At 39.4% G+C, this 121,896-nt stretch overlaps 1 protein-coding gene across 8 annotated transcripts; it reads right to left on the bottom strand.

Annotated features, from left to right (window-relative positions):
• Nucleotides 1-20,683: 20,683 nt before the first annotated feature.
• Nucleotides 20,684-113,946, bottom strand: TAB3 (TGF-beta activated kinase 1 (MAP3K7) binding protein 3). 8 transcript variants are annotated; one of them, XM_061410483.1, is made up of 11 exons: nt 113,858-113,946; nt 79,448-79,532; nt 79,089-79,210; nt 60,243-60,353; nt 57,083-57,274; nt 49,606-51,067; nt 48,621-48,781; nt 42,899-42,992; nt 39,450-39,533; nt 33,514-33,615; nt 20,684-24,803 (listed from the first exon to the last, which is right to left on the bottom strand). In XM_061410483.1, the coding sequence occupies exons 5-11, from the start codon at nt 57,182-57,184 to the stop codon at nt 24,655-24,657; spliced, it is 2,154 nt and encodes a 717-aa protein (XP_061266467.1). In that variant the 5' UTR covers nt 57,185-57,274; nt 60,243-60,353; nt 79,089-79,210; nt 79,448-79,532; nt 113,858-113,946; the 3' UTR covers nt 20,684-24,654. The 8 variants fall into 8 exon arrangements, 6 of the variants coding, with proteins under 6 accessions (XP_061266467.1, XP_061266469.1, XP_061266470.1 ...); XM_061410485.1 differs by having other exon boundaries at nt 79,089-79,164; XM_061410487.1 differs by having other exon boundaries at nt 24,693-24,803; nt 33,504-33,615.
• Nucleotides 113,947-121,896: the final 7,950 nt, after the last annotated feature.

Genomic DNA, 121,896 nt, shown 5'->3' with positions numbered 1-121,896 from the left:
TCCCTTGCACAGCAAAGTGATTCAGTTATACATATACACATATGCACTCATTTTTATTTTCATTTCCCACATAGGTCATTACAGCTACCCCACATCCGAGGTCAGGGGTGGCAGCCGAGAAGGAAGGATGCTAAAGCTGAAACTCCAGGACTTTGGCCACCTCATGCGAAGAGTTGACTCATTGGAAAAGACTCTGATGCTGGGAGGGATTGGGGGCAGGAGGAGAAGGGGACGACAGAGGATGAGATGGCTGGATGGCATCACTGACTCGATGGACATGAGTCTGAGTGAACTCCGGGAGGATGATGGACAGGGAGGCCTGGCATGCTGCGATTCATGGGGTCGAAAAGAGTCGGACACGACTGAGCGACTGAACTGAACTGAACTGATAGGTCATAAAAGTATTGAGTAAAGAGTATTGAGTAGACTTTCCTGCACTATTCAGTAGGTCCTTATTAGTTATCTATTTTATTTATAGTAGTGCATATATGTCAATCCCAATCTCCCAATGTATCCCTCTAGTAGTCATAAGTTTGTTTTCTACATCTGTAACTGTAGTTGTTTTGAAGAGCAGTTCATTTGTACAAATTTTTAAGATTTCTCATATAAGTGATACCATATGATAGTTGTTTTTGTCTGATGCACTTCACTCAGTATGACAATCTCTAGGACCATCCATGTTGCTACAAATGGCATTATTTCATTTTTTATGGCTGAGTAATATATCACACCTTCTTTATTCATCTGTTGATGGACATTTAGATGTGTCCATCTCTTGCTATTGTAAATAGGGCTGCAAAAAATATTGGGGTGCATGTATGTTGTCAAATTATGGTTTTCTCTGGACATATGCCCAGGAGTGGCATTGCTGGATCATATGGTAGTTCTGTTTAGTTTTTCAAGGAAAGTTCATAGTGACTGTACCCAAATTTACATTTCCAGCAAGTGTGTTCCCTTTTCTCCACATCCTCTCCAGCTTGTATTGTTGGTTCACTTTTTGATGATGGCTGTTCTCACTACTGTGAGGTGATACCTCATTGTAGTTCTGATGTGCATTTTTATAGTAAATAGCAAAGTTGAGCATGTTTTCATGTGCCTTTTGGCCATCTATGTGTCTCTTTTTTCTGAGGTTTTTTCCTCTTTCTCAGTATTTTTTCCCTTTGTTTAAGATTTAAGAAACTTTTTCAGATTCTTTTCCCATATGGGTTATTACAGAACATTGAGCAGAGTTCCCTGTGTTATATAGTAGGTCCTTGCTGATTTGCATACAGTATACCCACTCCTCTCCCCTTTGGTATCATAAATTTCTTTTCTAAATCCATGAGTGTTTCTGTTTTGTAAATCAGTTCATTTATATATATCATTTTTCAGACTCGACATATAATGATGTCATGATGTTTGTCTTTGACTTACTTAGGATAATCTCTCAGTCCATCCATATTACTGTAAATGACATTGTTTCATGCTTTTTTATAGCTGAGTAATATTCTACTTTGTGCGTATGTGCTACCACATACCACACCTTTATATATTCCTCTGTTGATGAACATTTAGGTTGCTTCCATGTCTTGTCTATTGTAATTAGGCTGCGGTGAACATTGGGGTTCATGTATGTTTTTGAATTATGGTTATCTCAGGATATATGCCCTGTAGTGGGTTGGAGGATCATATGATACGTCTACATTTAGGTTTTTAAGGAACCTCCATAGTGGCTTTATGAATTTACCTTCCCATTAATAGTGTAGGAGGGTTCTACATATCCGCTCTAGTATTTACTATTTCTAGACTTTTTGATGACGGCCATTCTGACTGGTGTGAGGTGATAGTTTATTGTAGTGTGGATGGACTGGCATTTCTCTACTAATTAGTTATGTTGAGCATATTTCATGTGCATTTTGGACATCTGTATGTCCTCATTGTATTTTTTGAGTTTTTTCCTTTGTCATAGTTGTTTCTTTTTTTAAGAAATTTTTTATTCTATGTTGGAGTACATTGACTCAGCATGTGTTAGTTTCAGGTATATAGCAAAGTGATTCACTTTTATATATACATGTATCTATTCTTTTTCAGGTTATTTTCCCATTTAGATTATTGCAGAATATTGAGTAGAGTTCCCTGTGCTATACACTAGGTCCTTGTTTATTATCTATTTTACATATAGTAGTCTGTATGTGTTCATCCCAGATGCCTAGTTTATCCTTCCCCTCACCTTTCCCCTTTGGTATCATAAGTTTGTTTTCTAAATCTGTGAATCTGTTTTGTAAATCCATTCATGTGTATCATTTTTTAGACTCCACATATAAGTAATATCATGTGATATTTTTCTTTCTCTTTCTGACTTTACTTCCCTTAGGATGGTCATCTCTAGGTCCATCTATGTTGCTGCAAAAGGCATTTTGTCATTCTTTATATGGCTGAGTCATATTCCATTTTGTGTGTGTGTCTTTATCCATTCATCTGTTGATAATTAGTTTGCTTACATGTCTTGGCTATTGTAAATACATTTGCTGTGAACATTGGAGTACATGTGTCTCTTTGAATTACTACTTTTGTGTTTTCTGGATATATGCCCAGGAGTGGGATTGTGGATCACATGATAAGTCTAGTTTTAGTTTTTAAAGTGGCCTCCATATTGTTTTCCATGGCAGCTACATCAATTTACACTCCCACCAACAGTGTAGGAGGGTTCTTTTTTCTCCATATCCCTTCCCACATGTAATGTTTGCCGGCTTTTTGATGATGGGTATTCTGACTGATGTGAGATAGTTTTGATTTGCACTTTTTGTGATCACTGACCTAGAGCCAGACATCCTGGAATGTGAAGTCAAGTGGGCCTTAGAAAGCATCACTATGAACAAAGCTAGTTGAGGTGATAGAATTCCAGTTGAGCTATTCCAAATCCTGAAAGATGATGCTGTGAAAGTGCTGCACTCAATATGCCAGCAAATTTGGAAAACTCAGCAGTGGCCACAAGACTGGAAAAGGTCAGTTTTCATTCCAATCCCAAAGAAAGGCAATGCCAAAGAATGCTCAAACTACCACACAATTGCACTCATCTCACACACTAGTAGAGTAATGCTCAAATTCTCCAAGCCAGGCTTCAGCAATAGGTGAACCGTGAACTTCCAGATGTTCAAGCTGGTTTTAGAAAAGGCAGAGGAACCACAGATCAAATTGCCAACATCTGCTGGATCATCAAAAAAGCAAGAGAGTTCCAGAAAAACATCTATTTCTGCTTTATTGACTATGCCAAAGCCTTTGACTGTGTGGATCACAATAAACTGTGGAAAATTCTGAAGGAGTTGGGAATACCAGACCACATGATCTGCCTCTTGAGAAATTTGTATGCAGGTCAGGAAGCAACAGTTAGAACTGGACATGGAACAACAGACTGGTTCCAAATAGGAAAAGGAGTACGTCAAGGCTGTATATTGTCACCCTGTTTATTTAACTTATATGCAGAGTACATCATGAGAAATGCTGGACTGGAAGAAACACAAACTGGAATCAAGGTTGCTGGGAGAAATATCAATAACCTCAGATATGCAGATGACACCACCCTTATGGCAGAAAGTGAAGAGGAACTAAAAAGCCTCTTGATGAAGGTGAAAGTGGAGAGTGAAAAAGTTGGCTTAAAGCTCAACATTCAGAAAACGAAGATCATGGCATCTGGTCCCATCACTTCATGGGAAATAGATGGGGAAACAGTGGAAACAGTGTCAGACTTTATTTTTCTGGGCTCCAAAATCACTGCAGATGGTGACTGCAGCCATGAAATTAAAAGATGCTTACTCCTTGGAAGGAAAGTTATGACCAACCCAGATAGCATATTCAAAAGCAGAGACATTACTTTGCCAACAAAGGTTCGTCTAGTCAAGGCTATGGTTTTTCCAGTGGTCATGTATGGATGTGAGAGTTGGACTGTGAAGAAGGCTGAGCGCCGAAGAATTGATGCTTTTGAACTGTGGTGTTGGAGAAGACTCTTGAGAGTCCCTTGGACTGCAAGGAGATCCAACCAGTGCATTCTGAAGGAGATCAGCCCTGGGATTTCTTTGGAAGGAATGATGCTAAAGCTGAAACTCCAGTACTTTAGCCACCTCATGGGAAGAGTTGACTCACTGGAAAAGACTCTGATGCTGGGAGGGATTGGGGGCAAGAGGAGAAGGGGACGACAGAGGATGAGACGGCTGGATGGTATCACTGACTCGATGGACATGAGTCTGAGTGAACTCCGGGAGTTGGTGATGGACAGGGAGGCCTGGCGTGCTGCGGTTCATGGGGTTGCAAAGAGTTGGACATGACTGAGCGAATGATCTGATCTGCTAACAATTAGCAATGCTCAGCATATTTTCATGTGCATTTTAACCATCTGTATCTCTTCTTTGAAAAAGTGTCCATTTAGATATCCTGCCCAATTTGTGGTTGCTTTGTTTGTGTTTTTTTATATTGAGCTATATGTGCTATTTGTGTGTTTTGGGGGGATTTATCCCTTGTCGATTGTATTGTATTGCACATATTTTCGCCCATTCTCTAGGTTTTCCTTTCATTTTATTTATGGTTATCTCTGCTATGCAAACACTTAAGTTTAATTGGGTCCCCTTTGTTTATTTTTGTTCTTCGATTACTCTAGGAGGTGAGTCCAAAAAGATATTGCAGTGATGCAGGTCAAAGAGTATTTTTCCTATGTTCCTCAAGGAATTATATAGTATCTAGTTTTACATTTACGTCCTTAATCTACTTTTAGTTGACTTTTGTACATAGTGCTAGAGAATGTTCAAATTTTATTGTTTTACATGTGACTGTACAGTTTTCTCAACACCACTTACTGAAGAGACTGTCTTTTCTCCATTGTATATTGTTGCTTCCTTTGTCATAGATTAGTTAACCATAGATGTGTGGGTCCATTTCTGAACTTTGAATCCCGTTCCATTGATCTATATTTCTGGTTTGCACCAATATATACTGTTTTGACTACTGTAGCTTAGTAGTGTAGTCTGAAGTCAGGTAGTCTGATTGTTCTGGTTATCTTTCTCAACTTTTTTTTGGCTATTTGGGGTCTTTTGTGTCTCCATACAAATTTAAAATTTTTTTGTTCTAGTTCTGTGAAAAATGTCATTGGTATTTTGATAGGGCTTGCTTTGAATGCCTTTAGTATAGAATTTAGACAATATTGAGTCTTCCAATCCAAGAACATGTGCTATCTTTCCATCTGTTTCATCTTCAGTTTCTTTCATTAGTGTTTTACAAGTTTCAGAGTACAGGTCTTTTGCTTCTTTAGGTAGATTAATTTCTAGGTATTTTCTTCTTTTTAATGCAGTGGTAAATGGGACTGTTTCCTTAATTTTCTCCTTTTGATCCTTTGTTGTTAGTGTGTACAAATGCAATAGGTTTCTGTGTATTAATTCTGTATCTTGCAACTTCACCAAATTGATAGATGAGCTGTAGTAGTTATCTGGTAATGTCTTTAGGATTCTCTATGTAGAGTATTGATGCTTTTGAACTGTGGTGTTGAAGAAGGCTCTTGAGAGTCCCTTGGACAGCAAGGAGATCCAACCAGTCCATCCTAAAGGAAATCAGTCCTGAATATTCATTGGAAGAGCTGATACTGAAACTAATACTTTGGCCACCTGATGTGAAGAACTGACTCATTTGAAAAGACCCTGATGCTGGGAAAGATTGAAGGCAGAAGGAGAAGGGGATGACAGAGGCTGAGACGGTTGGATGGCATCACCGACTCAATGGACATGAGTTTGAGTAAGCTCTGGGAGTTGGTGATGGACAGGGAAGCCTGGCGTGTTGCAGTCCATGGGGTTGCAAAGAGCCGGACACAACTGTGCAACTGAAATGACTGACTGATGTATAGTATCATGTCATCTGCAGTGACGTTTTTACATTATTTCCAGTTTGGGTTCCTTTTATTATGTTTTTTCTCCTTTGATTTCTATGACTAGGACTTCCAAAACTGTGTTAAATAAAAATACTGAGAGTGGACCTTCTTATCTTATTCTTGCTTTCAGCTTTGCACTGTTGAGTATGATGTTAGCTATGGGTTTGTCATATTTGGCTTTTATTATGTTGAGGTGGGTTCCTCCTATGCCCAATTTCTGGAGAGTTTTTATCATAAATGGATGCTGAATTTTATCAAAACTTTTCTGCATCTATTTTGTTGAACATATGCTTTTTATTCTTAAAGTTGTTATTGTGGTATATCACACTGACTTGAGAATATGGAAAAATCCTTGCATCCATGGGATAAATCCCAGTTGTTCATGGCATGTGATCTTTTTTATGATTTGTTGGATTTTGTTTGCTGGTATTTTCTTAAGGATTTTTGCATATACATGTGTATCAGTGATAGTGGCATGTAATTTTCCTCTTCTTTTTTTTGTAACTTTGTCTAGTTTTAGTATCAGGGTGATTGTGGTCTCATGAAATGTGTTTGGAAGTGTTCCTTCCTCTGCAGTTTTTTTGGAATAGTTTCAGAAGAATAGGTATTAACCCTTTGATAAATGTTTGATAGAATTCACCCATGATGCCATGTGACCCTGGACTTTTGTTTGTTGAAAGTTTTTAAATTACAGATTCAGTTCTTGTAATTGATCTGTTCATATTTTCTATTTCTTTCTGGTTCATTCTTGGAAGATTTTTTTCTAAGAATTTGTTTCTTCTAGGTTGTCCATCTTATTGGCATATAGTTGTTGGTAGTAGTGTCTATGATCCTTTGTTTTTCTATAGTGTATGTTGTACCTAATCCTTTCTGATTTCTAATTTTATTGATATGAGTCCTTGCCCCTTGTTTCTGGATGAATCTGGCTAAAGATTTATCAATTTTGATTATCTCCCAGCTTTTAGATTCATTGATCTTTTTATTCTTGTTTTTAAGTCTCTTTCATGTATTAATACTCTGATCTTTATGATTTCTTTCCTTCTACTAACTTTGGGTTTTGTTTGTTTTTCTTTCTCAAGTTGCTTTAGGTGTAAGTCTAGGTTGTTTATTTGACATTGTTCTTGTTTCCTGAGGTAAGCTTGTATTGCTACAAATTTGTGTCTTAAACCTGTGTTTGCCTTGTGCAATAGGTTTTAGATCATTATGTTTTGTTTTCATTTGTCTCCAGGTTTTTTTATTTTTATTTTGTCTTTGAATTCTTCAGCGATCCATTGGTTGGTTAGTAGTATATTGTTTAACCTTCACATATTTGTGTTTTTGCAGTTGTTTTTCTTGTGCTGTGCTTAGTCACTCAGTCGTGTCCAATTCTTTGCGACCCCATGGACTGTAGCTTGCCAGGCTCCTCTGTCCATGGAAATTCTCCAGGCAAGAATACTGGAGTAGGTTGCCATTCCTTCCTCCAGGGGATTTTCCCAACCCAGGGATTGAACCCAGATCTCCCATCTTGCAGGCAGATTCTGTACCATCTGAGCCACCAGGGAAGCCCTGTTTTTCTTGTAGTTGATTTCTAATCTCCTACCCACTCCAGTGTTTTTGCCTGGAGAATCCCAGGGATGAGGGAGCCTGGTGGGCTTCCATCTATGGGGTCTCACAGAGTCGGACATGACTGAAGTGACTTAGCAGCAGCAGCGTTGGATATACCAAAGAAAGGCAATGCCAAAGAATGCTCAAACTACCACACAATTGCACTCATCTCACACACTAGTAAAGTAATACTCAAAATTCTCCAAGCCAGGCTTCAACAATATGTGAACCGTGAACTTCCAGATGTTCAATCTGGTTTTACAAAAGGCAGAGGAACCAGAGATCAAATTGCCAACATCCGCTGAATCACTGAAAAAGCAAAAGAGTTCCAGAAAAACATTTCTGCTTTATTGACTATGCCAAACCCTTTGACTGTGTGGATCACAAGAAACGGGAAAATTCTGAAAGAGATGGGAATACCAGACCATCTGACCTGCCTCCTGAGAAATTTGTATGCATAGAACAACAGACTGGTTCCAAATAGGAAAAGGAGTACATCAAGGCTGTATATTTTCACCCTGCTTATTTAACTTATATGCAGAGTACATCATGAGAAACACTGGGCTGGAAGAAGCACAAGCTGGAATCAAGATTGCTGGGAGAAATATCAATAACCTCAGATATACAGATGACATCACTCTTACAGCAGAAAGTGAAGAACTAAAAAGCCTCTTGATGAAAGTGAAAGAGGAGAGTGAAAAAGTTGGCTTAAAGCTCAACATTCAGAAAATGAAGATCATGGCATCCAGTACTATCACATCATGGAAATAGATGGGGAAACAGTGACAGACTGTTTTCTTGGGCTTCAAAATCACTGCAGATCGTGACTGCAGCCATGAAATTAAAAGACACTTGGTCCTTGGAAGAAAAGCTATGACCAATCTAGACAGCATATTAAAAGGCAGAGACATTACTTTGCCAACAAAGGTCCATCTAGTCAAGGCTCTGGTTTTTCCAGTGGTCATGTATGGATGTGAGAGTTGGACTATAAAGAAAGCTGAGCACCAAAGAATTAATGCTTTTAAACTGTGGTGTTGGAGAACACTCTTAAGAGTCCCCTGGACTGAAAGGAGACCCAACCATTCCATCCTAAGGAGATCAGTCCTGAATATTCATTGGAAGGACTGATGTTGAAGCTGAAACTCCAATACTTTGGCCACCTGATGCAAAGAGCTGACTCATTGGGAATGACCCTGATACTGGGAAAGATTGAAGGTGGGAGGAGAAGGGGATGACAGAGGATGGATGGCATCACTGACTCATGAGTTTGAGTAAACTCCAGGAGTTGGTGATGGACAGGGAGGCCTGGCATGGTGCAGTTCATAGGGTCGCAAAGAGTTGGACACAACTGACTGAACTGAGCATTGGATAGGACTATGTCTAGGGGCATCTGTGGGCTCAAGGGGTCTCCAGGAGCCTGTCTGCTAGTGGGTAGGGCTTTGTGGTCACCTGGCTAGTTGACTGTACTGAGGTTTCTCAATACTGGTGCCTACAGGCTAATAGGCGAGGGTAGGGCAGAGTCCTGAGGCTCATAAGGTATATGGGCGGGGGGGGGGGGGGGGGCAGGCAGGGATTCCAAAATAGCACTTGCCAGCACCAGTGTCCACATGATAGAACAAGCTCCCCCAAATGGCTGCCACCAGTGTTTATGACCCCGGGTTGAGTGCCACTGGCCTCCTGCCTCTCTGGGAGACTCACCAAAATCAGCAGGTAAGTCTGACCCAGGCTTCTTTAAAATTACTGTTTCTGTCTTGGGTCTCAGAGTGTATGCATTTTTTGGTTTTTTAAGAGTGGAGCCCTTTGGGACTCTCATAGGTAAGCTTTTCTGGCATTCAAAGCCAAGTGTTCCAGAGTTTAATATTACTGGTGCAGCACCCTCAGGCCGAGGAGCCTGATGTGGGGCTTTGACCCCTCAGTCCTTGGGGAAAACGTCTGCAATTGTAATTATCCTCTGATTTGTGGGTCAGCCACCTGGGGTTAGGGTCTTGACTATACTATGGTTCCACTCCTCCTACCATCTTGTGGTTTCTTCTTTCCATCTTTAGTTGTAGAAGGTCTTTGCTGGTAGGTTCTACTCTTTTTTGTTGTTAGGTGTTCTTAGATATAATTTTGGTGTACCTGTGTGAAGAAATGAATTCAAGGTCTTCCTACTCTGCCATCTTGGCCAGTGTCCTTTCCTTAGACCTTTTGATACTTGTGATTACAAAATTATTACATGCAGGTTTCCCTGGTGGCTCAGCTGGTAAAGAATCTACCTGCAATGTGGGAGACCTGGGTTCAATCCCTGGGTTGGAAAGATCCCCTGGAGAAGGGAACATCTACCCACTCCAGTATTCTGACCTGGAGAATTCCATGGATTGCATAGTCCATGGGGTTGCAAAGAGTTGGACACAACTGAAGGACTTTCACTTTCACTTTGCATCATAAAATAAGAACAGTCCAATGGTTTTTTTTTTTTAACTTGCCAGAACTGGACCCACATTCAGTTTTTAATTATTTGTTTTGGGTTGCAGTGGGTCTTTGTTGCTGCATGTGAGCTTTCTCTAGTTGGGTTCAGCAGGGGCTACTCTTTGTTGTGGTGTGTGGGCTTCTCATTCTGGTGGCTTCTCTTGCTGGGGAGCGCAGTTCCTAGGCTCACAGGGTTAGTAGTTGTGGCTTGAGGGCTCTAGACTGCAGGCTCAGTAGTTGTGGTACATGGGCTTAGCTGATCCTTGGCATGTGGGATCTTTCCGGATCAGGAATCAAACCTGTGTCTCCTGCCCTGGCAGGCGGATTGTTTACACTGAGCCACCAGGGAAGTCGATGGACCCACATTTAGACTTAGTTTAAATGTTGCCAAATTGATGTCTAGCAGTGTGGGAAGGCCCCCAAGTTCTGGGTATTACATTTTTCATGTATCTACTGTAGTATTTGTTCAAATAGATTACTGTTGAATTCAAGCTATATTTGATTCTTTTGACCTGGACTTCTAAACATAGAAAATTACAATTAAAGAAATCGCCACCAATAGAAAATACGCTTACTTTATTACACATGTAGTTTAAAACTAGGAAATAAACAAACCACAGGTAATGCTGGGCAGAAATAAGAAATACTGTCACTGGTGGTTTGGTCACCAGTATAGGAATGGAATTTGTGGAACTGATTACTTAATGAAGAAAGATCAGGCAGTGAAATAAATCAGTGCAGGATCAAAGAATAAAGGGGAAGGGTAATAATTAAAACTGGATAATCCTATATTTTAAAAATATCTATTAAGCAAGAAAAGGGCCCTGTGAAACTATAATAACCAAATGCTGTTTTAATACATGAAAAATTTTAAATGTACAGCTTATAGACACTCAAATGTAAAGTAAATTTGCCTTCTAGTAGCTCAAAATATAATTAATTTCTCACTCTTTATAGAAGATAATGCATCTGATTCAGAAAACAAGGGATTTCCAATTATTCATTGTTTAGATTTTAATATGCATTTTTTAAAATGTGTAACAGGTACACCAAGGGATTCTCAAAAAATTTCAAAACTCAGTATATTCTCCTTATCTTCATCAAATTGATCTATTAAAAATGAAACAAGTTGAATTTTGAAATTGTCTTTGGCAACATAAAGACACCAGATAGTTATTTAAAATTTTGAAAATGTCTCAAACCAAAACCATTGTCTTTGAATTTTCTCTATAATACTGAGTTCTGTACAAGCATATCCATTATACTTCAACAAAACAACGTTAAAACTTATATACTGTCTTGCTTTTTATGAGAAACTTTTATAGTCTAGTTGAATATGTTAAGAAAAATAGCCCAAATATCTTAGAAATGTGAAATTTCATTTTTTTTGTCCATTGGTTACATATTGGTCTATTGGGCTTACAAACAGCAACACTCTTGGGCTGATATTGTTAAGAATTTTGCTTACATTTTGAGGAGAGAAAAAAATTTCCTAGGTCAAAAATGAATCATGAATAGATTATATGTTGATACCCATAAGATAGATTCTACTCAAATGAAAGGCAATAGTGAATGCAAAATAAAAATGGAATGAAGGCAGCTTGAAAATTAACAAATTAAAAAGCAAAATAGCACTCTATTCAGATGTATTGCCATAGTCATTCATTCCTTAAAAAGCTGTGCGTATAACTAGACTTCAAAAGCAAAACATCGAAACAAGCATTGCACACTGAAGATGCAGAAAGTTTTACCAGAGACACTTTTGTTTCCTAACACCTAACAGAGACATACAAGCAATTTTATTTTGCTCACAGTCAGTTAGCTGTGGCCACCACCCCCTCCAAGTTAACTCTTATTCCAGCTAACCAAATAAGTATCTGATGAAAGAGACTGATTATCATCATCTGGTTAAGTCATTTCAGAAAGCCTCCCAGCTATAGTTTCTTTCTTTTTTTTTTCAAAAAGCCTCCTAGCTATAGTTTCCAGTTCTGGGTGTTTCCCTAGGGAATCTAGCACTGGAATATAGAGTTCTGCCTTGACTAGACTTGGATTTTATGATTCTTTCCATTTTTAATAGCTTTGTGTTTCTACATAACAAATGGCCTTACTAATGAGATCGAAAGTTTTTTTCTGCTGAAGTGTTCCCACAGACAACTGCCTATTAGTGTCTTCCCCTGCGCACTTGGAGAGTGTAGGATAGCAGAGCTAGAGAGCACAGGTCTCCTCGAGGCCTGGAAGGCTTTCCCTCAGTAAGCCTGTGACTGTGAGAGGTCAGTGTTCTGGGCTGGGCCAATCTTTGTCCACTCCTGTCTTAGACTTAAAGCTTTTCTCCACTATCTGTCCACGTGTAAATCTTGAAATTGCAGAAGCTATAACTTGTCAATCACATAAATCACACTTAAAGGGTTTTGTTTTGTTTTGTTTTGTTTTCACCACAATGAATGATGAGTAACCTGGCATTTTTGAGCAAAGCCTCTATCACATAATTCTTTCATATGGTTTCTCACCAGTATGAGTTTTCAGCTGGTTACACTGGGTGAATCTCTTCCCACACATGTAGCAGAGGTAGAGTTTGAGTCCTTTGTGTATACTCACGTGCCTTCTCAAGCTGCTGGCTTCTAAAACCACTTCTCCATACATGTTGCACATCAGCTTGCCCTTGGAAAACCTCCAATCCAGTTCTTTCCTGGAGCTTTCCAGCTCCTAAGGATTCTTAACACTGGCTGTATTAGGTACAGTGTGTATTTTCTCCTGGAGTATAGTTGAACTGACTTTGCACATTTTGGTTTTACTATTAGTTAGCACGAAGACATCTAATCCTGGAAATGTATTTCATCAACTCAAGTTCTGAATTATTTCTTTGTGCAGCTTGTTCTGTTACAAGTGTGGACGATGTATTTGCATCTAGAAATATTTCAGTAGATGCATTTTCTAAAACATCACTGAGATACCACATTTTTTAATCTGTCATTTTCTGGGAGTTCAAAGCTTGCTTTCAACATAATACCTTTGCCAAAACCTCTTGTTGAGGATTTGCCTGCACTAAATCTGACTTTGTTTTCAATTCTAGTTTTTGGATGAAAAGCTTTAGCTTTTTTTTTCCTTTTATGCTGTTGTTGTCTAGTCACTCAGTCATGTCCGACTCTTTGAGACCCCATGGACTGTAGCCCACCAGGTTCCTCTGTACATGGGATTTCCCAGGCAAGCATACTGGAGTAGGCTGCCATGCCCTCTCTTCCAGGGGATCTTTCTGACCCAGGGGTTGAACCTGGGTCTCCCACATTGCAGGCAGATTTTTTACCATCTGAGCCACAGAGTTGACTCAAATTCATGTCCATTGAGTGGCTTGATTTGATTAAGTAAATTTTAAAGCTTTAATGTCTTGCAATCAGAAAAATGTGGCCTGTATAATTATTGTAAAATTTGAGGTTTTCTTGATAAATCTTTTTGTAAATGGTGAACATTAAAAAAACATTTAGTTCACATGAGATAGAAAATTTGATTATATGGAGATTTAATTATACTGATTATAATATATACTAGTCTGTTCTGCATGTCAAAATTAGATATATTCAAGTTTTACAAATTTAGAATTCTGATGTCACCTTTGTTTATTGTTTATCTTGATAGGTAATATTTTAAAACCCTCTCATGCCCATGTTTCTTCTGTATTTCTTGCCTCTCCTCTATCTGCTGTGTTTGTTCCTTCTGGCATGGCTTATTGTATTTCCTGCATCTATAAATCACATTTTTTGTGTGTGTTAGTTCTGAATTCTAGAATAGTTTCTTTCTTGACTCAGATCTGTGAAGTCTTACTACCTACATTTTTGGTTTGGAACTTCAGAAAAAATTTTATTCAAAAACAACCATTCCTTTTCTCCACACCCTCTCCAGCATTTATTGCTTGTAGACTTTGGGATCACAGCCATTCTGACTGGTGTGAAATGGTACCTCATAGTGGTTTTGATTTGCATTTCTCTGATAATGAGTGATGTTGAGCATCTTTTCATGTGTTTGTTAGCCATCTGTATGTCTTCTTTGGAGAAATGTCTATTTAGTTCTTTGGAATACAAACTAGTAGCCACTATGGAGAACAGTGTGGAGATTCCTTAAAAAACTGGAAATAGAACTGCTTTTTGATCCAGCAATCCCACTGCTGGGCATACACACTGAGGAAACCAGAAGGGAAAGAGACACGTGTACCCCAATGTTCATCGCAGCACTGTTTATAATAGCCAGGACATGGAAACAACCTAGATGTCCATCAGCAGATGAATGGATAAGAAAGCTGTGGTACATATACACAATAGAGTATTACTCAGCCATTAAAAAGAATGCATTTGAATCAGTTCTAATGAGGTGGATGAAACTGGAGCCTATTATACAGAGTGAAGTAAGCCAGAAAGAAAAACACCAATACAGTATACTAACGCATATATATGGAATTTAGAAAGATGCTAACAATAACCCTGTGTACGAGACAGCAAAAGAGACACTGATGTATAGAACAGTCTTATGGACTCTGTTGGAGAGGGAGAGGGTGGGAAGATTTGGGAGAATGGCATTGAAACATGTATAATATCATGTATGAAACGAGTTGCCAGTCCAGGTTCGATGCTCGATACTGGATGCTTGGGGCTAGTGCACTGGGACGACCCAGAGGGATGGTATGGGAGGGAGGAGGGAGGAGGGTTCAGGATGGGGAACACATGTATACCTGTGGAGGATTCATTTTGATATTTGGCAAAACTAATACAATATTGTAAAGTTTAAAAATAAAAATAAAAAAACAAAAACAAAAAAACAACCATTCCTGAACTGATTAATACTTTTTGAGAGATATGTTCAGTTCAGTTCAGTCGCTTAGTCGTGTCCACCTCTCTGCAACCCCATGAATCGCAGCATGCCAGGCCTCCCTGTCCATCACCAACTCCCAGAGTTCACTCAAACTCACATCCATCGAGTCGGTGATCCCATCCAGCCATCTCATCCTCTGTCGTCCCCTTCTCCTCCTGCCCCCAATCCTTCCCAGCATCAGAGTCTTTTCCAATGAGTCAACTCTTTGCATGAGGTGGCCAAAGTACTGGAATTTCAGCTTTAGCATCATTCCTTCCAAAGAACACCAAGGGCTGATCTCCTTTAGAATGGACTGGTTGGATCTCCTTGCAGTTCAAGGGACTCTCAAGAGTCTTCTCCAACACCACAGTTCAAAAGCATGAATTCTTTGGCACTCAACCTTCTTCACAGTCCAACTCTCACATCCATACATGACCACTGGAAAAACCATAGCCTTGACTAGATGGACCTTCATTGGCAAAGTAATGTCTCTGCTTTTCAATATGCTATCTAGGTTGGTCATAACTTTTCTTCCATGGAGTAAGCGTCTTTTACTTTCATGGCTGCAGTCACCATCTGCAGTGATTTTGGAGCCCACCAAAATAATGTCTGATGCTGTTTCCACTGTTTATCCATCTATTTCCCATGAAGTGATGGGACCAGATGCCATGATCTTCGTTTTCTGAATGTTGAGCTTTAAGCCAACTTTTTCACTCTCCTCTTTCACTTTCATCAAGAGGCTCTTTAGTTCTTCTTCACTTTCTGCCATAAGGGTGGTATCATCTGCATATCTGAGGTTATTGATATTTCTCCCAGCAATCTCGATTCCAGCTTGTGCTTCTTCCAGCCCAGCGTTTCGCATGATGTACTCTGCATATAAGTTAAATAAGCACGGTGACAATATACAGCCTTGACGTATTCCTTTTCTTATTTGGAACCAGTCTGTTGTTCCATGTCCATTTCTAACTGTTGCTTCCTGACCTGCATACAGGTTTCTCAAGAGGCAGGGCACGTGGCCTGGTATTCCCATCTCTTTCAGGATTTTCCAGTTTATTGTGATCCACACAGTCAAAGGCTTTGACATAGTCAATAAAGCAGAAATAGATGTTTTTCTGGAACTCTCTTGCTTTTTCCATGATCCAGCAGATGTTGGCAATTTGATCTCTGGTTCTTCTGCCTTTTCTAAAACCAGCTTGAACATCTGGAAGTTCACGGTTCACATATTGCTGAAGCCTGGCTTGGAGAATTTTGAGCATTACTTTACTAGCGTGTGAGATGAGTACAATTGTGCAGTAGTTTGAGCATTCTTTGGCATTGCCTTTCTTTGGGATTAGAATGGAAACTGACCTTTTCCAGTCCTGTGGCCACTGCTGAGTTTTCCAAATTTGCTGGCATATTGAGTGCAGCACTTTCACAGCATCATCTTTCAGGATTTGAAATAGCTCAACTGGAATTCTATCACCTCCACTAGCTTTGTTTGTAGTGATGCTTCCTAAGGCCCACTTGACTTCACATTCCAGGATGTCTGGCTCTAGATGAGTGATCATACCATCGTGATTATCTGACATAGCAGTACATTTTGTTTTGAATTGAAATCAGAAATCAAAGTTTGCTCTTCTGCTCTGATTCTGGTTAGAATGAAGTCCCTTTTCCAGGAGACTAAATGTTTTCATCTGTTGACTGATTTTTAAGGAATGTTTAAAAAGATAATGTGGTCATACTGCTTAAATCTTGTAATCCTAAATGACAAAGAAAACATTAAGTTTTCTACTTTTTTCTGTAGCTTCTTCTCAGAAATTACTTGGTTACAGAGTATAGGAAAGACGTGTACATGCTAAGTCACCTCACTCGTGTCCTACTCTTGGTAACCCCATTGACTGTAGCCCACCAAGCTCCTCTGTCCATGGAATTTCCCAGGCAAGAATACAGGAGTGGGTTGCCACTCCTCCTCCAGGGATCTGGCCGACCCAGGAATTGAACTTGAGTCTCTAATGTCTTCTGCATTGTCAGGGGGGGTTCTTTACCACTAGGACCACCTGACGTACAATGTTTTGCTAAGCATTTGCTTCTAGCTAGTCAATAAGCAAATGCCAGTGGGTGCTACTTTTAGGTGTTTACTGTAGGGTTGAAGCTTGCTCCTTGCAATGTTGAGCTAGGCTAAGATTTTCCTCCATATTCATATGGCAGCTTGAAGTGACTGAGTGCCTCAGGCTCCTTAAGAACATGACCAAACAAGTTGCACTAAGTAAACCTTTCTTAGACAGCTGTGGTGCAAGTGAGACAGAAGGCAGTTGCCACAATCTCCCCACTTTCTGCTCAGCACATATCCATGTGCTACTCAGAATCTAGGGCTCTTTATAGCCTCCATTTGGGAGCCCCAAAGACTTGATTTATAGGTTAACCTTCAGTGGCAGCTGGCACTGTGCACTGCTTGACACTGGTTGCTAGCACCCTCAGTACACCCCCCATCTGCATCCTTTGGCCATCTGATGCAAAGAGCCAACTCATTGGAAAAGACCCTGATGCTGGGAAAGATTGAGGGCAGGAGGAAGGGAGCGACAGAGGATGCGATGGTTGGATGACATCATTGACTCAATGGACATGAGTTTGCGCAAACTCCAGGAGATGGTGAAGGACAGGGAGGCCTAGCGTGCTGCAGGTCATCGGGTCGCAAAGAGTTGGACATGACTCAACAACTGAACAACATCTGTATCTTGTCATTTCCTACCCTGAGTGCAGCCTGCCCTGTTCTCCAACCCTTAAAAATGTTATCATTAGTTATTTCAGTAGAATTTGGGAAGAGAAACTCAAATGATACTCTCAAAATAGGAGTACCCCTGCCAGCTGTGACCATTTGATTCATTGTGAAAGTGTACAGAGAATGTAAGGTATTTCATTATGCTAATCCAATCTTCTCCTCCCCAAACCTCAAGTGCCTTTCAAATAAAGACCTTTTTTTGTCATGTACACCCAGAGCAGGCTATTTTTAGTGACTTAAAAGAAATCATAACTGGGGGATGGGATTTAGAAATGGCTGTTAGTGGTTCTTGGTCAAGGGAACAGGAGGTTCCCTCAAATCAGGTTCAGTCTCCAAGTGAAAAGTTAGTATTATATTGTTCCCAAATCACCATATGAAACCAAGTAAGCTAGGCTGCATCACTTGATGTTCCCACATTCTCTTTCTTACCACTAGAATGTCAGGAGAGGCTGGCTTAAAGTATACCCATTGCTTTTCTGAAGGCAGGACAAGTGAGATGGTTTGAACACTCTGAGTCTGAAACTGGCGAACCCAAATCCCACCCAAACATTATATATCATATTAAAACCTTTGAAAGCTCCACCTTTACATACCACCTGGACAATGTCTTAGGAAAAGGCCTCTTGGTCCAAGTGAAGTCAGGAAGTCTTTGGAAGAATCGGAGTGGGAGGCACATCCCACACTCAGCAGTCTCCCCACATTTCTGTGTGGGAAACAGAACTGGTGAGTACCTGAAGGGAAATCACTGTATGGGTAGTGGGATTACAGATAGATGGTGGAGGTCTCACAGATGCCTAAGTAGCAGAGTGAGCAACATAAGGAAATCACTATTAGGGTATTGAGATTTGAAGTAAATTTCTATTTCAAAACAGATTGTTTAAAAGGGACAACACAGGATGTGGGAAATGATGAGAAGAGGGGAAAAAAAAAAAAAAAAAAAACCTCACATACTCTGTTTAAAGTTATCTTTGATGTTCTATGTTACTTTACACTAAGATGTGGTGGAGGGTAACCAAATACTTGATGAGGTAGTTTCTTATAACTTCTGAGAGGGAGCAAAGGTATACATGCAGGTTAAAGATGTATGATACAGAAGAATCAATTTCAAGTATTCTCAATATTGAGACCCCAGTTTAGACATGCTTATAAAAAACGGTGAAACCATTAGGGAAATTTCACACTGGATATTATCTTGTAAGATCTGATAACATGCTTATGTTCAAGTTTATTTACAGAGAAGTTGCTACAATGTCTAGGGTTTATTTTAAAATAATGGTGGATGGTGGTGGATGAGAAAGTAGATGAAATAAGATTGCCTATATATGGATAATTTTGGAAGTGGGGAAATGAGTAAATGGGGATTATAGGATCCTTCTGTACTTGTGTTTTCTTTTTGCCTTTTCATACTGTTAATGGGGTTCTCAAGGCAAGAATACTGAAGTGATTTGCCATTGCCTTCTCCAGTGGACCATGTTTTGTCAGCATGCTCCACCATGACCCATCTGTCTGGGGTGGCCCTACACTGCACGGCTCATAGTTTCATTGAGTTAGACAAGGCTGTGGTCCATGTCATCAGATTGGTTAGTTTTGTGACTGTGGTTTCTACTTCTGCTTTATTGACTATGCCAAAGCCTTTGTGTGGATCACAAGAAACTGTATTCCCATCTTCAAGAGATGGGAATACCAGACCACATGATCTGTCTCCTGAGAAATCTGTATGCAGGTCAGGAAGCAAGTTAGAACTGGACATGGAACAACAGACTGGTTCCAAATAGGAAAAGGAGTACATCAAGGCTGTATATTGTCACCTGGCTTATTTACCCTACATGCAGAGTACATCATGAGAAACGCTGGGCTGGAGGAAGCAGAAGCTGGAATCAAGATTGCTGGGAGAAATATCAGATGCAGATGACAGATGACACCACCCTTATGGCAGAAAGTGAAGAACTAAAGAGCCTCTTCATGAAAGTGAAAGAGAAGAGTGAAAAAGTTGGCTCAAAACTCAACATTCAGAAAATGAAGATAATGGCATCCAGTCCCATCACTTCATGGCAAATAGATGGGGAAACAATGTAAACAGTGACAGACTGTTTTTTTGGACTCCCAAATCACTGCAGATGGTGACTGCAGCCATAAAATTAAAAGAGGCTTGCTCCTTGGAAGAAAAGCTATGACCAGCCTAGATAGCATATTAAAAAGCAGAGACATTACTTCGCCAACAAAGGTCCATCTAGTCAAGGCTATAGTTCTTCCAGTAGTCATGTATGGATGTGAGAGTTGGACTATAAAGAAAGCTGAGTGCCGAAGAACTGATGCTTTTGAACTGTGGTGTTGGAAAAGACTCTTGAGAGTCCCTTGGACTGCAAAGAGATCCAACCAGTCCATCCTAAAGGAAATCAGTTCTGAATATTCATTGGAAGGACTGATGCTGAAGCTGAAACTCCTATACTTTGGCCATCTGATGTGAAGAACTGACTCACTGGAAATGACCCTTATGCTGGGAAAGATTGAAGGCGGGAGAAGGGAACAACAGAGGATGAGATGGTGGGATGGACATGAGTTAAACAACAGGAGTTGGTGATGGACAGGGAGGTGTGGCGTGCTGCAGTCCATGGGGTTGCAGAGTCAGACACGACTGAGCGACTGAACTGAACTTGTGTATGTATGTCTGCCAATTTCATATATGTAAAAAATGTAGTGGAAGTGATTCCAACTTTAAAATAAGCCTAATCATTGAAAAAGCTATCTTCAAAAATTCATCTGCAATATTCTCTGTGCACAAGTTGGGAAGGGTGACTATAGAGATTAGGAGGGTGATTATTTCCCTTTGAAAAACTAACTACAAATGATATAAAGAAAAAGAACCAGTCATTCTTTTGTAAGTAACATGTATTAATGTGGAGTGCATGAAAAATGTAAATTCTTAACATATGCCACCTTTTATATAAAATTTGCTTATTTATACTTTTAACTAATTTCTAAGTTACAGTAATGTACAAATACTTAATACCCCAAAAATAACATGAGTACATTTTCTAACAGAAGAACAGAGATGTGATGAAAGATGAGGTTTCTGAGACAGCATATTTCAGTCCAGAAATATGAATGTAGGAACTAGACTGGTTTGATATTATAAATCATTTCTAGCTACACAGAAAGGATACAGAATGTAGTGTTTGCTTTTACTTTATTAATTTATTTCGCAGGAATCGTTGACTTTCCGAATATGTACTGTTTGGAGGTTTGATGCATGCATAGCCTTTTCAAATGCCTTTGTCTTAATACAATTTCACCTCAAAATAATCTGATTCACAGCATACACAGAAATCTAAAAGAGACACGGTATTTACAAGATTTAATAAGTTCTTGCTGTTGTAGGCAAGAAACTGATCAGTTCTTTTACAGTAGGGAAACATGGATATTGGGTGTCATTATAAATAAGAATTCAGAATTGTTCAGTCTCAAAGCAACATTTCATGGCTTTAGAAATTAAAATTGAGTCGTCATTCTGTTAATCTCTGAATGCTCAAGCCGTGCAAAACCTACTTGTATTAAATATTTGGGGATGCAAATAGTACAGGAAAAAAAAAATACATGTCTGGTGAATGTGGAATCATCAGAATTACCTTTTACAATAAGAAAATACTGTTAATTCTTTCAAAAAGATACAGTAGTGGTGCAACAGACAGTGCCAAATTTATTGATTTTAAAGTTACATTTCGGTTGTCATTTTTCTCTACAGATATACAGATACACACTGTAACGACTCATTCAAAGTCTGAAGAGTGATTACAATATTCAAATAAATCAATTTAAACTATAAGGGGACATCTTCACATTCCAGGGTACATCATTGATATTTTCGAAGGACAATTTTTCTAGGCCTTATATTCTTGCTTTTTGTTTATACTGTCAAAAGCATTAGTTACCTTTTAAAATACTATATAAAGTTCAGTTGCCACAGAAAGTTGGAATATGAACCTTAGATAACCGGGACAAAGCAATGTCAAAATTTAAGGAAACATTGATTTCTTATAATAATTATAAGTACTAAAGTTGAGACCAGCTCCTTAAAAATTATTAAACTGCTCATCACACTCCCATTTTTTCAGGGAAATAAACAAATTAGCAACACTTTCCCCACCATCATTAATCTGCTCTAAAACTACCTTTATTACAATGAATTTCTTTTGTTTAAAACACCACGCCTCTAACTCTCTCAAACAAGGTCATTATTTGAAACATTTTACAAGTCTTAGAAAGTTTCTGGCTCCTCTTTTGCCACTTTAAACTTTTAAGACCTACCTCAAAATGTAAGGGGCAATGTACTTGGACAAAATGACAAATGTGCTTTCAAAAAACTCAGTTTACAGAACAGTGAAATAATATAAAATGTATAGTCAGGTCTATGTTACCAGATACATCAAACTGGTTGTAATTTAAGAAAACACCTTTTTACTAGGAACAAGAAGTGCACCAACTGATCCAAAAAGCATAGGCACCTTAGCAGCCAGATCCTTCCTAAAAGGCATCTTTAAAGGTGACAGAATTCTTGTTCAAACTGGTCACAAGCCAGAAGTAGTCTATACATGGGACATAGTTAAATATATCAAATGTATCGGTGTCAAGTAATTTTGCTGATTTTAAAAACTGACTACAGCCTATGTTGGTGTATGAAACATGTGCAGAACCAGAAATGAACGTATACAAAACTCCCTTAAACATCAATCTCTGATGTCTCAAACCCCACCCTCTACACCTATCAAATAAGACTGGTATCTCATTTTTCCTGGCAGGTGAAAACAATAATTTACTAGATAGATCACCAAGGGACTGGAACCATGCATCTACTGTGTGATAACAGTTCAATAACCTGGATGTATGTTCATGCAATAGTTTTAAAGTCATCTACATGGTTTTAATAAAGCATCAAACTGTTTTCATACATGCTACCTTCACCCTCAACTGACAACTGCCAAGTTAACTGCTGCCACTTCAGCATATCACTAAGAATACTGGGTAAACCTTTAGCTAGAACATCAAGCAATATATGTATTTTTACCCTATATTGTTACTTAATACCAAGTGGGGTTTACCATCTCTACAGAGAGATGAAACCATACAAAGGCAAAGGCATTGGCATTATTACAGAACAGTAGGACTGACAGACTTACTGGAGACTGACAGACACCAGTGCTACAAAAGCTTTTAGAGAATGAGTGCTATTTGCAGGTCAACGCTTTTAAGCCCGTCTGCTTTCTCACCTTTATTTTCACAGTTTTGCCACAGTTGTTATATGAGAGATGTTTTATCAGTGTAATTACATAGCCACGCTGACTCTGTGAGACAAGTAGATACTTTCAGGACATTTTCCACGTATGAAAAAAATGTTTTCAGAGCTGCAGGTACAGTGTGAAATTGTGATTTTGATGGAAAGCTATGATAAGTTGTTATGCCTTTGGTTTCATTATGCTATTAAGTGCAGCTTGTTTTTCCAGATCTGCCAGAGATTACTGCTAAATTAGCATATAATGACAGCTTGAAGCGAGCGTGCGAGCCTGTGTGTGAGTGAAAGAGAAGGGGGACAGCTGGTATGGGAGAGCAGATACTCCTCAGGTGATAACCTGAGGTAAAATCCTTTAGGATTAGGAAACTTACCAATTTTATTGCTGTTTACATGTACCCAAATAAGGGGAGATTCCAAAATCCAATTCTGAGCTTGGAAGAAACGTCAACCGCCCTAATTCAGTGTCCTATTAATAATTTTCTGGTGGTGCACTTTAGTGAATCAAATGATTTTGTATCTCTTCAGTTATTTATACCCTAAGTTTCTAATTTCATAAATAAAGAGTGCTTTAGTATCATCTGAACTATCTGAACAAACTTAGTATCATCTCTGAATACAGTATGGTAAAAATTAAGTTCTAAATTTCAAAGTCCTTTGTATTCACCTTTCTCCTAATCTTATTTCTTGACTAGCCTTTTCTTCCTCCCCAAATAGCGCAGTGTGCAACTTTATGATATTGGCTAGCTATAATTTTCCTCACACTGATTTGTTAACATATGTGCAAATACATCTTTATTGAACAAGTAATAGTAATTTTTTTCAGCTAGATTAGGATTATGGCACAAGTATTCTCTGTGCTGTAAACATCATGAACTCATCACAAAATTGGAAGGCGGGACGGCTCTATGAACTGCAAACGTTTCTTATAGAACCACAGCTGAGCTCAAGATTCCAAGTGGATTTTGGAATGGATTTACATTCGGCATACATTCACTATGCTATTGGCAAAGCGCAGTTTTACGAGAAGGTCATTCATAAAATCAGAATTTATAAGGACTTGTTGGTTATTTTAAAAACCAGTGGCCTAATAAAAGCATGCAGTAACTTAAAAAATCTATCTATTCTGCGGCATAATTAGGTCTTAGTTACCAGTGTTGATATAGCTTGATGAATCATTGTACAAGCAAAAGGAATATTATCACCTCTGATTGTACTTTCAAACAAAGGGCACGATATGCCGAATTCCTGACTGCTACAAGTCACATTTTAAAACATCTTGTTTCTGTGTTTGAAATTACCCCTGAAAAAAGCAGCAATTACAAATACCCTTATTGTTTTGCCCCCCACCAAAAACATCCTCTGAGTGCTTTTCCCGTCCTTTTCCTCAGTAGGAAGCAACAGGAAGAAGCCTGGGGAGCCTGGGTTTTCCAGAGATCTGTGACCAGGTAAGTCTGCTCTGGCAATTCACAGTTTGGCTGCATAAACTGTAACATGTTACACCAAGATTCAAAGTTCTAGTTTATAAAATAAGGGTCACTCAGCAGTAACTTGAATGATTGGGGTTTCACAGAAGAGCTCTTGACTTCTCTGTGTACATTCTTTCAGGAGTGAATCCTTTCCCCATTTCAAGTATCCCTTTCTATCTCTAACTGCACTGAGTTAAGACTTGGGGGGATAAACCTTCCCCATTTTTCCTTTATTGAGCACAAGTGGCTACAGTGTCCTTCTCCCCACCCCCCACCCCATGTCGTCTGAAATGAAAAGGCCGGGTAGACGAACAGATTCCCCAGGTTTCCTTTTCTTCTAACGGGTGCTCAAAGTTACACTCTCAACCTAGTGCAGACTCTTGGGAATTCAAGTGTACCGTGGCATCTCACACTGCTCACAGCGATTTAGTGCGGGGTGGTTCAGAAAGGTGCAGCTATCACAATTCCACGGAGCCCCTTCATAGTCTTCATCTCGCGGTTGTGTCCGAGGACTCTGTTTGGAGCTACCTGGGTGCTCTAAGAGAAGTCAGGGATGAGAGAGAGAAAACAGAAAATAGACTGAATTTTTTTTCGAAGTATAATCCAAATGGAAATTGAAAATTACCCCCCACCAAAAGCAAGGGAAAAGGTTTTGTGAAACGAGAAAGCCAAGTTGTTGGCACAGCTGCTAGAAATGCAGAACCAAACAGTAAGTTTAGGATACACAATCTAATTTGTTCTCAACAATTTATTTTATTCCTCTAAGTAGCTAGAAGTCCAGCACAGACTACCTTCCAAGTTTATTGTCTCTAGTGGACAGTTACGCTCTATTCCAGTCAAATGGAAAAATGTTATACAGCATGTTAAATTCTACCTTCTAAGTTCTCCCTCACCACCTCAGCCTGCCAGTGACTCCCACCACCCACAGTACTAGCCATACTATATCAAACATCTCATAAAATCTGTGCCTTCTTCCTTGAGACTTTCAGCTCCAAAATATTCATGTTTTTAATAATGGTTTGTCAATGGTGTGACAGTTCATAAAAGTTTCTCCCAGAAAGATTAAAACAGAAATATAAAAGACTGTCGTTTTTCATGAAGCTAAATTCATTCAATATGACTTTTATCCTCAGTTCTTCCCTGCCTTTTGTCAATAAACTGAAAGATCTTTCAGATGTGAGTTATTAAACATGTCTATACTTGGCAATATAAAATGCTGGCAGCCTTATGGTGGTCCTCAGGATTTACAAAAAACTTAAAATTTATATTCCTCCTAGGTCCTCATTCTCTCTGGCCTTGTACTCAAAAAGGTTCTTTGCTTTTAGAGTTGCCTTCCATGAACAGTACCTACTGAAAGTGGGTTTAGGGACTGGCAGGCTCCCAAGTTCCAGCTGGAAAACCACCCTGGAATCTGAACAAGGTCAGCAGGCTGGGGAAATCTACCCATACACCTAGAAATCCTCACTAAAAACTGCAAATGGAATTAAGATCTAAGGTAAGCAGCCTTCCTAAGCAGGTGACAAAAGAAACTGAGATCTGGGGAAGCTTTAATCAGTTACCATCTGGGGTTAAGCACACTGTCCATTGGAAATGTGCTTTATCAGTTGGTCTTTAATGACAAATCGCTGTGTGACTATTCCCCAAGAGGTAACAAGAACTGAGTTTTAGACCCTGAACCTTTTTGCAGGTATAGTAAGGCTGAGGCTCAATCAGGAAGGTGTTCTCAACCTTCCAGTAGAACAGAAAAACACTGGCTTTTCCAGCCTATTCGTGACTATAAAAAGGAGATGGGTTTGTTGACTCTGGCTTCAACTGTTGCTTTTAACTGTCCATTAGCATCCACCTTGTATCTTATAGCTTGATGAAGTAATAGTTGTATTTTATGGCATGCCCCCTAAATAGAAAATTATTTTCTGCCTGTTTGGGCTTCCTCCTTCCCCTTTAGCATGTACTGTCCATTTGTATCAACCCAATCTCCTTAGGAGATACCATTCCTTCTTAATCTTGTAAAGGGTCAGGATGACCCACTCCTCACTTTGTACATGCAGTTCTGGATTGTATAAACTGTTGACACATTATCTGACACATTATAATCCTTTGTCTAAAACTTGCAGAACTGTACTTGGACTTCTAAGTCCTCACAGCTTTCTGTCTTCCAGGTTATAATCCTCAGGTGGGTTCAAATAAAATTTTCCATTTCTTTCTGAGATCAACTACTGATTTTTTCATTGATATATGCATAGTGAAGCTGGCAGGATATCAGATACACCCATGAGGACAGCTGGAGTCTACCCCAAATCAGCACTCGATACCAGCATGGACCCATTAAGCCCCACCAGCTTCTTGGTACTTCTTAGGTGTTTCAGTGAGTTCTTCTGATATCTGGATCTTATTGCCTTGATAATCCTAAAAATTTTATTTGAGCTGTTTTTAAGACCTGGACTCTTTTAAGAGTCCCACATGCATTTCCTACACAAGGATGGAGGGGATCTTGGGCAGGAGACACAGGGAAACACAGGTGGTTGTGTTTTTGGTAAACTGGCCTAAATTAAAAAGAAAAAAGTTGCTATATGGCTGGAAAAAAACTTCTGGGAGTAAAACCGAGACTGCATTATTTAGCTCCTAAGAACACAGGACACTTGCTCCTTTCAGCCACGTGGTGTTCTCGGGTGACTGACAACCTAGCGTTAGTGTCTGAAGATCAATCCTTGTGACTGGCAGTGGTGGTGCAGCAGCAGAACTCCACTATAACCGTAAATTAAATACTGCTCTTCTAAGGATGCACACAGTAAGGATAAATCACCCAGTGCTCTGATGACCCACAGGCATAGTAGACTGTCAAGAGGAAGAAACTGAGCCAAGGGCAACTCTTTGGGGAACTACAGTGAGAAGCAGCATCTATCTGATCCACCACAGAGTCCTCAGAAAGTTCAGATTATATGCATATTGAAATTCGACCACTAAATCAATACTGGGAAACTGTGCCTCAGGCCCAACAGCTTCCAGGTGGACAGCAACCTATTGGGATACCAGCTGGATTTCTGTATGCTTACAAGTACTTAAATAATTAGGAATTAAAGGAAATCCCACCCTGGAATGGCCAAGGTGGGATTCTTGGGCACTCCAAAACTGCACTGAAAGAAAGCCTAGCAGAATAGGCTTGTCATGTCACTCTCTCCTGGATCCCTTTACTGGAAATAAAAGTGATGAGAGTCGTTCTCTTTTCCAAACTGAGGTTAGCAGGAGAAAATATAGGGCTAGCTCCTTGGATCCTTTAAGTTGGTAAGTCTTCTAAATTGTTAACATTTTAGAGAGCTCTCATCCTGAAATACTGTATTAATAGGTATTTATTTGGTATGCAGAAGCCCCCAAAGGCTTCAAAACTCCCAAAATAACCTCAATGAAAGGTACCTAAACAAAAACTTTATAAGCTGACATAATTATGCTCTCCTCTGTCCTTTGAGTCTTTGTATTCTAGTAATTCTCTGAGTTACCCTTCCACTCTGAAGAGAGTATTAAATGGTTATTAGAAATGAGACCACCTAAGACTGTATGTAAGCATCTTCATATCAAAGACTGAACTGAGTGCTCTAGGTAAAGAATTTCTTAAACCCAGGGTGGACCCTCAAAAGTTTTTGTAAACAGATAATCAAAATGGGAGGCCACTTCTGACTAAACTGATATGTATCTGATATTCAGAGCCTGACTGGATTTTTTTTTTGACTTCTCCCCAAACTAAATGGGGCTTTCTCAGGTGGCTGAGTAGCAAAGAATCTGTCTGCCAATGCAGGAGACACAAGAGATATGGGTTTGATCCCTGGGTCGGGAAGATCTCCTGGAGAAGCAAATGGCAACCAGCTCCAGTATTCTTGTCTGAGAAATCCCATGGACAGAAGAGCTGGGTGGGCTACAGTCCATGGAGCTGCAGAAGAGTCAGACATGATTGAATGAATGGGCATGCACGCACACACTAAGTTAAATGAGGAAATGAGAAACATTCTACCAAAGGTGGATGGGCGTATCAGTCCTTTGATGTCATTAAGCTGGCCATGCACTCCTTTGAGAAATTAAAAAGAGCTGTGCTTGTTTTACAAAACAAGTTTTTACAGAACCAGAGGTGTGGCTCCAAAACAGTCCAAAGCCCACAATCCTTTAACATGCCCCAAATCTCTTCTATTTATCTTAAGAGGCTTGTGTTAATAAACAACAACAACAAAAAGAAACTGGGTTATCGTATATGTCCAGTTTGTCATGCCAGCATTTCCTGATTGGCAAACCAGTTCATAATTACTTGTTTCTTAAGTTTTTGCTAGAAACAGTGGAAACAGTGTCAGACTTTATTTTTTTGGGCTCCAAAATCACTGCAGATGGTGACTGCAGCCATGAAATTAAAAGACACTTACTGCTTGGAAGGAAAGTTATGACCAACCTAGATAGCATATTCAAAAGCAGAGACATTACTTTGCCAACAAAGGTTCGTCTAGTCAAGGCTATGGTTTTTCCAGTGGTCATGTATGGATGTGAGAGTTGGACTGTGAAGAAAGCTGAGCGCCGAAGAATTGATGCTTTTGAACTGTGGTGTTAGAGAAGACTCTTGAGAGTCCCTTGAACTGCAAGGAGATCCAACCAGTCCATTCTGAAGGAGATCAGCCCTGGGATTTCTTTGGAAGGAATGATGCTAAAGCTGAAACTCCAGTACTTTGGCCACCTCATGCAAAGAGTTGACTCATTGGAAAAGACTCTGATGCTGGGAGGGATTGGGGGCAGGAGGAGAAGGGGACGAAGAGGATGAGATGGCTGGATGGCATCACTGACTCGATGGACGTGAGTCTGAGTGAACTCCGGGAGTTGGTGATGGACAGGGAGGGCTGGTGTGCTGCGATTCATGGGGTCGCAAAGAGTCAGACACGACTGAGCGAATGAACTGAACTGAAGGTTTCTAATAAGGAAAACATCTTTGTATGCAAGGAAGAAAAAGGTATAAGAAATGAAAATGTGTTTTGTTAATGGAATGGGAAGTAATTTTGTCATAAAGCTGGTTATTTCTAAATGGGAAAGAAAATAAGGAACAAATTAATATGAATATAGAAAGTTGAAGAAAGTTTATGAGAAAAGAATCTTAAGAATGGAATTCTATGGGTGGTCAGGACTAAGTAAATTTGAGTATATGAATTTTAATATTAAAGGGAAAAATGGTACAAAACCTGAATTTGGTTTTCAAAATTTTCTTCTAATATTAATCTGCTTCTGATAACATATTGTAAAGTTCCTTTACATTTTAAGCAATCTGTTATACCTTTCTGTATTTGGTTTTGAAACCTTTTATTGTCATTTTGAGTAAGGGAAAATAAGTATTGCTTCACAATAATCGTGAAGCATGATCACGAACTACTCGTGATCCTGTTTGTGACTAAGTGCTTTGAGACCTTAATATTTTTGACAAAATTCCTTAAGATCACATTCTAAGTGAAATTCTTTTGACTTCTTAGATAACTCTGAGGTTTTTCCTAAGGGCTCCTGGAACACCTCAAGAGAAATGTTTCCTCTACTTATCAAAGAAGAGATAATAAATTAATTAGGCTTATCTGATATGTTAAATTACATGGGGAGCGTGGTCAAATGGTGACAAATCTTCTTAGGTTATATTATATGGGTAGATGTAGAAATTATATTGAGTTCCTAAAAACCTGGTACATGGTACACACTAACAGAATGTTATCAGTCATAATTATCATAAATCATGGTAATGCCACAGAAATAGGAAAATTTTTGTTCATTTGCATTGTAGTCAGATCTTTTAAAGATGCCTTTTTAAGTCCTGTAGAGACCTTTACTGCTTTATTCTGATGATTTCTGCAAAAAAAAGCTTCATCTTCAAGAAGATATATAGAGAGGACTTTCTGATTGGTATAGATAGGTTTCTAATAACTTTCAGATCATACCACTGAACTGGGTAAGAAATTAGAAGAATGACAAGCTTGATGGCTTCTTAAATCTGATTAACAGAATAACAAAATCAAAGATTAGTCACATAGGACTCAGTGAATTGATGAATATAATATTTTTCCCTCTGAAATATTTTGGGTTTGAACTTGTATTTTCCATATATAAAGAAACCCTTCCCTTCAAGCTAATTATGACTTTCAAGCAAGTTTACTGAAGCCAGACTTATTTTGCAAATCTTAATTTGGCGATATTCTATACAAATGAGGGTAATTTTAGAGGGAAAAATTCTACTAAGGACATTATGTTCTCATGTTGTCTTTGAGGTTTTTGTATTTATTGCCCAAGACTAACTACTGTAAAGGTTGTTTCAGTAATCTATCTTTGGATGAAGATCAAATGCCCCATGACCTGCAACAAGGAGAGTATGCATACTGGAAAATACATTAGATAAAGGATTCTTTATAGCCACACTGGAAGGGGCTGTATCAGGCTCTGCAACTCCTACTTCTGACACCCCAAATGGATGAAGACCAGTGCTACCAGATCACCAGGATGAGGAGAAGACACGCAGGAAGTAGACAGTTGATCCAAGATGCTGGGCCAGGCCAGTATGCCAATTAATTTAATAACTGTGCTTTGACCTCCAATGGATGGAACGGTCCTCAGTACTTTCTCAAAGACTCTCTCCCAGATTATAATTCTCAGGTTAGCTCAAATAAAATTTTTCATTTGTTCTGCAGATCAACTATTTTTTTTTTTTTTTTGCATCGACAGGCTCATGACTCCTAAAGATGTAAGTATAATAGTTGTATCTGTTGTCTTATATGGAGGAATAAAAGACACTTCTGTTGAAGCTTCTGTTTGAGGAAAAATGTGCTGTATGCCATTTCCATTAAAGGTCCTCTCTTGAATAGTAGTCTTTATGCTTTTCTAGGGCAGGCAACTTGTTATTTTGTGAAGAATTTATCATAGTCAGAAAAGTTCAGATGTTAAACCCATAAACTGTTATATTCCATCTTTCTGTGCTAACTCCAAACACAGCTTTCAGTTTTAGATTGTGGCAATGCAAATGTTTAATATATAAAGGTTTTTCAAACTCCTTTTTTCTAACCTACAGAAATAACTGGAAAATCTTTTAAACTAACTAATCTAGGGTACCTGGGGCTCTCTTCACTGTTTTGACTGTAGGGGAGAAAAATTCTTTTTCCTCTACCTTTCTCAGTTCTTGGCTGAGACACCCCTGCAATAAAAGATTAAAGTTTATTAACATGTATACTCCTGTATACATGAGTGATACCCAGGAAAACTGAGTAACTTGCTGAGATGGCTGAAATCTTAGCATCTTCAGCTAAGACAGAAGAGATTGGAGTGTGTATGGAGTTTACCAGGAAAAGCAGAGTAAATAAGCACAAGGTTTGTTATGCAGATTTAAGTCAGTGCCTTCTCCATTGATGCTCTTGTCATTTAGAGTCACAAGAGAGACACAGAAGGAGACTGCCTTTATAAATGTAAATGTCCCTTACAAAAGGGTATAACTAATATTCTGTTTTCTGAGCTTTCTAGTATCTGCAGTTGCTCAGAATAATCCTAATGCCAAAGAGGCATATTTTGGGATGGCATGTTCTGTTACTCTTCAATACTATAACAATGTAATTTGGAACAGCAAGTCATGCAGAAGTAACTAATCAAAAAATATGTAAAAGGCATCTAAGAATTATTGTTGGTCCTAAAAAAAAGACACTGCTCATTTCATCATAGGGTGCGTGCTTGTGTGCTAAGTCACTTAAGTTGTGTCCGACTCTCTGTGACCCTAGGGACTGTAACTCGCTAGGCTCCTCTGTCCATGGAATTCTCCAGGCAAGAATCCTGGAGTGGGTTCCTGGAGTGCCATGCCTTAAATCTCTTTCAAGCAATCTTCCTGACCCAGGGATCAAACCAGTGTCTCTTGGGTCTCCTGCATTGCAGGTGGGTTCTTTACCACTAGCACCACATTCCCTGGTGGCTCAGATGGTAAAGAATCCATTTGCAATGCAGGAGACCCAGGTTTGATCCCTGGGTCGGAAAGACACCCTGGGGAAGGGAATAGGTTCCCGCTCCAGTACTCTTGCCTGGAGGGCTACAGTCAGTCCAAGGGGTCACAAAGAGTCGGACACTGATGAGCAACTAACAGTCATTGTCGGGAAACTGCTTAAATAAAAGCATGTAAAATCCCAAAGATGTTTGCTTTCATTTGATTTAAGGTGTGAAATGTTTTATGGAATATTAAAAAGCAAAGATGTCTTATGCCTCATGGAAAACAAAACATCTAAAGAATATGCATATTTATATACAAATAAGAACTGAACGTTTCAAGACGATTTTTAAATGGATTAAACTTAATTGGCCAATTTTTCATAAAAATGACTGTCTTACAAATGTCAAAAGTTAGCAACTTACAGGTTAATCCATATTGTTTATATAATAATGGGAACATAGGAGAAACTGATCAAAAGGATACAACTCAAACTGTAAAAAATTCTCAACATTTTCTATAGTTTTACAGATAACCTCATAGAAAAGTTATTTTTCAAATAACTAGAACTATGCCAAGTAGGCAAAGAAAGGATTTGTTCTGTAATTATATGAAGTACAATGTAGTTTCATGCTTGGTTTGTTCCTATGGTGGAGACCTTTTTACCTAGTTGTATACTATTTCTGCATTTAGGGGAATTTAAGAAGTATCAAGTGTGGCCTTATTTTCTGTGTTGAGTGTGTTAGTCACTCAGTCATATCCAACTCTTTGCAACCCCATGGATTGGGACCTGCCAGGCTTCTCCGTCTATGGAGTTCTCCAGGCCAGCATACTGGAGTGGATTGCCATTTCCTTCTCCAGGGGATCTTGCAGACCCAGGGATCAAACCTGTGTCTCCTGCATTGCAGGCAGACTCTATTGTCTGAGCCACCTGGGAAGACTAGACACTATTATTTTATAAGAATCTGTCCAATATGGTGGGCCACTAGCCACTTGATATGCAGTCACTCTGAATTGAGATGTGCTGTAAATAGAAAATATATACCAAATTTTGAAAAGTATGAAATAAGGTACAAAAAACCCAGTTCACTCTTATAAAACTTTGGCTAAGAGAAAATTTTAAATCATGTATGTGGCTCTAATTCTGTTGCTATTGGACTGCACAGCTTTAGAAACTCAGTAAAGAGTAATGTCTTAAAGGAAAAAAAGGTTGACCTTTACTTATGATAACTCTACATGGGTTAACACGTGTTTGGACACTGCACAAAGTCTAGACATACAAGTACAAACCATCTGCAGCTGCTGCCTGGGTGTCATGGACGTCCTCCTGTACTCTGGAGGTCACGCTAATTCTTCGGGCTTTCCTCTCAATTGTGCAGGGGTCTGATGAGTCTGCATGAGAAGAAGCAAAGCCAGGAAGAAGGGATCAAGCCGTTCATTAGAAGAGAGTGGACAGGCTCTCAAGAATCTTTCACAGGACACATGCAGTATTTATTCTTTGTTACTTGATGTTACCATTAGTTCTCCCAGGAAGGCAAGGGCCGTATTTAATACTGCCTTTACAACCTATCCAGAATGGCTCTTAAAAGTTTTTTCATCCTCTCTCATTACTTGGAATGCATGCCTGATTTCACCAAATTCCCAGGTTCGAGTGAGTTAGGGTGCAAACTTAATGCTAATAATTAAATGTCGGTATGAACACAAAATTTGGGACATTATACTTTACCAATTCCCTGATTAACCAATAGTTACTAGAAAATTATGGGTTTAAAGTCCACTATCCACATTAAAGGTAACAGTAGACTACAGCATTTCATAAATAAAGAACCAAAATAGTACTTGAAAAATCAAAACCAAGTGAAAGTAATATTATGTACTGGTAACACATACTCCCCAGTTGTTCATAAATTCCAGTTACCTATGTGTGCAGAAGTCCAGCAGCCCTCACAACATGGACTGCAGGCATATCCATTTCTGGCTAGAATACTGTTTCTATTAATTTTTAGGTAATCAGTAAGCAGTGTTTTGTATTAAGTGAAAACAGTAGAGTCTGGCTGCAATGTGGGAGACCTGGATTTGATCCCTGGGTTGGAAAGATGTCCTGGAGAAGGAAATGGCAACCCACTCCAGTATTCTTGCCTGGGAAATCCTGTGGTCAGAGGAGCCTGGTGGGCTACAGTTCATGGGATCACAAACAGGTGGACACGACTGAGTGACTAACACATACACAAAAGTCAAAAAAGGCAGACTTCATAGTATTTAACCTTAAGAACAAACATTTAAAATTTTGTAATCCGCTCTGAGCCTATAAGCAGTCCTCTAGTTCAACCAACCTTTGGAGACCAGTGTTTCACAATGTAAGTGTTGTGAAGCAGAGTAAACATCTCCTTTAGGTGCTAAAGAATAAGTTCTATTTCTTAGATTTGTAACCCCTTTTATAGCATCACATACCTCCTTCTCACTGACTCTTACAACAACCCCGTAAAGAAGCTAAATATTTGGACTGATGACCTCTATTGGTGTACAAACTGGATATAAACAAGGTCAGGTGGCCAAGACAATCAGAACCAGTGCTAAAGTTGTATGACAGCAAGGTCAGTGCCCTCTCCACTGTTAAGTCAAGGTGGGGGGGGATACTTTCTCAATCAGCTGAAGAGCTTACACACACACATGTGTTGCTTAACTGCAAAGTCTAGTCTAAAAAGGTTTCTGTGTCTTTCCTTCTTTCTCTCAAATTATCAAACTTATTCGGATAAACATCTATATTCCACTTGGATATTCTAAGTCTTGTGTATTTCCATATGAATTTCAGAATCAGATTAATGCATACCAAAAAAAGAAAAGTTACAGTTAAAATTGGTATTTCATCAGTATGAAAAGAATAGGTATCTGAACAATATTGATTTTTAAAAAAGACATGGTTTATGACTATTTAGGTATTGTTTGATTTCTTTTGGTAGTGTTTTATCATAGTCAATGTACATATCTCTGGTTAATTTATTAATAAGTGTCACTTATTAATTCTAATTGTCATTTCTGGGTAGCTCTAGATTTTCTTCACAAATAATCATGTCATCTGGAATGGCTACTGTATTCTATCAGATGTTTTCTCCTGTATAATGAAATGATTGTATGCTTTTTCCCTTTATTTTCTGAACACTGCATTCTTGAGCTTAAACCCAAGTTGGTCATGATGTATTATCTTTTTTTATATTGTTAATATTTTATTCATTTTTTTGGCTTTTATGTTCATGAGGATTTGATCTGTAAGTTTGTTTTCTTTTTGGGAGTTAGGTAATGTGCATCAGGTTTTGGAATCAGAGTCCTACTGGTTTCATAAGAAAATTAGATGCTTTCCTTCCTTCTGTTTCCTCAGAGTTTGTATGATTGGTATTATGTCTTCATTAAATACTTGATTTCTATGGGGATCATTAGTGTAACCATCCAGTTCTGAAGTTTTCATTGTGGGGAAACTTTTGATAATGGATTCAATTTCTTTAATTACATACACAACTATTAACAGTTATTTCATCCTATCTTTTCATTTCTGATTTTGGTAATCTGGTTTTTTCCTGTTTTTTTATTCTTCAAAGATCAAATGTTTGGTTTTGATAACTTTCTCTGTTATTTTTATGTCATCAATGGTTCTTATATTTTCTTTCTTCCACTTACTTTGGTTCTTTTCTTGATTCTTGGGTAGAATTGTATGTCACTGATATTAGATCTCCTTGTCTTACATGAGCATTTAAAGCTATAAATTTCCTTCTATGTACTACTGTAAAGAATCAGGCCTTGCTCAAAGAGAGGTCTAGCTTTGTCCCTAGCTCCTGGAAGATTAGCTCTAAAATCTTGAAATTTCCCAAGAGATAGAAGTATTTTTATTAAATATGGTGGGCCCTTCAAACCATAGAATTTATGCTAATAAGGTGGTTCACACTGGATATATCCCTTAAATAGGGTGATTCTTCCATGACAGCCCTTGAATCAATTCATTGGATTACCACTATAGACACAAATCTGGTACGTGGTAGTCATCCATTAAGATTCTTTTCACACTGTTTTTAGACAGCAGGAGGCTATTTTAAATTCAGGTCAGTTGAAATATCCATAGTACTATTAAAGAATGGAAATAACATGTACTCCATTGCAACCTATAAATGAAATACTTAAAACACTTTGTTGCACACAAAGCTGTTCAACCAAAATTTAAGTACTGTAGTGCAAGTAACATCATTTGTGTAGAATTTTCAATTCTGCTTTAAGTTTTGAGATTATAAAATGTTACATCCTTAGGTAATGCATTTTCCAGTATCAATATTATGTCTTCATGATCAGTCTATCTTGAGTTGCTTAAAGCAAAAAGAGATTAAGCAAAAAAACATTAAGATATGAAATGCACAGTTCACGACATTCTTGAGAATTACTAGAATGGAGAAGAAAATGATTAATTGGAAGTTCAGTATATCACACAGAAATGATTTAAGAGTATGCAAAAGTTACTCCTCCAAATCTTGGTTGTGTAGCATTTATTTTGCCCTTGATGAAGAGACACCTAGTGTCAATCTAATTGCTATGCCCACCTGTTAAATACACAAGGATTCTTTTGTGGCCTCTCAATCCTAGAAATTGAAGAAAGTAGAGAAAACCACTAGACCATTCAGGTATGACCTAAATCAAATCACTTATGACTATACTACAGTGAAAGTGAGAAACAGATTTAAGGGACTAATTCTGATAGAGTGCCTAATAAACTATGGACAGAGGTTCATGACATTGTACAGGAGACAGGGATCAAGACTATCCTCATGGAAAAGAAATGCAAAAAAGCAAAATGGCTGTCTGAGGAGGCCTTACAAATAGCTGTGAAAAGAAGAGAAGCGAAAAGCAAAGGAGAAAAGGAAAGATATAAGCATCTGAACGCAGAGTTCCAAAGAATAGCAAGGAGAGATAAGAAAGCCTTTCTCAGCGATCAATGCAAAGAAATAGAGGAAAACAACAGAATGGGAAAGACTAGAGATCTCTTCAAGAAAATTAGAGAGACCAAGGGAACATTTCATGTAAAGATGGGCTCCATAAAGGACAGAAATGGTAGGGACCTAACAAAAACAGAAGATGTTAAGAAGAGGTGGCAAGAATACACAGAAGAACTGTACAAAAAGATCTTCACGACCCAGATAATCACGATGGTGTGATCACTCACCTAGAGCCAGACATCCTGGAATGTGAAGTCAAGTGGGCCTTAGGAAACATCAGTATGAACAAAGCTAGTGGAGGTGATGGAATTCCTATTTCAAATGACCTATTTCAAATCCTGAAAGATGATGCTGTGAAAGTGCTGCACTCAGTATGCCAGCAAATTTGGAAAACTCAGCAGTGGCCACAGGACTGGAAAAGGTCAGTTTTCATTCCAATCCCAAAGAAAGGCAATGCCAAAGAATGCTCAAACTACCACACAGTTGCACTCATCTCACACGCTAGTAAAGTGATGCTTAAAATTCTCCAAGCCAGGCTTCAGCAATACGTGAACTGTGAACTTCCTGATGTTCAAGCTGGTTTTAGAAAAGGCAGAGGAACCAGAGATCAAATTGCCAACATCCTCTGGATCATAGAACAAGCAAGAGAGTTTCAGAAAAACATCTATTTCTGCTTTATTGACTATGCCAAAGCCTTTGACTGTGTGGATCACAATAAACTGTGGAAAGTTCTGAAAGAGATGGGCATACCAGACCACCTGACCTGCCTCTTGAGAAACCTGTATGCAGGTTTCAGGAAGCAACAGTTAGAAATGGACATGGAACAACAGAAGGGTTCCAAATAGGAAAGGGAGTACATCAAGGCTGTATACTGTCACCTTGCTTATTTAACTTATATGCAGAGTACATCATGAGAAACGCTGGGCTGGAGGAAGCACAAGCTGGAACCAAGATTGTGGGGAGAAATTATCAATAACCTCAGATATGCAGATGGTGCTGCTGCTAAGTCGCTTCAGTCGTGTCAGAATCTGTGTGACCCCATAGACATCAGCCCACCAGGTTCTGCCATCCCTGGGACTCTCCAGGCAAGAACACTGGAGTGGGTTGCCATTTCCTTCTCCAATGCATGAAAGTGAAAAGTGAAAGTGAAGTCGCTCAGTCGTGTCTAACTCTTTGTGACCCCATGGACTGCAGCCTACCAGGCTCCTCCGTCCATGGGATTTTCCAGGCAAGAGTACTAGAGTGGGTTGCCATTGCCTTCTCCGAGATATGCAGATGACACCACCGTTATGGCAGAAAGTGAAGAAGAACTAAAGAGCCTCGTGATGAAAGTGAAAGAGGAGAGTGAAAAAGCTGGCTTAAAGCTCAACATTCGGAAAACTAAGATCATGGCATCCAGTCCAATCACTTCATGGCAAACAGATGGGGAAACAATGGCTGACTTTATTTTTCTGGGCTCCAAAATCACTGCAGATGGTGACTGCAGCCATGAAATTAAAAGACATTTGCTCCTTGGAAGAAAAGCTGTGACCAACCTATACAGCATATTAAAAAGCAGAGATGTTACTTTGCCGACAAAGGTCCATCTAGTCAAAGCTATGGTTTTTCCAGTGGTCATGTATGGATGTGAGAGTTGGACCATAAAGAAAGCTGAGCACTGAAGAATTGATGCTTTTGAACTCTGGTGTTGGAGAAGACTCTTGAGAGTCCCTTGGATGGCAAGGAGATCCAATCAGTCCATCCTAAAGGAAATCAGTCCTGAATATTCATTGGAAGGACTGATGCTGAAGCTGAAACTCCAATACTCTGGCCACTTGATGTGAACAGCTGACTCATTGGAAAAGACCCTGATGCTGGGAAAGACTGAGGGCAGGAGAAGTAGGGGACGAAAGAGGATGAGACGGTTGGACAGCATCACCAACTCAATGGACGTGGGTTTGGGTGGATTCCAGGAGTTGGTGATGGACAGGGAGGCCTGTTGTGCTGTGGTTCATGGGGTTGCAAAAAGTCGGACACGACTGAGCGACTGAACTGAACTGAAAGCTATTTAAAAAAAATAAATTATATATTCCATTTTAGTTACCCTTGACAATAACTCTCAGAGTTAGTTTTGTAGTTTTTTAGAAAGTAAAGTTTATCAATAGCATAACATTTAAAATGCTATCTCTAATGAAATTTCTTTAGCTTTTTAGATGAACTCCAAAATGGTTTTCAAATACATTTCTGTGACGTCTGTGACATTTTGCTACTCACCTTTTTTAGGTGGCTTGGGTGGTACAACTGGACCAGGTTCTATGTTGTCATAAAAGTTATTCATAGCTTTTGGATCAAAGTTTCCTATAAAGAAAATAAAATCAGCAGGCATTTAGGGGTCTTTCTCCTGTTATATGCATTTTTTTGTTAGGGAAAATATAGGAGGAAAAAAAATACGTAAAAAGGGGAGCTGGTTTTCCAGGAGTTTATAATTCATTATACTATCCTACTGTTCTCTCACTGAAAGCATTTAAGCATTGTGAGAAAGGACCCAAGTGTCCTTCTACAATCTATCACGCAAAGGAACATTTTTTAACTATAAAGCTTATCTCTTTTCACAGGATTAAATATGTGGCACAGCTAGGTAAATGAAGAAGAGAAATGAAAGGATGACTGAACTGATTTCCCTGTTTGTTTTGATGTTAATAAACAAAACCATGACACAGCTTACGTTTGTGTCTGTTGTATTTACCTTAAATTTTTATTCATTATAAATTCAGGTAAAGAATAATCTATACATATACATTGACAAAGATTATTGAAGTTGTTATGATATTAGCAGTTTAGGTATTCCAATCTTTAAGAAAAGGAGAATCTTCAATGTTGCCTATGCTGCTGCTTCTAAGTCGCTTCAGTCGTGTCTGACTCTGCGCGACCCCATAGATGGCTGCCCACCAGGCTTCTCTGTCCCTGGGATTCTCCAGGCAAGAACACTGGAGTGGGTTGCCATTTCCTTCTCCGAACGTTGCCCATAGACTTATCAATAAAAAAAAAAAAAATGATATGCTGTCAATTTCAGAATAATAGAACAATCTCATCTCTCTCATTTAAACTGTTTACTCCTTGATACAGTTTCTGTTTTAGCTCCTTTTCCTGACATGATTTCTCTAAGGTCGGTTTTGATCCAATGCCAGCTTTGGGTCCTAGGTTCACATCTGTGAACGTGTCATTGCAACCTGCCAGTAGTTCTGCACAGTTCCAGTTAAACTTTTAAACTGTATCCATGCTTATTCACAGAGGATGTTGTGTGGTACTGATAGCTTAAATACATTGAATCTGCTGAATTTTAAACCCAGTTATTTTCCCCAAGAAAGTTTTGCTCACCAAAAGTAAAAATAAAGCTGCCTTTTATCAAGTCATGTACTGATAACTATCAAATCCAAATGCTGCATGTCAGAAAATGTCTAGAATCTCTAGATGAAAAGTTAAGGTTGGAAACTCAGTACAAAATTTTCCAGAGAATGTAAGAATGGAACTTAGTATAAAGTAGATATATTTGGACCCCTTATGAAGGGAGATTAGAATCTGCCTACAATGTAACAGACCCAGATTCGACCCTTGGGTCGGGAAGACACCCTGGAGAAGGAAATGGCAAGTCACTCCAGTATTCTTGCCTGGAGCGTTCCATGGACAGAGGAGCCTGGCAGGCTACAGTCCATGAGATCACACAGTCGGACACCACTGAGCGACTAACACAGTACCAAAAAGAGCTCTTTGTGGCCCACTGGAGACCAAAAACACAGGTAGGTCTTTGTTTATAAAACCTTAAGAACAGTTTTCCTTGCAGGTCCTATTATAGAAGTACTTTTATTCCATTTAGTTATGCTGCGTTTAATAATTTTCTGAAAACAAATCCCATGATGGCTCATGAAAGCCATAATGGTACTTAATTTATTTATTAGATCTTTTTATGGTTTAAGATGCTGTATATATTATTTCTTCAATTTCTTGAGTTACAACTGCTGCTTTCATTTCTAGATCCTATAAGGCCTTTACTAAAAATATCCTAATGCAATGTTTCAGGGATTCTTGTTTATCTTCAAAGAACACAGAAACAAAATAATGGATGCAACCTTCTAATACAGTAACAGTGGTTTGTATAATCTCCCATACAGTGTCTTTCACTGCTTACAGCTACTAGGCTGTAGAGTTCCTAGGCTTCTGAAAATAAGGGTACTCAACCAGAGTGCTTAAGTTTCACATGGAAATGTGCTTCTGTCTATTGCACAAAGTTCCATATCTTTTTATTCTCCTGCCTCTACTGTGTAATCTAGCTTTAAAATGGTAATGGGGTACTTGAAAAGAGAGTAGAAGCTCTCTCAGCTGCCATAATTTAGAACAGTAAGTAATGTTGGGTTGGCTGACTCGCACACAGAATTGTTAACAATTAATTACACAGCAACCTTAAGGATAGAAAAATAGGATCAAAGCAATATTTCAATGTTAGACCAAGACCTTTTCTTTGTGTGTGTTGACCAGACTTCTATATTGTCTTTCAGAAATAAACTCTACCTGTAATGATGACCTAAAGTAGGGGTGAGCAAACTTTTACCGTAAAGGGCCAGACAATAAACATTTTAAGTTTTGTAGACCTGAAATACAGTTGTAAGCCCTCAACTGTGGTGTTCAAACACAAAAGCAGGCTCAGGCAATATGTAGAGAAATGGGTGTGGCTATGTTCCACTGAAACTATTTACAAAGACAGCAGGCTAGTTTGCTGTAACGCGATCTATAATTTCCTGTTTTCATTTTAGAATGCAGCAAAAAAAGATATTTTAAGAACAGTTAATTTGAGACTAGAATCCTATTAGATGTTTATGATTTTCCTTCATAGCCCTTTTCAGTTGTTTTCACTATATCTAATTCACAGTCTCTATGTTTTTGTAGTGTCTGCCCTTGAGTCTTTATAAAGCATCTGCCTATCATTTTAATAGAAAAAGCAGCATTTCTTACATCCATATCCATTTTAAAAACATTATGCCAGTTACCATCCTTTTGTAATCTAAGCAGGTTTGAGAACAGGCACAACTGTCTGTTGGTAAGCAGACAATTCAACTGATGGGAGCAATAGTACGTGGACTTGCCAGAATGCAGCCTCATGGCTGGATATTTTACAGAGGAAAATGAAGCATATCTCTAACCTAGTGAGCTGAGTATATCAAAGTGAACTTGGGGAGCTTTTACTGTAGTAGACTTCAATAAGAAAGCCACAAAAATGAAATCTCTAAGATATAGTTGAATGTTTTCATGTAACACATAACAAAGAAAACGGAATACAGATTTTCCTTTTAAACTGAGTAATCTGATGTTCTGAGTTGGGATCCCTGTTTGCACAGACATCTTAGATGACTATCACATAAATCTACTGTGTTTTAGAAATAAAACCCAACAGTTTATGAAATAGTCTATGACTAAAAGATGATAAATATAGAGTGCCACCATAAAACAGTCTAAACGGTAAGAACTTAATGATGAAGTTGTATAAGTAAAATTATTTTTGATCACCCAAATCTGATCTGACTGTGAGGTGAGGGATGTCTATACCAGGACTGTGATCTTATAAAAGGTAGTTTTTACCCATTATATCTGTAAAACCAAAATGATTGCTATTGAAGCAGCATAACACACCACAGTATTACTTATGGTTTACCAAATAATCAAGTCTATACCTCTAGATTGAAGGAGGTCAACTTCTTTCAGTGTACAGTCAACATTTATCTGGAGTTGTCTGTTCATGCTTCTCAATCTTGTCATTTCCTCAGGCTAGTAAGAAAGGACCCAAAATAGCAATTGTGGGAAAGTCATTATCAAGCCCAACATTTAAGAACTGGTATTCATGTTAACTGTTCTGATAGGTTATTACCAAGAAAATGGCCTTAATCCCTTAAAGGGCATGTTTAAGAAGGCTTTATACTATGTTTTCCAAGGAATAGGTGAAATGGTGACATCAATATGGACACATAAAAACAAAATCCTCACATAATGTGGCGGGGCTATCATACTACACTATGTTCTCTCATACAAATACTACCATATATTAATCACAGAGCATTGAGAATATTTTCTTTCTACATTTGCATGGTAAGGGAAACTAGGCAACAACCTTGTAAACAAGCAGTTTCCATGATTTTAGTCTTGTCAAGGCTGGTAAAAATTACAGTGGTACTTCTTTTAATGAATAGTTACTAACTGTCAGGCACTATGTTCGCCAGAAGTCTCTCACTCTTGCCTCAACATTATCTTCCCAGGTAAGTACTGATATCACCCCCAGGGTATATATGATGAAGCTGAGGCACAAACAGGTTAAATAATTTTCCCAAGGTTCTTAAAAACTCGTAATGGGCAGATCCAGGATTTATACAGAAGTCTACTTTAGAAACGTCTCTAGAAATCTTTGCATCTTCTGTTTTTCCTACATAAAAGAAAGCTAGTAACCTAGTGCATGGAAACTGCAGAAACAAATAGATTCCATTCTCCCCCCAAGTCTGTTTCTTTCTGCCTTGACATGAACATGAGACACTGAAATGTGAAAAGAGCCCTATTTTTCGATTGGGTAAAGCTTTTTGGAAGCCTCTACTTCCCCCAAAGTTCTGAATGTCTTTACTATTCACATATATGTACAGTAAAAAATGAAGTTCAGAGTTTAGACTCTAGAGGTAATGAAGCTTTCAGCACAGTACAGCTAGGAAACCACTTACTAAGGTGACTGTAACTACATGAAGTAAAAGATAATATCTGCTATCACAGGAAGACAGAAGAAAATAATCTTCTGCTAAACATGGTGTTTTACTAAAAAGCTAAATATAAAAGTGAAGGAAAATCTAGAAAAATGGGTTAATTCTGAATGATGCAAGATACTATCCTGTTAGGACATCTCAGAATATCTGGGAATGTCCATTAAATTAGGTGGTGTCAAAAGTTTTAAGAAAGTAATGTAACAGGCAGTCTATAATAAGTGCAGCAATCCCTTCGAATGATAGGGGAACAAAAACGTCATTGAGAAATACTTATCATGGATTGCTCTTCTCATTCCTATGTTAACATGTAAAATAAATGCTTACATCTTGTCTATATTAACTATTAAAAGTGTAAAACACATCTGAGCATTGTAGTAAAGCACTTGTTCAAGGGTTTCAAAAAGTGATGCTGTCTTCCCAGGAATATATCAAAGAATCTAGTCTTTGCTTTGTAGAATTTTGGAGAAAGTCAAGTACCTAAAGGAGCAAATCCTTCTAACATATTTGCGGGCAGAGGGGGCTATTTCAGGTAGAGTGGTCTTGAACAGTGAAGCTGTGTAATCAGGTATGGAAATAACTATAATAAACGTTATAGTCAAGAGGCCACTGCACATTTGCTAGTAACAACCAAAAGGCTCTTGTCAACATGCTCATTTCCAAAGACAACAGAACCCTTGGTACTCACTGAACTATGATTTTTTTCTGTCAGATTCCTATGCCTCCTAACAGCTTTGGAGTGAGGGGACAATAGCTGTTTCTGGACCATTACTAGTATTTGTAGGAAACTATACTGTATTTTCATGAAGGTGGGATTTCAAGATGGGTTTGGTGTCATTTAACCTTGCTTGTTTGTAAAATTCCAGAATACTTAACATCTGACATTTCTAAGGAAAAAAATAGCTTGTTGTACAAAACATGGCAGAAATACCTTAATTCACCTGTTCTATCAGTTGGAGAGTATTTGTCAGAGAGAAGAAGGTCAAAGACCAGTGATGTTCTTTCATGGTTTTGCCTTGATTATGCATCCAGGACTGTGAGTAGGTTGATGCCACCACTCAATTAATCAGAAGACCAATGAAGAGGAAAAAACTTGTGGGATGGAGTAAGTGGAAGCGCTGATGAGTAAAATCTTATTTATCTTTCAAGGTATAACTTAAATTTCCCCCTTCTCCATGCAATTGTCACCTCTTTGAACTCCACTAGCAAAAAGCTAACAACAGAGTTCTATCTCAGAACTCTCAAAGTAGTTAATATCATTACCATGTAGTTGGCCAGCACTATTGATTCACTGTGTTACATTAGCTTTTCTTCCCCCATGTACAGGTTCATGGATCTATGTATGTCTTTTTGCATACAGATGTGGTTAAGCGATGACATCTCTCACAGCATTTAATAAAAGGCTTTGCAAACAACAGCCTGAGAGAAATGATGGCTATTAGGCATTTTTCAACTTCAGTCCTCCTTGGAAAGATTATTTTGCTGATCCTCTAAGTTTCTGCAACTGTACCTATAGTTGGTCACAAATATGCATTTCAGTTTGACGAGGCACATGGGTTTCTAACCAGGTGTTCATGTACTACTGGTTAAAGAAGCCATATAAGCATTAGCAATGAGCCTCTAGGAACAAAAAGGGAATTCTGACTAAATGCTTTGACATTTATATGTTATACAGGTTCCTAAAATGAAAAGAAAATCAAGTATTTTCAAAACATTTCAGATTTAAGCATATTTTTCCACTGTTTTGTAAATCAAAATTATGTAGTAAGAAGACTATTTGTTAAGCATTATATAAACTGTGTAATGCATATTATCTTAGGTTCTTCTGGATATGTAAAAAAATTCTATGAGATGGGTAGTCGTGGATATTGTAGAAGAGAGACCAAATATAAAGAAAGTAAGCTTATCCAAGGAGGTATAAGTGAAATAGGAGAAGAGGGATTCAAAGTCACATGTGCACTGGGAGGGTTTTTTCATCATAAAATTGATTTTGAATTGAAGTATGATGAATCATGTTTGTAATCAAGTACCTCCTGTCTCCATACAGGGAGTCTATAGAAGGATAATATATCAGGTTTGTAATCAATAAAACTGTGTCATCTTCTTTCCCTGTCTCCATAGAGGGTTTCTATAGAAGGATAATGTATCAAGTTTGTAATCAATAAAAGGGTGTCATTTCCTGTTTTCCTGTCTCCATAGAGGAATTCTATACAAGGATAATGTATTAGGTGTGTAATAAATAAGTGTTGTCTCCTGTCTCCTTTGTCTGTTGTTGACAGTCTCCTGTGACTCCTGTTTCCTGAATTGCCTGTCTACTGTTGTGCCTCCTGTCTTGTGTATCCTGTCTATATACACAGATTCTAGAGAAGGATACTAAATCAGGTTTGTAATCAATACGGCTCCTGTTACCTGTCTACAAAGAGGGATTCTATAGAAGGATAATGAATCAGGTTTCTAATAAATAAGTCTCCTATCTCCACAGAGGTATTCTATAGATGCACAATGAATCAGGTTTGTAATCAATAAAAGTGTCTCCTGTATCCTGTCTCCATAGAGGGATTCTAAGAAAGGAAAATGAATCAGATTTGTAATCAGTGAGTCTCCTCTCTTCTGTATCTATAGAGTGTTTCTATAGCAGGATAATGAATGAGGTTTGTACACAATAAGCTTCCTGTCTCCATAGAGGGTTTCTACAGAAGGATAATGAATGAGGTTTGCAATCCCTAAGTCTCCTGTCTCCAGAGATGGATGCAAGAGAAGGATACTGGATCAGGTGTGCAATCCTTAAATCTCCTGTTTCCTGGGATGCTAGAGAAGGACACTGCAACAGGTTTGCAGTCCCCCAAGTCTCCTGTGATGATGCTAGAGAAGGATACTGTATCAGGCTTGCCATCCCCAAGTCTTCTGAGATGATGCAGGAGAACTGCACCATCAGGTTTGCCATCCCTTAGGCATCTCCTGTCTCCTCAGTTGATGCTAGAGAAGGGATACTGCATGTGGTTTGCAATCCCTAAGTCTCCTGTCTCCTGTGATGCTAGAAAAGGATATGGCATCAGGTTGGCAGTCCATACATCTGCTGTCTCCTGAGATGATGAGAGAGGATAGTGCAAGAGGTTTGCCATCCCTAAGTCATCTCCTGAGACGAAGCTAGAGAAGGATACTGCATGAGGTTTGCCATCCTTAAGTCGTTTCAGTCTCCTGTCTCCTGAAATGATGCTAGGAGAAGGATACTGTATAAGGTTTGTGATGCCTAAGTCTCCTGAGACATTGCTAGAGAAGGATACAACATCAGGTTGGCAGTCCCTAAGTCTCCAGAGACGATGGGAGAGGATAGTGCATGAGGTTTGCCATCCTTTAGGCATCTCCTGTCTCCTGAGATGATGCTAGAGAAGGGATATTGCATGAGGTTTGTAATCCCTAAGTATCCTGTGATGCTAGAAAAGAATATGGCATTAGGTTGGCAGTCCCCAAGTCTCCTGAGAGGATGCTAAAAAAGGATACTGCATGAGGTTTGCAATCCCTAAGTCTCCAGGGGTGCTAGAGAAGGATTCGGCATCACCTTGGCAGTCCCCCAGTCTCCTGTTGTCTCCCATTAGAGCTAGTATCTTACTTCCCTAACCAGGAATGAAACCCATATCCCTTGCCTTCGGGGGCAAAGTCCTAACCACTATATCAGCTAGTAGCTCCTAAACCCTTAGCTTCTCTTTCCCTCCTTTGTCTCTGAACTTAACCTTGGTCAAAAGAGGTTAAGAATGCCTTCAGGTAAAAGAATAGAGCGAGTTGCTTCCTCAAGAACACACAAGAGTTCTACACAGAACGCTTTAGAGGACTAGTGAGAGCAAAGTACATGGAGGACGCAGATCGACTAGCTGAGGCAACTTCTCACTCAACCTCACAGATCACTTACCATATACAGTATTCAAGTTATTTCTTGAGGGATGGCTCGATTCTTCCCTCTAGCAGGTATACACTAAACTCCTCACTTTGGACCACACTCATAAGCTGAAAAAATTGCTTGCTAAATCAATGTTGAAGAGTCAAATGCTATTTGGGGTCTGAGGTTTTTAAGAATTGTTGAACTTACATAGCTACCAATTTGTTAACAGTATGTGGCCCAAATCTATGCATGACAGTACTTCTATAACCCCTGTTACAACTCCTGTTCAAACTGTTATCTTAGTTTCTACAATTATCTACACTTAAAATTACTCTGCTTGATAATGATCTAGAGTCAACACTTTCCCAAGATGCATATCGATCTTGCTCTAACTCATGTACATTAATGTACTGAGAAAAACAACTGTCTTAAATATATATGTACATAATACACAAAAGCATAAATGAATACCTGTGAACACTTATAAAGCATTTGGTCAAGTTTTACTTCTCATTTCTATTCTAACAGAAAGCAATCTATAGTGACTGAGCTGCCATACATTAATTATCTTTGAAAATACTCATGAAACTACAGAATTCCCCCAAGAGAACAAAAGAAACTATCCATTTATTTGGCTGAGAACAAAAGGCAAACATCCTTCATGTGCTGCTGACAGAACAAAATGCTACCGGGAAGAGAACTTAACATCAGAAGCAGCAGCCCAGACATGCAACATGCTCCCCAGCCCCCGCCTAATACATCCTAGTAGATCCTACTTACCGTTGGGATCGCCGTGGTGCAGCTGACCCTTCTGAGCCGCCTCTGCATCAGGTCATGCTCCATACCATTAACTTCTGCCTTCAAGCGCTCTAGCTCCTCTTTCTCAAGTTTCAATTGCTTTGCTAACCTCTCCATCCTTGCTCGCTGATGTAACAGCAAAGCTATAGCATTACAGACAAAGTCATTGCAGAAAATAACACTGAACAAGTGACAGGGACATCTGTACATGCATGGCTAATGTATGAAATACCCATAAAGACCCCGGTCATTCAACTTCAGTTGACATTTATTCTAAAGTCTTGCTAATGTGATTTGGCCTTCCTGTGTACTTTAATTTGGATCTGGTTCCTTCTGCCAAAATAATATCATCTATACATTCCTCCTCTTCTATTGTCCTTAGTTTCCCTAAGATTGTCTTCAATGATCCCTGGGTGTCATTTCACATATACTGAAAGAATAGTCAATTCTCCCCTATCTTTTAACAAACTTTTAAGATACTTTCTTCTCTTTATACTGAGTTAGGTCCACTGTGAACTACTCCAATAATGTTTTTCATTACCAACCCTACTTCCCATAAATACACAGTACTTAAAAAACTTCCTCACCCCCTTCAGTCCATCCACTTAAAAAATATTTAAATTTTTCCCTGTGATAAGCTTTAGGCCACCCTCTATGAGTCACTTTTTCCTACTCTGTAGTTGGTGTTTTGGACTATGTTGATTTCACTGGCCTATGATTTTCTCCCAATGAATGCACTTCTTAACATACAGTCTTTGAAGGCACTCTTATCATGACTACATTTTTCTATTTTAAAGTAAAATCTGTAGATGATTCTGAAGCACTAACCCTATTCTTAATAGCAATGCTACTGCCAAATATTTAATACATAGTACATTAATTAAACACCTAATATAAATTATTTACTTTGAGTAGGAGATTGCCATCGCCCCACAAAGACAATGTCATATAAAAGGGCTGAAATTACCTTGTGTATAAGCATAGTCATCAGATCCAGAACTGGAACTTCTCTGATATTTATGGCTTCCCTTTTCTCCCCCAGAGCCTGGTATCACTGAAATGGGCTGGATAGGTTCTGGGGCTGCAGAACGTTCTTCTTGGTCCACTAAATTTAACAGATTTTCAGTCATGGCTCGGCCTACAGTGATTTTAAAAACGGTCGTTGGGTTTGGTATCATCCGAGGAGATGGTGATGGAGCACAAGAAGGTCCAGTGGGCTGTGTATATGTAATATACACAGGATTGACAGTAAACGGAGGTTTCGGTTGACTGGATATCCCTCTAGAAGGAGAACTTGACGGTGGTGTGGTAGCTGTGTACAATGAGTGCTGATTCCGTGGAGATGGCTGGTTACTGATAGGTGAAGGACTCCTATTCATGGCTGTTCCAGATCTCTGAGAGGGTTCGACTGTAATTTCTATCTTCTTCATGGATCCTTTGGGTAAGCTAGATGTTGTATATGGGAGATAGGCTACCGAATGGCTTCCCTGTTTCTGATAGCTAGGAGGTCCTTGTTGATATGGATGGGGTGGCGTCGTTGAAGGACTAGGTGGCATAAAGACATGAGAACTGGGGTGGCCCAATGGAGACGGTTGTACTTGATGCTGAGGAGAGCTGAAGGGTGAAGGACACTGAGAAGGAGGTGGTGAATGGTAAGCAGGTTGAGGGATCTGCTGTTGTTTGGGAGAATACTGAGAAGGTGGATAGTTTTGTTGATGTGGATACACAGGTAAAGGACGCTGGCTATAATGAGGCACTGGGCCCTGTGGTGAGGACTGCCACGGTGTATTTTGAGGAGTCTGTCTTCCTGATGAACTCTGAGATGTCTGTCTAATATAAATAGAACCAGGAGACCCATACAGATTGCTCGGAATTTGTGGAAGAATTTGTAAAGCTCTTGGTACAGTCTGTCCAGAAGGGAGGTTTTGGGATACTGTAACAGTAATTGGATTGGTACTATACCGAGGTATGTGCATGTAGGAAGGAGGTGGCGGCGGCGGTGGTGAAGGCCCTTGCATAGCAGATGGAGTCATTCCTGTTTGCATGGAAGATGGCTGTTGAGGTGGCTGTGAAGGAGGAGTAGCTGCACTTCTGTTCTGTTCATTCATAAAAAAAGGATTGTAGTTTGGAGTAGTAGCAACAACAGCTGGAGCTGAGTGTGGTTCCTGAACTAAACATATCAGCTGTTTACCTGCTGCATGCTGTGGATCAATATGTCCATCACTTGAGCTATGTACCAGCGTTCGACCGCCATTAAGTTGCACACCATCTCCTGGGTGGTAGCTACTAGGAGAATGAATACCCAGGTTAATATGCAAAAGGCGGTTTCTATTCATCCTGCTGTCATCTGGACTATGGTATTCCATATATAAGTATTTACTACTCTCCTGGGAAAGGGCTCGGCAACAGGCTTCCAGATTGTTGTTATTCTAGGGGGAAAAAAAAGGGTACACAGAACATTGGCAAACATTAACAGATCCTAATAGTGGAACTGAAGCTTTGCCATAGATTTATGTAAACACAATTGTCAGAAAATAAGTAGACAGTAGTATTTTTACACACAAAAAGCTTCACGGTCATCGATCCTGAAAGGCAGATCCCAAACCATTCATATTATTTTACAGACATTTAGCTCACATAACGAGTACTACCGCTACTGCTACTGCTACAGAAATGTACAGTACCTACTAATGAACCTTGTGACTCAACCCCAACTTTTCTGACTCCAAATCCAGGACTCATCTTACACTTGTTGCATCTCAACAAATTACAATGTTGGGCTAATCTTGGATTCACCACACTTGCTGTAATCTACAAGTATAAGTCATATCCATTATTAATATTTACACTGATACACAGGAAAATAACCATGCGTTAGTTTTCAAAAGGCAAACAAACCCCAAAGTGAAAAAAATAACAATAAAACTCCTAAAGATTCAAAACAGTAAAAATTCTCAAGCAGCCTATACTTTTTATTTCACCACAGTTATCCCTATATCACTTCAACTGTTTCATTATGAAAGATTAAGTTAACTGAAGAAATCAGTAAAAAAAAAAAAAAAAAATTCACTCTTTGAATTATGTTTCTAGGAGTCTGCCAAACTTATAATAATTTAACACAAAACCCACCCAGTCTTGACTGCCTTAATGAAATTCATTCACATTCCCACAGTCTCAAAGTTTTTACTTGCTCAAAAGTAGCTTGGTAAACTTTCAAAATTCCAATTTTTAGAATTACACACACACACAAAGATGGTAAATAACAAACTGCCATTTTAGATGTTCCAATCAACAGCAATAAAGCAGTATTCCATTAAACAATATAATTCAGAACTATTGTATTAGTCTAAAACACATTTATTCATGCCCTTTTAAAGTTTCTCAATTATCATGACCATCTCTGTATTTCATAAATATATATACAAATATGCACATATACTGTACATATATACACATATAAAGTACAGTATTACTGTACTTTAGGGAGAAGTACATTTTATTGAAAGCAATAAAAGCAAACACTTCACTTCTGCTGTGAACCGAATATAGCTAAATAAAAAGCATGACATAAAATGCTTTAATTTTAGAGGGAGAACTCTTAGGGTTTACTGACTCCAACTCAACTCATTCCCAGATGAAAAAAGACATGCCTGGGAAGTTCCAAGACTTGACATCAGGTACTTAACTAGTTAGCTGGAGAGCCAGTTCTAGATTCTTCGTTTCCAGACACTGAGTGCTCTTTCCATTGTCATATAGTAATTTCAGGGGCTACTGTATGATGCCAAAAGTACATTGCTATACTGAAACTTTAAGGAGTGAAAGAAAATTCAGTCAAGCAAACCTGTGTAAGATGAATTCTCAGAAATACAACAAATTGACTTTATCAAAACGCCACAATAACTTTCCTCCTTTTCCTTCTATAAACCTTTTGATACTAAACTTCAAACACTTTTTACATTACCCGAACCAAGGAAAAAAGGAATTGTTGACATTGAAAAAGAAAAGAATTACATTTGGGCTTTTTCTTATCCTGCTTTAAATCATGCTGATCAAGGGTGGAGAGGACACAGATATTAAGATAGAAGATAGATATTGTTATATATCAGTGAATATCAGTGAAATATCAGTGAATTTGGAGCCAAAAGATTCAAACTGGTTGCTGACTAGACAATGCCACTGGCAGATAAATTAAGGGAAGAAAAAAAGAGAGAAAATAAAATAGCTCCTTCAAGGTGTGTATAAATCTATGGATTAAAAGGAGAACAAAATATGGAGTTTTATTTGAAATCTAAAGCAGTTACAGACACTTTATTATTTGACATTTTTTTTTTATCAATTATGTTTTCTTTTATTTGTAATTTTATTTTATTTTTTAACTTTACAATATTGTATTGGTTTTGCCATATATCGAAATGAATCCGCCACAGGTATACATGTGTTCCCCATCCTGAACCCTCCTCCCTCCCCATACCATCCCTCTGGGTCGTCCCAGTGCACCAGCCCCAAGCATCCAGTATCGTGCATCGAACCTGGACTGGCGACTCGTTTCAATTATGTTTTCTACACTGAATTAGTTTCCACAAAAAAGAACTAAATTCTAATGATACAAAGTTGGAAGTAGTCAGCCTATTCATACACATGTCTGTAAGTGACAGGCTGAGCATATTTTCTTAGGAAGAAAAATTTAAAACCATAAATAAAAGATTAAGTGTTTTCTTTATGGAAATATTTTAATAACACCACAAGAGATTCAAACATTGTATCAGACCTGCTAAATGTTTTAAAAAGAAAAAAAGAATAAAAAATTTATCAAACAGTAAATATGAATAAAAAATGATAATCTGTTCAGCCAAAGAGGTCAGAACTTTTAAGAAAACATATATGAACACTCCTGAAAAGACTGAGGCAATAAGGCATCATATCCCACGAAACTGATCCTCCGTTGGGGGATTACAGCCTAGAGGGATGCTTTAAAGCTTGTATATTAAATTCAAACTACTGGAGAAAGAGGGAGGGAGGGAAGAAGGAATATGTTTAGAGTTGGGGATAAAACAGATAAACAAGGACCTACTGTATAGCACAGGGAACTATCTTATATTCAACATCTTTAATAACTTATAGTAGAAAAGAATCTGAAAAACAAGGGATATATATATATATAAATTCAGCCGCTCAGTCATGTCCGACTTTTTACAACCCCATGGACTGCAGCATGCCAGGCGTCCCTGTCCATCACCAACTCCTGAAGCTTGCTCAAACTCATGTCCATTGAGTCAGTGATGCCATCCAACCATTTCATCCTCTGTTGTCCCATTGTCCTTCTGCCCTCAATCTTTCCCAGAATCAGGGTCGTTTCCAATGAGTCAGTTCTTCCCATCAGGTGGCCAAAGTACTGGAGCTTCAGCTTCAACATCAGTCCTTCCAATGAATATTCAGGATAGATTTCCTTTAGGATGGACTGGTTGGATCTCCTTGCAGTCCAAGGGACTCTCAAGAGTCTTCTCCAACACCACAGTTCAAAAGCATCAATTCTTCAGCACTCAGCTTTCTTTATATTTATAGTCCAACTCTCACATCCATACATGACCACTGGAAAAACCATAACTTTGACTAGACGGACCTTTGTCAGCAAAGTAACGTCTCTGCTTTTTAATATGCTGTCTACAACGGTCATAGCTTTTCTTCCAAGAGGCAAGCGTCTTTTAATTTCGTGGCTGCAGTCACCACCTGCAGTGATTTTGGAGTCCAAAAAAATAACAGTCTGTCACTGTTTCCCCATCTATTTGCCATGAAGTGATGGGACTGGATGCTAGGATCTTAGTTTTCTGAATGTTGAGCTTTAAGCCAACTTTCTCACTCTCCTCTTTCACTCTCCTCAAGAGGCTCTTTAATTCCTCTTCACTTTCTGCCATAAGGGTGGTGTCATCTGCATATCTGAAGTTATTGATATTTCTCCTGGCAATCTTGATTCCAGCTTCTACTTCATCCAGCCTGGCATTTCGTATAATGTATTCTGCATATAAGTTAAATAAGCAGGGTGACAATATACAGCCTTGACATACTCCTTTTCCTATTTGGAACCAGTCTGTTGTTCCACGTCCAGTTCTAACTATTGCTTTTGACCTGCATATAGATTTCTCAGGAGGCAGGTCAGGTGGTCTGGTATTCCCATATCTTGAAGAATTTTCCGGTTTGTGGTGATCCACACAGTCAAAGGCTTTGGCATAATCAATAAAGCAGAAGTAGATGTTTTTCTGGAACTCTTGTGCTTTTTTGATGATCCAATGGATATTGGCAATTTGATCTCTGGTTCCTCTGCCTTTTCTATATCCAGCTTGAACATTTGGAAGTTCATGGATCATGTATACTGCTGAAGCTTGGCTTGGAGAATTTTGAGCATTACTTTGCGGGCATGTGAGATGAGTGCAACTGTGCGGTAGTTTGAACATTCTTTGGCATTGCCTTTCTTTGGGACTGGAATGAAAGCTGACCTTTTCTAGGCCTGTGGACACTGCTGAGTTTTCCAGATTTGCTGGCATATTGACTGTAGCACTTTTACAGCATCATCTTTTAGGATTTGAAATAGCTCAACTGGAATTTCATCGCCTCCACTAGCTTTGTTCATAGTGATGCTTCCTAAGGCCCACTTGACTTTGCATTCCCGGATGTCTGGCTCTAGGTGAGTCATCACACCATCGTGGTTATCTGGGTCATGAAGACCTTTTTTGTACAGTTCTTCTGTCTGTTGTTGCCACCTCTTCTTAATATCTTCTGCTTCTCTTAGGTTCATACCATTTCTGACTTTAATTGTGCCCATCTTTGCATGAAACGTTCCCTTGGTATCACTAATTTTCTTGATGAGATCTCTAGTCTTTCCCATTCTATTGTTTTCCTCTGTTTTTTGCACTGATCACTGAGGAAGGCTTTATATATGTGTGTGTTTATATGTATAAAAGCTGTTATCATTTTTCTGTACACCCGAAACTAACACAACATTGTAAATCAACTGTACTACAATTAAAGGGGAAAAAAGGTAAACTACTGTGTCTTATATATATTACCCACAAACAGAAATTTTCCAGAGAGAGTAGGTGATAAGTCTCCATACTGATAAACAACAGTAATCCCAGATGAAGAAAAGACTAAAAAACTGATGACAATGTAAGTTATCAATACATCTTCACTGAGCTGAGTTAAAAGTTCCATTCTTTCAACTTAATAAGATGAAAACAAGCCATGAGTAGACTACAGATAATAAAGGGCTAAATTAAATTATATTAAAAAAACAAGGAAAGACCTAGGTGGGGCCCTAGGTAAGTTAGGAAACTGACTGCTAGGAAGTGGTTTACACTACAAGGATTTCACTCCAGAAACCAAAATGGGGCTAAAGAGTGGAAATTCACACTGGAATTGTTATGTGTGAGAAAATAAAGACAAGCTCTAACACAAGAACAAGACCTACCAGAAGGGCTTGCAAACAAAGGAAGCACCTCTGTTACCACCACTGATCTGGAAGTCTCTAGCCTCAAATAACCTCAGCTACATCTAGGTTTATATTATATCCCGGGCAACTCACACTGTAAGGGAGAGCTTGCAGATTATATACAGTAAGGTGGAATTTGAAGTGGTCGAGTAAGCAAATTCAGTGGGGAAGGTAGAACTGCTGCTCTCAAAGCTCAACCAACTAGGGAAATGCTACAACCTCAGACACACTGAGATTCTGTGAAGGATGATGCAAAACTCAATAGGTGGAGCATTAGGCATATTTCTCTGCTGCCCCTTGAGTGGGAAGACATGTTCTGTCAGAGATGAAAGATTTATTTCAATAGAAGACAATAGGACAAAACTAACATAATTAAATAAAGAAGTCTTATACTTAAAATTGGATATTAGTGAGCATTTATCAACTAGAAAAACAGGAAAAAAAATGGCGGGGGGCAAGAATGCTCTAAAAACTTCAAAAAATAGGCTTAAAAAGGTATATGGTCTATTAAGTTATAATGATAATCTTACAATTCAAAATTCAGTTCTAACGACTTGGGGACTGATGACAGATGTAAGAAGTGAAATGCATAAAAACTCTTTTCTTCTTTTTGCTACATGCCTTTGTTCTTTTCTCTACATCACTGGTTGTCAATGGGAAAGATTTTGCCTCCCGTGGAACACAGAGATTTTGTCTGCCATGTAAACATTTTTGGTTGTCACAAGTGCAGGGACACTAATGGCATTTAGCAGGTCCTAAACATCCTATAATGCACCAGGCAGATCCCTACAACAGACACTATATCTAGCCCACAATCTTGACTGTGCCATGGTTGAGAAATCCTCCTCTAGATGTCTCCCCAACGTAAACAATAAAACTGAGTTCTTCTCACTACAATACAAAGCCAGCTCTAATAAGGGAAACTGTCATGTAATATCACTATCATTGGCGAGTAATCTACCTGTAACATGCACTGAGACACCACACCCTCTGGAATCTCAGGGAAACGTTGTCGGAGGTCATGGAGAACCTGCATATCAAGCTGTGGACTGCTTTGCGCCATGCCAGAGCAAATGGAGGTCAAGTTTCTCTTAGGAAATGGATGCTAACCGGCCTTCCAATAGTAATGGTCTTCCAATACTGTAGTCATTTTCTATTAAAAAAAATTAAAGTATGGTTAAATTTATTCACATATTTCACTTTATTCCAAAAGAAACCATCAATACCATAAAATAGAGAGATCTATATATTCTAAGTATACCAAATTCTACAGTTGAGACATTGACAAATTCTACTTAGCCAAAGATTTTTCTGATGTAATATATAGCTAATCACTGGTTTCAAAACAACAACAACAACAAAGTCCCCAAACTTCAGTTCCATTTTAATAGTTAAAAACTGAAAAAAGCAGCAGCTACATTAAAAAATATAGAGTATTACTGTTTGGTGACCATATTTTTCTAAGTCTTTGCAAGTTCTACTTACATATTATCACTCACGTTTTCCTAAGGCCTATCACATGTCATTCCTCTAACGGGGGTTAATCATTTTGAGTGTCTGAAGTAATACAATCAGGCAACACACCACAAATCAAACACGTCCTGTTTGCCTTACATTCTTCCTGTACTTTGAAGTCAAAAGGTTTGAATTTGCAGTTTGAGTAAAGGAAAGTCAGTGTCTAAATGAAATTACCGAACAAACAAACATGGACATGTAGAATCCTTTGTTTTCAAAGACGATGCTGGTGGCCCGTCAGTAGCCCGACGTGCCTAGCTATGCTCTCACCCAGTTATGGTGCAACTGGCACAGGCGCTAAGATGCCAGGATTTGAGGGCACACTTTGAGTAGAGGCAAGTGACCCCCAATTTCACTGGTACAAGTTAGGCACCCATGTAATAAAAGGCAACTCGTGAACTTAATAATGAAATCATAAATCAAGTGGCACCATCAAATATCATTAACTGATCCCTTTTTTAGTCTCTGTTTTCCATTTTTATAAGGGGAAAACTGTTCAGTGTATACCACACAATCTCATAGTATTTCTGCTATGATCACTCATGATAGGGTTAAATATTTCTAGCACTAAGAAGCATCTTCCTACAGGTCCCCCCTGAACTTTAAATAATACCATTGTCTGGGGCACTAGAAACTACAGAGAATATTTTACAACTTTAAAATGCTAAAGAAAAATATTGAATTACTTTTGCTGATTTAAAATAAGTATATAATTAAAAATAAATACCATGAATTATCCTTCAATTAAAAATAAATTTAAGAAAAAGGAGAAAAAAAATACCATGTAAACTCTAATTTGACCTTAATTATAAGCAGTGACCTTCATTTTGCATGCAAGCTGTTGACTTTTACTGGGCATCAAGCTCTCTCTTTTCTTCCTTCTAAGCCAAGACTGTCAAGAGTAATCTACACTCTTTGTATCTATGAGGTGGCAACAAAACCCTATGTCTAAGACTCTGCCTAACCATAGGTAAAAATAGCTATTAGGACCACTTTAATGATGTCCAACATCAACATGGAGGCTACTTAGTGAACCTAAAAAAATACAAATATAGGAAAAGAACACAGATACAGATAACACATACATGCAGATTTAGGCTTTCTGGCCTCCCTATGCAAGTCTGTTCCCTGCAGTAAGTCTGCTGTAATCTGGCTCAAATCACTGATCACTGAAATTGTCTTTTCATCATCTTACCACTGCTAAATGCAGACAATGTATCTTCTGGATTCTATACCCCCTAACCTTTGCAGCATCTGACACTACTGATCAAAACTTTTTTTTTTTTCCCCCTCGGTCTCTATAACATCACAATAGCCTGTTTTCCACCCATCTTTCTTGTCACATTAATTCTTGCCTGGATTTTGCCCTCTTCTCATTCTACATCTTTGTGCCCAGTAACGGCACCCACTACTAACGTTTCAAAAACATTTAAAGCTGATGGTTACCAAATTGCTATCTTAAGTACCATGTGAGCTGCCTCTAGGACTCCACAGAGAGTTTACTGCCTACACACAGCACCACCTGGATATTTGCAAAGATTTAGTATGTATAAAAAAGAACTCCTGACCACAATCCTTCCCCAAACAGTGTTCTATAAATACTACTACTATTCAGTTAACATAACTAGAAACCAGAGTGTGCTCCTTGACTTCCCATTCTTGCACAACCAACTAAACAGAAATAGTAAATCAAATGGGTGATGGTATATACCCTGGTTCTGCCACTTAGTAGTATCTAGGAAAGAGACTCCAGCTTTATGCCTTTAAAGCTTCATATTTAAATTGGAAATAGTTGGAAGGTTGTAGCAAAATTTAAATACCAAACAGAAGTAAGCCAGGAAGCATTAGTTACTATTATTTAGGGCATGTCTGAATACTATTCTCATCAACATCACACCAGCAACTTCCTGCTGCTCTTCCTGTCTCAGGTCTTGCCTTCCCCCACATCATAGCCAGAATATCTGTTTTCTACTCTCAACCAAACAGGATCTATGTGTGACCCTGTGCATGGCTGTCCCACACTGCCTCCTCTCAGGGCATTAGGCCGTGATATTCCATCTGTCTGAGATGCTTTTCTATCTTCCTCCCTCTTCAATGCTTCTCCAAGCCATACTGATGCTGCAAAAGTTGGTATTGGTGGCTCTTCCTCCTCTAAGGAGGCTTCCATTGAAACCACCCTCCCCCAACTTAGTCCTGCTGCTGTAACTCTCCTCCTCCTACACTGGGCTAAAGGATCCTCCACTATACTCCCACAGCAGGCTGTGCTAATCCTCATAGGAGAGCCAAACACAGTATACTGAAACCACGTATATATGAAGTTCTTGCATATGGAAGTGTAGCTCCACCTAGAATGTGTTATTCTAGAGAGAGGGGAAGTACTCAAATAATGATTGGAGCTGGTTATAAGGACCTGAGAGTCAGCTTGAAAAGGTTCCCACTGGCCAACTCTGTGACAATTTGAGCACCAATAATGGAAAATAATGAATTATAGACCTGTATGAAAGAGGAACCCATGAGTCCTAATACATAAGAGTTACATAGCCCAATAATAAACAGTTAAATACACACATGTACAAATAAAAGGAGAAGGGAGGGCTTTTGCTTACAGTGGAATCCAACTGGTAAATATGTGCAGGAAGCGCTGGAGCTGGAGAAATCATCATTTTGCAGCCATCACAGTACAGACTACTTCAAGAAATCACCAATGGATGCTGCACCTAAGGGCAAATTTGGATGAAGTTAGGCTATATTAATGGTCTTAAAGTTTCTCCCCAGAGAACTGCTTATTAGCTAGTTGCAAGGGGGACATTTACCTATACAATGGAGAAACTGAACAACATCTTGGGTTATCAAAATTAACATCACCAATGAGGGACAGATGGACAGTGTACACCACCAGATATGATACCCCGAGAAGAATATATCATTTTATAATATTCCAGCTAGGAATACATCATCTAAAACTGTTCATGAAAAATAGACAAATCCAAAATGAGAAACATGCTATTAAAAATAAAACCCAGGGAGTGGGAAGGTGAGAATGTCATGTTAAAAAAGTGCCAATGTCCTAAGAGACAAAGGCTAGAAAAATATCAAAGACTAAAGACAATACTAGAACCATGGCAACTAAATGTAATATCTGATCCCAGACTGTATCCTATAGTAAATGGAGAAAATGTTATAAAAGAAATGAATGGATCAATGGACAAAACTGAAATGTGGACAATACATCAGGAAAAGTATTCTACCAATATCAAGGCTGTATATTGTCACCCTGCTTACTTAACTTATATGCAGAGTACATTATGAGATATGTTGGGCTGGATGAAGCACAAACTGGAATCAAGACTGCCGGGAGAAATATAAACAACCTCAGATATGTAGATGACACCACCCTTATGGCAGAAAATGAAGAACTAAAGAGCCTCTTGATGAAAGTGAAAGTGGAGAGTGAAAAAGTTGGCTTATAAACGAAGATCATGGCATCCGGTCCCATCACTTCATGGGAAATAGATGGAGAAACAGTGGAAGAGTGGCCGATTTTATTTTTGGGGGCTGCAAAATCACTGCAGATGGTGACTGTAGCCGTGAAATAAAAAGACACTTAATCCTTGGAAGAAAAGTTATGACCAATGTAGATAGCATATTAAAAAGCAGAGACATTGCCAACAAAGGTCCACCTAGTGAAGGCTATGGTTTTTCCAGTAGTCATGTACGGATGTGAGAATTGGACTATAAAGAAAGCTGAGTGCCGAAGAATTGATGCTTTTGAACTGTGGTGTTGGAGAAGACTCTTGAGAGTCCCTTGGACTGCAAGGAGATCCAACCAGTCCATCCTAAAGGAGATCCATCCTGAATGTTCATTGGAAGGATGCTGAAGCTGAAACTCCAATACTTTGGCCACCTGATGCGAAGAGCTGACTCATCTGAAAAGACCCTGATGCTGGGAAAGATTGAAGGCGAGAGGAGAAGGGGACGACAGAGGATGAGATGGTTGGATGGCATCACTGACTCAACAAACATGAGTTCGAGTAAACTCTGGGAGTTGGTGATGGACAGGGACGCCCAGCGTGCTGCAGTCCATGGGCTTGCAAAGAGTCGGACACAACTGAGCGACTGAACTGAACTAATTTACTGACTTGATAATTGTGCTGTGGTTATATACAGGAGTATCCCTATTTTTAGGAACTAGGCAATTAGGAGTAAAGCACATGACATAAACACCTTACTTTCAAATGCTCTGTGAAAAAAAAAATCCAACATATGTCTGTATCTGCATATACATATCATGCATGCACACACAAGTACACAGAGAGAGGGAGCAAGTTATGAAGCACACAGGGAAAGGATGTAAAACAATATGGCAGAGGAGGAAGACCCTGAGCTCACCTCCTCTCATGGGCACACCAAAATCACAACTATTTACAGAGCAACTATTGATGAGAGAGTCAGCAATCTACCAGAAAAGATCTACAACTAAAGATATAAAGAAGGAATCACACAGATGAGTAGAAGAGACAGTCACAGTACACTCAAGACCCAAAACCCCGGGTTGGCAATCCACAAACAGGAGGATCATTACAACTGCAGAGGTTCTCCCCAAGTAGAAAGGGATATAAGCCCCATATGAAGCTCCCCAGCTCTGGCGTCCTGCAGCAGGAAGACAAGCCTACAGAATATTTGGCTTTGACGGTTCTCACCTTCAGAAGAACTAAGGGCAGTGGAAAAGAGACTCCACTCTCTTAAAGTCACACATAAAATCTCACAAGCTCCCATAAACCATGACAGAAAAAGAAACTGGGAAGGAGCCTGGGTCAGTCACATCCACTGACCTTAGAGACTCTCCCAGAGGAAACTGGCGGCCGCCATTTTGGGAAGCTTCTATTATATACACACTGGGGCTGGCATGTGCCATTTTGGAATCCTCCATCTAGCTTATAAACCTCAGGATCCCACTCTGTCCCTTCCACCAGTCTATAGGCACCAGTACACGTCTCAGGCCAAGCAACTAGCCAGGTGGGGACCAGCCCCACCTACCAGCAGAGCAGCAGTACCTACAAGACCCACCAAGTCCCATCCTCACCCACCAGGCCCACACCAGCTCTGAGATACCTTGAGTCCATCAGACAGCCACCCTGGGGTCCAGCCCCACTCACCAGTGGGCCAGCACCAGCTTTGAAAACCATGGAATCCACAGCCAGTGGAGTGGAGAACCGACTCTAATAACCAGCAGGCCAACACAAGAGCAGGGAAGCCCAGCCCTTGAACATGGGTCTGTCTACACCACCCTTGAACATGGGTCTGTCTACACCAGTGAGCCAGCACTAGCCTGAGGACACCTGGCATTCCACAGCCAGTTGCCTCCTGACCCAGCCCACCTACCCAATGTCTACACAAAGCAGGGACTGGTGCCCAACTAGACCAGGGGCCAGACACACCTACAAAACGACATAGTCAGCCTGCCACAAGAGAAGGACCCATACAACCCACATAGGGGGCTCTCCCCAGAGAATACAGTTGCTGACCAGAGGGGAGTACGCTGCTAAAACATGTAGAATGTCTCCTACAAAAGGCCACTTTTCCAAGGCCAGAAAATATAACCGATCTACCAGATACACAGAAATAAAAATGGCAAATTAGAAACACTGAGTCAACACAGTAACATGCTCCAATCAAAGGAACAAGATAAAACCTAGAAAGAAGAACTAAATGAAGTGGAAACAAACCTAATAAAGAATTCAAGGCAATAAACTACAGTTGATCAAAGAATTCAGAGAAGAATGAACACAGTGAGAAGTTTAACAGTTAGAATACATAAAGAAGAACCAAACAGAAATGAAGACTATAGTAGGTGAAATGAAAATTACGCTAGAAGGAATCAACAGTAGACTAAATGACACAGAGGAATGAATCAGTGAGCTGAAGAGCAGATAGCATAAATCACTGAGCTGACCAAATGTAAAAAAAAAAAAAAGAAAAAGACATGATGACAGTTTAAAAGGATCTCTAAGATACTGTCAAGTATACGAACATTCAACTTATAAACATCTCAGAAGGATAAAGAAAGTGAAAGTGAAATCACTCAGTCATGTCAGACTCTTTGCAACCCCATGGACTGTAGCCCACCAGGCTCCTTCCATCCATGGGATTTTGCAGGCAAGAGTGCTGGAGTGGATTGCCATTTCCTTCTCCAGGGGATCTTCCCGACCCAGGAATCGAACCCAGGTCTCCCGCATTGCAGGCAGACACTTTACCATCTGAGCCACCAGGAAAGCCCCCCAGAAGGATATGGCAGAGGCAAAGGGACACAGAACATATTCAAAGACATAATAGCTGAAAACTTCCCTAACCCAGGAAAGGAAATAGACATCCAGGTCTAGGAAGCAAAGACTCTCCAACTGGATAAACCTAAAGAGGTCACACCCAGATATAATGTAATTAAACTCACAAAAATTAAAGACAAGGACAGAATATTAAAAGCAGCAAGGAAAAAGCAAAAGCAGCAAGGAAAAAGCAAGAAGTTACACATGTGGAAACTTCAATAAAGCTATCAGCTGGGATTTTTGTGGAGCTCTGCAGGCCAAAACCAAGTGGCACGATCTTTTTTAAAGTGAGGAAAGGGAAAAACCAACAACCAAGAATACTCTGACCAGCAAGCCTCTCATCCACATTTGATGGAGAAATCAAAACTTCTACAGAGAGTTCAAAACTAGAAAGACTTCAGTACTACTGAAACAGCTTTACAAGAAATGTTAAAGGGTCTTTTCTGAGAAAAAGAAAAGGCCACATCTAGAAACATGAAAAATATGAAAGACAAGACAGGATCAAAATGGCAGAGTAGTAGGACATGGATCTCACCTTCTTCAACAAACACATCAAGAGTGCACCTACATGCTACTGCTAAGTCACTTCAGTCGTGTCCGACATCTGTGCAACCCCATAGACGGCAGCCCACCAGGCTCGCCTATCCCTGGGATTCTCCAGGCAAGAACACTGGAGTGGGTTGCCATTTCCTTCTCCAATGCAGGAAAGTGAAAAGTGAAAGTGAAGTCGCTCAGTCGTGTCCGACTCCCAGCGACTCCATGGACTGCAGCCCACCAAGCTCCAGGCAAGAGTACTGGAGTAGGGTGCCATTGCCTTCTCCACACCTACATGAGGAATTATTATCACAGAACATCTACTCAATGCAGACAGGGCAAGAAAATTTCCATGTAACTAGACAGGACAAAAGAAAAAAAAAAAAAAAAGAGAGAAATTCGGAGGGCTCTTGAGCCTGTAGGAGGGAGCTGTGAAAAAGTTTCTACACACTGGGAAGTTCTCTCAGAGGTAAGAAGATCATCTGGGACAGAGAGGGAGCTTCAGAGCCTCAGAGTACAGTGCAAAAACCAGTCTGTAGAGGCTAAAGTAGAGTGAGACCTGTAAAGATGGTTGGTCTAGACACCCAGCACTTTCTAGCCTGAGACACTTGTCCCCTGGGGCAGAATCCAGTGCTGAGGCTCAGGCTTTGGAGGTCAGAACTGGGCAGAGGACTGCACTTGGCTGCGTGGAAATAGCCTGACGGAGCTAGGGGGTGGTGCACCACACCAAGGGAGTACTGGAAGAAGACTGGGCCCACCACAGAGGAAGGTGCCATTGCTGTCGGGTGCACAAGGAAAGAGGAGGGATCACCATAGTAGTTTCTTCCTCTGCATGTGCTCTCAGGCAACAGGGCACCACCTACACAAGCTTTGGTGTGGGCATGAGCTGTCACTACCATCTCCCAAGGCAACAGAAATAAAAACAAAAAATAAATAAATAGGGAACTTCCCTAGTTGTTCAGTGGCTAAGAGTCCACGTTCCCAAGGCAGGGGCCCCAGGTTTGACCTCTGGTCAAGGAACTAGATTTCACATGCAGCAATTAAGTGGTCGCATGCCACAACTACAGAGCCTTCATGCTGCAATGAAGACTGAAGATCACTGCAACTAAGACTCAGCACAGCCAAATAGGTATTTTTAAAATAATAAATAAAAATAAACAAATGTGGCCTAATCAAGTTTATAGAAACAATAAAAAAATGAAAATACAACCTATGGAATGGGAAAAAACACTCACAAATGAAGCAATGGACAAGGGCTTCATCTCCAAAACATACGAACAGTTCATATAACTCAACAACACAAGAACCAACCCAATCGGAAAAAAAAGCAGAAGACCTTAACTGACATTTCTCCAAAGAAGACATATAGATGGCCAGTACACCCATGAAAAGACGCTCAACATCATTCATTATCAGAGAAACACAAATGAAAACTACAATGAGGTACCATGCCACACTAGTCAGCATGGCCATTATTAAAAAGCCTACAAAGAACAAATACTGGAAATGGTGTGGAGAAAGGGGGCTCTCTGACACTACTGGTAGGAATGTAAGTTGGTGCAGCCACTGTGAAAAACAGTATGGTGATTCTTTACCAAATGAAAAACAAAATTAGCATATGATCCAGAAACCCCACTCCTAGGCATATACCCAGACAAAACTGTAATTCAAAAAGATATGCAGCACTATTCCCAATAGCCAAGACATGGAAACAACCTAGGTTTCCATCAACAGACAAATGCATAAAGAAGACGTGTTACATATAAAAAATGGACTACTACTCAGCCATAAAAAAGAATGAACGATGCCATCTGCAGTGACATGGATCCAACTATAGATTATCATACTAAGTCAGAAAGAGAAAGACAGATACCATATGATATCACTTAGACATGGAATCTAAAATATGGCACAAATGAACCTAGCTACAAAATAAGAAGAGACTCAAACATAGAATACAGGCCCATGGTTGCCAAGGGGGAATGGGGGAGAGACAGGGATGAACTAAGAGTTAGGGGTTAGTAGATGCAAACTATTACACTGAAAGTGAAAGTCACTCAGTCGTGTCCAACTCTTTGTGATCCCATGGACTATACAGTCCATGAAATTCTCCAGGCCAGAATACTGGAGTGGGTAGCCATTCCCTTCTCCAGGGGATCTTTCCAACCCAGGGACCAAACCCCCAGGTCTCCTGCATTGCAGTCAGATTCTTTACCAGCTGAGCCACAAGGGAAGCCCAAGAATACTGGAGTGGGTAGCCTATTCTTTCTCCAGTGGATCTTCCTGGCCCAGGAATCAAAGCAGGGTCTCCTGAATTGCTGGCAGATTCTTTAACAAGTGAGCTATCAGGGAAGCCCAAACTATTACATTGAGAATGGATAAACAACACTGTCATACTGTACAGCAGAGGAAACTATATCCGATCTCCAGGAATAAACCATAATGAAAAAGAATATAAAAAAGAATGTATATATGCTTATAACTGAGTCACTTTGCTGTACAGCAGAAATTAGCACAACATTGTAGATCAACTATTCTTCAATAAAGAATTATGAAAATAAAAAGTTCATTAGTAAAGGTAAACACATAGTAAAGGTAGCAAATCAACCAAGTACAAAACTAGTAGGAAGTTCATAAGACAAACGCGGTAAAATCATCTATATCCTCATTAAGGGATACAAAAACAAAAAGATATAAAATATTATGTCAAAAACAGTAATTGTAGGGGGACTGGAGTAAAAATAAAGGTTGATATAATGCATCTGAAATAAGAGATCAGCAACTTGAAACAATCACGTAAATATATAGATGACTACATATAAACCTCATGGTAATCACAAACCAAAAAATTTGCAATAGAAAAGAAAAAAGAGAAACGAATCTAAACATAACACTAAATGTAGTCATCAAAGTGGAAGAGAAAAAAAGAAACAACAACAAAAAACAGAAAAATAGCCCCCAAACAACTTACAAAATGGCAATAAGTACATATCAATACCTATCAATAATTACTTTAGGACTTCCCTGGGAGTCCATCCAGTAATTAAGAATATGCCTGCCAGTCTAGGGGACACAGGTTCCATCCCTGGTCTGGGAAAATTCCACATGCCATGGAGCAAACAAACCCATGCACCACAACTACTGAGCTTGTGCTCTAGAGCCCATGCACTGCAACTGTTGAAGCCAATGGGCCCTAGAGTCCACGCTCCTCAACAAGAGAAGCCAACACAATGGGAAGCCCATGCACTACAACTGGAGAGTAGCCCCTGCTCATGGCAGCTAGAGAAAGCCCAAGTGCAGCAAGGAAGACTCAGCAAAGCCAAAAACAATAAAGTTAACTAAAAATAAATGAATACATAAAGCCAATCTTATTATTTTAAATAATACTTTAAATGTAAATAGATTAAATACTCCAATTAAAAGACATAGAATGGCTGAACAGATACAAAAACCATATTTATACTGCCTATAAGAGACTCACTTCAGATTTAAAGACACACACAGGGGGACTTCCTTGGTAGTCCAGTGGCTAAGAATCCACCTTGAAATACAAGGGACACTTTTTTTTTTTCCTTTTAGTTCTTCCAGTTTATTGCTACCAACCCATCTCCATCCTCTTCATGCATGCATGCTCAGTCATGTAACAGCATGGACTGCAGCCCGCCAGACTCCTCTGTCCATGGACTTTTCTAGGCAAGAACACTGGAATGGGTTGCCATTTCCTTCTCCAAGGGATGTGGTTTTGATCCCTGGTCAGGGAACCAAGATCCAGCATGCCACAGAGCAACTAGCCCTGTGTGCCACAACTATGACGCAGTGCAGCCAAAACTAACTAACTAACTAAATAAATATTTCAAACAAACAAACACACACACACAGACTGAAAGAGAGAGAATGGAAAACAGTGTTTCAAACAAATGAAAAACAAGAGAGCCAGGGCAGCAACAGACACATCCATCAACAGAACAGAGAGCCCACAAATAAACCACATATAGTCAATTAATCTATGACAAAGGAGAACATACAGTTTCTTCAATATGTATACTGGGAAAACTGGTATCTACAAATAAAGGAATGAAATTTGAACATTTTCTTACACCATACATAAAAACAAACACAAAATTGATTAAAGACCGAAATATAAGACTGAAAACCATAAAACTCCTAGAGTAAACCGTAAGTATAACACTCCTTGACCTAAATCATAGCAACGTATTTTTGGAATTTGTCTCTGAAGACAAAAGAAACAAAACCAAAAATAAACAAATGGGACATAATTAAACTTAAAGCTTTTGCACAGCAAAGAAAACCACTGCTAAAAGAAAAAGACCTACTAAATGGGAGAAAATGTTTGCTAATGATATGACCAGTAAGGAGTTCTTAATAATATCCAAAATATACAAACCACTCATACAACTAGATTAAAAAATTAGCAGACATCCTGAATAGACAATTTCCAAAGAAGACATATAGACATGTCAATCCAAAGATTGACAGGCACATGAAAAGATGCTCAACACTGCTAATCATCAAAGAAATGTAAATAAAAACCACAATGAGATATCACCTCACACCTGTCAGAATGGCTATCATCAAAAAGACCACAAATAACCAAAGTGGGCAAGACTGTGAAGAAAAGGGAACACTTGTACACTGCTAGCAGCAGGTGTATTGGCACAGCCACTGGGGAAAACAGTATGGAGGTTCCCCAGAAAACTGAAAATAGAGTTACCGTATGATCCAGCAATTGCATTCCTGGATATATATCCAAAGAAAACAAAAACACCACTTTGAAAAGGTATGTGCATCCCAATGTTCACAGCAGCATTACTGACAATAGCCAGGATATGGAAGCATCCCAAGTGCTCGTTAAGAGATGAATGGATCAAAATGTTATATGTGTGTTTGTGTATAAAGCAATACTATTCAATCATAAAAAAGAAAATTTGCAACTTAGTGAAATAAGTCAGAGAGAGACATATGTATGTCATTTATATGTGGAGTCTAAAAAATAAAACAAACTAATTACTATAACAAGACAGACTCACAGATATAGAGAGCAAAGCAGTGGCTACCAATGGGGAGAGGAAAGGGAGGAGGGGCAAAATAGGGGCAGGGGATAAGAAGTGTAACAAACTACTGCTACTGCTAAGTCGCTTCAGTCGTATCTGACTCTGTGTGACCCCATAGACAGCAGCCCACTAGGCTCCTCTGTCCCTGGGATTCTCCAGGCAAGAACACTGGAGTGGGTTGCCATTTCCTTCTCCAATGCATGAAAGTGAAAAGTGAAAGTGAAGTCGCTCAGTCGTGCTTGACTCTTAGCGACCCCATGGACTGGAGTGGGTTGCCATTGCCTTCTCCGAACAAACTACTAGGTATACATAAGTTACAAGGATATATTTTACAGGACAGGGAATACAGCCAATATTTTATAACTATACATGGAGTATAATATATAAATAATATATATATAATATATATAAAAATTTGAATAACTATATCATACATCTGAAACTAATATAATATTGTAAATCAACTATAAGTCAGTTTTTTAAAAAAGCAAATAGTGACAAATATTAACAATACATAAGTCTGTGTAAAGAGCATACAGCATTCTTTGTACCATATTTATTCTTGCAACTTCTCTAGGTTTAGAATTATTTCCCAAAAACAAAGCCAAAACAAGACAAAACCGAAAGGAAAGCCTGTAGTTCTATTCAGGGATTATCCCTCATACACCACTGCATTCCAAAGTCTGACCTAGTACCTGCTCAAATGTTTGCTACATAATGAAGAATGAATTTCACAATAGTAAAGCAAACTAGCTAGTAAGGTAAGAAAATATATATAGATGAACCTTGCCCCCTACCTTCTGTACACCCCATCTCGCAATAAAAAACTGGGGGATCAGGGATCACGTATGTAATGACTTGTGAACGCTAAGGGAAAATGAAAAATGAGTTTAGGATACTAAATCACTGGGTATAGTTTCTAGTTTGCCCCTTTTAAAGCACCCCAGATCTGAAATGCTAAGAGATTCTACCAGTTTAAGCTTAATATTATTCAGCCATTAAAAGAACACATTTGAATCAGTTCTAATGAGGTGGATGAAACTGGAGCCTATTATACAGAGTGAAGTAAGCCAGAAAGAAAAACACCAATACAGTATACTAACGCATATATATGGAATTTAAAAAGATGGTAACCATAACCCTGTATGTGAGACAGTAAAAGAGACACAGTGTATAGAACAGTCTTTTGGACTGTGTGGGAGAGGGCGAGAGTGGGATGATTTCAGAGAATGGCATCAAAACATATATTATTATCATATGTGAAATGGATCTCTAGTCCAGGCCTGATGCATGAGACAGGGTGCTTGGGGCTGGTGCACTGGGAGGACCCAGAGGGAGGGGATGGGGAGGGAGGTGGTGGTGGGGGGGTTCAGGAACACATGTACACCTGTGGCGGATTCATATCAATGTATGGCAAAACCACTACAATACTGTAAAGTAATTAGCCTCCAATTAAAATAAATTAAAAATAAAATAAAATATAAGTATTTAAAGTCTTTAGTGTTTATTTAACTTTTTTTTTTAAAGAAACAAGGTTTGAATTTTCCACCTTTTTGATCAAAACAAACACTACCTGCCATTTTCACAGTAAGATGATCTATACTTTGCACTAGCCACAGGAGTCCTAACTGGATGAGTAACCTTGCCAAGTCACTGAAGCACTAAGGCAGTGCAGTCCAATTAAACCATAATGTGATTCATTTTATTGTCCTAGGAGTTACATTAAGTAAAAAGAAGCAGGTGAAATTATTAATAATTCTAATGTATTTAATCCAAGACAGCAAAAAGACTATTGTTTTTAACATAAATTCAATATAAACATCACTGATATTTTACAAATTTTTTTCAAACTAAGTCCTGGGAGTGCAGGTATACTTTATATTTATAACATATTTCAAGTGCTCAGTATCCACCTGAAGTTACTATCCTCTTTCAACAATAAAAGCGAAGACTCTACACATGGACATCACCAGATGGCCAACGCCAAAATCAGATTGATTATATTCTTTGCAGCCAAAGATGGAGAAGCTCTATACAGTCAGCTAAAACAAGACCAGGAGCTGACTATGGCTCAGATCATGAACTCCTTATTGCCAAATTCAGACTTAAATTGAAGAAAGTAGGAAAAACCACTACACTATTCAGGTATGCCCTACATCAAATCCCTTATATTATACAGTGGAAGTGATAAATAGATTCAAAGGATTAGATCTGATAGAGTGCCTGAAGAACTATGGACAGAGGTTCGTGACACTGTACAGGAGACAGGGATCAAGACCATCACCAAGAAAAAGAAAAGCGAAAAGGCAAAATGGTTGTCTCAGGAGGGCTTACAAATAGCTGTGAAAAGAAGAGAAGCAAAAGGCAAAGGAGAAAAGGAAAGATATACCTAGCTGAATGCAGAGTTCCAAAGAATAGCAAGGAGAGAATAAAGTCTTCCTCAGTGATCAATGCAAAGAAATAGAGGAAAACAATAGAATGGGAAAGACTAGAGATCTCATCAAGAAAATCTGAGATACCAAGGGAACATTTCATGCAAAGATGGGCACAATTAAAGGACAGAAAAGGTATGGACCTAACAGAAGCAGAAGATATTAAGAAGAGGTGGCAACAAAAGACAGAACTGTACAACAAGATCTTCATGACCCAGATAACCACGATGGTGTGATCACTCACCTAGAGCCAGACATCCTGGAACACCAACTCAAGTGGGCCTTAGGAAGCATCACTATGAACAAAGCTAGTGCAGGCGATGGAATTCCAGTTGAGCTATTTCAAATCCTAAAAGATGATGTGGTGAAAGTGATGCACTCAACATGCCAGTAAACTTGGAAAACTAGCAGTGGCCACAGGACTTGGAAAAGTTCAGTTTTCATTCCAATCCCAAAGAAAGGCAATGCCAAAGAAAGTTCAAATTACCACACAATTGCACTCATCTCACACACTAGCAATTTAATGCTGAAAATTCTCCAAGCCAGGCTTCAACAGTATGTAAACTGTGAACCTCCAGATGTTTAAGCTGGATTTAGAAAAGACTGATGAAGCACAGATCAAACTGCCAACATCCAATGGATCATCAAAAAAGCAAGAGAGTTCCAGAAAAACATATACTTGTGTTTTATTGACTATGCCAAAGCCTTTGACCGTGTGGATCACAACAAACTGTGGAAAATTCTTCAAGAGATGGGAATACCAGACCACCCGATCTGCCTCCTGAGAAATCTGTATTCAGGTCAAGAAGCAACAGTTAGAACTGGACATGGAACAACAGACTGGTTCCAAATCGGGAAAGGAGTACATCAAGGCTGTATATTGTCACACTGCTTATTTAACTTATGCAGAATACATCATGTGAAATGCTGGGCTGGATGAAGCACAAGCTGGAATCAAGATTGCTGGGAGAAATATCAATAACCTCAGATATGCAGATAATACCACCCTTATGGCAGAAAGCAAAGAAGAACTAAAGAGCCTCTTGATGAAAGTGAAAGAGGAGAGTGAGAAAGCTGGCTTAAAACTCAACATTCAAAATACTAAGATCATGGCATCTGGTCCCATCACTTCATGGCAAATAGATGGAGAAACAATGGAAACAGTGACAGACCTTATTTTTTGGGGCTCCAAAATCACTGCAGATGGTGACTGCAGTCATGAAAATAAAGATTCTTGCTCTTTGAAAGGAAAGCTATGATCAATGTAGACAGCATATTCAAAAGCAGAGACATTACTTTGCCAACAAAGGTTCATCTAGTGAAGGCTATGGTTTTTTCAGTAGTCATATATGGATGTGAGTTGGACTATAAAGAAAGCTGAGCACCGAAGAATTAATGCTTTTGAACTGTGGTGTTGGAGAAGACTCTTGAGAGTTCCTTGGACTGCAAGGAGATCCAGCCAGTCCATCGTGAAGGAAATCAGTCCTGAATATTCATTGGAAGGACTGATGCTGAAGCTGAAACTCCAATACTCTGGCCACCTGATGCAAAGAACTAATTCGTTGGAAAAGACTCTGATGCTGGTAAAGATTGAAGGCAGGAGGAGAAGGGGACAACAGAGGATGAGATGGTTGAATGGCATTACGGACTCCATGGACATGAGTTTGAGCAAGCTCCGGGAACTGGTGATGGATAGGGACGCCTGGTGTGCTGCAGTCCATGGGGTCACAAAGAGTCAGATATGACTGAGCGACTGAACTGACTGACCTTACTGGTCAGCGCAACTCTAAGGCCTTCAGGTTTTGATTTTAAATTACAGGCTAAGAGCTACAACTTTTAAGATTCCCCAAATCATTATCTTCTTTCCAAATCAGTATCTTCTTTAACAGTATATAATTGACTAGGCACAGGGTCTAGCACAGACAAGGTGTTCAATATTTCTTAGGTGAAATGAACAAAATGCAATTCACTACATTTAATGATAGGAATGGCTTTATGGTCTTCCCTCATAACTCAGTTGATAAAGAATCTGTCTGCAATGTAGGAGACCCTGGTTTGATTCCTGGGCCAGGAAGATCCACTGGCAAAGTGATAGGCTACCCACTCCAGTAAACTTGGGCTTCCCTTGTGGCTCAGCTGGTAAAGAATTCACCTGCCATATGAAGAACTGGGTTCGATCCCTGGGTTGGGAAGACCCCTTGGAGAAGGGAAAGGCTACCCAATCCAGTATTCTGGTCTGGGGAATTCCATGGACTGTATAATCCACAGGGTTGCAAAGAGTTGGACACAACTGAGCGACTTTTGCTTCACGCTTCATAACTTTAGGTAATCAAATCTGTTGATATTTATAGAAATTATAATGGCTTTCCTACCAAAAAGGGATTTAACCACATCCAGACAACCTGATGGCTATTTAATTATCGTCAATAAAGAGCTTCAGAAGCACCCAAAGGCTTCACTCAAGCTTTCCAAGGGGCTTCAAAGAACGGTTTTTATTAATTTCTCAACCCTACTTTCAAGTCCTTAAAATATAAGGGCAATACAACTGCCTTTTTATAAGAAAGAAAAACAAAGGTCAATAAAAACAAGGATATTTCAGATGACAAGAGCCTGGGATCCACAGACTACTTCAGACCTCTTCGGGGTTTCTAGCTCCTGGCTAGCTTTATTACCATTCAGAACCTCAGGTGCACTGAGACCAAAGTTACTTAAACTGCCTTTATCACCATTATTTATCAGCTACCATTTACTGAACAACTATGGCATACCCTGAAAAGTAGTTATAATTACCTCCACTTTACAAATACGAAATCAAACTCAGAATGGGCACATGGCAGATTCATGACTCAAACCCAATCCTGCCTTCTTCAACGTCTTTTCTTTCCACAATGTCATTGGTAGCTATCAAGGATGTTCCCAGCCGAGTGACGACAAGCACTCTTCTTTCACTAGCTGCTAGTGGGGAAAAGATAGCAAAGTCTCACCAATTTATCATCCCAATTGCGGGGTACAGGTGTGTAGGATGCGGAAGGCAGAGAGGGCAGGAAAGAATCCTTCTGCAAATCAGCTGTTTTCAGACATACAAGAAACAGATGAAGGGGAAAAGCTGCCATTTTCTTTTTTTAAGGATTACAAATACTTGCCTTCGAAAAAACATTAAAAAGCATCTTTACAATCAAGGCCAACAGCTTGCTAACCCACAAAGATGGCTACCATCTGAAAAGATGATTAATAGTAGACCTACTTTTCACAAGGAGTAGGAATCTAAACTGATAAAAGCTCATTCTCTTCAAGGGATTGTGTCAATAATCTCAAATGTGGTAAGCAGTCTGTTCTGTACAAATATTCACTCACATAAGCAGTAAGTAACATGAATAATCATTATGTATTTCACAACATATAACGTTCTCAAATAAACTTGACTTTTGAGGATGATAAAATACTGAAATACTTTTTAAAAAGCTATTTCCTTTCTGCTCAGAGGGAGGTTAAGCCAACAGATAGTTTACAAACAGAAAATATTCCAACCAATAAGATCAACCAATTTCTTAAAAAACAAAGTTTTATAGTAAAGTACTACACTGGATTTGTGTATTTAATCTCATAGATAGAATACAACTAAAATTATACACTGTCATATAGGATCTCATATTACAGATTTGAAATATTCAGATTAAAACATACAATCGATTCCTGCTCATATATATTACAGTATTCAACAACTATGCAAAACACATACAGACTTTATTACTTAACAATATTATAATGGGCTGTTACTTTTCATATCATACTAAAATGAGTCATGATGTGACACCTTAAAACCAGCCATAAGATGAGAGTAGTATTTGAATTGTACTAGGACATGACCAAACTCCTGGGACACCCCTGAAACACCCCAACTACACCACAGATGGCCACAGTTGTGGACTGTGGAGCCAGATCAAGAACGAACAAATATCAAAGGCATAAACCCTACGACTGTCACACAGTTCCAAAGCCATATAAACCAGGAGATTCTGTAGCATTGAGCCTTTGTTGCCTGCAAACTTTGCAGGATTCCGTATTTCTTAAGGCACTATAGCAAGTGAAGGGCTGGGATGGTATGCTTACCTAAGGCTTCCTCCAGCGGTGCAGAATTTCTCTCAACAGAATTCCCCCTTCCAATCAGAGAAGAAGTTCCCCATAGCTCTACTCCTATGCCACAATTCTCTACACTACAGAAGATGACCTCAACACCTAGTGCTTTGTCTCCACAGCCTTTTCTGAGCTCAGCAAATACTGAGGGCTGTGATGACCCTGACTGTTTACCTCTGCCAAAATTTTAGCTCACTTTCTAAGATAACTACATCACAGGTTATAACCCAATGGTCTGTGGGCCAAAACCAGCCCACGAATCTGTTGGGTTTGGCCTTGGCGTGATAAAAAGAAAAAAGTTGAGCCACACTTTAGGACGATTTTACATTAAACCTTGGGTATCTAGCTTTTGTCTGAAAAGTCAGATCTACCAGTAGTAGTCAACAACCAGCTGGCTGAAGCTAAGGACATACTCTCTAGCGTGCCTAATCCCTACACTCCCCTCACGTGTTCCAAACAGAGGCCATGCCTTGCTCCATTCACTGACATACTTGTTGGGTGTCTTGACAGCTGAAATGTGTTCAATAGAGAAGCTGAAAGGTAGTACTACACGTATTAGTCTGCCTAGTGTGTCTCAACAGTATGCTATTGATGTGGTAACGTGGGGCACAATGATTCATCATGCAAGTCCACTGCACGTGACACAAGGTGTTTGGCATCCTGGTCTCCCCCTGTAAAATCCCAATAGCACCTCCAAATGGCCCCAGGAAAGGTAACAGTATCTGTGGCTGACAATCACTGCTAGAATGTTAAGTTTAGTGAGGTGAGCATTTCCCAGGTTTGAAAAAAAGTTAGCCTTATCGTGAGAGAACTTTTAAGATAATCTTTCAGTGGAAGGCTAAGAGGATTTTTCACACATATACCTGAAAGGATGCTACCAAAAAACAAGTGAGAAATAGGAATAGGATAGTTATTACTTCCCCTAAATGAGCCTTCCAAATAATTTCTAAAACTATCATCCTACGGGATTTTCATTCATATTAGAAACTTTTTTGATATAGTCACATATTCACAGCACTGCATCTATCTCAAATTGTTATATTCTCAAGAGACTACAGACCAAAGTAATATTCATATTCAAAGATTCATCAAAGCTATTTTCAAGTTAAATATAAATCCCAAAAAGAAACAGAAGCATATTCAGATTAAATTGAAGCTTAATGCCCCTCCCCATGAGTATCTATTTGCCAGCTGCCACCTATACAGGACATACCATACATGCCACTGCCTGCCTTCCCCCACGAATCTCCCCAACAGAAATAAAAATAAAGGTACTTGGTATTTCCTCCCAATTCCAAGGCTGGTAACAAAGAGGTAGGATATTAAAAGATAAACAAAGCTTAATGACCTTATATAGTGGTAATGGACAAAGAAATGTGAAAGCCTTGATTCTTTCTTATTAGAAATATTTTGTTCAATTAAGAATGAGTTGGTAATAGGGGAGAAAATGGTATCTCGGTTAGAGAAATCAAAGATTTCCTTCATAAAGTGACTTCAAAAATATTTCAAGAACATTCTAGAAAAGGCAAAACAATAGAAGACAGTAAAAAGACCAACAGTTGCCAGAGGTTTCTGGGGAGGATAGGAGGGCTCATAGGTGAAACATAAGAGATTTTTAGGACAGTGAAATAATTCTGCATCACAATGTAATGGGAGGTACATGACATTATGCACTTGTCAAAACCCATAGAACTTTTTAACACAAAGAACCAACCTTAAAGTATACACATTTTTAAAAATCTTTTAGAAAGTCAGGGAGTTCCACGAAGGAATGGAGACCATATGATAAAATCTAACTGTATTACTAGTATACAAAACAGTTATCACTGCAGGGGATGGGGGAAAGCTGCCAATCTAAATAACTTTGGAGTAGTCTGTAAAGCTAAAGACAAAAGGAACTGTACATGAGTATTGTATTCCAGCTGATCTGCCACGGGGTACAAGTTAACAAAACTCATACACAACTATGCATGCACAATGGGATTAAACAACTAAGTAAATGGATGGTGACTGGTGGGGGCCAGATTTCTCACTGTTGGAGTGGGAGGTTGCAGAAAAGTAAGGGGAGGAGGCTAGAATGACCTATGTGGTAATGGATTAGACTTGGAGACATCAATATGAACTCATGTTTACCTACACAGAGAGAGAGAGAGAGAGAAATGAATACATAGAAATACTTACAGATATGCATAAATATACAGGTAACATATACATAGGATTTCAGCTAAGAGGGCCTAGAAACAGGAAAATCCTAGTAGCCACACGCACACCTAGCACCTAGATCTTCATTTCCAATGGCATTCTCTAACAAAAGAAACCTGGTCTTTTAGTACCAGAAAGTAAGGACATGTTCTAAAAACAAAAAACACAAAGAAAAACCAAGAAACACATGAAGATGAGGGCATGCCAGAGTGAAACAGGAGCCAACCAAGAGAGTTCCATGGCCAAAACAAAAAAATTTGAGCAACAAAATAAATAAGGTGGCATTGGATTATGACCCACCATAGAAAAGAAATACCCATAAGCCCGAACGGATAAACAAATGACTGAATAAATAAATAAATAAATAAATAAATAAATCTCCCATGTAGAATTCCCAGTAATTTACGTAGAACACCCTCAAGAAGACAGAGCAAACTTCCTACTCCTTAGGAATAAGACAGGACTACACTTAGCGACTTAGTTCCAAACAACACAGCATGGAACAGAGTTTTTACAAAAAAAAAAAAAAAAAGTTAACTTTAGAGCAGAGAAACTTGACAAACATATTCTTAAGCCAGGTTACAGAGTAAACATTAACAGTGGTAAATCATGATGACAGCATGTACCCTTTATATAACGTAATGAGAATGGTACCTTACCTCTATGGTCTTCCTCCCCCAAACCCATAATAACCCCAGTCTAACCATGAGAAAAACATCAGATAAATCCTAATTGAGGGACATTCCACAAAATACCTGATCAATTATCTTCAAAACTGACAAGGTCATCAAAACAAGGAAAGTCTGAGAAACTGTCACAGCCAAGAGGAGCCTAAAAAGACATGACGATAACTGAAATAGGGTACCCTGGTGGGATCCTGAAAGAGAAAAAATACATTAGGATAAAAACTAAGGAAATCTGCATAAAACATAAATTTTAGTTAATAACAGTTTTAATATTGGTTAATTAATTGTAACAAGTATACCATGCTACTGTAAAGTTATTAGTAACAAAGGAAATCCAGTGCAGGGTATAAAGGAACTGTCTATTAACTTCTCAATTTTTCTGAAAAATTAAAACTGTTCTAAAAAATAAACTTTGGATTTTAAATTACCTCAAAATGGTTTATGAGCCGTGGCACAGGACTCTTATTCACATCTCCAGCTCTCAAAGCACATTCTTTTCAGTGGACTGGAAATCTGACAACATGAGGAGATAAGTTGTCCTTTTATTAACTTCCTAACTCAATACAGTGACTTAAGCAGACAGGGTGCTAGACCACACTTTTGGGGCAAGTGGTTCTTTCCCAAGTATCATCACAGACTCTTCTTTTCCTTTAGGTCACAAATATCTTCTACAGTAAATTCTACAGTATCCCACAGAATAGAGCAGTTCAGAAAGACAAAAAGTCCACTGCCTGTTTTCTCATAAGGCTTGTGTAACACACCTGGTTGTGATTTACCACCTTGAGCTCCCCATTCCATCAAGAGTAGAAAGGATGAAGCCCAGGCCTATCAAGCATGTACAAAATTTTCAATTGCACAGGCAAAATAGTATATAACTTTTAAAACAATGCTACTGTATAACCCATTTCTGCTCCATGAAGAATAATTTTTATATACAATAGTCATCTTACTGGCTTATTTTGACAGATGAGCATTCTCTCTCTCCATCATTTAGGAACTATATCCATTCTTAGTAAATCTAATAATTCAACATTAACCTTATCATTTTAGGGCTAATACTGGCTTGTATTACATATCAGAGCCATCATGCATATAAGTTTCCAATTAATCTACTGACTCAACCTCCTTATAACCACAGCAGAGCTAAAATAACATTTCCTGTTTATAATGTAGTTTTTTCAGTGTTTTACTATATTTAAATTTTTTTTTTTTCCTTCTCAGTTACTTTATCTTAAATAGTACCTGAAAACTTAACTTCAAGTATGAGCAAGAAGTGCTTGTACCTACATGAAGGCTGTTTTCTACCATGTGAAATAGCTTTTTCAGATCTCTGATGTGACAAAAATCCACCCTACATTCATGTTAACCTTATCCCCATCGACTTTAATCAGAACAGTTTTCTCTCCTTCCTAAATGACTATAAAAGCTATTGTGTGTTTGTTACCATATTGAGCACTTGAAATAAGGTTTATCAACTTTTTTTCCTCTGGGCTTTATAACTGTAAACCTTGAGAATGAGAACCAAACATGTTTTTTGACCTACAGTGCCTTGTGCACACTAAATAAGTAAATGTATAAAGTTCCAAATAAGTACAAATCTAATTTTCTTTGGTTGAGGTGTTCCAACGTCTTCATTACGTCAATTATTAAAAGACATCATCTAAAAAGACACAGGACAACCTACTGGTAACCTATACAAGAGGCAAATCATCTTGACATTTTATTACTTCAAGAGTTTACTTTGAACAGTGTTTTACAAATGGTTGGCTGTGACAGTAAACCATGTAATAAATTTACTAGGTGATTAGTATTTAGGGAAATAAAAACAAATATAATAGAAAATATCAGAGCGCTTCAAACTTGGGGCTTCCCAGGTTTGATCCCTGTGTCAGGAAGATCCCCTGGAGAAGGAAATGGCAACCCAATCCAGTGTTCTCACCTGGAGAATCCCATAGACAGAGGAGTTTGGCAGGCTACAGTCCATGGGGTCGCAAAGAGTCAGACATGGCTTCTCACTTAGTTCAGTAAATACTGACTCAAAAAACTGGTATGTGTGTACTAGATCAAGATTAAAATGTATTTCTTACTATGGGCTGCTTTGATAAATATTGACTTATAGACTCTGAACTATGATGAGATATTCTAGGTTCTATAGGAAAATTATTTACTACCTTTCTTTTTCTCTATTATCTGAATAGATGGCACCTTTCTAATTAACAAAGTGGAGTCATCTGAAACACATTTGGATATGACAGTTGGAACAATTCTATTTTGAATTTTCATGAGACTTTATTTTTCGCAAAAGCAACTTCAATTTGTTTTGTGTAGCTCCCACAAACACTTTAGGAGACTCACATTTTATTAAAGAAATGTGAGTTGTCAATCTCACTAACCCAGAAATTAAAGATCAGAAACTGTGGTAATTTCTGATTGGAAAGATTTGAAAGATTAACCAAAAAAATGCCATTTTAATCATTTATTTTACAATGTCTAACCTTCAATACTCCTGAATCCACTGTTCATTCATTTAATAAAATCAGAGCACTCAGCTTGGAGATAAAGAAGGCCCATGCCCTCAAAGTGAAAGAAATGCACTGAGAGAGACAACAGAGTGAGGTTAAGTCCTATAATTTGCCAGTAAAAGAATTAAGAACCAAAAAAAAAAGGGGGGGGGGAGGGGGTGTGGGGCAAAGCTTCATGGAGATGACGACATTTAAACTGGGTTGCAAAGAGCAGGATTTTTAAAAATAAAAACCACAGAATTATAAAGCTGGAAAGAAATCTACACATCATCTAACATAGTGTTTTTCAACTGGGGATGAGTTTTGCCTCACAAGGCGCATTTGGCAATGTCTGGAGACATTTCTGTTTGCTATACTGGGGAAGGTTGCTGTTGGGATGTGGTGGGCACAGGCCAGGGATATTGCTCATCATTCTACAGTAAACAGGACAACTCCTGTCAACAAAGGATCGTCTAGCCCAGTATGTCAAGAGTTCCGAGGCTGAGAAATCCTGAACCCAACCTCCAAACAATGCTCTGCTAAGTCACTTCAGTCATATCCGACTCTGTGCGACCCCATAGACAGCAGCCCACCAGGCTCCCCGTCCCTGGGATTCTCCAGGCAAGAACACTGGAGTGGGTTGCCATTTCCTTCTCCAATGCATGAAAGTGAAAAGTCAAAGTGAAGTTGCTCAGTCGTGTCCGACTCCTAGCAACCCCATGGACTGCAGCCTACCAGGCCCCTCGGTCCATGGGATTTTCCAGGCAAGAGTACTGGAGTGGGGTGCCATTGCCTTCTCCGTACAATGCTCTAGAGGGATTTAAAAATTTGCTAGAAAGCTAAGACTACAAAACAGGTCTCATAACCTCTCTAGTGTTTAATTCACAACACACACACACCCACATATGTTATTATACTAGAAAACAGATGTTAAAAAGAATAGGAACATTATTATAAGGAAGAAAAATGAACTATCCATAGACATCAAAGCTGACGCTGTTATACTGTTGTTGTTTAGTCACTCAGTCGTGTCCAACTCTGCAACCCCAAGGACTGTAGCACATCAGGCTTCCCTTCATCATCTTCCTGAGCTTGCTCAAATTCATGTGGGTTGAGTCAGTGATGCCACCCAACCATCTTATCCTCGGTCATCCCCTTCTCGTGCCTTCAAGCTTTCCCAGCATCAGGGTCTTTTCTAATGAGTCAGCTCTTTGCATCAGTTGGGCAAAGTATTAGAGCTTCAACTTCAGCATCAGTGCTTCCAATGAATATTCAGAGCTGATGTCCTTTAGGACTCACTGGTTTGACCTCCTTGCAGTCCAAGGGACTCTTAAGAGTCTTCTCCAACACCACAGTTCGAAAGTATCAATTCTTCAGTGTTCAGCCTTTTTTATGGTCCAACTCTCACATCCATACATGACTACTGGAAAAACCATAGCTTTGACTATACAGATCTTTGTTGGCAAAGTGATGTCTCTATTTTTTAACATACTATGTTTGTCATAGCTTTTGTTCCAAGGAGCAAACATTTTTTTAATGTCACTACTTCCACTTTTTCCCCTTTTATTTCCCATGAAGTGATAGGACTAGATGCCATTATCTTTGTTTTTTGAGTGTTGAGTTTTAAGCCAGTTTTTTACTCTCCTCTTTCACCTTCATCAAGAGGCCCTTAAGTTCCTCTTTGCTTTCTGCCATATTGTTATATAGTCTTTCTTGATATAGATGTACTAAAGGAATTAGGCTATAATACCATTTTAAAATTATACCCTTATTTTTTCCATTATATAATACTAGACTTTTCATCTATACAACTCATTTATTGAACATGTATCTGAGACTAGAAATATTACAATAAAACCCAGCAAGTTGGAAGATAAGCATAGGTGCACACACCCAGTTATTTCTTGGGGCAAAATGTCTTTTAAATTTCACCAGCTCAAACCACTGGGGTTCTGGGACCTGGGTAGGATTCAGTTCAGTTCAGTTGCTCAGTCCTGTCCAACTCTTTGTGACCCCATAGACTGCAGCACGCCAGGCCTCCCTGTTCATCGCCTACTCCCAGAGTTTACTCAAACTCATGTCTGTTGAGTTGGTGATGCCATCCAACCATTTCATCCTCTGTCATCCCCTTTTCTTGCCTTCAATCTTTCCCAGCATCTGGGTCTTTTCAAACGAGTCAGTTCTTCACATCAGGTGGCCAAAGTATTGGAGTTTCAGCTTCAGCATCAGTCCTTCCAATGCATATTCAGGACTGATTTCCTTCAGGATGGACCGACTGGATCTTCAGTCCAAGGGACTCTCAAGAGTCCTCTCCAACACCACAGTTCAAAAGCATCAATTCTTCGGCGCTCAGCTTTCTTTATAGTCCAACTCTCACATCCATACATGACCACTGGAAAAGCCATAGCCTTGACTAGATGGACCTTTGTAGGCAAAGTAATGTCTCTGCCTTTTAATATGCTGTCTAGGCTGGTTGTAGCTTTTCTTCCAAGGAGCAAGCGTCTTTTAATTTCATGGGTAGGACTAGTCCTCTTTATTCAAAATCAATGGCTAAGTTACTCTTTCATTTCCTGATGAAGTTTCTAATAGCAAATGAAATGGACAAAGAACTTGCTTTGGGTCCTGACTCAGGGCCTAATTTTTAACATATGAACCTATCTGGACATCTACTTTTATTTTTTCATCCTTGTTATTAAATGCACAAAAGGGATGGGGGCAAGGAGATGGAGTAAACAAACATGTTGACAGCAATACAGATTAGTTTTCAAAAAACTTTTCTGCTCTAATATGATTACAAAAATACACAAACACAGATAATACATTCCTTATCTTCAATGTTTGAACTGGTGAAACTTCAACTAAAACACCTTGTCCAGTTTGACATGCAACAACAATTCAGGATAAAAAAAAATAAAGAAAATGCTGAAGACACTATCCTAAACAAATGAAAGACTGAAAAGGTATGATTCAAACTATGAAAGACTTAAGGAAGGCTACATAAGCAAGTGATACAGTATACAAATAAAAGATCAAGAAAAAGGAAAGCAGCCATTTGTACATATTTACTACCTGAAATTTCAATGATGATGCTTATATTTAATCAGTAACAAAATGTTCATCTGACTGCCTGAGCCACTCTGATCCCCTTCCCAGTCAGTCACCTCTAGTGCCTAAGGCACAGCTCACAACTGCTGAAGGAATGGCCAAAGCTTTTCTGAGGTTTCTGCTTCATCCCTGGCAGACCAGCAGGGGTCCTTGCAGCACTGCATGATATACTAGTTATTAAATTTTGATGTGTTTGATTACAAAAATGTGCTAAGACAGTTTAAAGGCCATAGATCTTTAAATGACTCTATATGAGTCTATACAGACTCTACGTTGAGTCTAATTTATTCTCTGGGAAAGTAGAAGAATGTTTAAAAATTAGCCTGGTGGGCTGCTGTCTATGGGGTCGCGCAGAGTCAGATACGACTGAAGCGACTTAGCAGCAGTAGCAGCATACCTCAAGTAAGCACCACACCCTCAGTGCAAGACCCAACAGTGAAGAGGGTACGTTTGGGGTTTTTTCCCCCTTTGTCTCCCCATCCGCCACACCCCACTATACCTTAAAAGAATTGCGACTGCTCACTCAGGACTGGGAGGCCCTCCCAATAATCCAATCCACAAAACCATTAATCTTCCACTCAAGAATAACTTTTAACTTCCTCAGGAAGGAAGAAAAGTATTGTAAGCCTTAGTGAAATAATATAAAGTCTTAGCTAAAAAAGAAAGCAGCCTTCTTTCCCCAGAGAACTACCGAGATATTTTAGGTTAATCAACTAGTTTAAGTGAATGAGTAAAAAGTTCTTTGAGATAAAAGTTTCAGCTAATAATGGCAGAAGTGACCAATTTACAACACTATTTTGCAATTTTTAATTTAATAACAAATCCATACAATTGTAGGGCTTCCTTCTGTGGTGGCTCAGCAGTAAAGAATCTACCTGCCAAGCAGGAGACTAGGGTTTGATTCCCTGGATCATGCAGATCCCCTGGCGAAGGAAATGGCAACACATTCCAGTATTCTTGCCGGGAAAATCCCATGGACAGAGGAGCCCAGTGAGCTACTGTCCATGGGGTCGCGAAGAGTAGGCCATGAGTTAGCAACTAAACAGCAACCACCACCACCATGCAATTACAGATAATGAATTGTAAAAGCATTAGGTGAAAACTGGGGCTTCATGAAGGGATCAGGCTGTCAACATCTGAACCTTCTCAACAAACTGACTACAAAAAGAAATTTTTTTTAGATAACTAGGAACACTTGAACATGGATTAGTAGTGTTGATAGTGCAGTAGTAGTGTCAGTTGCTAAGTTGTGTCCGACTCTTTGCAAGCCCACGGACTATAGCCCACCAGTCTCCTCTGTCCACGAGATTTTCCAGGCAAGAATACTGGAGTGGATTGCCATTCCCTTCTCCAGAGGATCTTCCTGACCCAGGAGTCGAACCGTGGTCTCCTACACTGCAGGAGAACTCTTAACCCTTTGAGCTACAGGGAAGACCTGAACATGGATTAAGAAGTATTATATATGTAATTAAGGAATCACTATCAAGTGTGTTATATATGATAACACATTGCAGTCATGTACGAAAATGTGTTGTTTTACATACATGTTACCTAAGGATGAAATAATGTCTTGGATATGCCATAAATTCTCAGCAAAAAAGAGTGGTAAGGGGACTATGACACAACTATGGTGAAATGTTGATGAATGCAGCATAGATATTCACTGAACTTTTTTTCCTGTACATTTCAAAATGTTCCAAAAAAAATTTAAAAAGAAAATGATCAACCGAACGTTACTACAAAGTCCTTTAAGGAAGGAAAAAAACAATGTATTCAAAATAATACTTAATAGCTGATGATTTTCATTCTTTTGTATAGAGATCACATAAAAAGAAGCTAAAAATATAAAACTACTGAAAGGATTCTTAAGGCAGTCCAGAGATGATAAATCCTTAAAGGGACAAAACCATTATATTTAAAGTCAGTTAATATTAACTAATATTATGATTAATAATTATATTAATCAGAAATTATAAGCATAGTTTATAATTATGTTAAATTCAAACTTTTAAATATTTATTGGATATTATATGCAAGGCCCTGCAACAAATAAATGATAAGGCAAAATGGTGAAGCCCATGCCCTTTTTATTTTTTTAAGCTGCCCATGCCATGTCTTAAAGCTTACTCATGAGCTGGTGAAAAATAACATACACACGCTGTACCCTGATAACAAAAAGAGTTCAGAGAAAGGAGAGATAGATTCAAGTAAATCAAGTATACTGAAGAAAAATAAAGTGGACAACAGAAAAGATACAGGATTAAAAGAGAAGGAAGAGGGAAAAGTGCAAAGGTCTGAAATAGGAGGACATTCAAAAGATACTGGTACCAATCACAGTTCTATCAACATTTTAAAGCATGAAAGTTTTGTGAATGAGATGGGGAAGAAACCCAGTGAATGAACTTCCAAGAAAACCTTGGATAGGTAGAGGGAGGGCTTCCCTGGTGGCACAGACTCTAAAGAATCTGCCTGCAATATGGGAGACATGGGTTTGATCCCTGGGTTGGGAAGATCCCCTGCAGACGGAAATGGCAACTTGCTCCAGTATTTTGCCTGGAGAATCCCATGGACAGAGGAGCCCGGCGGGCTACAGCCCCTGGTGTTGCAAAGAGTTGAAGTGACCTAGCAGAAGCACCAGAACAGCTGATTCGTGTTGATGCTTGGCAGAAACCAACACAGTAAAGTAACTGTCCCTCAATTAAAAATAAATAAATTTAATTAAACATTAAAAAAAAAGAATCCTTGGATAGGGACAAAAAATTATAGTGACAACAGTTCTCAAGAGAAAATGTAGTAGTACTAAATTTGAGGAGGATGCATCCTCATACCTGTAAACAAGTAATAACTGAACACTATATAAACGAAAAAGCTTCAAGTAAACAAGGGCATTTGACATTCACAGTTGGATGGCATCAGTGATTCAATGGACATGAACCTGGGCAAACTCCAGGAGATGTTGAGAGACGGGGAGGCCTGGTGTGCTACAGTCCATGGGGTCGCAAAGATTCAGACACAACTTGGCGACTGATCAAGGACAACAAAAATGTAAGGTAACTGTTCAAGGCTTTCATTATATGGATGCTAAAAGTAAGATGTGAGCACCATTCAGAAGCAGAAGCACCACCAGACATATAGAAACACTGACACTACTGCTAGGAAAAGCTTCTGAGGCATAAAAGCTTTTTGCTTTCTGTAAGATTCAGAGGATCTAAATAAGATTTAGGCTAGGATCACATAAACAGTGATTAGAAAAGAAAGGAAAGCTTACAGAAAATACCCAGTAAGGTTAGAGACTTTGAGGTTAACCATGAGAGTGACAAGAAAGATAACAAGTACATTGGAAACAAGAGAGGCATCTTTTTTAGAATTAGAAAAATTGAGGCATGAGTAAATAGGGAATGGGATTAACTATACATGTGGGGTGATAAAGGATTAGTGACAAAGCAAACTTTACAATAAGGCAGATGGGTTGGCAAATTCTAGTGCATGACCATATTCTAGAAATGGGGTCAGGCGAGAGGCAGCGAGGATGGGATATGAAGGAATAATGTCCCAATTATCTCAGTCTTTAGGATACAAGTAATGAGATCATTATATTACACGGTACACAGAAAAAAGAAAGCATAATGTGACAAAACTGGGAAATCAGGGCCATCTATAGGCAAGCGTGAACTAGCCACAAAATGAAACACTGTAATAGTCACAGAGGACATAAACCACTCACCAGCTGTGGGGACACAGACAAGTTTCTTAACCTCTGTTAGCCCCTGTTTTCAAATCCTTTGCTTAATACCATACCTCACAAGATGTTGTAGAAATTAGTTTTACACAGAAGGAAAATGTCTGTAATTTGTAAAGCACCATATTCATTTATGAGGATGCTTGCTGCTGCTGCTGCCAAGTCACTTCAGTCGTGTCTGACTCTGTGCGACCCCATAGACGGCAGCCCACCAGGCTCCCATTCCTGGGATTCTCCAGGCAAGAATATGGAGTGGGTTGCCATTTCCTTCTCCAATGCATGAAAGTGAAAAGTGAAAGTGAAGTCACTCAGTCGTGTCCGACTCTTCGAGACCCCATGGACTGTAGTCTACCAGGCTCCTCCATCCATGGAATTTCCCAGGCAAGAGTACTGGAGTGGGGTGCCATTGCCTTCTCCAAGAGGATGCTTGAGAGCTTTAATAATACAGCAAATAAGAATTTCAACAGAACCGCCTCCTTTTTTCTATTTCACCAAGACAAACACTATTATATTTACAAATGGGCACACTAAAACAGAAGTCATAATGGTAACAGTAGAACCAGAAAACCATTCTTATCAACAAGCAGGGAAAAAAAACTTAATTGATATAGTATACCCCAATTTCAATATCAATTAAAAGGGACTTCACGTTCTGTAATTCCAGAGACTTACTTTTAGCTGAAACTTTAATTTGTCCATTGTCAAGGACTAGAAACTGCCTAGGTGGAAGGAACTAAAATTCTGCTGAGTATTCAAGTAACAACTTATTTATAATCACACACACAAATGGATTGTAACCTTTTAATTAAAATGAACAAAGTTAACCAAGTGACTACAGCTACACAAAACAAAATTTAATGAAAACAAGGGTCTGAGTCTGACCTAGAAAATAAGACAAAATCATGTTCTGTCATAAGAGCCAATGGGAAGGCTCCTTCTCTTGGTTATGGCATATTAGCTAATTTGAACCAAACTTCCCCCTAAAGACAAATAATAAAGCTGGACAAAATATAAAAAATGACTTTCTTAAAGGATCAAAGAACGAAAATGAGATAGTGCTTTCCGATCCATTAAAGGATTGGAATTCAGGGAGGTGAAACCAGCAATTCAGAAGAAACTAAAAGTTAAATTGTACCTTACAGCTAGGTAGGCCCAGAGGGACAACAGGAAAATCCTCTTCACTAACCTCAGATTAGAAACCTGAAGGGAGCTTAAAAATATAGGTGAGCCAGAAATTAAACAGTCCATAAATTGAAAGCAATTTGGCCCTGAGTCATTTGGTTAGGCCAAAAATATCTTGAGAGCAGAGATTTGTCTAAGTAATCCTAGATTCCCTCAAGCAGATGCCACTACCCCCAATCCCCCGCCCCAAAAAACCCTTCCTGGATGATATTATTCGTGGCTCATGATTTCTCAAGTAATTTTTCCAATTTCAATGCCCAATAAACAATTAATGACAACCAGGCACTTAGGGAAACAAGACACATAAGATCAAAAGCAACAGAAACATGAAATAACAAAAAGAGGCTCACAGAGACTCCAAATAATAGAATTAACAAAGACTTTATATTATACTTAACATGTTCAAGGAGATTAAAACTTTAAAATCTCAGCAATGAACGTGAAACCATAAAACCTGATATACCAGATTTTCATTAGAAGCAAGTAATTATTTTGTTGAAAAATACAAAAAATGAAATTAACCATTCAATGAACAGGTTTAACAGCCAATGGACACAGCTGAGAGAGTGAGTCAGAGAAGGGCTGGTAGGAAAAAAAGCTCAGAATAAAGACAGAAAGAAACATGGGGAAATGGTGTGATGATCTAACATACAATACAGTTATTTGGAATTCCAGAAGGAAAGGAGAGAGAGTATGGGGTAGAAGCAACATTTGAATGGCTGAAAATTTCCAAAATTGATGAAAGATGTCAAGCCACAAATTTAAGAATATCAATGAATTCTTAGCTGAAAATGAACAAAGAAAAAGCCACTAAGGCATCCTAAGGTGGAAAGATGATTACTTTGAAAGAAGCAACAATGCTTAATTCTCAATGATAAAGATGGATGCTAAAATCATGTGTAATGGAATCTCTAAGTAGCAAAAAGAAAAACAACTGCCAACCTACAATTCATTCCCATGCAGAGAAAATACCAATCAAGACTGAAAAGTAAGGGGAGGGAGACACAATTGCAGAGTAGAAGAAAAAGAGTTAACCTCTTCTTATAAAAAGATCAAAATCACAACTAACTGCTGAATGACCATTGACAAAAACAAACAAACAAACAAACAAACACTGGAATCTTCCAAAATGATATTCTACATCCAAAGACAAAGAAGTCACAAGATGGTAGGAGGAATACAATTGTGATAAAATCAAATCACGTAACGGCCAGGTGGACAACCCACAAATTAGAGAAAAATTATACCACAGAAGCTCTCCAACAGACATGAAAGGTCTGAGCCTCAAGTCAGGCTCCCCAGCCTGAGAGAGTAGGGCAACAGGAGAAGAACACCCAGAGAATCTAGCTCTGAAGGCCTTTGACTGTAGGAATTTCACCAGACTTGGAGAAACAGAAACTACCAGAGGAGGGTTAATACAAGATCTTATGCACACCAGGACCCAGGGCAAAAAATCAGTTGACTCATAAGAGCCTGAGCTAGACTTACCTGCTGGAATTTTAGGGCCTTCTGTGGAGGCAGGGGGTGGCTGTGGCTCACTGCAGAGACAAAGACACTGGTGGCAGTAGTTCTGGAGAGTACTCATTGACATGGGCCCTCTTGAAGGTAGCCGTCTTCTCACCAAGACCTGGCCCCACCCAACAAACTACAGGCTCCAGTGCTGGGATGCCTCAGGCCAAACAACAGGGCGGGAACACAGCCCCACCCATCTGCAGACAGGCTGTTTATAAAGTTTTCTGGAGCCCACAGCTGCCTGATAAGCACAGCACCTGACAGGACCCTGCCCACCAGAGGGACAAGACCCAGCTGCACCCACCAATGGGCAGGAACAAGTCCCTTCCACCAGGAAGCCTGCAGAAGCATCTAAGACAGCCTCATTCACCAAAGGAGACAGCAGAAGCAAGAACCACAACTCTGCAGCCTGTAGAATTGAAACTACTACCACAGAAAGTTAAGACAAAATGAGATGGTAGATGAGTATGTCCCAAATGGAGGAATAAGATAAAACCCCAGGCTTCCGGTTCAAGATGGTGGAGTAGAAAGAAGTGCACTCATCTTCTCCCATGAGAGCACCAAAATCACAACTAGCTGTTGAACAACCATTGACAAGATGCTGGAACCCACCAAAAAAAGATACTCCCACATCCGACTAAGAAGAAACCCCAGCAAGACGGTAGGAGAGGCATAATCATGATTAAAAATTAAATCCCATTCCCACCAGGTGGGTAGCCCACAAACTGGAGAAAAATAATGCCAAATAACTTCTCCCACTATTGTGAAGATTCTGAACCCCATGTCAGGCTTCCCAGCCTGGGAATCTGACAAAGGGACTGGGATTCCCCAGGGAATCTGACCTTGAAGGCCAGCTGGATTTGATTATAATACTTCCACAGGATTGGGGGAAACAGAGACTCCAGTCTTGGAGTGAAAATATAAAACTTTGCATGCATCAAGACTCAGAAGAAAGGAACAGTGACCCCATAGGAGACTGAGCCAAAACTACCTGCTAGTGTTGGAGGGTCTCCTGTGGAGGCGTGGGTCAACAGGGGCTCACCACAGGGATGGGGGAACTGGCAGCTGCAGTCCTGGAAGACTCCCCTTGGTGTTAACACTCTTAGTGGTCGCCATTAACCCAAAAATGGAGCCCACAGACCATAGAGTCCATAGGGCTTGCTTGTCTCAGGCCAAAAAAATTACCAGGAAGGGAGCGCAACCCCACCCACCAGCAGATAATTGGACTAAAGCTTTACTGAGCAAGGCCCTGTCCACCAGAGCAGGATCCAGTTATTCCCACCACCAGGCCCTCCCATTAGGAAGCTTATGCAAGCCTCTGAGCCTCCTCCTCCATCAGAGGGCAGACAGAAGAAGCAAGAACCATAGCCCCAGAGAGACTAAAAGAAAAGCCACATTACAGAAAATTAATCAGCATGAAAAAGCAGAAAGTTATGTCTCAGATGAAGGGACAAGATAAAATCCCTGAAAAATAATTAAATGAAGTGGAGATAGGCAACCTTCCAGAAAAAGAATTCAGAAAAATGATAAGTGAAGATGATTCAGGATCTCAGAAAAAGAATGGAGGCAAAGACTGAGAAGATGCAAGATATGTTTACTAAAGACCTACAAAAACTAAAGACTAGACAGACAGATGAATAATGCAGTAGAAGGAATCCACAGAATAACTGAGGCAGAAGAATGCATAAATGACCTGGAGGACAGAATCGTGAAAATCACTGCCAAAGAACAGAATATAGAAAAAAGAATGAAAAGAAATGAAGACAGGCTGGGAGAACATTAAACACACCAACCTTCGCATTATAAGGGTCCCAGAAAGAGGAGCGAGAGAAAGGACCTGAGAAAATATTTGAAGAGATAATAGCTGAAATTTCCCTAATGTGGGAAAGGAAATAGCCTACCAACTCTAGGAAGCACAGGGAGTCCCAGGCAGGATAAACACAAGGAGGAACACACTGTGACACACAGTAATCAAACTGACAAAAATTAAAGACACTGAGAAAATACTAAAAGCAACAAGGGAAAAATGACAACATACAAGGGAACTCCCATCAGGCTATCAGCTGATTTCTCAACAGAAACTACAAGCCAGAAGGGAATGGCATGATATATTTAAAGTGATGAAAGGGAAGAACCTACAGCCAAGAATACTCTACCCAGCAAGACTCTCCTTCAGATCTGATGGCGAAATCAAAAGCTTTCTAGATAAGCAAAAGTTAAAGAGAATTCAGCACTACCAAACCAGCTTTACAACAAATGCTAAAGTAACTTCTCTAGGCAGGAAACAAGAGAAGGAAAAGACTTACCTATAGAAAATAAACACAAAACAATTAAGAAAAATGGTAATAGGCTCATGAAAGTGAAAGTGAAGTCGCTCAGTTGTGCCCAACTCTTTGCGATCCCATGGACTGTAGCCTACCAGGCTCCTCTGTCCATGGGATTTTCCAGGCCAATAGTACTGGAGTGGATTGCCATTTCCTTCTCCAGGGGATCTTCCCAAACCAGGGATTGAACCCGGGTCTCCTGCATTGTAGACAGACACTTTACCATCTGAGCCACCAGAGAAGTCTCATACATATCGATAATTACCTTAAATGTAAATGGATTAAATGCACCAACCAAAAGACACAGACTGGCTGAGAAGAAGAAAACATGTGTACGTATGAACTTCCACTTAGCACATCACTCTGCTTGACCCCTGAAATTGTATGTAATAATTTTATATTGTTAGGTTAATCATGTTCCTATTATGGCTTGCAGTTGCAGTTGTAATTATCTTTTATTTTTTTGTCTGGCTATTGATTGTGAAAACTAATAAACATCTTTTACTATTGTGATTATGTCACTATTACTCACTTAATACCATTGTATCATGACTGGTCAACAGAAAAATAATAGAATCCTGTATCACAAAACTACCATTCAATAGAAAAATCTGTAATCACTTTTTAAAACAAGATGCACACCAGAATTATCTTGGACTTTTTGAAAAATACAAATGCCCAGGTATTGCTTTTTTTCATCAGAGCTCCAGATATGTTTCTAGAAAGCAGTCATGTTTAAAAACAACTAGACTATGTAAGGATCTTTTACTTTTATCTAGTTTGTTTCACTTTGTCTATTTCATATTCAGTGTTCCCATTTCACTTAGTTTATGTTTTCCAATTTCTCCATCTCTTTTGTTTTGATGTTCTTTCTCAAGCCTTTTAGGGCTTCTCTGATAGCTCAGTTGGTAAAGAATCCACCTGCAATGCAGGAGACCCCAGTTCAATTCCTGGGTCAGAAGATCCCCTGGAGAAGGGATAGGCTACCCACTCCAGTATTCTTGAGCTTCCCTGGTGGCTCAGCTGGTAAAGAATCCACCTGCAATGTGGGAGACCTGGGTTCAATCCTGGGTTGGAAAGATCACCTGGAGAAGGGAATGGCTACCCACTCTGGTATTCTGGCCTAGAGAATTCCATGGAGAGAGAAGCCTGGTAGGCTACAGCGCTGGCGTCACAAAGAATCGGACATGACTGAGAGACTTTCACTTTTTCTTTCTCAAGTCTTTATCAAGCATAGTAGAAAAGCTTTTGTATAAATATATGAATAATACGCATTATATATATATTTTAGAAAAATTATTAATTTTTGCCTAGCTAAACAATTTATGACATTTTGATTCTACCTGTTTCAATTATTACCAGAATGCTAGATTTCTAATTTAAAAATTAGATATACACCAAACAACAAAGATTTACTGTATAGCACTGGGAACTATAGTCAATATCTTGTAATAACCTACAATGGAAAATAATTTCAAAAATAATATATGTGTATATGTATAACTAAATCACACAGAAAAAGAATTCTACTTTTTGAAATTTAGGTGTTTATTTTTTTGCCACTTTTTCAAAATGTCCTGTGGAAATCTAGTAACAAGGTATGAGATACAATATTTTAAATATATTTGTGTAGGACAGAAGATTAATATAAATTGATGTAAATACAAATCTATTATATTTAAATTATTAATGACATCATTCAAGATGCTCCAATTCTTATTTTTTCTGTACTTGATAAAATATTCTCAGAGGAATGTTAATATGTCTCAGTATGATTATATATATATATTTTCTTTTCCCTTATATTTCTTCTGATTTTTGCTTTATGTACCTTTCTTAGTTATAAGGTGTCTAATGGTTTATGAGGTCTATCTTTGTGAACTGTACCTTTTATCATTAAAAATGTTCATCTTTGTTTCATTTAAAAATAAATAAAAAGAAAAACAATAAAACCCTAGAAGAACAACTAAGTGGAGACAGGCAAACTACCCAAAAAAGAATCTGGAGTCATGATAGTAAAGATGATCCAAGGTCTTGGAATAAGAATGGATGCACAGATTGAGAAGATACAAGAAATGCTTGACAAAGACCTAGAAGAACTAAAGAACATACACACGAAATGAATAATACAAATACCTGAAATAAAAAATATATTAGAAGCAACCAACAGCAAAATAAGTGAAGGATATGTGATCTAGAAGACAGAATGGTGGAAATCACTGCTACATGATAAAGAAAAAAGAATGGAAAAAAATGAAGACCATCTAAGAGACCTTTGTGTTATTGTTCAGTTACTAAGTCATGTCTGACTCTTTGTGACCCCATGGACTGCAGCACACCAGGCTTCCCTGTTCTTCACCATCTCCCAGAGCTTGCTCAAACTCATGACCATCAAGTCGGTGATGCCATCCAACCATCTCATCCTCTGTCACCCGCTCTCCTCCTGCCCTCAATCTTTCCCAGCATCGGGATTTTTCCCAATGAGTTGGCTCTTTGCATCAGGAGGCCAAAGTATTGGTGCTTCAGCTTTCGTCCTTTCAATGAATATTTAGGGTTGATTTCCTTTAGGACTGACAGGTTTGATCAAACCAGCCAACCAGCCAAGAGACCTCTTGGAGAACATTAAATGTACCAACAACTGCATTAAAGGAGTCACAGAAGGAAAAGAGAGAGGGAAAGGACCTGAGCAAGTATTTGAAGAGATAACAGCTGAAAACTTCCCTATCACGGGAAGGAAACAATTACCCAAGTCCAGGAAGTACAGAGAGCTACAGGCAGGATAAGCCTAAGGTGAAGCATGCAGAGGCACGCAGTAATCAGACTGACAAAAAATAAAGACAAAAGAAAAAAATGAAAAGCAACAAAGGGAAAAGCAACAAATAGCTATGAGAGAATTACTACAAGATTATCAGTTGATTCATTAGCAGAAACTCTGCAGACCAGAGAAGGCAACGGCACCAGACTCCAGTACTCTTGCCTGGAAAATCCCATGGATGGAGAAGCCTGGTGGGCTGCAGTCCATGGGGTCACGAAGAGTCGGACACGACTGAGCGACTTCACTTTCACTTTTCACTTTCATGCACTGGAGAAGGAAATGGCAACCCACTCCAGTGTTCTTGCCTGGAGAGTCCCAGGGACAGGGGAGCCTGGTGGGCTGCCATCTATGGGGTCGCACAGAGTCAGACACGACTGAAGTGACTTAGCAGCAGCAGCAGCAGACCAGAATGGAGTGGCAGGTTACCTTTAAAGGCTGAAAGGGAAGAACCTGAAAGCAATACTGTAGCCAGCAAGGCTCTCACTGAGATTTGACGGAGAAATCAAAAGCTTTACAGACAAGCAAAAACTAAAAGAATTCAGCACCACTAGAACAGTTTTGCAAAATACTAAAGGAACTTCTCTAGGTGGGGAAAAAAGGGGTGGGGGGACAACTGCAAATAAGAATACTACAAACAAGAAAGCTCACTGGTAAAGGAAAGCATACAGTAAAGATAGGACAGCATCCACGCATAAATATGGTATCAAAACGGCAATCATGAGGAGTACAAACTCAGATAATAGGAAACTTAAAATGATCTTGTTTATATATACAGATCGCTATATCAGAATCCATGGGAACCGCAAAGCAAAAATCTACAACAGATACACACATACACACACACACACACAAACACACATGGGAACCGCAAAGCAAAAATCTACAGCAGATACACACATACACACACACACACACACACACACACACACGCACACACACGTGGTCCAGTTATTTTGACTCTGCGCTCCCCACTGCAGGGAGCATGGGTTTGATCCCTGGTCAGGAAACTAACATCCTGCAATGAGGGAGAAGAAGAGGGAGAGAAAGTAATACAACACAACATAAAATGTGGTCATGAAATCACAAAAGAAAAAAAGAGGATGGGGAGAAAAAAGACCTACAAAGATGAATCCAAAGCAATTAACAAAACAGACATCAATAATTAACCTTAAATGTAAATGGTTACTCATTCTGTGAGGCCACCATCACCCTGACACCAAAACTAGACAAAGATACTACAACAAAAAAGAGAAAATTACATGTCAATATCACTGATGAACAAAAGCATAAAAATTCCCAACAAAATACCTTCAAATCGAATCCAACAGCACATTAAAAGGATCATACACCATGATCAAGAAGAATTTATCCAAGGGATGCAAGCATTTTTCAATATTCACAAATCAGTGTGATATAATGCATCAACAAATTGAAGAATAAAAATTGAATGATCATCTCAATAGATGCTGGAAAAGCATTTGACAAAATCTAACACCCATTTATGATTAAAAGAAAAATTCTGGAAAGGTGGCATAGAGGGAACATACTTCAACATCATAAAGGCCATATATGACAAACCTATCGCAAATATCATACTCATTTCCTCTAAGATCATGAACAAAACAAGGATGTCCACTCTTGCCACTTTTAGTCAACATACTTTTAGAAGTCCTAGCCATGGCAATCACAGAAAAAAATAAAAGGAATCCAAATTGGAAAAAAAAAGTAAAACTGTCACTCTTTACAGATAACATGATACTGTACATGTACATGCATGCATGTTCAGTCATGTCTGACTTTCTGCGATCCCATGGACTATAGTCCACCAGGCTCCTCTGTCCATGGAGTTTTCCAAGCATGAATACTGGAGTGGGTTGCCTTTTCCTACTCCAAGGGATCTTCCCGACCCAGGGATTGAACTCACATCTCTTGAGTCTTCTGCATTGGCAGGAGGATTCTTTACCACTGAGCCACTGGGAAAGCCCCGAAAATCATACAGATGCTACCGGAAAACTACTAGAGCTCATCAATGAATTCAATAAAGTTGCAAGATACAGAATTTATATACAGAGATCTCTTGCATATCTACAGACTAGCAACAAAAGGGAGAGGGCAATGGCACCCCACTCCAGAAATCCCATGGATGGCGGAGCCTGGTAGGCTGCAGTCCATGGGGTCGCTAGGAGTCGGACACGACAGGGCGACTTCACTTTCACTTTTCATTTTCATGCACTGGAGAAGGAAATGGAAACCCACTCCAGTGTTCTTGCCTGAAGAATCCCAGGGACGGGGAAGCCTGGTGGGCTGCCATACATGGGGTCGCACAGAGTCAGACATGACTGAAGCGACTTAGCAGCAGCAGCAGCAGCAACAAAAGACCAGAAAGACAAATTAAGGAAACAATCCTATTTACCATCACATCAAAAAGAAGAAAACACCTATGGATATACCTACCTAAGGAGGCAAAACACTGATACTCTGAAAATTGTAAGATAAAGATGAGTGAAATCTAACATGACATAGAAAGATGGATAGATAGATTGTGTTCTTGGATAGGAAGAATTAATAGTCAAATGAGTATACCACCCAAAGCAATATACAGATTCAATGCAATCCCTATCAAATTACCAATAGTATTTTTCACAGAACTAGAACAAAAATCCTAAAATTTGTACAAAGATACAAAAGAACCAAAGCAATCTTGAAAAAGAAAACAGATCTGGAAGAATCAGGCTCCCTGACTTCAGGCTATACTATAAAGCTACAGTCATCAAATCAGTATTATGGTACTGGCACAAAAAGAGAATACAGATCAATGGAACAAGACAGAAAACCCAGAAATAAACCCACCCACCTATGGTCAATTAACCTACAACTAAAGAGGCAAGAATATACAATGGAGGTCTCTTCAATAAGTGGTGTTGAGAAAACATGACCACTACATGTAAAAGAATTAACTTAGAAGATTCTTGCGACTTCCCTGGTGGTCCAATGGTTACAAATCTGCCTGCCAACCCAGGCAACATGGGTTTGATCCCTGGTCCAAGAAGATCCCACATGCCTCAGGGCAACTAGGCCCATGCATCACAACAATTAAGCCTGCACTCTAGATCCCATGAGCTGCACATTATGAAGCCTGCACACCTACAGTCTGTGCTCCACAACAATAGAAGCTACTGCAATGAGAAGCCCACACAGCAATGAAGAGTAGCCCTTGCTCACACCAACTAGAGAAACTCCATATGTGACAAAGATCCAACACAGCCATAAACTGTCAAACAATATGAATAAAAATAATAAACTGGAACATTCTTTAATACCATTTACAATAATAAACTCAAAATGAATCAAAGACCTAAATATAAGACCTGATACTATAAAACTCTTAGAGGAAAACATATGAAGAACACTCTTTGACATAAATCACAGCAGTATCTTTCTTGATCTACTAGAGTAATGGAAATAAACACAAAAATAAACACATGGGACTTAATTATACTCAAAAGCCTTTGCAAAGGCAACCATAAACAAAATGAAAAGACAACTCACAGAATGGCAGAAAATATTTGCAAACTAAGTGACCAAGAAGGGATAAATCTTCAAATCTACAAACAGCTCATGCAGCTCAATACCAAAAAAACAACTCAACCAAAACATGAGTGGAAGGCCTAAATAGACATTTCTCCAAAGAAGACACACAGATGACCAAGAGAAACACGAAAAGATGCTCAACATTACTAATTATTCAGTTCAGTCGCTCAGTTGTGTCCGACTCTTTGCGACCCCATGAATTGCACCAGGCCTCCCTGTCCATCACCAACTCCCGGAGTTCACTCAAAATCACATCCATCGAGTTGGTGATGCCATTCAGCCATCTCATCCTCTGTCATCCCCTTCTCCTCCTGCCCCCAATCCCTCCCAGCATCAGAGTCTTTTCCAATGAGTCAACTCTTCGCATGAGGTGGCCAAAGTACTGGAGTTTCAGCTTGAGCATCATTCCTTCCAAAGAAATCCCAGGGCTGATCTCCTTCAGAATGCACTGGTTGGATCTGCCTGCAATCCAAGGGACTCTCAAGAGTCTTCTCCAACACCACAGTTCAAAAACATCAATTCTTTGGCGCTCAGCTTTCTTCACAGTCCAACTTTCACATCCATACATGACCACTGGAGAAACCATAGCCTTCACTAGATGGACCTTTGTTGGCAAAGTAATATCTCTGCTTTTGAATATGCTATCTAGGTTGGTCATAACTTTCCTTCCAAGGAGTAAGCGTCTTTTAATTTCATGGCTGCAATCACCATCTGCAGTAATTTTGGAGCCCCAAAAAACAAAGTCTGACACTGTTTCCACTGTTTCCCCATCTATTTGCCATGAAGTGATGGGACCAGATGCCATGATCTTAGTTTTCTGAATGCTGAGCTTCAAGCCAACTTTTTCACTCCCCTCTTTCACTTTCATCCAGAGGCTTTTTAGTTCCTCTTCACTTTCTGCCATAAGGGCGGTGTCAAATGCAAATCACAACTACAATGAGGTATCACCTCACACCACTCAGAACAGCCATCATCAAAAAGTCTACAAATAAATGGTGGAGAGGGTGTGGAGAAAAGGAACCCTCCAACATTGTTAATGGGAATATAAATTGGTACAGCTACTATAGAGAACAGTATGGACATTCCTTAAACTAAAAATAAAGCCATATGACCCTGCAATCCCACTCTTGGGCATATATCGGGAGAAAATCATGGTCTGAGAGGATACATACATTCCAATGTTTACTGCAGCACTCTTATTATCAATAAATATGACATGGAAGCAATCTAAATGTCCATAAACAGAGGAATGGGTAAAGAAGATGTACATATATACAATGGAGCATAACTCAGCCATTAAAAAAAATGTAACTTACCAGTTTAATGAAGAAATAAACCCATATCAAGCATCTTTCCCAAACATGGTATAAATTAGAAATCAATCACAGGAGGACAATTGAAAAATTCACTAACGTGAGATTAAACAACATGTTACTGAACAACTAATAGGTCAACAGAAAAATCCCTGGTGGCTCAGATGATAAAGAATCTGTCTGCAATGTAGGAGTCCTGGGTTCAATCCCTGGGTTGGGAAGATTCCCCTGGAGAAGGAAATGGCTACCAACTCCAGTACTCTTGCCTGGAGAATTCCATGAACAGAAGAGCATGGTGGGCTACAGGCCATGGGGATGCAAAGAGTCAGACACAATTGAGCAACTAACACACACATGCAAAAAATACCTTGAGACAAATGAATATTAAAATACACCAAAATTATGAGGTTCAACAAAGTAATTCTAAGAGGGAAGTTCATAGTAACAAAGGCCTACCTGAAGAAACAATAAAGATGCAAATAAACAACAGAATATTACACTTCAAGGAACTAGAAGAAGAAGAAAAAAAAAGTCCAAAGTTAGTAGAATGAAGGAAATAACAAAGATCAGAGTGGAAATGAATGAAATAGAGACCAAAATGACAACAGAAAAGATCAATGAAACTAAGAGGTGGTTCTTTGAAAAAGTAGACAAAACTGACAAACCTTTATAAGGGATACCACAAAAATACAAAGGATCGTAAGAGACCACAATGAACAATTAAATACCAATAAAGGGGACAACCTGAAAGAAATGAATAAATTCCTACAAACAGTCTTCCAAGAGTGAATCATGAAGAAATAGAAAATGTGAATAGATCAATTACTATTAGGGAGACTGAATCAGTAACCAAAAATCTCCCAACAAAGAAGAGTCCAGGATCTGAGAGCTCTATTGGTGAAGTCTACTGAACATTCAAAGAAGAATTAATACAAATCCCTCCCAAACTCTTTCCAAAAAACAGAAGAGAGAAAAAACAACAACAATAACAACAAAAACCAGAAGAGAACACTTCCACACTCATTTTAAAAGGCCAGAATTGGGCTGATACTAAACTAGACAAGGATACCAAAACAAAGAAAACTACAGTCCATATCCTTGATGAACATAGAGGAAAAATTCTCAACAAAATATTAGCAAATGAAAATCAACAGTACATTAAAAGAACCATATATTATAATCAAAGGGTTTATTCCAGGGAGGCAAGGATGGTGCAAAACCTGCAAATCAGTCAACACAATGTACTACATTAACAAGATAAAGGAAAAAAATCATATTATCATCTCAATAGATGTAGAAAAAACATTTGACAAAATTCAACATTCATTCATGATTAAAATTCTCAAGAAAGTGGGTACAGAGGGAGTGGAAAGATATATGTACAGGTCTACTGCTAACATCATATTCAAAAGTATAAAGCTGAAAGTTTTTCCTCTATGATCAGGAACAAGCTAAAAGTGTCCACTCTCATCACTTTTATCCAATGTAGCATTGGAAGTGAAGTTGCTCAGTTGTGTCTGACTCTTTGCGATCCCATGGACTGTAGTCTACCAGGCTTCTCTGTCCATGGGATTTTCCAGGCAAGAGTACTCAAGTGGGGTGCCATTGCCTTCTCCATTTTCTTCCTAGCATTGGAAGACCTAGCCAAAAAATTAGGAGAGAAATAAAAAGCATTCAAACTGGAAACAAAGAACTATCAATATCTGCAGATGACATGGTATCATATATAGAAAACTCTTAAGACTCCATCAAAAAACTGTTACAACCAATAAACAAATTTAATAAAACTAAAAGATACAAAATCAATACAGAAAAAACTTTTGTTATACTAATAAAATGATGGCTCAGTCAGTAAAGAATCCACCTGCAATGCGGAAGACCTAGGTTAGATCCCTGAGTCAGGAAGATCCCCTGGAGGAGGGCATGGCAATCCACTCCAGTATTCTTGCCTGGAGAATCCCCATGGACAGAAGAGCCTAGTGGGCTATATTATAGTCCATGGGGTCACAAAGAGTCGGACATGACTGAGTGACTAAGTACAGCACTGCACAGAGAAATTAAGAAGACAATCCCATTTACAACCACATCAAAAAGAATAAACTACCAAGGAATAAATCTAATGAAGGAGGTTAAAGATGTATATACTGAAAACTACAAGACACTGTTGAAAGAAACTGAAGACAGAAAAAAAGATAGTACCTGCCCATGAATTGGGAGAATTAATATTGTTAAAATGTTCATACTACCTAAAGCAATCCACAGATTCAATGAAATTCCTATCAAAATTCCAATGGTATTTTTCACAAAGAGAACAAACAATCCTAAAATTTATATGCAATCACCAAAGATCTCCAATAATCAATGCAATTGTGAGAAATAAAAATGCTGGAAGCACCATGCTTCCCGGTTTCAAACTATATTACAAAGCTATACTAATCAAAACAGTATGGAGTTGGCATAAATACAGACATATAGATCAATGGAACAGATAGTCCATTACAACACAGAAGCCATGAATATATATTGGGAAAATGACACAGTCTCTTCAATAAATGGTGTTGAGAAAACTGGACAGTCACATGCAAAACAATAAATGGATCATTATATTACACTATACACAAAAATTAATTCAAAATGGATTAAAGACTTGAACATAATACTCTAAACCATAAAAGTCCTAGAAGAAAACATAGACAGTAAGCTCCTTGACACAGGTCTTGGTAATTATTTTTGGACTTGACATCAAAAGCAAAAAAACAAGTGGGATTACTTCAAAACAAAAATGCTTCTACACAGAGAAAGAAACCATTAAGAAATGAAAAAGCAACCTATAGAATGGGAGAAAATATTTTCAAATCACGTATCTGATAAAGGACTAATATTCAAAATTGACAAAGAACTCACATAACTCAATAGCATGGAAAAAATCTGATTAAAAAATTGGCAGAAGCTATGAATAGACATTATTCCAAAGAAGACATACAGATGGCCAAAAGGTACATGAAAAGCTGCTTAACATCACTAATCATCAGGGAAATGTAAATCAAAACCACGAGAGACCACCTTACATCTATCAGAATGACTATTATTAAAAAGACAAGAAATAACAAATGCTGGCAAGGATGCAGAGAAAAGTGAATGCTTGTGCTCTGTTGGTGGTAATTTAAATTGGTGCAGCCACTATGAAAAACAGTAGGGAGGTTTCTCAAAAATATTAAAAATAAAACTAGCATACAGTACAGCAATTCTGTTGGGGTATTTATCTAAAGAAAACAAAACCACTAATTTGGAAAGTTATATGCACCCCCATGTTCACTGCAGCATTATTTATAATGGTGAAAATATGGGAACAACCTAAGTGTCCATCAAGGAATGAATGAAGTGAACTATGGTATATATACACAGTGAGAGCTCATTTCTAGCATATAGTAAAGAACTTCTACAAATGAGCAAGTCAAAATAAGCAAGGAAGTACATGACGCATTTCTGAAGGAATTCTACCGAAAACAGTTATAAAAGCACAACACCTAGATCTAGTTATAAATATCGACACTTCAAGATTTATAAAGTAAAACATTTTACCATATATTAACAGTTGCAAAATTGTCAGATGCCAAGCCAGTTTTCTCATTCTCTAGTCACAACTCTAAAACAAATATATACATTGAAAAAGTCCTGTTTAAGAAATTTTTGCCTACTCCAAAGTCAAAAACTGAGACCTACCTACATATCCATCAACAGTAGTTGATGGATATATTGATACATTCACACAATGAAATATACAGTAATGAGAAAGAACAGGTAACAACTATACACAATGTAGATAAATCTCATATTCATAATTTGAGGTTTATCTATATTCTAATGTTGCACAGGAGACTACAGTAGGATTCTATTTATATAAAATACAAAATAGGCAAAAACAATCTCTGATGTTAAAAGTCAGGGAAATGGTTAGAGGGCAGTAAGTGACCAAAAGGGTACAAAAAGGGGTACCTAATTTTCAAAACTGATTAGAGGATATGAGAGCAAAAAAGTTTGAAGTCCACTGCTTTCAGGGCAAAGCACAGAAATTAAATAACAAAAATCTTAAAAAGCAGGTATCATATAATATGCTAATTACCAAAAAATATTGCTACAGCTCTCAAACTAACTGGAGATTCTTAAACTTATAGTGACAGTGGTTTGTAATTATTCAAACCTCAAAAGATAAATTGATTTATATCCAGTTTAGTGACTAATGCTGATTCATAAAGATGCAAGACAAGCAACATGATCTTATAAGGGTTTTAGTTTATTTTACTCAAGTAAGTTGATTTACAATGTTGTCTTAATTTCTGCAGTACAGCACAGTGATTCAGTTATATATACATTCTTTTTCACATTTTTCTTCATTATGGTTTATCACAGGATACTGAATATAGTTCCCTGTGCTATATAGCTTTTCATTAAATAAGAGGTTCTTTCAAATCTTAGAAATGAATAGACTGACACATCTAGTCAAATCTCCTAAATTCATAAACGAAGAAACTAAGGTCCTTTGAAATTGGGTAATTTGTCCAAGGTCATAAGCAGCTCTTGATAAGTAGAAACAACTGAAAATATTTAAGTTCTCCCCTCTCCCAGTTTTCTGTAAGTTCTAGAGCACTTAAACCCACCAAGGGTTTGTTTATTGGCAAGGTCCCTTAACACATACCACATTCAGTTAAAACATTTTCATCCAAATGTTACCAACACAAAATTAATTTGTTTGCCATCCATGACTAATAGCCAAATACTATTTCTGGGGCAGAAAAGATAAGACTTTCTAAAGTAAAGTTCATGACGTGCAACCTAACAGATAACTTTCTGTTTACACTAAATGATGACTGTGACATCAAATGTAAGGCATAAGTGATAATTTAGAATGACAATGGCACCTATAGCATACAGTACTCCTGAAAAAGACAAAATAATGATCAATCATGACCTCGCACTGAGGTCAATACATATAAATAAACATAAATGTGCTAAATTAGCAACAAGTTATTGTACAAACTTAAATTAATTTCTCAACCAGAATTACAAGTACTTTCTGCAATTCATTCCAGTTAGCTTCTATATCCAATATGAATTATTTCTTTTATATATCTTTAACGATTTTAAAAGATGTCTTGTCATTCTGAAGCTAAATCCATCGAAACTGAACAAACAGTACATGAAATAACCCGTTTAGTCCAACATATTTCTAAATTATAAAAATGCTTTAGTCTCCACCCTAACACCACAGCATTCTTTCCTCTATCGTAGGACTCTTCTTTCATTTCAAACTATAAAGTTCACTGCCAAGATGAATCCCTGAACTAGACATCCCCAGGGGAAACACATGGCATTTTGAGGACCTGCAGAAAGATTAAATCAGAAAATGGTTTTATGGCCACAGAAACGTATCCCCTAAAGATTAAAAATGACCTAGTAACTAAATGCAACATGGTACCCTCAAATGGATCCTAAGACAGAGCAGGACAGTAGTGGGAAAACTAGTGAAATCAAATAAATCTCAGTTTAGCTAATGATAATATACCAACGTTAGTGTCTTAGTTTTGACAAATGTACCATTGCTATATACACCTGGATGAAGAGTATATGGGAAGTCTGTTCTATTTTTGCCTATTTTAAAAAAAAATGACTTAGCAAGAACTACCAGAAGTCAAAACATTTATACCTCAATTCTGATCCACAGTCAGTATTTTCAGGCAATGCATCTCCACATCCCTATAAGACCTAAAACGGGGATGAAGAGATACACACAGAAGGGACTCTTTACTTAAAGAGTCACCTATTTCTCCAATGCTTCAATATTATAAAATAAACTCCCAGAAAAGCCTCAAAAAAAAAAAAGATGCTTATTTTAGGCAGGGATGAAAATGAAAAGCTATGAAAGTATTTCTCAGTGGAAGAGGAGGAGAATAATCCTATTTTACTACAACAGATATGTGCAACGAACAGCCAAAGCTTAATAATACACACACACATACACACATACATATTACGTTTCTTATGCACTCACCAATGGGCCAGGTGCTGTTTTAATTGCTTTATATTTATTAACACATTTAACACTGCCCCAAACCTTGTAAAGTAAGCAGTACTTACATCTACATTTTACACAAGAAGTTCTGTGACAGAACAGAAATTTGACGGCAACCACTAGGCATGCTGCAATCCATGGGGTCACAAAGATTCAGACCCAACTTAGCAACTGAACAACTATACTACACAGCTTTTTGAGGAGGCAAGCCAAGAAAAACCTCCTCCCTTCTAGAGACCAGGTCCCACTACTTACTCTGTGCTTAGCTTCCACCACAAAAGAAATTTCTCTGCACAAGGCTTGGGAGTCCTTGCTAGAATTGTGAACAAATATGACCCCAACACACCATCTTCAAGATTGTGCTCATAATCTCTCTGTACACGATGAATGCAGTGCATATTCTTGTTGAGACATTGTTAAACATACAGGTTCGTTTTTATAGTACTATCAGTCCTCAAATTCAGATATGTTGGGCTGGCCTGGGAATCTGAAGGCCATATGGGACATTATTTCTGTGGGAAATTGGTGCTGATTTTCAAAAAGTAATACATATAAATGAACCATTTAGAAATTAAGGCTCTGTCTACATAGACTCTGGCCTTATACTTACACAAATTCTAATAAAGACTCTCTGGTTACTCAAATAACCCAGTTTTGCTCATAATGTCAAAGTGGCACAGTTCCTTTTATCTAATATAATAGAAACCGTGTAATTGGAAAAAATTAGTTTAATATTTTATGGATTTTCTACTCTGTGGCCAATTTTGGATGTATCCAACAATGAATATACTGCTCTCCCTGCCATTCCCCCCAAGTTTTGCATTAAAAAACTATTATACAATAAACAAATATATCTTACACATACATACAAACCCCCAGAACAGAAGGGGAATCATATCAGAGGGTAGCTAAAGTAGTAATAGCAGCAGTAATAATGATGATGATAAAGTAATAACAGAACTAACTCTTTTTGAGCATTTACCATTGCCAGGCATGTTCTAAATACTACACATCCTCTGGCTCATTTAACCTTCATGAAAGTCCTGTGAGGTAGATATTACATTATCCCAATTTCAAAAATGAGGAAACAGGTCAGAGATTAAGCAACTTGCCCAAGATCACAGAGCTAGTTAGTGTGAAAAGTAAGATTTGAATATCTGAGCATTTTACCCCTAGAGATTATATTTTAACCACTGCAATCTGTGTGTAATTAAATAATTTGGTAAACTCTTAAATAAAGGGCAAGAGAGTGTGCTTGGTGGCTCAGTCATGTTCAACTCTTTGTGACTCCATGGTCTGTAGCCTGCCAGGCTCCCCTGACCATGGGCTCCAGGCAAGACTACTGGAGTGGGTTGCCATGCCCTTCTCCAGGGGATCTTTCGGACCCAGGGATCAAACCAGTGTCTCCAGCACTGGCCGGTGGATTCTTCACCACCTTCAACAAAGGGCTGCTGCTGCTGCTAAGTCACTTCAGTTGTGTCCGACTCTGTGCGACCCCATAGACGGCAGCCCACCAGGCTCCCCTGTCCCTGGGATTCTCCAGGCAAGAACACTGGAGTGGGTTGCCATTTCCTTCTCCAGTGCATGAAAGTGAAAAGTGAAAGTGAAGTCGCTCAGTCGTGTCCGACTCTTCGTGACCCCATGGACTGCAGCCCACCAGGCTCCTCCGTCCATGGGATTTTCCAGGCCAGAGTACTCAAGTGCGGTGCCATTGCCTTCTCCACAACAAAGGGCACTTAACTCTAATTCATTTTTTAAATGAGTGGCTTGGAGACAAAAAAGCGGGGCCCATCTTGCCTTTTAGTAGGAATATGTGAAAGTCGTGTCCGACTCTTTGCAACCCCATGAACTATACAGTCCATGGAATTCCCCAGGCCAGAATACTGGAGTGGGTAGCCGTTCCCTTCTCCACGGGATCTTCCCAACCCAGGGATCAAACCCAGGTCTCCCACATTGCAGGTAGATTCTTTACCAGCTGAGCCACAAGGGAAGCCCAAGAATACTGCAGCGGGTGGCCCATCCCTTCTCCAGTGGATCTTCCCAACCCAGGAATCGAACTGGGGTCTTCTGAATTGAAAGCAGATTCTTTACCAACTGAGCTATCAGGGAAGCACTTATTAGCAATATGTCCTTCAAACAAGCTAAGACTGAACACATTTAGGGATAACAAAATTTAAATGTATTTTGCTTTGCTTTTATCACTTTGAAATTCCTTGTTTGAACAATACAAATGGTGGTAACAGCATGCAACTTCAACAACAAACTAGTAAAACTTAAAACACACTGTCCATGTTTATCACTAAGTAAAGAAACTTGGGTAAAATAACTGCAATAGTTCCAATACCCCTGAAAAGTTTCAGAACAGCAGCAAGAAATAGTGGGAACAAGATATTCTTTCATGATAAAGAAAAACTCTGTTCTTTCCACAACACTGTAACATCTGCTCCAAGGACAAACATTAATCCTGGATAGACTGAACTTCAATTGTATTTCAAAACACATTTCTAAATTCAGAAATTCTCCACTGACCATCTAAAAAGACTATCAGCTTATCTCTGCAAAGAGCCACCTGATTCCCCTAACATGTAATTTTGGATAGCTAAACATCTGCTCCCTACCATTCCACTGAGTAACAAAAAGCACACCACCCCAAACAACTTCTGGAGCGCAAGCTGGTTTTTTCAGTCACCTACCTGAGCCTCGAACTTGCCTTCCCAGGAAACAAAGATCCAATGTGCCAAGCTTCCAAGACAGTCCACTAAAGCTTAAACAACCATAAGCATACAGAAGTATAATAAAATACTGAACCTTCAAGAGCAATGTTCCTATCAGAAAACTCATTTAGCAGTCAAGAGTAAAAGAATATCCCTGCCCCACTAAACCTTGGAAGTAGAAAAGAATTCTTCCCTCCTCTTAACTGAGTCAGCTCCCCTAGAACCACAGGCCTAGGCTTCCATGATCAAGGCCAAGCAGGAGGAAAGGTATAAAAGAGGGCAGTGGACAGTGTACTAGGCTTCAGAGTTAGAAAGACAAAAAGACAGCGCTGTGGTGGAAGGAGATCCTGGGATGAGAAGGCAACACCTACTTGGGAGTAAAGGAAGAAGGGTGGGATGGCAGCTAAAAGGAGCAAAGCAAAGCCTGTGAGTGTTGGGCTGGACTGCAAAAGACAATGAGGGAACAGTGGCTACTTCCACAGCAGATGGGCTGTTACAAGCTTTCCCCCTTAATGCTTAGGAGAGACAAGGAAAAGAAAGAAACCACAGGAAGAGTCTTGACAAAGCCTCCCTCTTTCTGGCTACTCTTATTCTACTGTGCAAGAATGCAGTGAGTTAAGGGGTCTTGACCGGGTCCCTCTTGACCTCATAGAGCAGGTGGATCTGGAGAAGGGGAGTGGACCTAGAAGAGTTTAGTTGCCCTCTTTGTCATCATCCATTCTGCAGAGGACCTCAGTGTCAACTGAGAACTAAGGGAAAGCTCCAGGTACCAACAAAAACAGGGTCAGAAAGAGAGGAAGGAAAGTAAAGACAGAAATTTGAAGCAGGGGGGAAGTAAGATATTGGAGGGTCAGACAAATAAATTAACAGAACTGCCAATGAATCAAAGTTTCATATATGTTCTTAAATATTTAGAATTCATTTTGACAGTTTCAAATATTTCATCAGGACCATTTCACTTTTCGATATGAATATCTGTGGTCACAGTAATAAACTGAGGCTTATTATGAGGAAGGTATGAAGCTAAGCTTCTAAATACATATGAGACAATTTCCTGGTATCTTTTTTTAATACAGTGGCAATATAAATCATTTAAGAAAGGCTTTTTTATTTACTTGGTGAGCACTCACTTACATTATCATTTATTGACTTCTTTGGCCTAGTAGCCCAAATATCATGAGTAATTAACCTTCACAAATAAGGAATTATTTAACCCGTTCTTGGGAGTGTACCTATTAAGAAAAACTTGCTCAATCATTACCAAATATGACCCATGAAGTCTTCAAGATATTATATTACAAGCAAAGCTCCAAACTCCATAAAACATGAACGGATGCTGAGGAGCACAGGACTTCTTTTTCCTCTACCCTCTTATGCCCATGTTTCCAGAACTTCCAGCCTGGGTTAATTAATTTGACATGTAAACTTAACCAAATGACCTGCTAGAAGATGAGTGCCGGCACTTAGCATTTGTTGTTGTTGTTTTTTTTTTTTTAAATTTCAGCTTTCAGTGGCTACTCTTCCAGTTGAACTCTCTCTTGAGCAGAGATAACGGTCAGGTAGGCAAGTTCAGCATCATGACAAACATACAGGAGCACAGACCAGTGGGGGACAAAAGTGAACGCACTGGCATGATGTTTCTACTGTTTCACCAACATGGTCTTTCACTCCCTAGACCCGTTAAAGATTATGCTGGATCCCAGAATAGCTGCTGTATTTTTCTGCAAAATACAAATTTGGTCCAAAACCTCTGTACTAAATTAAAGAGAAGAAAAACAGCATCTGCTATAAAGTACTTCACTTGCTGGAGAAGGTAGGTGGTTGGGTGAGTAGGTGGGTGGATATGTGTGCGTAAACCTCCAAGTTATGATAAAGCAAATTCAAATCCTTATAATAGTTTATATTTTATTTTAGTCATATAACTACTCAGGACCAGAATAAACAAGATGTTTGATCTCTGAAGTATCTTTGGCATGCTGAAACTTGAAGGCAAAGTTACTGAAAATATCTGAATTTTAGATAGGTCACTAGTGGCTACTAGGAATTCTCACTAATCAGCAGGCTTGTGCTAAAATGCTACCCTGGCTAGAAAATTGACACATATGAAAAGGAAAAAAAATAGATAATTTTCAACCAAGGACACCGACTGCATTCAAGATTACCAACAGAACTGAAAGATTTCTTTGTAATAAAAATTTCCATTTTCCCAAAATGTGTATTAGTCAGCACATATACTTATGCAGAGTACAGTAGAAAAAGCACATATTCTAGAATCAGACACACATCAGTTTGAGTTCTAGCTCCACAATTTACCAGCTATATGACCTACTCAGGAAAGTTACTGAAGAATACTGGAGGTTAGTGTCCTTATCTGTAAAACAAAGATAATATTATTACCTTTAGCACACGGTACCTATGAGGATTAAACGCAAACATACATAACCCACCAAGCCCAGTGTCTGAATACTCAATGTTTGGTCCCTTTGCTCCAATACAAACTGTACAGAGTGTGTTGACAGTGTCAAAGAAACATGTGGAAGAAAATTCAGAGTGACAGAACACAGATTATTACGTCCTGTCAAATGTAAAGATAAAAATCACATATGTAATATTTACCTTCACTAAAATCTATTGATTAAGAAACCTGTAAGGGGGAACGTGCTAAAATTCAAACACTTCCTATCATAGAGGCATTTAAAATTATGTATGTATATATGTTTGCATTCTTCAGGTATTTATAAAAGATACCATCACAAAACTTACCATGGCTAACACAACACTGTAAATCATCTATACTCCAATAAAAAAAAAATTTTAGGTACGTTAAAAAAAAAAAAAGAAACTTTACCAGGGGTGATGCCTATGGTACTGCTTTTAAAAGCCAGGATGATGCTTTTAAAAGCGAATACTGTGAAACATTAAACTCTCCTCTCAAAAGCCCTTTCTTAATAGAAATTTTTCTTTCTTCTTACAAATGTTCTGGTATATTATTGCAAAATATCTGCAAAGCAAAGACATAAACTAAATCCCCTTATCGTTCCAAAAGGAAAAAGTGTGTAAAAGAAACGAAGTTTGTCAAGTTGTTCTTCTTTCCCATTCATTCTTGTTCTTTTACAAACCAGAATGCATGACAAGCAAAATTATTGTCTGATTGACAAATGTCACTAAGGAACTCATGGAATTGACAAGCCGTGTCTGGACCAAAGGTGACAAGTTTTCTTAGGCAATTTAAAATAAATTACGTTTCAGTAAGGACAAAAATGCTTTGCATCAACAGTATGAACTTTTGATTTTACATGCAGCTTACTTTTTAACCTACCTTGTCCCCCATCCACCGCCCCCTCCCCAAGTCCTGCGTTTATTTAGGCACTTTAATGAGCTGCCACACAGCACTAAACTATAGAACTCCAACTGGGAATAACTGTTTTGGACCTCAGAGGACTGCTTGTGTGATCTTCTTTAAAAGAACGTCGACAGTATGTTCGCCTTACTCCACACCTGCCAATAATCATTGGCAAACGTCTTTTCGAACAATTAACTCCTATCGCTACTAGTCTTCCCCAGGTTCTCTCAACACCCTCAAGAACCCCAACCTTGCTAGTCTTCATTCCCAAACGCTTTTGGGGGGCTTGAAGCCAGTACACAGAGGTTCACTATTTGCAATGCCCAGGGTCCCGGCGAGGAAGGACATCATCCCCTCTGCTTGGGGGCGAAGGCCAACCCAGGCCCCCGGCCACTCCCTCTCTTCTCGGCCTCCCGGGGCGTCCCGGGCGGGCGCGCCAGGCCCTGCGCAGACCTCCGGCAGCCCTGCAGTGCTCCGAGTCCGCCGCAGCCTCGGGCCGAGACAAGTCCCCGGGACACCTGCAGACCAGCACACGCCCACCGCCCTGGAGCCGGGTCACCGAGACGACCCCGGGGCCACTCCCGACGCCCCGGCTCGGGCAGGTGCCGGGCCTCCTCGCGGACACTCACCCGCAGCCGCTGCTCCCTGTTCGCCGCTGCCGCCGCCTCGCCTTCACACCAGTCGCCAGTTCCCGCGGGGGGTCCGGGCCCGGCGCCGCTTCCCTGCCCGACCCCCCTTGGGTGCGCGCCGAGCGGGGCCCGAGTCCGGTGAGAACCGCCGCCGCCCCCTTCCCTCCCTCCTCCTTCAGTGCGTCCCTCCCACCGAGGCCCGCCTAGTATTTCCTGGATCCGGTCTCGGCGAGAGCTTGGCAAGCGAACCTCCAGCTTCAGGGCTCGCGTTGAGCGCCGTCGCTCGCCAGGCACAAAGATGGCGCCGCCGGGGACGGCCGATGGCGATCTCGCGAGGCTTCCCCCACACACACGGGAGGGCGGGGACCCATGGGAAAGGCGGTCAATGAGGATAGCCTGAACTGACTTCAAACGCTACCCCAAATCGGAAACGGGCAGCACCAGACGAAAGCTACTGCGCCTGCGCGCGGAACGACGAGGACGCATGCCCAAAACAACTCCTGAACTAGTACCCAGTTCTCCGTGTTTTACCTGTTTCCTCCGGAGGCGCGGGGCAGAGACGAAGGGGGCGGAGTAACCTGAACTGAAACCCGGGCAAGGACTGGGCGGGACCCGGAGGCGAAGTGAGCGACGTCACTTAAGGCTTGGTCATCCCTCGAGAGCTCAAACAACCTGCACACTTTGAAGGCTCTGGGAATCCTCCAACCCTTTCCTCTCCCTACTCTCCCTGTCACCGAGTATTCTTTGCAAAAAGCCTCAGCTGCCCCTTTATCCTGTTCTCGGTTCGCTTGCTGTGTGCAACCACAGTCCTCCTGTTTCCCACGGCACCATCTAACTTTCTCTTTCATTTTGCGCTACAGGAGCCTTCCAAATCTCATACTAAAACAGCTGCTTTTGTTCCTGTTTTATTTTCCTCGCTCTTTCATTTATTCATTCATTCAAACTCAGTGTTTTTCAGAGTTTTTCCTATGTGCCAGTCACTGAGGAAACATGTGCTCTGACCTCAGGGATTTGTTGGCCTAGGATGGAGACGGGCAAGAACAAAACTATGATAGTTCAGCACAGTGAATTCTATGATAAAAAATGAGGAGAGGCAGATACTACGGGCGAGAAAATTCTTGAAGGGTGTCTCACAATCATGGGATTTAGTCCAGTGAATTAGTTGGAGAGATGTCAGGAAACAAACTATCCCGAATATTTTCACGGAGAGAATTTAAAGACTTGATCATTAGATGACTGAAAACGCAAGAGAACTCTTATATTGTTGACGTAGCAACTGCGTGAAGCAGCTCCTATGCCTAGAGCTGGTGGAACCAAGGAAAGCGGTTAGGATTATTCCAGTCATTAAAACTTGGATATTTAGACCAGGGGCATTGTGGAGCTGAAACCTCTGAGCTGGAAGCAGCATCTCCCGATGCTGGAATCTCTGAGGGAGGCTTGAGATGCTGTGTCTGCAAGTGGGAAAACGGCAAACTGCTTTCCAACTGCTGCTATGGGAAGGAGCCACTGTCCTGAGAGCTTCCAGTCTCCTTGCAGCCTGGGAATGAGAATGAGACACATAGTGCCAAACTGAACCTGATCCACGTTCTGAAGCAGAGCAGCTGCAGTGTTGAGAACCACTTATTTTGGAAGCTGGGTGTGGTCAGAAGGGGGGCCATTCAGTCAGGTCACACACCCACACATAGTGGGAACCAGTGTGTTAAAACATTTGTAGCAAACCTGCTTCAAGTTCAAGGATTCATACCAAACAGAACTGCCTCAGCCAACTCACAAAACCATGAGTGAGCAATAAACCTGTATTGTAGTACAGCATTGAGGCTTTTGTTTATTACATGTCATAAGTGGACTAATATAGCTGCTCTGTCCCACAAAGTAAGCAAGAGTTGCATGCTAAGTCACTTCAGTTGTGTCCAACTCTTTGAGACTCTATGGACTTGGGCCCACCAGGCTCCTCTGTCCATGGAATTTTCCAGGCAAGAATACTGGAGTGGGTTGCCATGCCCTCTTCCAGGGGATCTTCTCAACCCAGGGATCTCTTATGTCTCCTGCATTGGCAGGTGGGTTCTTTAGCACCAGCGCCATCTGGGAAGCCCTGAGCAAGAGTTAGTTCCCTTCTATCCTGTTTCTTCACCATCCCTAGACTTGCCATCCTGGTATATTTGGTCCAGTATGGCTGAGCACCACATGACATTCTAGTCATTAGGAAAAGGAAGGCATCCCCATTTCCTTTAAGGCCACTACCATGGGTTATTACCATCACTTAACCATGTTATTTTATCTATATGCAGGGTAGATTGGAAAATGGGGTCTTATTCTAAGCAGTCTTACGACTTTAGAAAAAAGGTTGGGAACACAACCAACAGTTCCATAAAATGATCAAAACTCAGACCTTGATTTAAAATTGTTTCTTCTCTCTCCAGTTCAGTCCTGCCCTCAGAGGGGAGCTTAAAGTCAAAGAAGCAGGTATAAGCCTTATCTTTCTGTTCCTTAGGCTTCTATTTCTCCCCTTGTTTTGCTAACCACAGCCTTTTCTAGGGAAGAGAGTGGCAATGAAGATGGTAAATTATTGCTTTACAGGTACAATCATAGGATAGCTTTATCCTCTCTGGACATGACAGATGTCTAAAATTAGCTCTTTCTCTTTTTCATTTGGGGGTTCTTCTTAGGCTCCCACTGAGAAGATGTGATAGCACATCCTAGGACATAAATGATGCTCTTTCTTCTATTTGGCCTCTCTCTCCTCAGCCCCTTGTCTCTTTTACTTTTTGATGCTATTTTAAGTCCTCTCTAGGCTGTCAATTTCTTTTATGTGACAGGCATCCAAATGCTGGCTCTCTCAGTGGGTGAGTATGATTCTTCAGCACCTTCCTTGTGGCTTGGTTCTTTGATATGAATCAAGCTTTTCTAATTTCTCACTTCCTGCCTCCTGTAGAATACCCCCAACTTCTTACTTCCGGTATCCCCTCATCCACTGGCAGGGCACAAGCAAGAGGCTCAACCTTTTTTGCTTTCTGTGCAAGTCACTAGATCTGTGAGAAACTCACATATCCTGGCCATGCTGAACAACAGACGTGGTACCCTGTCACTGCTGCTCAGCAAGCTTCCAGCCTTCAGAATTCTTCTGGCAAGAAGCAGGCAGTATTGTCTATGTTGCCACAGGTCTCCAAACCCCAAAGATAGTGGTTGACTCGCCCTAAAATTCTCTCTAGATTCCCTCTAGATAGGTACTAACAGCTGCAGTTCAGTAATTAACCAAGCAGTTGGACAATGATACATCTTGAAGACACTCCTTGCTCAGCTCTCAGAAGTCCCCTTGCTTACCTTTGCCTTCCCCATTGGGAGAGAAAATCTACAACACTCTCAAAGGTGATAACTAATAAAAATTTCCCTTCTAGTCTTCTCTCATTTAAGCTACAGGAAGTGTTTAAGTTATACATAGTCACAGAACCAGTTTTGCCACCTCTTGATGAGCCTTTAGGGAAGGGCCTAGAAGCTCTCTCCCCAGTGTTCATTGTAGCAGTATTTACAATAGCCAGGACATGGAAGGAACCTAACCTGGAGAAGGGCATGGCAACCTACTCCAGTATTCTTGCCTGGAGAATCCCATGGACAGAGGACCCTGGCGGGATATGGTCCACAGGGTTGCAAAGAGTCGGACACCACTGAAGCAACTTAGCAGCAGCAGCAGGAAGCAACCTAAATGTCCATTGACAGAGGAATGGATAAAAATGTGGTACATATATACAATGGAGTATTACTCAGGCATAAAAATGAAAGAAATAGTGCCATTTGCAGAAACGTGGGTATACCTAGAGATTGTCATACAGACTGAAGTAAGTCAGAGGAAGAAAAACAAATATCATATAAGATTGCTTGTTATATGGAAGCTAGAAAAATGGTACAAGTGAACTTATTTGCAGGGTAGGAATAGAGTCACAGATATGGAAAACAAATGTATGGTTACCAAGAGGGAAAGCAGAATGAATTGGGAGACTGAGATTGACATATATGCACTACTCTGTATAAAATAGGTAACTATTCCCTGGTGGCTCAGATGATAAAGAATCCACCTGCAATAGAGGAGACCCGGGTTCAATTTCTGAGTCAGGAAGATCCCCTGGAGAAGGAATGGCAACCCACTACAGCAATCTTGCCTGGAGAATCCCATGGACAGAGGAGCCTGGCAGGCTACAGTCCATAGGGTCACAAAGGGTTGGACACAACTAAGTGACTAAGCAGAGAATGAGAACCTACTGTATAGCACGGGGAACTCTACTCAGTGCTCTGTAGTGACCTAAATGGGAATGAAATCTAAAAAAGAGTGGACAGGCATTTCTCTGGTGCTCCATGGTTAAGAATCTGCCTGTCAATGTGGGGGACACAGGTTTGATCCCTGGTCTGGGAAGATCCCACACTTTACTAGAAGCAACAATTAGAACTGGACATGGAACAACAGACTGGTTCCAAATCGGGAAAGGAGTATGTCAAGGCTGTGTATTGTCACCCTGCTTATTTAACTTATATGCAGAATACATCATACGAAATGCCGGGCTGGAAGAAGCACAAGCTGGAATCAAGGTTGCCGGGAGAAGTATCAGTAACCTCAGAGATGCAGGTGACACCACCCTTATGGCAGAAAGTGAAGAAGAACTAAAGAGCTTCTTGATGAAAGTGAGAGAAGAGTGAAAAAGTTGGCTTAAAACTCAACGTTCAGAAAACTATGATCATGGCATCTTGTCCCATCACTTCATGGCAAATAGATGGGGAAACAATGGAAACAGTGACAGACTTTATTTTCTTGGGCTCCAGATCACTGCAGGTGGTGACTGCAGCCATGAAATTGAAAGACGCTTGCTCCTTGGAAGAAAAGTTATGACCAACCTAGATAGCATATTAAAAGCAGAGCCATTACTTTGCTAACAAAGGTCCATTTAGTCAAAGCTATGGTTTTTCCAGTAGTCATGTATGGATGTGAGAGTTGGACAGTAAAGAAAGCTGAACGCGGAAGAATTGATGCTTTTGAACTGTGGTGTTGGAGAAGACTCTTGAGAGTCCCTTGGACTGCAAGGAGATCCAACCAGTCCATCCTCAAGGAAATCAGTCCTGAATATTCATTGGAAGGACTGATGCTGAAGCTGAAACTCCAATACTTTGGCCACCTGATGCGAAGAACTGACTCATTGGAAAAGACCCTAATGCTGAGAAAGATTGAAGGCAGGAGGAGAAGGGATGACAGAGGATGAGATGGTTGGATAGCACCACCGACTCAATGGACATGAGTTTGACTAAATTCTGGGAGTTGGTGATGGACAGGGAGGCCTGGAGTACTGCAGTCCATGGGGTTGCAAAGAGTTGGACACGACTGAGCGACTGAACTGAACTGGGAAGATCTCACATGCTGCAGAGCAAATAAGCCTGTGTGCCACAACTACTGAGCCCGCTTTCTAGAGCCCATGCTCTACAATAAGAGAAGCCACTGCAAGGAGAAGTCCACACACCACAACTAGAGAGTAGCCTCTGCTTGCTGAAACTTGAAAAAGCTCACACATAGCAACAAAGACCCAGCCTACTGATTCACTTTGCTGCACACCAGAATGCAACACAACATTGTAAAGCAACTATACTCCAATAAAAACTAATTTAAAAAAAGAATGTGATAGAATTTGTAATATATCCTCTTCAGTTGTTTCAGAGACGTGTACCATTTAAGATATTTTTGGCTTCATTTGTTGAATTAATAAACTATTGCCATGTAACCAAAGCACTCTAAAACATAATAGCCTAGAATAATAACCATTTTATTTGCTCATTATGCAATAGATTTGCAATTTGGGTTGGGCTCAGCTGGCAGCACTTCTTCTGGTCTCACCCAAGGTCACTTAGGGTGATAAGAATAGAGGCAATTCATGGTACCAACAAGGGCTCCCTCTCACCAAGTCACCCTAACTCTACAGAGTATGGTCTAAAAGCTAAAAAGTTAGTTGGGCCTTTAATGGGTCATTTCATTAGGCTGTCTGAGGTATGTGATGAGACCAGTGATTCTGATGGTCATGTGCAACTTCTTTACAGTTAACATGGGTCCATTGCTTTTAAGCAATATGGTGTGGGAGACCACATCAATAGGTGACCGTTTTGTAAACTCTTGAATGGTGGTGCTGCTGGGGGAACTGTGAATAGGAAAGGCAAACTCATAATGAGAGTATGAATCAGTTCTGGAAAGAATGAATTTCTGCCCCACAGTCATACACACACACCCCATGTGGAAGGGATCCAAAGCAATCAATTTGCTCAAGTGGTTGGCTGGTCTCCTTGAGAAACGGTGCCATAAAGTGGCTCAGTGTTGGTTTCTGCAGGTGGTGGGTTGGGCCAGCAATGGCTAATTGTGCCTGAGTGAGAGGGAACCCTTGTCGAACCTGAAGAGCCAGCCTGGATTCTGTTGACAGGATCACTGGCTCTGCGTCCTCTTAGAGCAAGCCTATGAGGAAACATTGGTGATAGGCGGCTGGGTGCCAGGAAATCTGGATTTGGGGTGCCAGCTGCTTAGATGCATTGTCTGGGACTCTGAGGCTGAAGAGATGTGACAGTCCTGTGAGAGAAGGAAGTCCCACGGGAAACTGAGCTCTGGTGCAACCCACCCCTCTGGGAGAAGGGCAGGTCTCTGGTTCCAGTTAGCTTTATGCCTGAAACCCAGCATGAATTTTTTTTAAATTTATTTTTAATTGAAGGATAATTACAATACTGTGTTGGTTTCTGCCATACACCAACATGGATCATATGTCCTCTCCTAGCATGAATTTTCAGAATCACTTTCAGACAAATTTGTATTAAGAGTACTGTATTTAAATAATGTTAATTTTCACTTCTGTGTAGGCCCTTGATTTACTTTTACCTTGTGATTTGGTGGTTCTCAATGAGAAAGGGATTCCTTATAATCTAAAATTTCCCCTATAATCTACTTTGCTTCCCACCTAAGCTTCACTTAGCACTTCCCTCGGTATTGGCCAGCATCCTAATAATGAGGGTGTCAGAATGCTTTCTGAGCCTGCCGAAAGAACTAAAGGTAGCCTATGCTTACTTTTCCTATCATAACCACAATGAAACAAAACTGAGCCTTTTTATAACAAGACACCTAAAGAGGGGAAAAATTATTAATGAAGTGCAAAAGACAAAGAATGAAGAGACACCAGTTGCCCATCACCCCCACCCTTTTACCCCTGATCCCAGGGCAGAATGTACTCATTGTTTCAAAATTCTCTAACTTGACAGTTGTGTATCTGGGGATGGGTGGTGGGTTAGTGCTCCTCCTGGAACATGACTCACCTACACTCACCAGGACTATTTTTGGAACAACCCAGAGGAATAGCGTTGGGTCTCAGGATGTGACCTGAGCTGGATGCAGCAATCTCGGCAACTTCAGCTGGTGACCAGGATCAATCCTTTCACATTCCTCCCTTTCTCTGCTAGCCCTCATTTCTAAATACTAATGCTCCTATCCAGCGGTCAGTTCCTCACTGGATCATCTCTACCAAGGCAGTCATCTCAGCAGTGATAACCTTTCTCTCAGAAGAAAGAGTCTCATTAAAATTGGCTCATCATCTTTTTCTTGTCTGGAGTCAAAAGTCAATTAATAATGGGAATAAAAACACTTAGGGAGTCAGTTCTCTAAACCAGTACAAAGTTATCTCTAATTTCGTTTCCCTAAAGTCCATTTCAAATAGAATATATGCTCTATATTTACTCCAAAATAAATGTATTGTGACTTTCCTTCATGCTAGATCAGCTCAATGATGCTGTAAGAGAATCCTCATACACAGGCTGGGAGAGCTCACTTTCCCAAACCATTAGGTTGAAAGAATCACAAATAGATTTAAGCCAGCAAGGTAGGTTTGCTACAGATCCAGTGGGTTGATAAATGATGTACAGCATCCTTCCTAGACAGGAGAGGAAAACACCATTTCTGACTAGGCAGGTAGAAGAGAATGAATGGATAGGTAAATTAGGAAGAATTTCATATGGAGTGACCTCACTAAGATTACAGC

Source organism: Bos javanicus, chromosome X (assembly GCF_032452875.1).
Source record: "Bos javanicus breed banteng chromosome X, ARS-OSU_banteng_1.0, whole genome shotgun sequence".
NCBI lineage: Eukaryota > Metazoa > Chordata > Mammalia > Artiodactyla > Bovidae > Bos > Bos javanicus.
The sequence above is the reverse complement of the archived record's forward strand: the minus strand, read 5'-3'. Positions and strand labels throughout refer to the sequence as shown.

Excerpts from the sequence above, each read along its gene's own strand:
- TAB3 (XM_061410483.1), bottom strand. The coding sequence starts at position 57,184 with ATGGCGCAAAGCAGTCCACAGCTTGATATGCAGGTTCTCCATGACCTC. Across the intron at positions 51,068-57,082 it reads TGTCTCAGTGCATGTTACAG|AATAACAACAATCTGGAAGC; the intron begins GTAGATTACTCG and ends TTTTCCCCCTAG. Across the intron at positions 24,804-33,513 it reads CCAGGCAGCAGCTGCAGATG|AGCACCCAGGTAGCTCCAAA; the intron begins GTTTGTACTTGT and ends GACTTCTCTTAG.